We start from the raw sequence: 144,179 nt of genomic DNA, 5'->3' as shown, positions 1-144,179 counted from the left end.
AAAAAAAATTTTGTCACTTTAAGATGTCCAAACTTATAAACTAGCATATCTATGCCAATTTTTAAAATAGATATTTGACTAATAGCATAATATAAAGTAGATCTTTCTTTCTACTTGTTTTTGTTATCATTCCCCCTACACAACACGCAGTGGATTCACAACAATAAAATAAGCTTCTCTAACTATGGACAAGATGGGCCAGCCAATGATAACATACAATCAGCCTACTGTGTTTAATTGTCATACAAATAAGCAAGAAGAACATAAGTACATATCAGAAATGACCTATTAAGTTGTTTTAGGACCATAAAATGCAATTTTTAATTTAAAAGAACATTAAATGTGTTACACATTCTTTTGAAACCTTTGGACACGAGTTTCCTACGAAAGAGCATGGTTTTTCTAGCATATGGAGCAACCATATGGGCTACTATTCTATCTCCTATTTTTTCCTCTAATGGGACCCCAAATACATGGATCCAAGGGGTTTCTAGATTTCTCTATCGATATATATTAAGAGAAGAAAAGAAATCTAGCCTTTATGGATTCATCATAAATCATAATATGATCATCTATAAGGAAAGGCCTCTAACTTAAATCTTTCTCAGTTTTAATAGAATTTAAAATTTACCTTCTTTATTAACAAATGATTATGTTGTAAAACCCTCTTAGCAATATCATAATTTGACTTTCTATGGAAAAATTGTCCTCATGATCAATGATTACGTTCTTGTAATTCAATTGACATGTATTTTCTTCTCCTTTGCACAGATTGCTAGGATCCTTTTATTTACAAGAATTCATTTCTTTTCTTTAGTTTCTTCTATGCTATTACTTTAAAAGCTTTTGTTGATCTTGATGGAGCCTACACTTTTACTAAATTAGAGCTCCCATCTTAGCACAATGATTCAAATTATAACAAAAATTGGACATTAAGCATGGAGAAAACATCAAATGTAGAAATGATTCATGAAGTTCATGATGCAGGTAAGAAACTACATGGTCTCTACCTTGTCTTGTGATGTATGTAAGAATTAGGTCTTAGGCCTTGATATAATCTCTAACATTTTGTTCAAATTTTTTCAAATTTATAAATTTCAATCTTATATTAAAATAGATTAGAAAAGTTCAATTAGATCTATCAACTAAGTCTGAAAGATTAATACACATTTAAATGAAATGATGCATCAAGAAATTTAAATTTTATATTTAAGAATGTCTTTTAATTTTTATAAATTTTATTCTACTTATAAATCTCAATTTTAACGTTTATCAAAATATGAAGAAAATAAAAAACAAAATTTCATGAAATGTTATCTATTTTCTCCTTAATATTTGAAGTTAGGTTTTACTATTAAATTTTTAAATCAAAGATTAGAAAATTATATAAGTAATATTAAGAAGATATAAGTTTTTTGTTAAAAGAAATTAAATGCGTAGAATTATGGCAATAAGAAAGAATCAAACAAATCTTCTTCTCTTTCAAATACCAATTTATTGCTATATATGCATAGCTTAATTCTTGTCATTTTGATACTGACCATTTTTTATCCTTACATTATAGATATCAGAAAAAAATTAACTATGGATGCTCAACAAAATAATTCTGAGAACACTATCACAAGCTCACTTCTTCCAAACGACTTGGTGCAATCAAGCCAAATTGTTCAAACTTATTTGGATAGATTGGGAACAATCATTTATGAGCCTTGTAAAAAAATTACAGATGAAATTCATAATGTGAGCTTTCATGTTCGAGGTGTCCAAGATTCTCAAATCTTTTAGATGGGACAATATACAAAGGAAATTCATGATGCATGGAAGAAATCATTTGGGTTCTTTGAATTTATGAAAGACATCTGCTATGATGAAGAGCACATGGATGGCGAAAATAACCTTTTCCTCATTGATAAATTTCACATGTTTTGCGTCACTATAATGGAATCTAGGAGTCATATTATTTGACATTATCATTTTTTTATTATTAATTTGTTTGTTCGACTTATCAATTTTGATGAACGTATGTTATTTTTCCTTTGTCTTAAATAAATTTAGTATTATACATACAAGACTATTTGGTATTTAGTATACTTGTAGATCTTATCTATAGAAAAAAGTTCCTCCTATATGTATTTGTGAATTGTTAAACTATTAATTAGAAATGAATAAATATCTATCTTATCTAAAGTACAATGCCACTAAATTAATGTGATATTTTAAACCAATTTTATAAAAAATAATTTACTAAATCTACTATTTTTTTAATGTTTGGTTACAAATTTATAAATCAAGTATGAATTTCCAATCGGATCAAGAAAGAAGACAATACCAAATGGAGCAACAAAGAGCATACCAGAGAGAATACCAGAGAGAGTATCGTAGACGACGACAAGAACAAATGACACAAGCTGAAAGAGAAGAAGAAAGATGAAGGAAAAATGAAGTCCGACGACTAAATTATGCTAGAAGGGTAGGATGTCTAATACAAGAATTGGAATTACAAAATAGGGATAGAATTACTCGTCAACGAACATCCGATGAAGTATCTCATTTTGAAACACAACATAGACATGAAGTTGATTTTGAATCAAGTGAGAGGTACAATCAAGCATTACCTGTAGTTGTGGAAATGAGTCACCAGAATGAAAATTCAAGAACAACAGAGCGTGTTCCTAAAACACCTCATCCTACAAGCCAAAATAGGATAAATTTAGGCGGATAAGGCAACAGAGAAAATATACAAAACCCAACTGTATTTCTTAAGGATAATTTCTATAGATCTCAAATGAAGTTTCGACAACAACTGGATAGCTTGAAAATGCCACAGATGTGTTATATTTGTCAGGAATGCTATCTACGAATGAAAGTGGTCTGTACATGAGAAGGTCCAGTATGCAATAGATGTTGACAAGAAAAGGGAAACAATTGTGTTCTTCAAGGCTGTGATCAATCGGCCGCCTTCCGCAGGCAATTTCTAGTGTAACCGCCCAAAAGCTGTACACGTCAGCTTCTGGACTGGTTTTCCCTATTATGTAGCACTCTAGAGCAACATACCCCCGCGTGACCGCCACCATGGTTGTATGGGAATCCTCCTAGTCACGTTCCATCAGTCTCGCCAAACCAAAATCACCCAACTTGGCATTGAAATCAGAATCCATCATTACGTTGCTTGCCTTCACGTCTCGATGAACGACACGCTGGTCCCACTCTTCGTGGAGATAAACAAGAGCAGAGGCAATGTCACAGGCGATACTATATCTTCGGCTCCAATCAAGCGTATCCTCCTGTTCCCCAAAAATGTGTTTATCCCGATTCCCATTTGGAGAGTACTCGTAGACCAGAAGTAACTCTCCCTTTTCGTGGCACCATCCTAAAAGCTGCACAAGATTACGGTGTCTCAACCTGCTGATTGTTTGAACTTCGGAGACATACTCCTTTCTTCCTTGTCTCGATCCTTGAGCTATTCTTTTCACAGCCAGCGCGTCCCCTGTGCCGGGCAGGATTCCTTTGTAAACGCTGCCGAAGCCGCCTTGTCCAAGCTTTTCTTTCTCGCAGAAATTTCTTGTCGCGGCACTGAGCTCGTCGTAGGAAAAGCTTCGGGGGCCATGAGAACAGCATTCGTCGAGCTCTGGATCGCTCTCTTCCCTAGCCTTACGTTCTCTTCCCCTTTTTCTGAAATACTGCCACCAGCGAACAACTATGAAGCCACATAGGACCACAACAACGAAGAACACGCATATCAAATAAACTTTCACGGAAAATCTGTTTGCATTGCCATTTCTAAGTAATTCACCAGGAGGTCCGACTTCCCACGAATATTTAGAAGTAAAATTCCAAACTTTTACGGTGTGCGTCTCTGTGTACTCTCCAATGGCAGCCGAGAAGCCAATCTTGATGTACTGTGCTAGACAGTTGCTCAGGTCTATTGTGTGGTTAAATAGAGGGATTTTGGGTTTAGAAGAATTATACCAGAGAAAGAAGTGCAGAACCTTTTCTACACCGTCATAATCCACCCAGGCATCCCATGTCGCGTTTGTGAGATTTTGGTCTGTAGAGCGATTGAATAGACTAGATGTATTGAGCGGAAAAATCAACTTCGAAAAAATGCTATTGACGTTGATCCCAACATGATTGTCATCAAGATCCCAATCGTTGTTGCATGTATCAAACTCCACAGCAACCATCTGATAAGATGATTGTTTAAAGCTTTCCTCATTAAACAAGCCAAGAAATCCACCGTAAGCGTCCTCTGGTGGTTCCAGTTCGAATGGTGCCATGAAGAGCGCAAGTCCATCTGTATGATTATCGTATATTTCGTTTTTCAGATCTATAATTAATTGAAAGTAAGTTGAAAAATTGGCCAGAGCCGCAGTAGACCTATTCCATAGCGGAATACGGTCAGTATAATATGCCCAGCCGGAACTGTTCTTAAGGTTCCCTGATGCTTCATTTCATGTAAGCTGCAGGGCTCCTTGATTACTCTCTTGATATGTCGCATCATTTTTCCTTTCTATACCTGTTAGAGGAGGGAAGCTAAAAGTAACGTTTCCTGCATGCGATGATAATAGGAAAAGAGCAACATAGGTTAAGAAAAGGAAGGCCCGTGTAGGGTGAGTGAATTTAGCCATCCTAATATGTGATTTAGAGGGTCTCTGAGGGTAATTTGTGAGCAATTATATTTTGTAGTGCCTTTCATAGGAAGAAGGCTATTGCAATTGTTCAGCCGATTCCATTTCGAGATAGGAACGAACACATAGGCTTCTCTCTTCATTATTATCTTACAGGATTAGGACCTGCCGATTGGTTAGTCGGGATGGACCTTGGATGGCCCGCAGATTTCATCGAGCTCTTCGTGGACGTAGGGATCAGAGCCCAAGAAAACTCTTTTTGATATCAAGCAACGTATAATTCTTGGTGGAAATCCTTGTGGATATTCTAACGAAGTACAAACTAATTGTAAAATACATGGGCTTCTCGTTTGATATTCCATTTCAGTCTTTATGAAGGCAGGCGGGCATGGTGCACAAGACGGTGGATAGCATATAAGTCGAGTTGTTTCTACAAATTGTTTAATGCCTCGTTAGTTTGTTCTCTCTAGATAACTAACTAATTTTATGATTCGGCATTTCCTAGAAAACACATAGAAGTTAAGCATTTCTTGCTGTTGGTCGGATGATTCCATTTTGGCCTACCAATGATTTTGACATTATCATTCCCCCTACACAACATGCAGTGGATTCACAACAATAAAATAAGCTTCTCTAACTATAGACAAGATGGGCCAGCCAATGATAACATACAATCAGCCTACTGTGTTTAACTGTCATACAAATAAGGAAAAAGAACATAAGTACATTTCAAAAATGACCTATTAAGTTGTTTTAGGACCATAAAATGCATTTTTTTATGTAAAAGAACATTAAATGTTTTACACATTCTTTTGAAACCTTTGGACACGAGTTTCCTATGAAAGAGCATGATCTTTCCAGCATATGGAGCAACCATATGGGCTACTATTCTATCTCCTATTTTTTCCTATAATGGGATCCCAAATACATGGATCCAAGGGGTTTCTAGATTTCTCTATCGATATATATTAAGAGAAGAAAAGAAATCTAGCCTTTATGGATTTATCATAAATCATAATATGATCATCTATAAGGAAAGGCCTCTAACTTAAATCTTTCTCAGTTTTTCTAGAATTTAAAATTTGCCTTCTTTATTAACAAATGATTATATTGTAAAACCCTCTTAGCAATATCATAATTTGACTTTCTATGGAAAAATTGTCCTCATTATCAATGATTAAGTTCTTGTATTTCAATTGACATGTATTTTCTTCTCCTTTGCACAGGTTGCTAGGATCCTTTTACTTACAAGAAATCTTTTCTTTTCTTTAGTTTCTTCTGTGCTATTACTTTAAAAGCTTTTTTTGATCTTCATGAAGCCTACTTTTTTACAAAATTAGAGCTCCCATCTTAGCACAATGATTCAAATTATTAAAAAATTTGGACATTAAGCATGGAAAAAACATCAAATGTAGAAATGATTCATGAAGTTATGATGCAGGTGCATCATAAGGACATCTTAAGAAGTCTAGGAATGGAATTGAAGATAATGCATACAGCATTGAACTTTAAATTGGATGAAATTTTACTTGTAGGTACTTGTGATAACATGTAAAATGAGGGAAGACTTGACAACAATCATGGCTATAGTGTTGTTCAAGATCGCATGGTTCTTGCAAATGTTAATGGAAGCTTAGGGGCATTACCAATTTAGTTGTATTAATGAGGAAGGACAAATGGAATCAGTAGGACTTCTGATGGAAATTTTAATATCATAGAAACTAGAATTACACATATTGTAAATAAATATTATTTTCTATGTGTTAAGCTTTACAGTCTCAGACAATAGGAGTATTTAACATGCTTGACTTGTAAGTATATGTGCACTCTTGTGAAGAGAAACAAGCCTGTATATGACATGTGGAGTCGAGAGGGCATGAAGAGGAAATCAAGAATAGTAGCAAAAACATATTCATAGGCTGGCAACAGTGTAATAGTTCCAATAATGTCATGCTCTATATGCAATGATATCAAGCAACGTATAATTCTTGGTGGAAATTCTTGTCGATATTGTAATGAAGTACAAACTAATTGTGAAATACATGGGCTTCTCGTTTGATATTCCATTTTAGTCTTTATGAAGGCAAGCGGGCATGGTGCACAAGACGGTGGATAGCATATAAGTGGAGTTTTTTCTACAAAATGTTAAATGCCTCGTTAGTTTGTTCTCTCTAGATAACTAACTAATTTTATGATTCGGCATTTCCTAGAAAACACATAGAAGTTAAGCATTTCTTACAGTTGGTCGGATGATTCCATTTTGGCCTACCAACGAACAGATAGGCCTCTCTGTGTTGCGTTAAATTTCATTATTGTTTTGTGACGGATAAGCCCTGGGAAATTGCTAGTCACGATGAAACTTCGACGAAACACATTGGGGTCTTCGTTGACACTGACATATCATGAAGAGCGTGTAAGAGAAATATTTTTGATGTCATCCGCGACGGATTTTTTTGTGGAATGCCTTTGGGCATTTCTTAAGAAACACATCGAATACATTGAAATTCTCAGCGGTTCTTGTTGCAATTTTTTGCAAGTTTAGTCTTTTCAAGGCAAATAGGCATGGCCCACATAATGCCAGATATCATAAACGTCCAATTTTTTGTATAACATCATGAGTTTGTTTTCTCTAATATTATGATCCGGAATTTCCTAGAAAACAAGAGCACTTGAAGGAGATGAGGTCCCTCTCTTTTGATCAAAATAGAAGATGAATTTTTTTTTAAAGATTAGGACATTGGATGATCACTACAACATGAAGGGGGTTTTTAAGATAATATTGGAGATAATTTTTGAGTAAATTGTTGTAAATGGAGACAAAAAAAAAGTTGTGTATTGCCTTAAGTATTGTCTTTAAGTGAGTGTCTTAGACTATTGTCTTAGAAAGAAAGTAAGGAACAACACTATTATTGTGTCTTAGAGATGATTTTAGTATTTTCTTTATAGAAACGTCTTTAATCTCGCTTATTTTCTTCTTGAAAATAGTTAGAGAAAAGATGGTATGAAAATAATAAGTTCTATATATATATCTATATATATATATATATATATATATATATATATATATATATATATATATATATAATTCATGTTAAGGCATGATGGATTTGAACCACCATCCCTTGCTTGTAATGCAGGGGCTCATCCATTGAGCTAGCACCTTTTAAAATAAGGAAAAATAATAGTCTAAGGTTTTACAAATAAGAGATACAAGAAGGGAGGAAGGCAAACTGATTGAATGAGTAGGAACATTGATGATGACTTGAGACTTGCATGTGGATAGATGGTGATAGGCTTTGGTAGCTTTACATCTTGCACTCAAGATTGCATGCTCATCACATAGATGTTGAAACAAATTAGATGGAACTTAAACTTGTTTTAATTGTAAACTTTAATACATGGTTTCAAATGTAATATAATATAATAGAATATAATATAGCTTGCATTCATGAATCTACTAAAAATTTACCATGATGGAAGTACAAATGAGCCTCTTGGAATAGGAAAGGTTCATGCTGCAGAACACTAGGGATGAAACTACAGTGTTGTTAAACAATCATGGCTATAGTGTTGTTCAAGATCGCATGGTTCTCGCAAATGTTAATGGAAGCTTAGGGGCATACCAATTTAGTTGTATTAATGAGGAAGGACAAATGGAATCAGTAGGACCTCTGAAGGAAATTGTAATATCATAGAAACTAGACTTACACATATTGTAAATAAATATTATTTTCTATGTGTTAAGCTTTATAGTCTCAGACAATAGGAGTATTTAACAAGCTTGACTTGTAAGTATATGTGCACTCTTGTGAAGAGAAACAAGCCTATATATGACATGTGGAGTCAAGAGGGCATGAAGAGGAAATCAAGAATAGTAGCAAAAACATATTCATAGGATGGCAACAGTATAATAGTTCCAATAATGTCATGCTCTATATGTAATGATTTCATAAAACATATCAATTAATAAAAGGATAGCTCCATTGATCTCTACCACCTACAACACTCAGAAGCCCATGCCAATAGCAGAGTTATATCTTTGTCAAACATAAAAGCTCCCACCTACACCTTTACTTTGAATGTATTAGACTAAATTATTGTGTCTTTACTCATTTAGCTTAGGACGTAGCAGTATAATAGTTCCAGTGTCATGCTCTATATGCAATGATTTCATAAAACATATCAGTTGAGAAAAAGACAACTGCATTGATGTCTACCAGCTAGAAAACTCAAAAGCCCATGCCAATAACAGAGTTATATCTTTGTCAAACATACAAGCTCAATTATTATATCTTTACTCATTTAGCTTAGGACATAAATATTTAATTTAAACCAGACTAATCTAAGTCCTCTAAGGATTATTAAAATTATCTACATTTATTTATCCAAATTACAAAAATTATCAATAATTAGAAATAATTTACGAATAAACAATTTTAAAAAAATTAAACATTTAATGACAAATGAAAATCTTTTTTTTATTTTATTTTGAGGCAATATAAGACAAGAGGAAACCTATTTTTTAGTTTTTTTGTTGTTCCATTTGTAATTTAAGGTCCCCAATGCTACTTTTATCCCTTACCATTGTAAGAATAGGGCCCCAAAATGTGAGAAATTATGAATCTGCAAACAAAAATGTACTCATTGAGTGAGTTGAGAAAATGTCAACATGCATGCAAAAAAATTTGATAGACGATTGATGTTGGAAAATATTTTTTTCCAAAATGCACAAAATCGAATTATAATAGACTCAAAATTTGGCATGTTTGTAAATATTTTGAAGTTGTATACTAGGAAAAAAAAATTAAAAAACAAATCTTAAGCAATTCCAAATCAAAATCCATGCAAGGACCTAAGCATGTATATATTTTGTCAAATGCTAAAATGAGCGACAAAATATATTGCATTGATTTCAAAAATATTATCATCATATGAGCATTTATTTACACTTCAAGAGACTACTTGATGGATTGCAAGTTTTGGCGTAAGATATATAGGGATTTCTTTGTAGAGTAAATCATTACTAGAGCCATGCAAAAATACAAAAAATCTAACGAGTTGAGAGAATTTACATCGATTTAATTTATTTTTTATTTAGCTCAATGGGTTTGAAAAACTGTAAGAAAGTGGCATGGTTACCAAATAGTATACTAAGAAAAATTAAAAGTGAAACACCAAAAACCTCAATCAAAAAGATAGTAGAATAGTTTTTCCTACAATATGCAGAGTTATTAATTTCAGAAACCAAGAATTATATTTATTCTAATGAGGAATGGATTCATGTTGAATCACTACTCATGAAACATGGGTCAATAAGTTTGACTCATAAACTACACAGTTAAATCTTGATAGTAATATCACACATCAATAAAATTTATCCTATAGTATGTAGTGCATACATATTTTTAATTTCATTTTTATTAATTGTTGTTATTTTCTCATTAGTCCGTATGCATTTTTCTAGGGGTTTTATATTTTATCTATTAAGAATTTTAAAAGAAAACTATTCCAGCCAATGAACAAATGGCAGTTTAAAATTATTAACACATTGTAATGTTTTTTTTATTGCCCAGGCTAGAGTGGACGGGAATGATAAAATAGACAACTGAAATGCAAGGACAACGTAAGATTATTTAATACTTTTTAAATATGACATTTAATACTATAGTTACAACTGTCGTGGGTGAATGCCTTTCCATTTATAGTTTCGGATTGTTCCTAAATTTCTCGTGAATTGTTGTAATCCTTTTGGATCTATTCTAGAGTCTACGATGATTTTTAAGTTCCTTGCAAACAAAAGTGAAAATTGATTTGATATTTGTTTTTCCTTTTGGGGTCACTATCAAAGGTTATCTGTAATTTTTTGTTGTCATCAAATTTGTGAGTTTTTGACAGATTATTGAAATACAATTTTGTAGATAAATTTGTGCAAGGTTTTCTCCCCCTTCCACATTGAGATTGTGTGTTAAGTTGTACAAATATTAGGTTTGTTAAGGATATCTACAGTAGTAGAGCTTAAATCTGGTAAGATTTCCCCCATTTCATAGTGCAGTCTTTAGATTTTATGATAAAGGAGAGGTGATTGCATTAGTTTTTCTATGATTAGAATTCTTAAGTCATTGGTTTCTGTTATTTAAATTTCAAAAATGAAGATTTTGTTATTCTATTTGTGGTGGCTATTTCTTTCATGCCACTCCAAAATTATTCAACCATCAGGATAACTATTACACGATGTTGTAGTTTTCCATTTATTTAACCTCTTTTTTCTGTTATTGTCTATCTCAGTGTCTACAGGTTCAGTGATGTATAGGATATTTTTTTTTGGTGGCAAGAAAGTTTATATATATTGTGATTTCTCCATTTACAAATTTCTCATCTTTTCAAATGTCTTGCACTGTATCATATTTGTGAGCTAGAGAAAGATTTTAGATTTGTAATAATAGAGTAAGGATAAATGTATTAGAAGAGTTGATTAAGTGCATAGGTATATGCAACGACCGATGGAGGATTCACTACCTAGTTGGAACATCATGGAGTTGAACATTAACCATCCAATGTGGAGTGCATCATCTAAAATTCGTCATACAGCTTCAAAGGTGTGATACAATGACAATCACTCTTTGTTATTTGTATTTGGATATCTCGCATGGAAGAGAGAATACTCTAGACCAATATGGTGCTGTTGATATTTTAATGCTAATCTTGTTTACTCTTTTAACATTTAAAACACATATGATACACATATAATACTAAGCACCTCATCCTTATATGATATAATATAAAATTTCACCCGATATTGCTCACTTCGCAACATTTGACTAAATATCTTTAAACCCTCCCAAATAATATTCCACTCATCTTGCCAAACTGTAATCTTGGGACACCAAATGGGAAAGTGTTTTCGATATCAAGCGATATGGCATTCTTAGTGGAAATCCTCGTGGATATTCTAACGAAGTACAAAACTGACATTGAAATTCATGGGCTTCTTGTTTGATATTACATTTTAGTCTTTTTGAAGGTAGACAGGCATGGTGAAGAAGATGGTGGTTAGCATATAAGTCGAGTCATTTTTATAAAACGTTAAATTCCTTGTTAGTTTTTTGTCTCTTGTGTCATGCTTTTTTGGACAATACATTGATCCAAGCATTCTATGCTCATTCTCCAAATCTTTCTTAGCAATTGATGTCTTTTCTACCTCATCTTCAAATTTTTTTGTGTCACTTTAAGATGTCCCTACTTATAAAATAGCATATCTATGTCAATTTTTAAAATAGATATTTGACTAATAGCATAATATAAAGTAGATCTTTCTTTCTACTTGGTTTTGCTATCATTCCCCGTACACAACACACATTGGATTCACAACAATAAAATAAGCTTCTCTAACTATGGACAAGATGGGCTAGCCAATGATAACATATAATCAGCCTACTGTGTTTAACTGTCATACAAATAAGCAAAAAGAACATAAGTACATATCAGCAATGACCTATTAAGTTGTTTTAGGGCAATAAAATGCGTTTTCTTAATGTAAAAGAACATTAAATTTTTTGCACATTCTTTTGAAACCTTTGGACACGAGTTTCCTACGAAAGAGCATGGTTTTTCTAGCATATGGAGCAACCATATGGGCTACTATTCTATCTCCTATTTTTTCCTATAATGGGACCCCAAATACATGGATCCAAGGGGTTTCTAGATTTCTCTATCAATATATATTAAGAGAAGAAAAGAAATCTAGCCTTTATGGATTCATCATAAATCATAATATGATCATCTACAAGGAAAGGCCTCTAACTTACATCTTTCTCAATTTTTCTAGAATTTAAAATTTGCCTTCTTTATTAAAAAATGATTATATTGTAAAACCCTCTTAGCAATATCATAATTTGACTTTCAATGGAAAAATTGTCCTCATTATCAATGATTACGTTCTTGTAATTCAATTGACATGTATTTTCTTCTCCTTTGCACAAGTTGCTAGGATCCTTTTACTTACAAGAATTCTTTTCTTTTCTTTAGTTTCTTCTATGCTATTACTTTAAAAGCTTTTGTTGATCTTGATGGAGCCTACATTTTTACAAAATTAGAGCTCCCATCTTACCACAATGATTGAAATTATAACAAAAATTGGACATTAAGCATGGAAAAAACATCAAATGTAGAAATGATTAATGAAGTTCATGATGCAGGTGCATCATAGGGACATCTTAAGAAGTCTAGGAAGAATTGAAGATAATGCATACAGCATTGAACTTTAAATTGGATGAAATTTTACTTGTAGGTACTTGTGATAACATGTAAAATGAGGGAAGATTTGACAACAATCATGGCTATAGTATAGTTCAAGATCGCATGGTTCTTGCAAATGTTAATGGAAGCTTAGGGGCATACCAATTTAGTTTTATTAATGAGGAAGGACAAATGGAATCAGTAGGACCTCTGATGGAAATTGTAATATCATAGAAACTAGAATTACACATATTGTAAATAAATATTATTTTCTATGTGTTAAGCTTTATAGTCTTAGACAATAGGATTATTTAACATGCTTGACCTGTAAGTCTATGTGCACTCTTGCGAAGAGAAACAAGCCTCTATATGACATGTGGAGTCAAGAGGGCATGAAGAGGAAATCAAGAATAGTAGTAAAAACATATTCATAGGCTGGAAATAGTATAATAGTTCCAATAATGTCATGCTCTATATGCAATGATTTCATAAAACATATCAATTAATAAAAGGATAGACTCAAAATTTGCCATGTTTGTAAATATTTTGATGTTGTATACTAGGAAAATAATAATTAATAAACAAATCTTAAGCAATTCCAAATCTTAATCCATTCAAAGACCTAAGCATGTATATATTTTGTTAAATGCTAAAATGAGTGACAAAATATATTGCATTGTTTCCAAAAATATTATCATCATATGAGCATTTATTTACACTTCAAGAGACTACTTGATGGATTGCTAAGTTTTGGCGTAAGATATATAGGGATTTCTTTGTAGAGTAAATCATTATTAGAGCCATTCAAAAATACAAAAAATCTAATGAGTTGAGAGAATTTACATTGATCTAATTTATTTTTTATTTAGCTCAATGGGTTTGAAAAACTATAAGAAAGTGGCATGGTTACCAAATAGGATACTAAGAAAAATTAAAAGTGAATCACCAAAAACCTCAATCAAAAAGATAGTAGAACATTTTTTCCTATAATATGCAGAGTTATTAATTTCAGAAACCAAGAATTATATTTATTCTAATGAGGGATGGATTCATGTTGAATCACTACTCATGAAACATGGGTCAATAAGTTTGACTCAAAAACTACACAGTTAAATCTTGATAGCAATATCACACATCAATAAAATTTATCCTATAGTATGTAGTGCATATATATTTTTAATTTCATTTTTATTAATTATTTTTATTTTCTAATTAGTCCGTATATAGTTAGCTAGGGGTTTTATATTTTATCTACTAAGAATTTTAAAAGAAAACTATTCCAACCAATGAACAAATGGCAGTTTAAAATTATTAACACATTGTAATATTTTATTTATTGCCCAGGCTAGAGTGGACTGGAAAGATAAAATAGACAACAAAAATGCAAGGACAATGTAATATTACTTAATACTTTTTAAATATGACATTTAATACTATAGTTACAACTGTCGTGGGTGAATGCCTTTCCATTTATAGTTCCAGATTGTTCCTAAATTTCTTGCGAATTATTGTAGAACTTTTGGATTTATTCTAGAGTCTATGATGATTTTTAAGTTCCCTGCAAAAAAAAGTGAAAATTGATTTGATATTTGTTTTTCCTTTTGGGGTCACTATCAAAAGTTATTTGTAATTTTTTGTTGTCATCAAATTTGTGAGTTTTTGACAAATTATTGAAATACAATTTTGTAGATAAATTTGTGAAAGGTTTTCTCCCACTTCCACATTGAGATTGTGTGTTAACTTCTAGAAAATATTAGGTTTGTTACGGATATCTACTATAGCAGAGCTTAACTCTGGTATGATTTCCCCCATTTTGTAGTGCAGTCTTTAGATTTTATGATAAAGGAAAGGTGATTGCATTGGTTTTTCTATGATTAGAATTCTTAAGTTGTTGGTTTCTGTTATTTAAATTTGAAAAATGAAGATTTTTTTATTCTATTTGTGGTGTCTATTTCTTCCATGCCACTCCAAAGTTATACAACCATCAGGATAACTGTTACACGATGTTGTAGTTTTCCATTTATTTAAACTCTTTTTTATGTTATTGTCTGTCTCAGTATCTATAGGTTCGGTGATGTATAGGGTATTATTTTTTTGGTGGCACGCAAGTTTATATATATTGTGATTTCTCCATTTAAAAATTTCTCATCTTTTAAAATGTATTGCACTGTATCATATTTGTGAGCTAGAGAAAGATTTTAGATTTATAATAATAGAGTAAGGATGAATGTATTAGAAGAGTTGATTAAGTGCATAGGTATATGCAACGACCGATGGAGGATTCACTACCTAGTTGGAACATCATGGAGTTTAAAATTAACCATCCAATGTGGAGTGCATCATCTAGAATTCATCATACAGCTTAAGAGGTGTGATACAGTGACAATCACTCTTTGTTATTTGTATTTGGATATCTCGCATTGAAGAGAAAATACTCTAGACCAATATGGTGCTCTTGATATTTTAATGCTAATCTTGTTTACTCTTTTAACATTTAAAACACATATAATATTGAGCACCTCGTCCTTATATGATATAATATAAAATTTCACACGATATTGCTCGCTTCGCAACATTTGACTACATATCTTTAAACCCTCCCAACTAATATTCCACTCATCTTGCCAAACTGTAATCTTGGGACACCAGATGGGAAAGTGTTTTCGATATTAAGCGATATGGAATTCTTAGTGGAACTCCTTGTGGATATTCTAACAAAGTACAAAACTGACGTTGAAGTTAATGGGCTTCTTGGTTGATATTGCATTTCAGTCTTTTTGAAGGCAGACGGGCATGGTGCATAATATGGTGCTTAGCATATAAGTCGAGTCTATTTTATAAAATGTCTAATTCCTTGTTAGTTTGTTGTGTTTATTTTACTTACTGATTTTATGATTCGGCATTCCCTAGAAAACACATAGAAGTTGAGCATTTCTTAATGCAGTCGGTCGGGTGATTACATTTTGACATACCAACAAACACATAGGCCTCTCTGTGTTGCGTTAAATTTCATTATTGTTTTGTTATCGATAAGACCTAGGAAATTGTTAGTGATGATGAAACCTCGACAACACATAGGTTCCATCAAGGTCTTGGTTAAGATATGAAGAGCATGCTAGAGAAATACTTGTGAAGACACATTTAGATGTTTCTAAATATATTTCTTCGTCATTCACTTGAGCAAGAAGAAAGCCAATAATCTGTTATGACAACAAAACCAAATGTCTTTCCTTATGCTCCATTTTTACGCGTTACATGTTTTCAATTATTTGAAGTTGAACCATCACACATCAACATTATATATGGAAAGAGCCTATTTTATTTTTTATTCAACATTGTATTAAACAACAGGATCGGTATTCTGATTTCTATTCAACATTGGATTGAGTAACAGGATCAATATTATGATTTCTATTCAACATTGGATTGAGCAACAGGATCATTATTCTGAGTATGTATGTTTATTTGTTTTGATTTCTTCTATTTTTGAAATTTTTATTGTGTTGTTTTGTCTTATTTTCAAAGCTCTATAATTTCCTTAATTTTTCTTAGAAACTTTTATAGAATAGAAATTCTTCTCAATTAGAAACATTGTAGATTTGTATTTCTTCCATTTTAGAAACTTTTATTGTGTAGTTTTTTCCTATTTTGAAATCTGCATAGTTTCCTTAAATTTACTTAGAAACTTTGTTATATTAGAAATTCTACTCAATTGCAGATTTCTTTCTATTTCTTTCTCTTCATTCAAAACATTAGATTTTTAGAACTTAGATATTATAGTATTAATTAATCTGACTTTTTCATTAGATTATTTGAATCAATGATTATATTCCTCTATCTATTATTAAAGTAAGATTACAAAGCTCTTTTAAAATAACATTAATAATGGTAATTGTTTGAAATTTTTATAATTATATGTTTTAATTTTTTATTTTTATTAATGAGTAGTGATCTTTTTAATAGATAGATCAATTTTAATATATTAGTATAAAATATATTAATAGATAGATAGATCAATTTTAATAGATAGATCAATTTGTTCTCGAGAAATATATTAGTATAAAATTATGATTTAGTTAAATTAATATTCAAAATATTTTAACATGAATAAAAAATGTAGTAGTAGATGGGTTCAACGTTGTTTTTAGATTTGATGTTGTAAGATTTTAAATCTTTATATAAGTGTTGCATTCTATGAACTATCATCATCATGTTGAAGAGTAGTAGATAGATTTTAGATCAACTAATTATATAGTATGGGTCATGTGAACTATTATCATGATGTTAAATAAAAGTAGATGAGATTTATATCAATTATAGCTCCTACAAACTATTATTAGGATTTTCAACAAAAGTAGAAGAATTTTTAATCAACTAATTATATGCTATAGGTCCTATGAACTATTACTGTACTATTATATAAAAGTAGATGGATTTGAGATTAGCTAATTATACTATTTTAGGTTTTATCAACTACTATCATGATATTAAATAGTAGTAGAATAATTTAGATAAGCTCATTATACATCATGAAGCGATTTAAATCTAATACTTTAAGGAAACTCTTTAATAAAAATAGGAGTTGTTTGTTTAAGAAATAGAAAATTGATTTGAAACCAATCCATTATATAGTTTATCAAACATCCAAGTTTAGATAAATAAACATAGATACACATGTACAATTATAATTAATTTATATATTTATAATGCATGACACATTAAGTTTTATTAATGAGTAGTAATATTTTTAATAGATAGATCATTTTTAATATATAAAATTTTAGATTATACTATTTTTCATGTTATATTGATTGATCAATATTATTGTATTGTTGTTATGCATCTTTTGAGAATAGACTTATCTTGTCTTGTGATGTATGTAAGAAGTAGGAGGTCCTAGGCCTTGATATAATCTCTAACATTTTGTTCAAATTTTCTCAAATTTATAAATTTCAACCTTATATTAAAATAGATTAGAAAAGTTCAATTAGATCAATCAACAAAGTCTGAAAGATTAATACACATTTAAATGAAATGATGCATCAGGAAATTTAAATTTTATTTTTAAGAATGTCTTTTAATTTTTATAAATTTTATTCTACTTATAAATCTCAATTTTAACGTCTATCAAAATATGAAGAAAATAAAAAACAATATTTCATGAAATATTATCTATTTTCTCCTTAATGTTTGAAGTTAGGTTTTACTATTAAATTTTTAAATCAAAGATTAGAACATTATATAAATAATATTAAGAACATATAAGTTTTTTGTTAAAAGAAATTAAATGCATAGAATTATGTCAATAGGAAAGAATCAATCAAATCTTCTTCTCTTTCAAATACCAATTTATTGCTATATATGCATAGCTTAATTCTTGTCATTTTGCTACTGACCATTTTTTATCCTTACATTATAGATATCAGAAAAAAATTAACTAATGATGCTCAACAAAATAATTCTGAGAACACTATCACAAGCCCACTTCTTCCAAATGACTCGGTGCAATCAAGCCAAATTGTTCAAACTTATTTGGATAGATTGGGAACAATCATTTCCAAGTCTTGTAAAAAAATTAGAGATTAAATTCATAATGCGAGCTTTCATGTTCGAGGTGTCCAAGATTCTCAAATCTTGTAGGTGGGACAATATACAAAGGAAATTCATGAGGCATGGAAGAAATCATTTGGGTTCTTTGAATTTAGGAAAGACATCTGCTATGATGAAGAGCACATGGATGGCGAAAATAACCTTTTCTTCACTGATGAATTCCACATGTTTTTTCATCACTATAATGAAATCTAGGAGTCATATTATTTGACATTATCAATTATTTTTATAAATTTGTCTGTTCGACTTATCAATTTTGATGAACGTATGTTATTTTTCCTTTGTCTTAAATAAATTTAGTATTATACATACAAGACTATTTGGTATTTAGTATATTTGTAGATCTTATCTACACAAAAAAGTTCCTCCTATATGTATTTGTGAATTGTTAAACTATTAATTAGAAATGAATAAATATCTATCTTATCTAAAGTGCAATGCCACTAAATTAATGTGATATTTTAAACCAATTTTTAAAAAAATAATTTACTAAATCTACTATTTTTTTAATGTTTGGTTACAAATTTGTTTCATAGAAATGAATAAATCAAGTATGAATTTCCAATCGGATCAAGAAAGAAGACAATAACAAATGGAGCAACAAAGAGCATACCAGAGACAATACTAGAGAGAGTATTGTAGACGATGACAAGAACAAATGACACAAGCTGAAAGAGAAGAAGAAAGAAGAACGAAAAACGAAGTCCGACGACTAAATTATGCTAGAAGAAGGGTAGGATTGCTAATACAAAAATTGGAATTACAAAATAGGGATAGAATTACTCGTCAACGAACATCCGATGAAGTATCTCATTTTGAAACACAAGGGAGACATGAAGTTGATTTTGAATCAAGTGAGAGGTACAATCAAGCATTCCCTGTATTTGTGGAAATGAGTCAACAGAATGAAAATTCAAGAACAACAGAGTGTGTTCCTGAAACACCTCATCCTACAAGCCAAAATAGGATAAATTTAGGTGGACAAGGCAACAGAGAAAATATACAAAACCCAACTGTATTTCTTAAGGATAATTTCTATAGATCCCAAATGCAGTTTCGACAACAACTGGATAGCTTGAAAATGCCACAGATGTGTTATATTTGTCAGGAATGCTATCTATGAATGAAAGTGGTCCGTACATCAGAAGGTCCAGTATGCAGTAGATGTTGACAAGAAAAGGGAAACAACTGTGTTCTTCAAGGCTGTGATCAACCGGCCACCTTCCGCAGGCAATTTCTAGTGTAACCGCCCCAAAGATGTACATGTCAGCTTCTGGACTGGTTTTCCCTGTTATGTAGCACTCTGGAGCAGCATACCCCCGCGTGCCCTCCACCATGGTTGTATGGGAAGCCTCATGGTCACGTTCCATCAGTCTCGCCAAACCAAAATTACCCAACTCTTTGTGGAGATAAACAAGAGCAGAGGGAATGTCACAGGCGATACTATATCTTCGGCTCCAATCCAGCGTATCCTCCTCTTCCCAAAAAATGTGTTTATCCAGACTCCCATTTGGCAAGTACTCGTAGACCAGAAGTAACTCTCCCTTTTCGTGGCACCATCCTAAAAGCCGCACAAGATTACGGTGTCTCAACCTGCTGATTGTTTGAACTTCGGAGACATACTCCTTTCTTCCTTGTCTCGATCCTTGAGCTATTCTTTTCACAACCAGCGCGTCCACGGTGCCGAGTAGGATTCCTTTGTAAATGCTACCGAAGCGGCCTTGTCCAAGCGTTTCTTTCTCGCAGAAATTTCCTGTCGCGGCACTGAGCTCGGCGTAGGAAAAGCTTCGGGGGCCATGAGAACAACATTCGTCCAGCTCTGGATCGCTCTCTTCCCTAGCCTTACCTTCTATTCCCCTTTTTCTGAAATACTGCCACCAGCGAACAACTATGAAGCCACATAGGACCACAACAAAGAAGAACACGCATATCAAATAAACATTCACAAAAAATCTATTTGCATTGCCATTTCTAAGTAATTCACCGGGAGGTCTGACTTCCCACGAATATTCAGAAGTAAAATTCCAAACTTTTATGGTGTGCATCTCTGTGTACTCTCCAGTGGCAGCCGAGAAGCCAATCTTGATGTACTCTGGTAGACAGTTGCTCAGATCTATTGTGTGGATAAATAGAGGAATTTTGGGTTTAGAAGAATTATACCAGAGAAAGAAGTGCAGAATATTTTCTACACCGTCATAATCCACCCAGGCATCCCATGTCGCGTTTGTGAGATTTTGGTGTGTAGAGCGATTAAATAGACTGGACGTATTGAGCGGAAAAATGAACTTCGAGAAAATGCTATTGAGGTCGATCCCAACATGATTGTCATCAGGATCCCAATCGTTGTTGTATGTGTCAAACTCCACAGCAACCATCTGATAAGATGATTGTTTAAAGCTTTCCTCATTATACAAGCCAAGAAATCCACCATAAGCGTCCTCTGGTGGTTCCAGTTCGAATGGTGCCATGAAGAGCGCAAGTCCATCTCCATGATTATCGTATATTTCGTTGTCCAGGTCAATATTGAATTGAAAGTAAGTTGAAAAATTGGCCAGAGCCCCAGTAGACCTATTCCATAGCGGAATACGGTCAGTATAATACGCCCAGCCGGAACTGTTCTTAAGGTTCCTTGATGCTTCATTTCGTGTAAGCTGCCGGGCTCCTTGATTACTCTCTTGATATGTGGCATCATTTTTCCTTTCTATACCTGTTAGAGGAGGGAAGCTAAAAGTAACGTTTCCTGCATGCGATGATAATAGTAAAAGAGCAACACAGGTTAAGAAAAGGAAGGCCCGTGTAGCGTGAGTGAATTTAGCCACCCTAATATTTGATTTAGAGGGTCTCTGAGGGTAATTTGGTAGCAATTATATTTTGTAGTGCCTTTCATAGGAAGAAGGCTATTGCAATTGTTCGGCCGATTCCATTTTGAGATAGGAACGAACGCATAGGCCTCTCTCTTCATTATTATCTTATAGGATTAGGACCTGCCGATTCGTTAGTCAAGATTTGATCGTTAATTTGATAGGTAGTCTATCTAGTATGTAGAGGTGAGGCTTTTAAAATTCAGTAGTTGAAACCTTAAATGTTTTACACATTCTTTTGAAACCTTTGGACACAAGTTTCCTACGAAAGAGCATGGTTTTTCTAGCATATGGAGCAACCATATGGGCTACTATTCTATCTCCTATTTTTTCCTATAATGGGACCCCAAATAGATGGATCCAAGGGGTTTCTAGATTTCTCTATCGATATATATTAAGAGAAAAAAAGAAATCTAGCCTTTATGGATTCATCATAAATCATAATATGATCATCTATAAGGAAAGGCCTCTAACTTAAATCTTTCTCATTTTTTCTAGAATTTAAAATTTGCCTTCTTTATTAACAAATGATTATATTGTAAAAACCTCTTAGCAATATCATAACTTGACTTTCTATGGAAAAATTGTCCTCATTATCAATGATTACGTTCTTGTAATTCAATTGACATGTATTTTCTTCTCTTTTGCACAGGTTGCTAGGATCCTTTTACTTACAATAATTCATTTCTTTTCTTTAGTTTCTTTTATGCTGTTACTTAAAAGCTTTTGTTGATCTTGTTGGAGCCTACTTTTTTACAAAATTAGAGCTCCTGTATTAGCACAATGATTCAAATTATATCAAAAATTGGACATTAAGCATGGAAAAACCATCAAATGTAGAAATGATTCATGAAGTTCATGATGCAGGTGCATCATAGGGACATCTTAAGAAGTCTAGGAATGGAATTGAAGATAATGCATACAGCATTGAACTTTAAATTGGATGAAATTTTACTTGTACGTACTTGTGATAACATGTAAAATGAGGGAAGACTTGACAAAAATCATGGCTATAGTGTTGTTCAAGATCGCATGGTTCTTGCAAATGTTAATGGAAGCTTAGGGGCATACCAATTTAGTTGTATTAATGAGGAAGGACAAACTGAATCAGTAGGACTTCTGATGGAAATTTTAGTATCATAGAAACTAGAATTACACATATTGTAAATAAATATTATTTTCTATATGTTAAGCTTTACAGTCTCAGACAATAGGAGTATTTAACATGCTTGACTTGTAAGTATATGTGCACTCTTGTGAAGAGAAACAAGCATGTATATGACATGTGGATTCAAGAGGGCATGAAGAGCAAATCAAGAATAGTAGCAAAAACATATTCATAGGCTGGCAACAACATAATAAATCCAATAATGTAATGCTGTATATGCAATGATTTCATAAAACATATCAATTAATCAAAGGATAGCTCCATTGATGTCTACCACCTACAAAACTCAGAAGCCCATGCCAATAGCAGAGTTATATCTTTGTCAAACATACAAGCTCCCATCTACACCTTTACTTCGAATGTCTTAGACTAAATTATTATATCTTTACTCATTTAGCTTAGGATGTAGCAGTATAATAGTTCTAGTGTCATGCTCTATATGAAATGATTTCATAAAACATATCAATTGAGAAAAGGACAACTCCATTGATGTCTACCAGCTACAACACTCAAAAGCCCATGCCAATAACAAAGTTATATCTTTGTCAAACATACAAGCTCAATTATTATATCTTTACTCAGCTTAGGACATAAATATTTAATTTAAACCAGACTAATCTAAGTCCTATAAGGATTATTAAAATTATCTACATTTATTTATCCAAATTACAAAAATTATCAATAATTAGAAATAATTTACTAATAAACAATTTTAAAAAAATTAAACATTTAATTACAAATGAAAATCTGTTTTTTATTTTATTTTGAGGCAATATAAGACAAGAGGAAACCTATTTTTAAGTTTGTTTGTTGTTCCATTTGTAATTTAAGGTCCCCAATGCTACTTTTATCCCTTACCATTGTAAGAATAGGGCCCCAAAATGTGAGAAATTATGAATCTGCAAACAAAAATGTACTCATTGAGTGAGTTGAGAAAATGTCAACATGCATGCAAAAATTTTTGATAGAGGGTTGATGTTGGAAAATATTTATTGGCAAAATGCACAAAATCGAATTATAATAGACTCAAAATTTTCCATGTTTGTAAATATTTTGATGTTGTGTACTAGGAAACAAATAATTAAAAAACAAATCTTAAGCAATTCCAAATTGAAATCCATGCACATACCTAAGCATGTATATATTTTGTCAAATGCTAAAATGAGAGACAAAATATATTGCATTGTTTTCAAAAATATTATCATCATATGAGCATTTATTTACACTTCAAGAGACTACTTGATGGATTGCAAGTTTTGCCGTAAGATATATAGGGATTTCTTTGTAGAGTAAATCATTACTAGAGCCATGCAAAAATACAAAAAATCTAATGAGTTGAGAGAATTTACATCGATTTAATTTATTTTTTATTTAGTTCAATAGGTTTGAAAAACTATATGAAAGTGGCATGGTTACCAAATAGGATACTATGAAAAATTAGAAGTGAAACACGAAAAACGTCCATCAAAAAGATTGTAGAATAGTTTTCCCTACAATATGCAGAGTTATTAATTTCAGAAACCAAGAATTCTATTTATTCTACTGAGGGATGGATTCATGTTGAATCACTACTCATGAAACATGGGTCTATAAGTTTGACTCAAAAACTACATAGTTAAATCTTGATAGCAATATCACACATCAATAAAATTTATCCTATATTATGTAGTGCATACATATTTTTAATTTAATTTTTATTAATTATTCTTATTTTCTCATTAGTCCGTATGCATTTTGCTAGGGGTTTTATATTTTATCTATTAAGAATTTTATAACTTTGAAAGTTGGTTGATGGGGTGTGATGGAAGGATTGTGATACTTAGACACTATTTTTTCTAGATAGATTAGAATAAGCTTGGGTCAGTACTATTTCTCTTTGATTGGGAATGCCATGAGGTATATTTATCACATCTCTCCTTAAGGAATGATGGTCTCCCATGTAATGAGAAGCTCCATGGTGAAAAATGAATAATTCTATTTAAATAGAAATATAGGAGAAAAGAATAGACTCACTGAAAGAAATGTTGGAAGATTAAGGACTAATTGGTTTTTACTATATTCTATAGAAAAATTAAGTGGAAAAAAAATTTAAACTTATTTGCATAAGAAATGATGGCAAGTCAAGGTCCTCTCTAAATGATCTACACAAAGTTTACTTAGACCTTGTAAAGTCTAGTTGGAAACTATTAGTATTTAAACATTAAACCAAATTTCCCCTTTTTTTATTGACCAACCACTAGTTATGAAAATAAGAGGAAAGGTCAAAGAACCGTACAATGTGGTTTGAGATTTGTCTCATACTTTATTCATGCGATAATTCTATAAGAGGTTCTGCTTGCAACCACTTGTACCATGTGCTTCCCCTCAACATATTAAAGCCAAGTCAAGTAATGACCAAACTTTGTGTCAAGAGTTTTTCTTACCATTGGCTTGAACAATATGGTATTCATGCTTTAAATAATGATTATGACACAAAATGTGAATGGGATATAAGTAAAATGCATAAATGTTTTGTTGATCAAATGCTACAATCTATAGTAAAATACAAGCTCACCATGCTTAACTAACCAAGGTAGACTATTGTCTAGCATATAGATGTCTATCTAGAATGTAGAGGTAAGGCTTTTAAAATTTAGTAGTTGACCTTTCAACAAATAGTGCAAACATGCTATTGCAGAATTTGTCTGCAACCAAGCTTTAAACATGGATATCCAAATAAACAAAGACATCATTGTAGCTAAAACTTAAAAAAGAATGAAATTCAAGGAAGTAATTGCCATAGCTTGATTCAATACAACCAAAAATTTGCAAAAGAAGTAGTCATCACTAATTATATATAGTTACAAAACAATAAGGATTGATTTTAGATGGTTTGAGTGTTAAAGTCAATTTTTTCAATTTCTCTTAGTTGACTGTATAGGTTATGCTAAGCATACCAAGGCTATCATGCTATATTTTTTTTCAATGTATTTGTACTCCAAGTTTAGAAAATATGAATTGTTGGATCTTAATTTAATTCCTAATCCAAGCTTGCTATTTTGGAAATGAGTGTTTGATTCCATTTTCTTTTAGAAAGTCTTCCATTGAACTTTCTTGTGTCATAACTTTGTGGACAATGTGTTGGTCTAAGTATTCTCTATTGAAATCTCTTGTGTCATGCTTTTTTGGACAATACATTGATCCAAGCTATCTATGCTCATTCTCCAAATCTTTCTTAGCAATTGATGTCTTTTCTACCTCATCTTCAGAATTTTTTGTGTCACTTTAAGATGTCCAAACTTATAAAATAGCATATCTATGACAATTTTTAAAATAGATATTTGACTAATAGCATAATATAAAGTAGATCTTTCTTTCTAGTTGGTTTTTCTATCATTCCCCCTACACAACACGCAGTGGATTCACAAAAATAAAATAAGCTTCTCTAACTATGGACAAGATGGGCCAGCCAATGATAACATACAATCAACCTACTATGTTTAACTGTCATACAAATAAGCAAGAAGAACATAAGTACATATCAACAATGACCTATTAAGTTGTTTTAGGACCATAAAATGCATTTTTTATGTAAAAGAGCATTAAATGTTTTACACATTCTTTTGAAACCTTTGGACACGAGTTTCCTACGAAAGAGCATGGTTTTTCTAGCATATGGAGCAACCATATGGGCCACTATTCTATCTCCTATTTTTTCCTATAATGGGACCCAAAATACATGGATCCAAGGGGTTTCTAGATTTCTCTATCGATATATATTAAGAGAAGAAAAGAAATCTAGCCTTTATGGATTCATCATAAATCATAATATGATCATCTACAAGGAAAGACCTCTAACTTACATCTTTCTCAGTTTTTCTAGAATTTAAAATTTGCCTTCTTTATTAACAAATGATTATATTGTAAAACCCTCTTAGCAATATTATAATTTGACTTTCTATGGAAAAATTGTCCTCATTATCAATGATTACGTTCTTGTAATTCAATTGACATGTATTTTCTTCTCCTTTGCACAGGGTGCTAGGATCCTTTTACTTACAAGAATTCTTTTCTTTTCTTTAGTTTCTTCTATGCTATTACTTTAGAAGCATTTGTCGATCTTGACAAAGCCTACTTTTTTACAAAATTAGAGCTCCCATCTTAGCACAATGATTCAAATTATAACAAAAATTGGACATTAAGCATGGAAAAAACATAAAATGTAGAAATGATTCATGAAGTTCATGATGCAGGTGCATTATAGGAATGGAATTGAAGATAATGCATATAGCACTGAACTTTAAATTGCATGAAATTTTACTTGTAGGTACTTGTGATAACATGTAAAATGAGGGAAGACTTGACAAAAATCATGGCTATAGTGTTGTTCAAGATTTCATGGTTCTTACAAATGTTAATGGAAGCATAGGGGCATACCAATTTAGTTGTATTAATGAGGAAGGACAAATGGAATTAGTAGGACCTCTGATGGAAATTGTAATATCATAGAAACTAAAATTACACATATTGTAAATAAATATTATTTTTCTATGTGTTAAGCTTTATAGTCTTAGACAATAGGAGTATTTAACATGCTTGACTTGTAAGTATATGTGCACTCTTGTGAAGAGAAACAAGCCTGTATATGACATGTGGAGTCAAGAGGGCATGAAGAGGAAATCAAGAATAGTAGCAAAAACATATTCATAGGCTGGGAACAGTATAATAGTTCCAATAATGTCATGCTCTATATGCAATGATTTCTTAAAACATATCATTTAATAATAGGATAGCTCCATTGATGTCTACCACCTACAACACTCAGAAGCCCATGCCAATAGTAGACTTATATCTTTATCAAATGTATAAGCTCCCACCTACACCTTTACTTTGAATGTATTAGACTAAATTATTGTGTCTTTACTCATTTAGCTTAGGACGTAGCAGTATAATAGTTCCAGTGTCATGCTCTATATGCAATGATTTCATAAAACATATCAGTTGAGAAAAAGACAACTGCATTGATGTCTACCAGCTAGAAAACTCAAAAGCCCATGCCAATAACAGAGTTATATCTTTGTCAAACATACAAGCTCAATTATTATATCTTTACTCATTTATCTTAGGACATAAATATTTAATTTAAACCAGACTAATTTAAGTCTTATAAGGATTATTAAAATTATCTACATTTATTTATCCAAATTACAAAAATTATCAATAATTAGAAATAATTTACGAATAAACAATTTTAAAAAAATTAAAAATTTGGCAAAAAGAGGGGTAAAAATTTATTAAGACAAAAAGAAATACAACAAGGAGAGCTCAAAAAGGAGCTCGATCCTGAGCAACAAGATCATCAAATTCTTGCACCATCTCAAAGGATAGTTGCCTCCTTTCCCTAATATTCCAACCCGGATCATGACTAGATGCCCATTTGGCTAAACAATCAGCAGTTCTATTCCATTCACAAGGAATATACGTGAACCTAATGAACTAAAAAGAGGAAGAGAAGAAAAGAATCTGCTTAACAACAGTGGCCAGCTGCCAACTAACATCCTCAAGCTCTTGCGAAGAAAGCATGTTCACCACCACCTGGGAATCAGACTCACATATAATCTTACTCCATCCCCGCAAGCAACACTGTTCCACAGCATATAAAATAGCCTGAGCTTCCATGAGATTGTTAGTATAATCACCCTTATGAACTGAGAAGAAAAATTTAACATCCCCAGAACTACAACGAGCCACTCCACCAATACTAGCCGGACAAGGATTCCCACGGGAAGAACCATCAGTGTTAATTTTCAGAACTCCACAGGGAGGAGGAGTCCAGTGCCCATCCCGGTTAACCCAACCCTTCCTTTGATGGTGAAGCTGCCTGGACATAGAAGGAAACCTATGAGTTGCAGCCCCATCCTGCAGATGAAAATTGAGGTGATTACAGATAGCAAGATCAACCGGATCCATACCCCCATCAAGCTCACACTTCACAAGAATAGTTTCCTAAAGAGAATGTGATATTTTCCACCAAAGATGAAAAACACCAAGCTGAACATCTTGGAATATGCGACGATTCCTCTCCAACCAAATATGGCAAAGTATGAAAGATGGGCCAGCAATCCAAGCAGCATGGAGAAAAGAAGACTTGGAGGGAGCAGTACCCAAGCGGGCCCAAAACTCAGGCAAAGAGGAAGCATGCCGACAAGAGCAACCCCAAGCGCTCCACCAAAGGTGCCATATCTGAGTAGAATAGGAGCAATGGAAGAAAAAATGAGAGACAGACTCCTCTGCATTACCACACAAAACACAATAAGAGGGGCCCTGAAATCCACATTTACAAAGATTGTCCCAGGTAAGACAATGGTTGTGAGCCACTAGCCACATGAAAAAATTGCACTTGGACCAAGAAACTTTATTCAAAACTTGCTTCCACCAAGGGACCTCAGCATCCCCAAATAATTGTCTAGTTATCTCCTGATACCCAGCAGAGACATGATATTTACCAGACAAGGTACCACCCCAAGCCAAAACATCTGGACCAAGCAAAGAAGAACACTCTCAAGAGGCCAGAATTTGAGAAAGCTCCTGACGATCCATGTCTGTACCGCCAGGAGGCCAATCAGAAGAATGCTTCCATCTGTAATGAACAACAGGTCCCAATTGATAAGGAGTCTTGTAATGAGCCACTTTATCCCATCCAACGGCAAGAAAAGAGTCACAAAGAGGTTGAAGATGAGGGTATATGGATAAAATGGAAGGGAATCCATCCCAAGCATCAGACCAAAACAAAGCCTGAGAACCTCCTTTACATATCCAAAACAGACCCCTCTTTACCAACATCACACCTGTCTTCAAAGTATGCCAAACCATTGAGCCACAACCTTCAAGAGGAAGTGCAAAAACAAAGCAAGGATCAACACCATGAAAATATTTATGAGTGATAATACGAGCCCAAAGTTGATGTTGTCCAGAGCACCATTGCCAATAAAGTTTAGCAGCCAAAGCTTGACTACTCAATAGAGCAGATCGAAGACCAAGACCACCCTCCTTTTTAGGCCTACAAATAGTTGCCCAATTAACTAGGCTCCATTTAGTACTATGCAAATTACCACTCCAAAGGAATTGTCGAGAAAGAGCATCAAACTCCTTGAGAAAGTAAATAGGTGCAGCGTGAACCATGCTTCGATAAGTAGGAAGAGCTTGGATAACAGCTTGAAGAAGAGTAACCCGGGTAGCAGTAGAAAGCCATCTATGAGTCCAATGATTTACCTTATCCTGAAGCTTGGTAATCAAATTTTTCCAAAAGAGATGTGGCTGCCTGGAAACAGCAATAGGGATGCCAAGATAAGTCAAAGGAAGTGATCCTATCTGAAACTGTAGGATACCAACAATCCTGTGCTGAATAGAATCAGGAGTGTTAAAAAAGTAAATGGAAGATTTGTGCTCATTAACTTTCTGGCCTGAAGCTACCAAATAAATGTCCAAAGCATGTCAAAAGGCTTTAGCTTCCTCGATCCTAGCAAGACCAACAAGAGCAGAATCATCAACAAATTGAAGATGGGAAAGAGAAGGTAAGCCATTACCCCACCCCCAGCCTTGAATAGAATTCTGGGACACCTGATGCTTAATGAATCTACCCAAGCCTTCAGCCATGATGATGAATAGATATGGGGAGAGAGGGTCACCCTGGCGGAGGCCTCTAGAAGCACCAAATAGTTGAGAAGGTTGACCATTAATAAGAACTGAAAAGGAGGTGGAAGTAACACAACTCATAATCCAACTCACCCAGTCAGAGCTAAATCCAAAAGAAAGAAGAATACTCCTTAGGAAGCTCCATTTAACTCTATTGTAGGCCTTAGCCATATCCAGCTTAAAAAACATGGATCTCTACCTGGAAGTAGCCATAGAGTGAATAGCCTCAGTAGAAATAACCAACCCATCCAAAATTTGCCTGCCAACAACAAAACCACCTTGTTCTTCTGAGATAATAACGGGAAGCCACCTTTTCAATCTCTCAGCAATCAACTTAGTAATAACTTTGAAAACCACATTACATAAGGCAATTGGTCTAAAACACTCCAATTGATTAGCACCCTCTCTCTTAGGAATAAGAGTCAAGAATGTAGAGTTCAAAGCTCGAAGCATCTGCTTGCTAGCATAGGATTCTTTAACCACCTCCAACAAATCATGATTAATGATGTCCCAAAATTCCTGAAAGAATTCAACTAGAAAGCCATCAAGACCAGGAGCCTTCCCCTTAGGCATTCCAAAGACCACCTCCTCCAGCTCTTCCAAAGAAATAGGACGCATGAGATAATCATTCATTTCATGAGTGATAAGGGAAGGAATACAGGACAAAATAAGATTTTCTTCATTATCAGCAGGAGGAGAGTCCTCAGAGAAGAGGGTAGAGAAGTACCAAATAGCCTCCTAGAACAAAGCTGGCAAGGAATTCAGTTGGATACCTTGAGAATTAACCAAAGAAGAGATAGTGCTCTGATTTCAGTGAGATTGCACTGTTTTATGGAAAAAGGCAGTATTACGATCACCTTCCTGGAGCCAATCAAATCTAGCCTTTTGCTTCCAAAAAATTTCCTCTCAAAGTTCCCATTCTTCTAGAGCTCTAGAAGTAAGGGATTCAGCCTTGCCAAGAGCCTCTGAGAAACCTCGATCTCTAATCTCCCTTGTGACAAATGAAAATCTATTTTTTATTTTATTTTGAGGCAATATAAGACAAGAGGAAACCTATTTTTAAGTTTATTTGTTGTTCCATTTGTAATTTAAGGTCCCCAATGCTACTTTTATCCCTTACCATTGTAGGAATAGGGCCCCAAAATGTGAGAAATTCTGAATCTGCAAACAAAAATGTACTCATTGAGTGAGTTGAGAAAATGTCAACATGCATGCAATTTTTTTTGATAGATGGTTGATGTTGGAAAATATTTATTGGCAAAATGCACAAAATCGAATTATAATAGACTCAAAATTTACCATGTTTGTAAATATTTTGATGTTGTATACTAGGAAAAAATAATTAAAAAACAAATCTTAAGCAATTCCAAATCAAAATCCATGCAAAGACCTAAGCATGTATATATTTTGTCAAATGCTAAAATGAGCAACAAAATATATTGAACTGTTTCCGAAAAAATTATCATCATATGAGCATTTATTTACACTTCAAGAGACTACTTGATGGATTGCAAGTTTTGGCGTAAGATATATAGGGATTTCTTTGTAGAGTAAATCATTACTAGAGCCATGCAAAAATACAAAAAATCTAATGAGTTGAGAGAATTTCCATCAATTTAATTTATTTTTTATTTAACTCAATGGGTTTGAAAAAATATAAGAAAGTGGCATGGTTACCAAATAGGATACTAAGAAAAATTAAAAGTGAAACACCAAAAAGCTCAATCAAAAAGATAGTAGAATAATTTTTCCTACAATATGCAGAGTTATTAATTTCAGAAATCAAGAATTCTATTTATTCTAATGAGGGATGGATTCATGTTGAATCACTACTCATGAATCATGGGACAATAAGTTTGACTCAAAAACTACACAGTTAAATCTTGATAGCAATATCACACATCAATAAAATTTATCCTATAGTATGTAGTGCATACATATTTTTAATTTCATTTTTATTAATTATTCTTATTTTTTCATTAGTCCGTATGCATTTCGCTAGGGGTTTTATATTTTATCTTTTGAGAATTTTAAAAGAAAAATATTCCAACCAATGAACAAATGGCAGTTTAAAATTATTAACACATTGTAATGTTTTTTTTTATTGCCCAGGCTAGAGTGGACTGGAAAGATAAAATAGACAACTGAAATGCAAGGACAATGTAAGATTACTTAATACTTTTTAAACATGACATTTAATACTATAGTTACAATTGTTGTGGGTGAATGCCTTTCCATTTATAGCTCCAGATTGTTCCTAAATTTCTTGTGAATTGTTGTAGACTTTTTGGATCTATTCTAGAGTCTAAGATGATTTTTAAGTTCCCTGCAAACAAAAGTGAAAATTGATTTGATATTTGTTTTTCCTTTTGGGGTCACTATCAAAAGTTATCTGTAATTTTTTGTTGTCATCAAATTTGTGAGTTTTTGATAGATTATTTAAATACAATTTTGTAGATAAATTTGTGCAAGGTTCTCTCCCACTGTAGTAGAGCTTAACTCTGGTATGATTTCCCCCATTTCATAGTGCAGTCTTTAGATTTTATGATAAAGGAGAGGTCATTCCATTGGTTTATCTATGATTAGAATTCTTAAGTCATTGGTTTCTGTTATTTAAATTTGAAAAATGAAGATTTTTTGGTTTCTGTCTTTGTCAAACGTACAAGCTCCCACCTACACCTTTACTTTGAATGTCTTAGACTAAATTATTGTGTCTTTACTCATTTAGCTTAGGACGTAGTAGTATAATAGTTCCAGTTTCATGCTCTATATGAAATGATTTCATAAAACATATCAGTTGAGTAAAAGACAACTCCATTGATGTCTACCAGCTACAAAACTCAAAAGCCAATGCCAATAACAGAGTTATATCTTTGTCAAACATACAAGCTCAATTGTTATATCTTTACTCATTTATCTTAGGACATAAATATTTAATTTAAACTAGACTAATCTAAGTCCTATAAGGATTATTAAAATTATCTACATTTATTTATCCAAATTACAAAAATTATCAATAATTAGAAATAATTTACGAATAACCAATTTTTAAAAAATTAAACATTTAATGACAAATGAAAATCTAATTTTTATTTCATTTTGAGGCAATATAAGACAAGAGGAAACCTATTTTTTAGTTTGTTTGTTGTTCCATTTGTAATTTAAGGTCCCCAATGCTACTTTTATCCCTTACCATTGTAAGAATAGGGCCCCAAAATGTGAGAAATTATGAATCTGCAAACAAACATGTACAAAACCCAACTGTATCTCTTAAGGATAATTTTAATAGATCTCAAATGCAGTTTCGACAACAACTGGATAGCTTGAAAATGCCACAGATGTGTTATATTTGTCAAGAATGCTATCTACGAATGAAAGTGGTCCGTACATCAGAAGGTCCAGTATGCAATAGATGTTGACAAGAAAAGGGAAACAATTGTGTTCTTCAAGGCTATGATCAATCGGCCGCCTTCCGTAGGCAATTTCTAGTGTAACCACCCCAAAGCTGTACACGTCAGCTTCTGGACTGGTTTTCCCTGTTATGTAGCACTCTGGAGCAACATACCACCGCGTGCCCGCCACCATGGTCGTATGGGAAGCCTCCTGGTCACGTTCCATCAGTCTCGCCAAACCAAAATCACCCAACTTTGCGTTGAAATCAGAATCCAGCATTATGTTGCTTGCCTTCACGTCTCGATGAACGACACGCTGGTCCCACTCTTCGTGGAGATAAACAAGAGCAGAGGCAATGTCATAGGCGATACTATATCTTTGGCTCCAATCCAGCGTATCCTCCTCTTCCCCAAAAACGTGTTTATCCAGACTCCCATTTGGCAAGTACTCGTAGACCAGAAGTAACTCTCTCTTTTCGAGGCACCATCCTAAAAGCCGCACAAGATTACGGTGTCTCAACCTGCTGATTGTTTGAACTTCGGAGACATACTCCTTTCTTCCTTGTCTAGATCCTTGAGCTATTCTTTTCACAGCTAGCGCCTCCCCGGTGCCGGGCAGGATTCCTTTGTAAACGCTGCCGAAGCCGCCTTATCCAAGCTTTTCTTTCTCACAGAAATTTCGTGTCGCAGCACTGAGCTCGACGTAGGAAAAGCTTCGTGGGCCATGAGAACAGCATTCGTCTAGCTCTTGATCGCTCTCTTCCCTAGCCTTACCTTTGACTGTTCCCCTTTTTTTGAAATGCTGCCACCAGCGAACAACTATGAAGCCACATAGGACCACAACAACGAAGAACACGCATATCAAATAAACTTTCACAGAAAATCTGTTTGCATTGCCATTTCTAAGTAATTCACCAGGAGGTCTGACTTCCCACGAATATTCAGAAGTAAAATTCCAAACTTTTACGATGTGCGTCTCTCTGTACTCTCCAGTGGCAGCCGAGAAGCCAATCTTGATGTACTCTGGTAGACAGTTGCTCAGATCTATTGTGTGGTTAAATAGAGGAATTTTGGGTTTAGAAGAATTATACCAGAGAAAGAAGTGCAAAACCTTTTCTAGATCGTCATAATCCACCCAGGCATCCCATGTCGCGTTTGTGAGATTTTGGTGTGTAGAGCAATTGAATAGACTAGATGTATTGTGCGGAAAAATGAACTTCGAGAAAATGCTATTGACGTCGATCCCAACATGATTGTCATCAGGATCCCAATCATTGTTGTATGTATCAAACTCCGCACTGCACAGCAACCATCTGATAAGATGATTGTTTAAAGCTTTCCTCATTAAACAAGCCAAGAAATCCACCATAAGCGTCCTCTGGTGGTTCCAGTTCAAATGGTGCCATGAAGAGCGCAAGTCCATCTCCATGATTATCGTATATTTCATTGTTCAGAACAATATTGAATTGAAAGTAAGTTGAAAAATTGGGCAGAGCTTAAAGTTGAAAAAGTTGAAAGTAAAGCATCTACTTAGATAGCTTTTGTTTAAATAATATAGAACAAAAAAAATCCATAATGAAAACTTGAAATATATTAACACCCACAACTTCAAGTTTGTGTACCTTAATAAAATCATTCTGATTCCAACATGTTTATTGAACCACCCATGTATATTGTCTAATTCATGAGCTCGGAAACTCTAGCCATTTTCTTGAATGTAAATCAAATAGTTTACACTTTTTAATACTTTATATATCCACCCAGCTCCACAATATTTCATCCTAAGAGATCACCCAATAAGATCAATTCAACTAATCTTTTGTTGTAGTATAATCTAAAAACATACCACATTTATTTACTTTTACCTCTAACTCACAAGAAGAGCAATAGAATGGAGAGATTGTAGACTTAAGCGAGTTACTATAAGATCATCTATGCTTTTCAGTGAAATAAAAAAATCTAGAATAGGAAGGTTGATGAGCTCCTCAACAAAAAAAATAGAATATAATATAGCTTGCATTCATGAAGCTACTAAAAATTTACCATGATGGAAGCACAAATGAGCCTCTTGGAATAGGAAGGGTTCATGCTAGAGAACACTAGGGATGAATCTACAATTGTTTCACTCACAACATCTAAGCTAGGATCTTTCCTATCAATTTTATATGTAGTTCTAATAGCATCCATATTCCCTAGCCTCTATAGACATTTATGGTCATTGTAGGGATCACCGGCTTGCATAATTTAAGGCAAGTCTCAATAATTTATATACCGACTTGAGATAGAGATAGTGATTCATGACTAAAAGGCTTCACACAGTTTAAACTTTATACCTAAAAAAATATAGTGTTTTGGTGAGCAGTAGTCTTGAGAAGATATTTTATGGCCCTAGCATATGGAAGTCTTTTCATTGGAGAGCTCACTACCATGAATCTACCAAATTCCAAATAGCTCCAAGAGAGCATTGAGCTATTTAAGTTAAAATTGGGCATAGATTATTGAGCTAGAAGAGGAGACATTCTTGGGCACTAAGGCTTGACATAACTTTGAAAGTTGGTTGACGGGGTTAATGGGGTGTGATGGAAGGATTGTGATACTTAGACACTATTTTTTCTAGATAGATCAGAATAAGCTTGGGTCAGTGCTATTTCTCTTTGATTGGGAATGACATGAGGAATATTTATCACATCTCTCCTTAAGGAATGACGGTCTCCCATGTAATGAGAAGCTCCATGGTGACAATTGAATTATTCTATTTAAATATAAATATATAAGAAAAGAATAGACTCACTGAAAGAAATGTTGGAAGATTAAGGGCTCATTGGTTTTTACTATATTCTAAAAAAAAATTAAGTGGAAAAAAAATTTAAACTTATTTGCATAAGAAATGATGGCAAGTCAAGGTCCTCCCTAAATGATCTACACAAAATTTACTTAGACCTTGTAAATGATCTACACAAAGTTTACTTAGACCAACCACTAGTTATGAAAATAAGAGGAAATGTAAAAGAACCACACAATGTGGTTTGAGATTTGTCTCATACTTTATTCATGCGATAATTCTATAAGAGGTTCTTCTTGGAACCACCTGTACTATGTGCTTCCCCTCAACATATTAAAGCCAAGTCAAGTAATGACCAAACTTTGTGTCAAGAGTTTGTCTTACCATTGGCTTGAACAATATGGTATTCTTGCTTTCAATAATGATTATGACACAAAATGTGAATGGGATATAAGTAAAATGCATAAATGTTTTGTTGATCAAATGCTACAATCTACAGTAAAATACAAGCTCACCATGCTTAACTAACCAAGGCAGACTATTGTCTAGCATACAGATGTCTATCTAGTATGTAGAGGTAAGGCTTTTAGAATTCAGTAGTTGACCTTCCAACAAATGGTGCAAACATGCTACTACAGAATTTGTCTACAACCAAGCTTTAAACATGGATATCCAAATAAAAAAAGCCATCATAGTAGCTAAAACTTAAACAAGCATGAAATTCAAGGAATTAATTTCCATTGCTTGATTTAATAAAACCAAAAATTTACAAAAGAAATAGTCATCAATAATTATATATAGTTACAAAACAATAAGGATTGATTTTAGATGGTTTGAGTGTTAAAGTCAACTTTTTCAGTTTCTCTTAGTTGACTGTATAGGTTATCCTAAGCATACCAAGGCTATCATGCTATATTTTTTTACAATGTATTTGTACTCCAAGTTTAGAAAATATGAATTGTTGGATCATAATTTAATTCCTAATCCAAGCTTGCTATTTGCGAAATGAGTGTTTGATCCCATTTTCTTTTAGAAAGTCTTCCATTGAACTTTCTTGTGTCATAACTTTGTGGACAATGTGTTGGTCTAGGTATTCTCTATTGAAATCTCTTGTGTCATGCTTTTTTAGACAATACAATGATCCAAGCATTCTATGCTCATTCTCCAAATCTTTCTTAGCAATTGATGTCTTTTCTACCTCATCTTCAAAATTTTTTGTGTCACTTCAAGATGTCCAAACTTATAAAATAACATATCTATGCCATTTTTAAAAATAGATATTTGACTAATAGCATAATATAAATAAGATCTTTCTTTCTACTTGGTTTTGCTATCATTCTCCCTACACAACACGCAGTGGATTCACAACAAAAATAAGCTTCTCTAACTATGGACAAGATGGGCCAGCCAATGATAACATACAATCAGCCTACTATGTTTAACTGTCATACAAATAAGCAAGAAGAACATAAGTACATATCAGCAATGACCTATTAAGTTTTTTTAGGACAATAAAATGCATTTTTTTAATGTAAAAGAACATTAAATGTTTTGCACATTCTTTTGAAACCTTTGGACACGAGTTTCCTACGAAAGAGCATGGTTTTTCTAGCATATCTAGCAACCATATGGGTTACTGTTCTATCTCCTATTTTTTCCTATAATGGGACCCCAAATACATGGATCCAAGGGGTTTCTATATTTCTCTATCGATATATATTAAGAGAAGAAAAGAAATCTAGCCTTTATGGATTCATCATAAATCATAATATGATCATCTATAAGGAAAGGCCTCTAACTTAAATCTTTCTTAGTTTTTCTAGAATTTAAAATCTGCCTTCTTTATTAACAAATGATTATATTGTAAAACCCTCTTAACAATATCATAATTTGACTTTCTATGGAAAAATTGTCCTCATTATCAGTGATTACGTTCTTGTAATTCAATTGACATGTATTTTCTTCTCCTTTGCATAGGTTGCTAGGATTCTTTTACTTACAAGACTTCATTTCTTTTCTTTAGTTTCTTCTATGCTATTACTTTAAAAGCTTTTGTTGATCTTGACGGAGCCTACTTTTTTACAAACTTAGAGCTCCCATCTTAGCACAATGATTCAAATTATAACAAAAAATGGACATTAAGCATGGAAAAAACATCAAATGTAGAAATGATTCATGAAGTTCATGATGCAGGTGCATCATAGGGACATCTTAAGAAGTCTAGGAATGGAATTGAAGATAATGCATAGAGCATTGAACTTTAAATTGGATGAAATTTTACTTTTAGGTACTTGTGATAACATGTAAAATGAGGGAAGACTTGACAACAATCATGGCTATAGTGTTGTTCAAGATCGCATGGTTCTTGCAAATGTTAATGGAAGCTTAGCAACATACCAATTTAGTTGTATTAATGAGGAAGGACAAATGGAATCAGTAGGACCTCTGAAGGAAATTATAATATCATAGAAACTAGATATACACATATTGTAAATAAATATTATTTTCTATGTGTTAAGCTTTACAGTCTCAGACAATAGGAGTATTTAACATGCTTGACTTGTAAGTATATGTGCACTCTTGTGAAGAGAAAGAACCCTGTATATGACATGTGGAGTCAAGAGGGCATGAACAGGAAATCAAGAATAGTAGAAAAAACATATTCATAGGCTGGCTACAGTATAATAGTTCCAATAATGTCATGCTCTATATGCAATTATTTCATAAAACATATCAATTAATAAAAGGATAGCTCCATTGATGTCTACCACCTACAACACTCAGAAGCCCATGCCAATAGCAGAGTTATATCTTTGTCAAACATACAAGCTCCCACCTACACCTTTACTTTGAATGTCTTAGACTAAATTATTATATCTTTACTCATTTAGCTTAGGATGTAGCAGTATAATAGTTCCGGTGTCATGCTCTATATGCAATGATTTCATAAAACGTATCAGTTGAGAAAAAGACAACTCCATTGATGTCTACCAGCTACAATACTCAAAAGCCCATGCCAATAACATAGTTATATCTTTGTCAAACATTCAAGCTCAATTATTATATCTTTACTCATTTAGCTTAGGACATAAATATTTAATTTAAACTAGACTAATCTAAGTCCTATAAGGATTATTAAAATTATCTACATTTATTTATCCAAATTACAAAAATTATCAATAATTAGAAATAATTTACGAATAAACAATTTTTAAAAAATTCAACATTTAATGACAAATGAAAATCTATTTTTTATTTTATTTTGAGGCAATATAAGACAAGAGGAAACCTATTTTTTAGTTTGTTTGTTGTTCCATTTGTAATTTAAGGTCCCCAATGCTACTTTTATCCCTTACCATTGTAAGAATAGGGCCCCAAAATGTGAGAAATTATGAATCTGCAAACAAAAATGTACTCATTGAGTGAGTTGAGAAAATGTCAACATGCATGCATAATTTTTTGATAGAGGGTTGATGTTGGAAAATATTTATTGGCAAAATGCACAAAATTGAATTATAATAGACTCAAAATTTGCCATGTTTGTAAATATTTTGATGTTGTGTACTAGGAAAAAAATAATTAAAAAACAAATCTTAAGCAATTCCAAATTGAAATCCATGCACATACCTAAGCATGTATATATTTTGTCAAATGCTAAAATGAGCGACAAAATATATTGCATTTTTTTCAAAAATATTATCATCATATGAGCATTTATTTACACTTCAAGAGACTACTCGATGGATTGCAAGTTTTGGCGTAAGATATATAGGGATTTCTTTGTAGAGTAAATCATTACTAGAGCCATGCAAAAATACAAAAAATCTAATGAGTTGAGAGAATTTACATCGATTTAATTTATTTTCTATTTAGTTCAATGGGTTTGAAAAACTATAAGAAAGTAGCATGGTTACCAAATAGGATACTATGAAAAATTAAAAGTGAAACACGAAAAACGTCCATCAAAAAGATTGTAGAATAGTTTTCCCTACAATATGCAGAGTTATTAATTTCAGAAACCAAGAATTCTATTTATTCTAGTGAGGGATGGATTCATGTTGAATCACTACTCATGAAACATGGGTCTGTAAGTTTGACTCAAAAACTACACAGTTAAATCTTGATAGCAATATCACACATCAATAAAATTTATCCTTTATTATGTAGTGCATACATATTTTTAATTTCATTTTTATTAATTATTCTTATTTTCTCATTAGTCCGTATGCATTTTGCTAGGGGTTTTATATTTTATCTATTAAGAATTTTAAAAGAATACTATTCCAACCAATGAACAAATGACAGTTTAAAATTATTAACACATTGTAATGTTTTTTTTATAGCCCAGGCTAGAGTGGACGGGAACGATAAAATAGACAACTGAAATGCAAGGACAATGTAAGATTACTTAATACTTTTTAAATATGACATTTAATACTATAGTTACAATTGTCGTGGGTGAATGCCTTTCCATTTATAGTTCTGGATTGTTCCTAAATTTCTCGTGAATTGTTGTAAACCTTTTGGATCTATTCTAGAGTCTACGATGATTTTTAAGTTCCTTGCAAACAAAAGTGAAAATTGATTTCATATTTTTTTTTCCTTTTGGGGTCACTATCAAAAGTTATCTGTAATTTTTTGTTGTCATCAAATTTGTGAGTTTTTGACAGATTATTGAAATATAAATTTGTAGATAAATTTGTGCAAGGTTTTCTCCCACTTCCACATTGAGATTGTGTGTTAAGTTGTACAAATATTAGGTTTGTTAAGGATATCTATGGTAGTAGAGCTTAAATCTGGTATGATTTCCCCCATTTCATAGTGCAGTCTTTAGATTTTATGATAAAGGAGAGGTGATTACATTGGTTTTTCTATGATTAGAATTCTTAAGTCATTGGTTTCTGTTATTTAAATTTGAAAAATGAAGATTTTTTTATTCTATTTGTGGTGGCTATTTCTTTCATGCCACTCCAAAATTATTCAACCATTAGGATAACTGTTACGTGATGTTGTAGTTTTCCATTTATTTAAACTCTTTTTTATGTTATTGTCTGTCTCAGTGTCTATAGGTTCGGTGATGTATAGGGTATTTTTTTTTGGTGGCAGGCAAGTTTATATATATTGTGATTTCTCCATTAAAAAATTTCTCATCTTTTCAAATGTATTGCACTATATCATATTTTTTAGCTAGAGAAAGATTTTAGATTTGTAATAATAGAGTAAGGATGAATGTATTAGAAGAGTTGATTAAGTGCATAGATATATGCAACGACTGATGGAGGATTCACTACCTAGTTGGAACATCATGGAGTTTAACATTAACCATCCACTGTGGAGTGCATCATCTAGAATTCGTCATATAGCTTAAAAGGTGTGATACAGTGACAATCACTCTTTGTTATTTGTATTTGGATATCTCGGATGGAAGAGAAAATACTCTAGAACAATATGGTGCTCTTGATATTTTAATGCTAATCTTGTTTACTCTTTTAAAATTTAAAACACATATGATACACATATAATATTGAGCACCTCGTCCTTATATGATATAATATAAAATTTCACTCGATATTGCTCACTTTGCAACATTTGACTAAATATCTTTAAACCCTCCCAACTAATATTCCACTCATCTTGCCAAACTCTAATCTTGGGACACAAGATGGGAAAGTGTTTTCGATATCAAGCGATATGGCATTCTTAGTGGAAATCCTCGTGGATATTCTAACAAAGTACAAAACTGACGGTGAAATTCGTCGGCTTCTTGTTTGATATTAAATTTTAGTCTTTTTGAAGGCAAACAGGCATGGTGCAAAAGATGCTGGTTAGCATGTAAGTTGAGTCATTTTTATAAAATGTTAAATTCCTCATTAGTTTGTTGTCTCTATTTTACTTATTGATTTTATGATTCGGCATTCCCTAGAAAACACATAGAATTTGAGCATTTCTTAATGTAGTCAGTCGGGTGATTACATTTTGGCATACCAATGAACACATAGGCCTCTCCGTGTTGCGTTAAATTTCATTATTATTTTTTTACCGATAAGACCTTGGAAATTGGTAGTGATGATGAAACATCGACGACATGCAGGTTCCATCAAGGTCTTGGTTGAGATATGAAGAGCATGCAAGAGAAATATTTTCGATGTCATCCACTACGAAATTTGTCGTGGAATGCCTTTGGCCATTACGAACAAAAAACATCGAACAGGTTGAAACTCTCAGGGGTTCTTGTTGTGACGTTCATCATCATGTTGAAGAGTAGTAGATAGATTTTAGATCAACTAATTATATAGTATGGGTCATGTGAACTATTATCATGCTGTTAAATAAAAGTAGATGAGATTTATATCAATTATAGCTCCTACAAACTATTATTAAGATTTTCAACAAAAGTGGAATAATTTTTAATCAACTAATTATATGCTATAGGTCCTATGAACTATTATTGTACTATTAAATAAAAGTAAATGGATTTGAGATTAGCTCATTATACTATTATAGGTTTTATCAACTAATATCATGATATTAAAGAGTAGTAGAATAATTTAGATAAGCTCATTATACATCATGAAGCAATTTAAATCTAATACTTTAAGGAAACTCTTTGATAAAAATAGCATTTGTTTTTTTAAGAAATAGAAAATTGATTTGAAACCAATCCATTATATAGTTTATCAAACATCCAAGTTTAGATAAATAAACATAGATACACATGTACAATTATAATTAATTTATATATTTATAATGCATGATACATTAATTTTTATTAATGAGTAGTAACCTTTTTAATAGATAGATCATTTTTAATATATAAAATTTTAGATTATACTATTTTTCATGTTATATTGATTGATCAATATTATTGTATTGTTGTTATGCATCTTTTGAGAATAGACATATGGGAAAATAATTTTTTATTGCTTGATAATAAAAGAAAGTTTAAAATTATAGGTATCCTTTAGCTATGTATTTTTAAAGAAAAAAATTTATGAAAAAATAATTCTTAAAAACTTTGTTAGAATAGAAACTACATGGTCTCTACCTTGTCTTGTGATGTATGTAAGAAGTAGGTCCTAGGCCTTGATATAATCTCTTGTGTCATGCTTTTTTGGGCAATACATTCATCCAAGCATTCTATGCTGATTCTAGAAATTTTTCTTAGCAATTGATGTCTTTTCTACCTCATCTTCAAAAAAATTTGTGTCACTTTAAGATGTCCAAACTTATAAACTAGCATATCTATGCCAATTTTAAAAATAGATATTTGACTAATAGCATAATATAAAGTAGATCTTTCTTTCTACTTGGTTTTGTTATCATTCCCCCTACACAACACGCAGTGGATTCACAACAATAAAATAAGCTTCTCTAACTATGGACAAGATGGGCCAGCCAATGATAACATACAATCAGCCTACTGTGTTTAATTGTCATACACATAAGCAAGAAGAACATAAGTACATATCAGAAATGACCTATTAAGTTGTTTTAGGACCATAAAATTCATTTTTTAATGTAAAAGAACATTAAATGTGTTACACATTCTTTTGAAACCTTTGGACACGAGTTTCCTATGAAAGAGCATGGTTTTTCTAGCATATGGAGCAACCATATGGGCTACTATTCTATCTCCTATTTTTTCCTCTAATGGGACCCCAAATACATGGATCCAAGGGGTTTCTAGATTTCTCTATTGATATATATTAAGAGAAGAAAAGAAATCTAGCCTTTATGGATTCATCATAAATCATAATATGATCATCTATAAGGAAAGGCCTCTAACTTAAATCTTTCTCAGTTTTTCTAGAATTTAAAATTTACCTTCTTTATTAACAAATGATTATATTGTAAAACCCTCTTAGCAATATCATAATTTGACTTTCTATGGAAAAATTGTCCTCATTATCAATGATTACGTTTTTGTAATTCAATTGACATGTATTTTCTTCTCCTTTGCACAGGTTGCTAGTATCCTTTTATTTACAAGAATTCATTTCTTTTCTTTAGTTTCTTCTATGCTATTACTTTAAAAGCTTTTGTTGATCTTGATGGAGCCTAAACTTTTACTAAATTAGAGCTCCCATCTTAGCACAATGATTCAAATTATAGCAAAAATTGGACATTAAGCATGGAGAAAACATCAAATGTAGAAAAGATTCATGAAGTTCATGATGCAGGTAAGAAACTACATGGTCTCTACCTTGTCTTGTGATGTATGTAAGTAGTAGGTCTTAGGCCTTGATATAATCTCTAACATTTTGTTCAAATTTTCTCAAATTTATAAATTTCAATCTTATATTAAAATAGATTAGAAAAGTTCAATTAGATCTATCAACTAAGTCTGAAAGATTAATACACATTTAAATGAAATGATGCATCAAGAAATTTAAATTTTATATTTAAGAATGTCTTTTAATTTTTATAAATTTTATTCTACTTATAAATCTCAATTTTAACGTTTATCAAAATATGAAGAAAATAAAAAACAAAATTTCATTAAATGTTATCTATTTTCTCCTTAATATTTGAAGTTAGGTTTTACTATTAAATTTTTAAATCAAAGATTAGAAAATTATATAAGTAATATTAAGAAGATATAAGTTTTTTGTTAAAAGAAATTAAATTTGTAGAATTATGGCAATAAGAAAGAATCAAACAAATCTTCTTCTCTTTCAAATACCAATTTATTGCTATATATGCATAGCTTAATTCCTTTCATTTTGATACTGACCATTTTTTATCCTTACATTATAGATATCAGAAAAAAATTAACTATGGATGCTCAACAAAATAATTCTGAGAACACTATCACAAGCTCACTTCTTCCAAACGACTTGGTGCAATTAAGCCAAATTGTTCAAACTTATTTGGATAGATTGGGAACAATCATTTCTGAGTCTTGTAAAAAAATTACAGATGAAATTCATAATGCGAGCTTTCATGTTCAAGGTGTCCAAGATTCTCAAATCTTTTAGATGGGACAATATACAAAGGAAATTCATGACTCATGGAAGAAATCATTTGGGTTCTTTGAATTTATGAAAGACATCTGCTATGATGAAGAGCACATGGATGGCGAAAATAACCTTTTCCTCACTGATGAATTTCACATGTTTTGCATCACTATAATGAAATCTAGGAGTCATATTATTTGACATTATCATTTTTTTTAATTAATTTGTTTGTTCAACTTATCAATTTTGATGAACGTATGTTATTTTTCGTTTGTCTTAAATAAATTTAGTATTATACATACAAGACTATTTGGTATTTAGTATATTTGTAGATCTTATCTACACAAAAAAGTTCCTCCTATATGTATTTGTGAATTGTTAAACTATTAATTAGAAATGAATAAATATCTATCTTATCTAAAGTACAATGCCACTAAATTAATGTGATATTTTAAACCAATTTTATAAAAAATAATTTACTAAATCTACTATTTTTTTAATGTTTGGTTACAAATTTATAAATCAAGTATGAATTTCCAATCAGATCAAGAAAGAAGACAATACCAAATGGAGCAACAAAGAGCATACCAGAGAGAATACCAGAGAGAGTATCGTAGACGATGACAAGAACAAATGACACAAGCTGAAAGAGAAGAAGAAAGATGAAGGAAAAATGAAATCCGATGACTAAATTCTGCTAGAGGAAGGGTAGGATGTCTAAGACAAGAATTGGAATTACAAAATAGGGATAGAATTACTCGTCAACGAACATCCGATGAAGTATCTAAATTTTGAAACACAACAGAGACATGAAGTTGATTTTGAATCAAGTGAGAGGTACAATCAAGCATTACCTGTAGTTGTGGAAATGAGTCACCAGAATGAAAATTGAAGAACAACAGAGCGTGTTCCTGAAACACCTCATCCTACAAGCCAAAATAGGATAAATTTAGGCAGATAAGGCAATAGAGAAAATATACAAAACCCAATTGTATTTCTTAAGGATAATTTCTATAGATCTCAAATGAAGTTTCGACAACAACTAGATAGCTTGAAAATGCCACAGATGTGTTATATTTGTCAGGAATGCTATCTACGAATGAAAGTGGTCTGTACATGAGAAGGTCCAGTATGCAATAGATGTTGACAAGAAAAGGGAAACAATTGTGTTCTTCAAGGCTGTGATCAATCGGCCACCTTCCGCAGGCAATTTCTAGTGTAACCGCCCAAAAGCTGTACACGTCAGCTTCTGGACTGGTTTTCCCTATTATGTAGCACTCTAGAGCAACATACCCCCGCGTGACTGCCACCATGATCGTATGGGAATCCTCCTAGTCACGTTCCATCAGTCTCGCCAAACCAAAATCACCCAACTTGGCATTGAAATCAGAATCCAACATTACGTTGCTTGCCTTCACGTCTCGATGAACGACACGCTGGTCCCACTCTTCGTGGAGATAAACAAGAGCAGAGGCAATGTCACAGGCGATACTATATCTTCGGCTCCAATCAAGCGTATCCTCCTGTTCCCCAAAAATGTGTTTATCCCGATTCCCATTTGGAGAGTACTCGTAGACCAGAAGTAACTCTCTCTTTTCGTGGCACCATCCTAAAAGCCGCACAAGATTACGGTGTCTCAACCTGCTGATTGTTTGAACTTTGGAGACATACTCCTTTCTTCCTTGTCTCGATCCTTGAGCTATTCTTTTCACAGCCAGCGCGTCCCCTATGCCGGGCAGGATTCCTTTGTAAACGCTGCCGAAGCCGCCTTGTCCAAGCTTTTCTTTCTCGCAGAAATTTCTTGTCGCGGCACTGAGCTCGGCGTAGGAAAAGCTTCGGGGGCCATGAGAACAGAGCTCTGGATCGCTCTCTTCCCTAGCCTTACGTTCTCTTCCCCTTTTTCTGAAATACTGCCACCAGCGAACAACTATGAAGCCACATGGGACCACAACAACGAAGAACACGCATATCAAATAAACTTTCACAGAAAATCTGTTTGCATTGCCATTTCTAAGCAATTCACCAGGAGGTCCGACTTCCCACGAATATTTAGAAGTAAAATTCCAAACTTTTACGGTGTGCGTCTCTGTGTACTCTCCAATGGCAGCCGAGAAGCCAATCTTGATGTACTCTGGTAGACAGTTGCTCAGATCTATTGTGTGGTTAAATAGAGGGATTTTGGGTTTAGAAGAATTATACCAGAGAAAGAAGTGCAGAACCTTTTCTACACCGTCATAATCCACCCAGGCATCCCATGTCGCGTTTGTGAGATTTTGGTCTGTAGAGCGATTGAATAGACTAGATGTATTGAGCGGAAAACTCAACTTCGAAAAAATGCTATTGACGTTGATCCCAACATGATTGTCATCAAGATCCCAATCGTTGTTGTATGTATCAAACTCCACAGCAACCATCTGATAAGATGATTGTTTAAAGCTTTCCTCATTAAACAAGCCAAGAAATCCACCATAAGCGTCCTCTGGTGGTTCCAGTTCGAATGGTTCCATGAAGAGCGCAAGTCCATCTCCATGATTATCGTATATTTCGTTGTTCAGATCTATGATTAATTGAAAGTAAGTTGAAAAATTGGCCAGAGCCGCAGTAGACCTATTCCATAGCGGAATACGGTCAGTATAATATGCCCAGCCGGAACTGTTCTTAAGGTTCCCTGATGCTTCATTTCATGTAAGCTGCAGGGCTCCTTGATTACTCTCTTGATATGTGGCATCATTTTTCCTTTCTATACCTGTTAGAGGAGGGAAGCTAAAAGTAACGTTTCCTGCATGCGATGATAATAGGAAAAGAGCAACACAGGTTAAGAAAAGGAAGGCCCGTGTAGGGTGAGTGAATTTAGCCATCCTAATATGTGATTTAGAGGGTCTCTGAGGGTAATTTGTGAGCAATTATATTTTGTAGTGCCTTTCATAGGAAGAAGTCTATTGCAATTGTTCAGCCGATTCCATTTCGAGATAGGAACGAACACATAGGCCTCTCTCTTCATTATTATCTTACAGGATTAGGACCTGCCGATTGGTTAGTCGGGATGGACCTTGGATGGCCCGCAGATTTCATCGAGCTCTTCGTGGACGTAGAGATCAGAGCCCAAGAAAACTCTTTTTGATATCAAGCAACGTATAATTCTTGGTGGAAATCCTTGTGGATATTCTAACGAAGTACAAACTAATTGTAAAATACATGGGCTTCTCGTTTGATATTCCATTTCAGTCTTTATGAAGGCAGGCGGGCATGGTGCACAAGACGGTGGATAGCATATAAGTCGAGTTGTTTCTACAAATTGTTTAATGCCTCGTTAGTTTGTTCTCTCTAGATAACTAACTAATTTTATGATTCGGCATTTCCTAGAAAACACATAGAAGTTAAGCATTTCTTGCAGTTGGTCGGATGATTCCATTTTGGCCTACCAACGATTTTGACATTATCATTCCCCCTACACAACATGCAGTGGATTCACAACAATAAAATAAGCTTCTTTAACTATGGACAAGATGGGCCAGCCAATGATAACATACAATCAGCCTATTGTGTTTAACTGTCATACAAATAAGGAAAAAGAACATAAGTACATTTCAAAAATGACTTATTAAGTTGTTTTAGGACCATAAAATGCATTTTTTTATGTAAAAGAACATTAAATGTTTTCCACATTCTTTTGAAACCTTTGGACACGAGTTTCCTACGAAAGAGCATGATCTTTCCAGCATATGGAGCAACCATATGGGCTACTATTCTATCTCCTATTTTTTCCTATAATGGGACCCCAAATACATGGATCCAAGGGGTTTCTAGATTTCTCTATCGATATATATTAAGAGAAGAAAAGAAATCTAGCCTTTATGGATTCATCATAAATCATAATATGATCATCTATAAGGAAAGGCCTCTAACTTAAATCTTTCTCAGTTTTTCTAGAATTTAAAATTTGCCTTCTTTATTAACAAATGATTATATTGTAAAACCCTCTTAGCAATATCATAATTTGACTTTCTATGGAAAAATTTTCCTCATTATCAATGATTAAGTTCTTGTATTTCAATTGACATGTATTTTCTTCTCCTTTGCACAGGTTGCTAGGATCCTTTTACTTACAAGAATTCTTTTCTTTTCTTTAGTTTCTTCTGCGCTATTACTTTAAAAGCTTTTTTTGATCTTCATGGAGCCTACTTTTTTACAAAATTAGAGCTCCCATCTTAGCACAATGATTCAAATTATTAAAAAAATTGGACATTAAGCATGGAAAAAACATCAAATGTAGAAATGATTCATGAAGTTATGATGCAGGTGCATCATAAGGACATCTTAAGAAGTCTAGGAATGGAATTGAAGATAATGCATACAGCATTTTACTTTAAATTGGATGAAATTTTACTTGTAGGTACTTGTGATAACATGTAAAATGAGGGAAGACTTGACAACAATCATGGCTATAGTGTTGTTCAAGATCGCATGGTTTTTGCAAATGTTAATGGAAGCTTAGGGGCATACCAATTTAGTTGTATTAATGAGGAAGGACAAATGGAATCAGTAGGACTTCTGATGGAAATTTTAATATCATAGAAACTAGAATTACACATATTGTAAATAAATATTATTTTCTATGTGTTAATCTTTACAGTCTCAGACAATAGGAGTATTTAACATGCTTGAGTTGTAAGTATATGTGCACTCTTGTGAAGAGAAACAAGCCTGTACATGACATGTGGAGTCGAGAGGGCATGAAGAGGAAATCAAGAATAGTAGCAAAAACATATTCATAGGCTGGCAACAGTGTAATAGTTCCAATAATGTCATGCTCTATATGCAATGATATCAAGCAACGTATAATTCTTGGTGGAAATTCTTGTCGATATTGTAACGAAGTACAAACTAATTGTGAAATACATGGGCTTCTCATTTGATATTCCATTTTAGTCTTTATGAAGGCAAGCGGGCATGGTGCACAAGACGGTGGAGAGCATATAAGTGGAGTTTTTTCTACAAAACGTTAAATGCCTCGTTAGTTTGTTCTCTCTAGATAACTAACTAATTTTATGATTCGGCATTTCCTAGAAAACACATAGAAGTTAAGCATTTCTTACAGTTGGTCGGATGATTCCATTTTGTCCTACCAACGAACAGATAGGCCTCTCCGTGTTGCGTTAAATTTCATTATTGTTTTGTGACGGATAAGCCTTGGGAAATTGCTAGTCACGATGAAACTTCGACGAAACGCATTGAGGTCTTCGTTGACGCTGACATATCATGAAGAGCGTGCAAGAGAAATATTTTCGATGTCATCTGCGACAGAATTTTTTGTGGAATGCCTTTGGGCATTACTAAAGAAACACATCGAATACATTGAAATTCTCGGCGGTTCTTGTTGCAATTTTCCGCAAGTTTAGTCTTTTCAAGGCGAATAGGCATGGCCCACATAATGCCAGATATCATAAACGTCCAATTTTCTGTATAACATCGTGAGTTTGTTTTCTCTAATATTATGATCCAGAATTTCCTAGAAAACAAGAGCACTTGAAGGAGATGAGGTCCCTCTCTTTTGATCAAAATAGAAGATGAATTTTTTTTTAAAGATTAGGACATTGGGTGATCACTACAACATGAAGGGGGGTTTTAAGATAATATTGGAGATAATTTTTGAGTAAATTGTTGTAAATGGAGACAAAAATAAAGTTGTGTATTGCCTTAAGTATTGTCTTTAAGTGAGTGTCTTAGACTATTGTCTTAGAAAGACAGTAAGGAACAACACTATTATTGTGTCTTAGAGATGATTTTAGTATTTTCTTTATAGAAACATCTTTAATCTCGCTTATTTTCTTCTTGAAAATAGTTAGAGAAAAGATGGTATGAAAATAATAAGTTCTATATATATATATATATATATATATATATAATTAATTAATTCATGTTAAGGCATGATGGATTTGAACCACCATCCCTTGCTTGTAATGCAGGGGCTCATCCATTGAGCTAGCACTTTTTAAAATAAGGAAAAATAATAGTCTAAGGTTTTACAAATAAGAGATACAAGAAGGGAGGAAGGCAAACTGATTGAATGAGTAGGAACATTGATGATGACTTGAGACTTGCATGTGGATAGATGGTGATAGGCTTTGGTAGCTTTACATCTTGCACTCAAGATTGCATGCTCATCACATAGATGTTGAAACAAATTAGATGGAACTTAAACTTGTTTTAATTGTAAACTTTAATACATGGTCTCAAATGTAATATAATATAATAGAATATAATATAGCTTGCATTCATGAATCTACTAAAAATTTACCATGATGGAAGTACAAATGAGCCTCTTGGAATAGGAAAGGTTCATGCTGCAGAACACTAGGGATGAAACTACAGTGTTGTTCAACAATCATGGCTATAGTGTTGTTCAAGATCGCATGGTTCTTGCAAATGTTAATGGAAGCTTAGGGGCATACCAATTTAGTTGTATTAATGAGGAAGGACAAATGGAATCAGTAGGACCTCTGAAGGAAATTGTAATATCATAGAAACTAGAATTACACATATTGTAAATAAATATTATTTTCTATGTGTTAAGCTTTATAGTCTCAGACAATAGGAGTATTTAACAAGCTTGACTTGTAAGTATATGTGCACTCTTGTGAAGAGAAACAAGCCTATATATGACATGTGGAGTCAAGAGGGCATGAAGAGGAAATCAAGAATAGTAGCAAAAACATATTCATAGGATGGCAACAGTATAATAGTTCCAATAATGTCATGCTCTATATGTAATGATTTCATAAAACATATCAATTAATAAAAGGATAGCTCCATTGATTTCTACCACCTACAACACTCAGAAGCCCATGCCAATAGCAGAGTTATATCTTTGTCAAACATACAAGCTCCCACCTACACCTTTACTTTGAATGTCTTAGACTAAATTATTATATCTTTGTCAAACATACAAGCTCAATTATTATATCTTTACTCATTTAGCTTAGGACATAAATATTTAATTTAAACCAGACTAATCTAAGTCCTCTAAGGATTATTAAAATTATCTACATTTATTTATCCAAATTACAAAAATTATCAATAATTAGAAATAATTTTAGAATAAATAATTTTAAAAAAATTAAACATTTAATGACAAATGAAAATCTATTTTTTATTTTAATTTGAGGCAATATAAGACAAGAGGAAACCTATTTTTTAGTTTTTTTTTTGTTCCATTTGTAATTTAAGGTCCCCAATGCTACTTTTATCCCTTACCATTGTAAGAATAGGGCCCCAAAATGTGAGAAATTATGAATCTGCAAACAAAAATGTACTCATTGAGTGAGTTGAGAAAATGTCAACATGCATGCAAAAAAAATTGATAGACGATTGATGTTGGAAAATATTTATTGGCAAAATGCACAAAATCGAATTATAATAGACTCAAAATTTGGCATGTTTGTTAATATTCTGATGTTGTATACTAGGAAAAAAAAATTAAAAAACAAATCTTAAGAAATTCCAAATCAAAATCCATGCAAAGACCTAAGCATGTATATATTTTGTCAAATGCTAAAATGAGCGACAAAATATATTGCATTGATTTCAAAAATATTATCATCATATGAGCATTTATTTACACTTCAAGAGACTACTTGATGGATTGCAAGTTTTGGCGTAAGATATATAGGGATTTCTTTGTAGAGTAAATCATTACTAGAGCCATGCAAAAATACAAAAAATCTAATGAGTTGAGAGAATTCACATCGATTTAATTTATTTTTTATTTAGCTCAATGGGTTTGAAAAACTATAAGAAAATGGCATGGTTACCAAATAGTATGCTAAGAAAAATTAAAAGTGAAACACCAAAACCCTCAATCAAAAAGATAGTAGAATAGTTTTTCCTACAATATGCAGAGTTATTAATTTCAGAAACCAAGAATTATATTTATGCTAATGAGGGATGGATTCATGTTGAATCGCTACTCATGAAACATGGGTCAATAAGTTTGACTCAAAAACTACACAGTTAAATCTTGATAGCAATATCACACATCAATAAAATTTATCCTATAGTATGTAGTGCATATATATTTTTAATTTCATTTTTATTAATTATTCTTATTTTCTCATTAGTCCGTATGCATTTTGCTAGGGGTTTTATATTTTATCTATTAAGAATTTTAAAAGAATACTATTCCAACCAATGAACAAATGGCAGTTTAAAATTATTAACACATTGTAATGTTTTTTTTATAGCCCAGGCTAGAGTGGACGGGAACGATAAAATAGACAACTGAAATGCAAGGACAATGTAAGATTACTTAATACTTTTTAAATATGACATTTAATACTATAGTTACAATTGTCGTGGGTGAATGCCTTTCCATTTATAGTTCTGGATTGTTCCTAAATTTCTCGTGAATTGTTGTAAACCTTTTGGATCTATTCTAGAGTTTACGATGATTTTTAAGTTCCTTGCAAACAAAAGTGAAAATTGATTTCATATTTGTTTTTCCTTTTGGGGTCACTATCAAAAGTTATCTGTAATTTTTTGTTGTCATCAAATTTTTGAGTTTTTGACAGATTATTGAAATACAATTTTGTAGATAAATTTGTACAAGGTTTTCTCCCCCTGCCACATTGAGATTGTGTGTTAAGTTGTACAAATATTAGGTTTGTTAAGGATATCTACTGTAGTAGAGCTCAAATCTGGTATGATTTCCCCCATTTCGTAGTGCAGTCTTTAGATTTTATGATAAAGGAGAGGTGATTGCATTAGTTTTTCTATGATTAGAATTCTTAAGTCATTGGTTTCTGTTATTTAAATTTCAAAAATGAAGATTTTGTTATTCTATTTGTGGTGGCTATTTCTTTCATGCAACTCCAAAATTATTCAACCATCAGGATAACTATTACACGATGTTGTAGTTTTCCATTTATTTAAACTCTTTTTTCTGTTATTGTATGTCTCAGTGTCTCAGGTTTGGTGATGTATAGGGTATTTTTTTTTGGTGGAAAGCAATTTTATATATATTGTGATTTCTCCATTTAAAAATTTGTCATCTTTTCAAATGTATTGCACTGTATCATATTTGTGAGCTAGAGAAAGATTTTAGATTTGTAATAATAGAGTAAGGATGAATGTATTAGAAGAGTTGATTAAGTGCATAGGTATATGCAACGACCGATGGAGGATTCACTACCTAGTTGGAACATCATGGAGTTGAACATTAACCATCCAATGTGGAGTGCATCATCTAGAATTCGTCATACAGCTTAAAAGGTGTGATACAATGACAATCACTCTTTGTTCTTTGTATTTGGATATCTCGCATGGAAGAGAAAATACTCTAGACCAATATGGTGCTCTTTATATTTTAATGCTAATATTGTTTACTCTTTTAACATTTAAAACACATGTGATACACATATAATACTAAGCACCTCGTCCTTATATGATATAATATAAAATTTCACCCGATATTGCTCACTTCGCAACATTTGACTAAATATCTTTAATCCCTCCCAAATAATAATCCACTCATCTTGCCAAACTGTAATCTTGGGACACTAGATGGGAAAGTGTTTTCGATATCAAGCGATATGGCATTCGTAGTGGAAATCCTCGTGGATATTCTAACAAAGTACAAAAATGACATTGAAATTCATGGGCTTCTTGTTTGATATTACATTTTAGTATTTTTTAAGGCAGACAGGCATGGTGCAGAAGATGGTGGTTAACATATAAGTTGAGTCATTTTTATAAAATGTTAAATTCCCTGTTAGTTTGTTGTCTCTATTTTACTTACTGATTTTATGATTTGGCATTCCCTAAAAACACACATAGAAGTTGAGCATTTCTTAATGCAGTCGGTTGGGTGATTACATTTTGACATACCAACGAACACATAGGCCTCTCCGTGTTGCATGAAGTTTCATTATTGTTTTTTTAGCGATAAGACCTAGGAAATTGTTGGTGATGATGAAACCTCGACAACACGCAGGTTCCATCAAGGCCTTGGTTGAGATATGAAGAGCGTGCAAGAGAAATATTTTTGATGTCATCCACTATGGTATTTGTAGTGAAATTCCTTTGGCCATTACAAACGAAAAACATTGAACAGGTTGAAACTCTCGGTGGTTCTTGTTGTGATGTTCCACGAGTTCAATCTTTTTCGAGGCAAATAGGCATGGTCCACAAATGCCAGATATCATAGAAATCCATTTTTTTGTATAGTATTTTAATGCCTCGTTAGTTTTTTTTCTCTAAGTGGCGTTAATTAAGTCGAGAGGCTTCTACAATGGGAGCACATTTTGTTGTAAACAATCTAACATTTTGAAAAAAATTGACAGGTAGTTGAACAGTTATACCACGTCCTTTATTGAAATTCCATTCGGACTTGACCAGCAATGCTTAACACTGACGCTTCGCATTCCCTCATTAACCACACTATATTTTTGGTTTGAACGCTTCGATATTTCAAAACACTAAACATGCGTCCTGCGAGTCCGTAATTGCAAACATCAGGTCTAGTCAGGTCGTCATCAAATAACAGTTTATTGCTAACAGTGTGAAGACACATTTAGACATTTCTAAATATATTTCTTCATCATTCACTTGAGCAAGAAGAAAGCCAATAATCTGTTATGACAAGAAAACCAAATGTCTTGCCTTATGCTCAATTTTTACGTGTTACATGTTTTCAATTCTTTGAAGTTGAACCATCACACATCAACATTATATATGGCAAGAGCCTATTTTCTTTTTTATTCAACATTGTATTGAACAACAGGATCGATATTCTGATTTCTATTCAACATTGGATTGAGTAACAAGATCAATATTATGATTTCTATTCAACATTAGATCAAGCAGCAGGATCATTATTCTGAGTATGTATGTTTATGTGTTTTGATTTCTTCTATTTTTGAAACTTTTATTGTGTTGTTTTTTCTTATTTTCAAAGCTCTATAATTTCCTTAATTTTTCTTAGAAACCTTGATAGAATAGAAATTCTTCTCAATTAGAAACATTGTAGATTTGTATTTCTTCCATTTTAGAAACTTTTATTGTGTAGTTTTTTCCTATTTTGAAATCTGCATAGTTTCCTTAAATTTTCTTAGAAACTTTGTTATACTAGAAATTCTACTCAATTGCAGATTTCTTTCTATTTCTTTCTCTTCATTCAAAACATTAGATTTTTAGAATTTAAATATTATAGTATTAATTAATCTGACTTCTTCATTAGATTATTTGAATCAATGATTATATTCCTCTATCTATTATTAAAATAACATTACATAGCTAATTTAAAATAACATTAAGAATGGTAATTGATTGCAATTTTTATAATTATATGTTTTAATTTTTAATTTTTATTAATGAGTAGTAATCTTTTTAATAGATAGATCAATTTTAATATATAAAATTTTAGATTATACTCTTTTTCATGTTATATTGTTAAAATTCAAATATACTCTCAAATTATTGATATTAGAAAAACTTTTAAATTTGTTTAGATTTATTTACTATGTGAATTAATAATAATAATTGTTTGCAATTTTTTATAATTATATGTTTTACAATTTTAAAAATTTATTTTAATAAATAATTTGTTCTCGAGAAATATATTAGTATAAAATTATGATTTAGTTAAATTAATATTCAAAATATTTTAACAAGAATAAAAAATGTAGTAGCAGGTGGGTTCAACGTTGTTTTTAGATTTGATCTTGTAAGATTTTAAATCTTTATATAAGTGTTGCATTCTATTAACTATCATCATCATGTTGAAGAGTAGTTGATAGATTTTAGATCAACTAATTATATAGTATGAATCATGTGAACTATTATCATGATGTTAAATAAAAGTAGATGAGATTTATATCAATTATAGCTCCTACAAACTGTTATTAAGATTTTCAACAAAAGTAGAATAATTTTTAAGCAACTAATTATATGCTATAGGTCCTATGAACTATTATTGTACTATTAAATTAAAGTAGATGGATTTGAGATTAGCTAATTATACTATTATAGGTTTTATCAACTACTATCATGATATTAAATAGTAGTCGAATAATTTAGATAAGCTCATTATACATCATGAAACAATTTAAATCTAATACTTTAAGGAAACTCCTAAATAAAAATAGGAGTTTTTTTTTTAAGAAATAGAAAATTGATTTGAAATCAATACATTATATAGTTTATCAAACATCCAAGTTTAGATAAATAAACATAGATACACATGTACAATTATAATTAATTTATATATTTATAATGCATGATACATTAATTTTTATTAATGAGTAGTAATCTTTTTAATAGATAGATCATTTTTAATATATAAAATTTTAGATTATACTATTTTTCATGTTATATTGATTGATCAATATTATTGTATTATTGTTATGCATCTTTTGAGAATAGACTATGGGAAATAATTTTTTATTGCTTGGTAATAAAAGAAAGTTTAAAATTATAGGTATCATTTAGTTATGTATTTTTAAAGAACAAAATTTATGAAAAATAATTCTTAAAAACTTTGTTAGAATAGAAACTACATGGTCTCTACCTTGTCTTGTGATGTATGTAAGAAGTAGGTCCTAGGCCTTGATATAATCTCTAACATTTTGTTCAAATTTTCTCAAATTTATAAATTTCAACCTTATATTAAAATATATTAGAAAAGTTCAATTAGATCTATCAACTAAGTCTGAAAGATTAATACACATTTAAATGAAATGATGCATCAGGAAATTTAAATTTTATATTTAAGAATGTCTTTTAATTTTTATAAATTTTATTCTACTTATAAATCTCAATTTTAACGTCTATCAAAATATGAAGAAAATAAAAAAAAAAATTCATGAAATGTTATCTATTTTCTCCTTAATATTTTAAGTTACGTTTTACTATTAAATTTTTAAATCAAAGATTAGAACATTATATAAATAATTTTAAGAAGATATAAGTTTTTTGTTAAAAGCAATTAAATGTGTAGAATTATGTCAATAAAAAAGAATCAAACAAATCTTCTTCTCTTTCAAATACCAATTTATTGCTATATATGCATAGCTTAATTCTTGTCATTTTGATACTGACCATTTTTTATCCTTACATTATAGATATCAGAAAAAAATTAACTATGGATGCTCAACAAAATAATTCTGAGAACACTATCACAAGCCCACTTCTTCAAAATGACTTGGTGCAATCAAGCCAAATTGTTCAAACTTATTTGGATAGATTGGGAACAATCATTTCTGAGTCTTGTAAAAAAATTCCAGATGAAATTCATAATGCGACCTTTCATGTTTGATGTGTTCAAGATTCTCGAATCTTGCAGATGGGACAATATACAAAGGAAATTCATGACGCATGGAAGAAATCATTTGGGTTCTTTGAATTTATGAAAGACATTTGCTATGATGAAGAGCACATGGATGGCGAAAATAACCTTTTCCTCACTGATGAATTCCACTTGTTTTTGCATCATTATAATGAAATCTAGGAGTCATATTATTTGACATTATCAATTTATTTTATTATTTTGTTTGTTCGACTTATCAATTTTGATGAATGTATGTTATTTTTCGTTTGTCTTAAAAATAAATTTAGTATTATACATACAAGACTATTTGGTATTTAGTATATTTGTAGATCTTATCTACACAAAAAAGTTCCTCCTATATGTATTTGTGAATTGTTAAACTATTAATTAGAAATGAATAAATATCTATCTTATCTAAAGTGCAATGCCACTAAATTAATGTGATATTTTAAACCAATTTTATAAAAAATAATTTACTAAATCTACTATTTTTTTAATGTTTGGTTACAAATTTATTTCATAGAAATGAATAAATCAAGTATGAATTTCCAATCGGATCAAGAAAGAAGACAATTTCAAATGGAGCAACAAAGAGTATACCAAAGAGAATACCAGAGAGAGTATCATAGACGACGACAAGAACAAATGACACAAGCTGAAAGAGAAGAAAAAAGAAGAAGGGAAAATGAAGTCCGACGACTAAATTATGCTAGAAGAAGGGCAGGATTGCTAATACAAGAATTGGAATTACAAAATAGGGATAGAGTTACTCGTCAACGAACATCCGATGAAATATCTCATTTTGAAACACAAAGGAGACATGAAGTTGATTTTGAATCAAGTGAGAGGTACAATCAAGCTTTACCTGTATTTGTGGAAATGAGTCACCAGAATGAAAATTCAAGAACAACAGAGCGTGTTCCTGAAACACCTCATCCTACAAGCCAAAATAGGATAAATTTAGGTGGACAATGAAATAGAGAAAATATATAAAACCCAACTGTATTTCTTAAGGATAATTTCTATAGATCCCAAATGCAATTTCGACAACAACTGAAAATGCCATAGATGTGTTATATTTGTTAGGAATGCTATCTACGAATGAAAGTGGTCCGTATATCAAAAGGTCCAGTATGCAATAGATGTTGACAAGAACAGGGAAACAATTGTGTTATTCAAGGCTATGATCAATCGGCCACCTTCCACAGGCAATTTCTAGTGTAACCGCCCCAAAGCTATACACATCAGCTTCTGGACTGGTTTTCCCTGTTATGTAGCACTCTGGAGCAACATACCCCCGCGTTCCCTCCACCATGGTCGTATGGGAAGAATCTTGGTCACGTTCCATCAGTCTCACCAAACCAAAATCACCCAACTTGGCATTGAAATCAGAATCCAACATTACGTTTCTTGCCTTCATGTCTCGATGAACGACACGCTGGTCCGACTCTTCGTGGAGATAAACAAGAGTAGAGGCAATGTCACAGGCGATACTATATCTTCGGCTCCAATCCAGCGTATCCTCCTCTTCCCCAAAAATGTGTTTATCTAGACTCCAATTTGGCAAGTACTCATAGACCAGAAGTAACTCTTCCCTTTCGTGGCACCATCCTAAAAGCTGCAAAAGATTACGGTGTCTCAACCTGCTGATTCTTTGAACTTCGAAGACATACTCCTTTCTTCCTTGTCTCGATCCTTGAGCTATTCTTTTCATAGCCAACACCTCCCAGGTGCCAGGGAGGATTCCTTTGTAAACGCTGTCGAAGCTGCCTTGTCCAAGCTTTTCTTTCTCATAGAAATTTCCTGTCGCAGCACTGAGCTCGGCGTAGGAAAAGCCTCGAGGGCCATGAGAACAACATTTTTCCAGATCTGGATCGCTCTCTTCCCTAGCCTTACCTTCTCTTCCCCTTTTTCTGAAATACTGCCACCAACGAACAACTATGAAACCACATAGGACCACAACAATGAAGAACACGCATATCAAATAAAATTTCACAGAAAATTTGTTTGCATTGCCATTTCTAAGTAATTCACCAGGAGGTCCGACTTCCCACGAATATTTAGAAGTAAAATTCCAAACTTTTACGGAGTACGTCTCTGTGTACTCTCCAGTGGAAACCGAGAAGCCAATCTTGATGTACTCTGGTAGATAGTTGCTCAGATCTATTGTGTGGTTAAATAGAGGGATTTTTGGTTTAGAAGAATTATACCAGAGAAAGAAGTGCAGAACCTTTTCTACACCGTCATAATCCACCCAGGCATCCCATGTCGCGTTTGAGAGATTTTGGTGTGTAGAGTGATTAAATAGACTGGATGTTTTGAGCGGAAAAATAAACTTCAAGAAAATGCTATTGACGTCAATTCCAACATGATTGTCATCAGGAAATGAACTTCGAGAAAATGAATTCCACATGTTTTTGCATCACTATAATGAAATCTAGGAGTCATATTATTTGACATTATCAATTTTTTTTATAAATTTGTCTATTCGACTTATCAATTTTGATGAATGTATGTTATTTTTTCTTTGTCTTAAATAAATTTAGTAGTATACATACAAGACTATATAAAAGTTCCTCCTATATGTATTTGTGAATTGTTAAACTATTAATTAGAAATGAATAAATATCTATCTTATCTAAAGTGCAATGCCACTAAATTAATGTGATATTTTAAACCAATTTTATAAAAAATAATTTACTAAATCTACTATTTTTTTAGTGTTTGGTTACAAATTTATTTCATAGAAGTGAATAAATCAAGTATGAATTTCCAATCGGATCAAGAAAGAAGACAATACCAAATGGAGCAAGAATGAGCATACCAGAGAGAGTACCAGAGAGAGTATCGTAGACGACGACAAGAACAAATAGCACAAGCTGAAAGAGAAGAAGAAAGAAGAAGGAAAAATAAAGTCTGACGATTAAATTATGCTAGAAGAAGCACATGATTGCTAATACAAGAATTGGAATTACAAAATAGGGATAGAATTACTCATCAATGAACACTCGATGAAGTATCTCATTTTGAAACACAAGGGAGACATGAAGTTGATTTTGAATCAAGTGAGAGGTACAATCAAGCATTACCTGTATTTGTGGAAATGAGTCACCAGAATGAAAATTCATGAACAACAGAGCGTGTTCCTGAAGCACCTCATCCCACAAGCCAAAATAGGATAAATTTAGGTGGACAAGGCAACAGAGAAAATATACAAAACCCAACTGTATTTCTTAAGGATAATTTCTATAGATCCCAAATGCTGTTTCGACAACAACTGGATAGCTTGAAAATGCCACAGATGTGTTATATTTGTCAGGAATGCTATCTACGAATGAAAGTGGTCCGTACATTAGAAGGTCCAGTATGCAATAGATGTTGACAAGAAAAGGGAAACAATAGATTTTCAGCTTTAAATAATATAGATCTAGGGCCACAACCTGAGGAGCTTGTGAACTTGACCCAAGTTGAGGAAATGCAAATTGCATGTGTCAGCCCCATACTTCAAGTTGCACATGCAACAGGCGGTCAATATAAATATAAAGGGCATAAAATAAGTTTCCCACAAAATATAGAACATGTTTCCAATATATTGCCACATACAATAGATAATTTGCCAATTATTATTGTTAGACGAAGAGATCAATGTGGAACAAACTATAACTTTACTGTGAATAGGGATTGTGTCTACAAAGCACTCAAATACAAAGTAGAGCATGATAAATTTTATTCAGATATCCAAATTAATGAAAATGCTCTCAATGATCTACCTAGAAATGCAGATGAAAATATCTTTTCCAAATTAAAGACAGTCTATATGGAATTTGATTCAAATGTAAATGAGATTATTTTTGTTGGTCCAGTCATGGAGTCAGATGAAGGAAATATAATAGATCATACAACATCAATGGCTTCAAGACCACCTAATGCCCAAAAAGAAATAGAACTTATTCGTGCATGGGTCAATAACCCTGATGTGAATCCAACATCATTGATATATTGGACAAGTATAGGTGTATCTCCCATTAATGAATATGTGACATTAGGATTACTTGATATGGCATTTCCAACATTGTTTCCTGATGGAAGTTGTGATTGGTTAGAGCCATGGTTGTGGTAGGTTTATCTTCACAAATTTGTGAAACATCTGATGCGTTATAGGGATCATCGTTTTGGCAAACATCCCAGATTTAGATAGTTTGTATTCAACATGATAATGAGACATCGTGCACAAAACTCATCGTCAGTGTTTGTGAAAAGAAACTTTAAAGACATGCCCATTACCATCCATAAGTTGCGACAACATATGGAAAACACACCCCACTCCAATCTAGAAAATAAATTGATGTGGTTTGGCACATCATTAAGGGGAACACGGTCATATTGGACTAAATCTTGTGCAGAATTGACAAATTTGCTTCATCAAATTGGTACTCCTACAATATTTTTCACATTAAGTGCAACAGATATGTATTGGCCTGATTTGCATTCACTTATCCTATGAACAATGCCAACTGATCCACAAGAACCTTAGAATTGGAGAAGACAAAATATTATTGACTATCCTCACATAGTTGCACACTATATGCAATTAATAAACTCAATTTTTAGAAAAGAGATTCTAGAAAAGGGAATGAATGTCAAGGACTTTTAGTGTAGATATGAATGGCAACATACGGGGTCCCCGCACATACATGGATTCATATGGATTGAAGGAGCACCTGATGTGGATAAAATTTACTGTTCAAATGAGGAGGAAAGAAGAAGTGCTGAAAGATATTTTCACTCCATTGTTCATGCATGGAACCCTAGAAATGATCCTCATCAATGAAATATACAGGCACGTTAATCAATTTATATATATTCATGTAATGTGATATTAATTAGTGTACTTATCTTTTCTTACCTTCAATTATAGGCATTGGTCAATTTTCAACAACATCCATGTCTCAAAAACACAAGACAGCTTACAGAGGTGGATTTGTACCATGACTATGAGGAAATATTAAATTGTGTGGAGCGACACACGATTTGTAAGGAGGGTGCATGCCTACGAAAAAAGGGAAAGATGGTTTGCAGGTAATTATTTCATCCCAATGAATATTTACTAAATATATATAAATAATTACTACAAAATGACAGAGTTTAATATAATATTTCTTACATGGAGTGTAGGTATAATGCTCCTTGGCCATTAAACCTGGAGGGATCAAAATTATATGAAGACATGGAAACAGGGGAAAAGAAATTTGAACCAATGAGAAATTATGATAGAGTCAATTCACATAATCGCCACATACTACAATTATGGAGAGCAAGTATAGATTGGCAACCTTTTCTTTCAAAACATGTTGTCATAAAATATATCGCCAAGTATGCAACAAAAGTGGAGAAAAGCTCAGAAACATACCAGCAAATGTTGATGCGTCTATCCAATATGAAAAATCCAGATGATTTAGTAGCATGGGCATATAGGAGGCTTCTAACTAAGACAATTGTAGAAAGAGACATTGGTACTCAAAAAACTTGCCATATGTTATTAGAGCTTCCATTAGTGGAGTGTAGTAGAAGATTTTTCAATCTAAATGTCTCACTTGAGATGTTCAAACCTGCAACTCTAAATAATGAAAATGAAAATGATGAAGAGAATAATAAAGAACAAACAAAATCTTTCATTGATGGTTATAAAAAAAGGCCATTATGTATGGAAGGTGTTACATTAATTAATGTAGCTAGATCATGGATATATAATCCTAAGAGAAAAAGAGACAACAAATGGGAGCCTATGGGAAAAGCTGCAATTGTTAGAGTATTTCCTAGGTTTGTATCTATCCCTTCAAGTGAATCAGGTAAATGGATTGAGTTTTTTTTATCAGAGTTACTTCTCTACAAGCCATTCTGTGATATTGAACAGGATATTGGTCATGATGATGCCTCTATCATACAAAGTTGGGAGACATTCACTTACAACCCTTGGCATGTTCAACGTATAATGTCTGCCGAAAATGTTGAAAACCCAAATGATTATGAAATTGAAGACAATGAAGATGTCCATAGAAATACTACAAAACATGAATGAGAGATTATATCTAGGTTGCACCAGGGTTAAAATATACATTGCTTAGAAATAGACATGTTGGGGAGAAGAGATGTTGATAGACAAACAAATTGGTCTATTGATTATCAAGGAGAAGAGTACACTTCCAGAGCAATCAATTTCATAAGTTACATGAAGAATCATGGGTGCCTTATCTATGATGAAATTCCTCAATGCATAAACTACATGACCCTTGGTGAGAAACAAAAAAAGGTAGTCAACATAATCATGACGCACTACCAAAGAAATCAAAATGCAGAACCATTGTTTTTGATAATTCAAGGAATAACATGAACAGGAAAATCATATCTAATTGGCGCCATTAGTCAATCTCTTCAAAATGTGGCAATGCCATCCCATTCTACACTTCTGTTACTTGCACCAATAGGACTTGCAGCATTCAATGTAGGAGCTTCTACAATTCATTCAAAATTGAAGATACCAATAAGAGATTTTTCTCAACTGGAAGGAGCAAGACTCACAAGTTTTCAAGAAGAAATGTCACATATAAAATATATTTTGATTGATGAAATGAGCTTCATTGGTCAAAACATGTTGGAAAATATATATTCACGATTGCACCAAGAATTCCCACAATTTGCACATATAAGCTTTGGAGGTAAAGATTCTATTTTTGCATCATGAATAGCTAACTCGTGTGAAATATACTATATTTGAATCAAATTTATGAATTAATACATAGTTTTAAAAATAATTATTTTTGTCAATTGTATTTTAGGTGTATCTATACTATTGGTGGGAGATGTAGGCTAGTTGCCTCCTGTCAATGATAGAGCAGCATATGACAAAAATGGGGGAACAAAGTTGCTATGGCAAGAATTCAAGATTGTTGTCACATTAGATAAGATATTTAGACAAGATGGGGAAGATATTGACCAACAAAGATTTTGACAACTTTTGATGAATCTAAGAGATGCAAACCCACAAATTGATGATTGGAGGTTGCTAATGTCAAGGACCCCTATCAACATAGATGTTGCAACAAATTTTGAATTTGATAATGATGTTCATTTGTTCTCAACAAATGAAAATGTTCATGCTCATAATAAAAAAATGCTACATTCATTGAAGCATCTCGTTGCACGTTGTGTTGCACCAAAAGCAGGTACTATTAATACAATAGATGACTATTCAAATGATGAGCTTGATCTAGAGTTGTTAATATGTAAGGATTCAAGGGTCATGCTAACTTTAAATGTATGTATAGAGGCTAGTCTTGTAAATGGGGCTCTTGGATACATTCGAAAAATTGTCTACAAGCAAGGTAGTGCTCCACCTGAGCCTCCAACATATGTGATGGTTGAGTTTGATAGTTATTCAGGGTTACCATTCAAAGATCATAATCCAAAGATAATTCCAATACCACCAATACAGAAGGGTAGAACACTTCAACTCCCATTGAGGTTGGCATGGGCATTGACTATTCACAAATCTCAGGGATTGACTCTTCCTAAAACAAAAATTGATATATGACCAAGAGAAAGAGCAGGATTGACATTTGTGGCAGTTTCACGTGTAAAATCTCTCCAGTGTTTGAGAATAATGCCTCCTTTCACATATGATCGTTATGAGAAAATGAAAAAGGGTAGACAAATTTCCAAGCGCAAGGATGAAGAAAATAGACTTTAAGTGCCTTGAAGATAGTTGATGTGATATGTTATTCTTAAATGTTGTGTCTATAAAAATCTTTTTGAACACATTAGTATTTTGTTTGTAACACTTCCTACTATATTCCATGTTTTAAAAATGTCTCTATTATACAATGATAAATGATAAAAATAACTTTCTTCATTTTAATTTATTCTATTTTGAGAAATCCTATCTTTTTTTCACGATATTTTATTTTTATAGATCTTAATTAATTGTAATGATGTATTAAGTAATAATTATATCTTAACTAATTCTACTTATGTTTTAAGTAATTATTGTACTGATTCATTCATTGATATCACTTTATGTTTACAAATTATATTTACTTTTGCTTCAATGTCTCTTAATATTTGATGACAATATTATGGATAAATTTTCTTTATTTAAACTATTAAATAAAAGATTCATTATATAATTTGAAGGAAAAAAATTAATGAATATAATTTACTTATTCTAATTATCATTCAATATTAATTTGGTTTTGTTTCATAATTTTAAAATTAGTGAACTAAACTTTATTTGTATTGACTTCATTTGGTCTTTATTTAAGTATAACTGCTACATTTAATTTGTGTGTTCTGTATTTGATTATATCTTATAATGGTTTTATATATTTTTTTATTGATATTTGTTTAAAATTTTGCAGCATATCATTTGAGCTATGGATTCTTCTATTGGAGAGTCAAATATCATTGTTACGAGTCCTACTACTTACATAACCTCAAATAATTTCTTTGAGATTTATTTAGATAAATTTAAACGAATAATCTGAGAATCGTGCTCACATATAATCAAAGCTTTGGACAATGCTGCATTGTCAATTGATACTGTTGATGAACTAGAAATAATGGAAATGGTAGATGTTGCCAAAGTTATGCATGACACATTTGCCAAAAAAAATGCATTTCCAAAAATGATGAAAGAAGTCTACCATGATCATTGCTCTAATAAAGGTAGCAACACCATCCTTATCACTAAGCAATATGTGATGCAGCTACATCATTATGGAGAAATGTTCTTTTTTTAGTTTCTTCTCATATTTCCTATACTTCATTTGAATACTTCTACTTGGGCTTATATTTCCTATTTCATCTATGTAATTTTTATGAACAACAACATGAATAAGCTATTTTCACTATTTCATCTATGTGAATTTTGTGAACAACAATATAAATAAATAAATTCCACTCTTCAAATGATGTTTAAAGGTACACTTACGATATTTGATGTTACATTTTCTATGCATAATCATCAACACTAATAATAATATTTATGGAATTGCTGACATTGATATGTATATTATGTATAAAATTTATGCTCTTATTCATATGTTAGATGCCATATTATCTATGCACAATCATTAAAACTAATAATAAACTGTATAAAAATATAAAATTGATACTGACCCTTTAAAAAATTAACATTTTATCAAGTCGTTCAAAATTAATTATTCAAATGCATTATGCCAAATTTTATTTTAGTATTTATTAATAATTAAAGTTATTAATTCTAATAATTAAATAACTTTAATATATTAAAATAATATTTTTAAAAATAAAAATAATAATAGAAAAATAAATATAATATATTTAAACAAATAACATTATTAATTGTGCGCCACGTCTACTACTAGCTTATATATATTTTTATATATATAAAAAAGCTGAGAGTTATCCTTCTCGAGCCACCTATTTTCATAATCTAACTAAGTGCAATAGGCGCCTCGAGAAGGATAACTCTTAGCTTATATATATATATAAGCTAGTAATATTATGATCCGTTATTCCCTATAAACTGAGGGAAGCAAGTTAGCGTGGTGGGGTTTGGGTAATGTCAAGTTGTACATTTCATTGTGAACTTGAAACAAAATGTCAAATGTGAGAGGGTTTTCAATTTGTGAAGACCAAGTTAACTATTCTAGATTATCAATAATTGAAATATATTAAAAAATAAATTAAAAATGATTATAAATTATTTTTTTCTTCAATCAAAAATATTTTAAATTAAAATTAAATTACATGAAAAATTAAAAGTTCAAATATTAATATCAAAAAGTTAATTAAATATTTAAATATTAATTTATAAATTTTGTAATAAAAATGTAAGCTTATTAAATTAATAAATAATTAAATGAAAATAAAAATAGTTGTTGATGTTATTAAAATTGATATGTATAGAAAAGTTTAAAACATAGTTAATATTAACATATATTAAATCAATTTAAAGTAAAATTTGATATTCAATTATTTTAAAATGTTGTTGTTGATGTTATATATATATATATATATATATATATATATATATATATATATATATATATATATATAGATATATATATGTTAGTAATCAATTTTATAAAAAGTAATATGACATAACCAAAGTATGCCATATGAATACATATCATTGAAATAAAATCAATTAATCAAAAATAATTATAAAATTAAACAACTTTACATTAATTTGAGGATGTATATTAATTTATTTATGATTAAAGCTAAATAAATGCTAAGATTTTAGTTGAAAATAGTGATATTATATTTTATTTTTTCGACAATTGAAATTGATAATGCCTAGTTTACCAAAGCTTGGTTTTCAGTCAATGTGAAGTTCTTTAGACAAAATTTGTATTGATGACATTCAATAAAATTATTTGAATTCATAATTTATTTCTAGCCAAGCCTTCAAGAAAACACAAGAAACCAAACCATCCAAAAGCAATCCCCTGATATGATAAACAAGATTAATTATATTTTTTAATTCTATACCTTAAATGAGTTGCTGATTTTTTTAGACTCAACAAGAAGCCACATAGCCCCTACGTGGAGTCCACACTAACATGTGGAGATCTTCAATGCAACTACGAGCTTTTTTGCAAAGATGGCTAAGTGTCATTTAGGCAAAGGCAGGAAGCCACTTGGCAATTTGATATTGCAGCTGGAGCAAATGGATTTAGTAAGTGAACAGAGTCCCTCAACAGAAATCAAGTGAAAGTTAGATGTTGCTATATAGACATGGTTCATGGAGGTAACATGTTCAAAATTTCTCAAGTTGAATGAAATAAAATCAACTGTTGTTCTGACAATTCACAAAATGATAGTCTGAAAAGATGATAATTAAGCATAGTATTCTATTAGTATTCATGGATTCACATGCACAGGTTATGGGTGCACATACATATTTTAGGCTTGTTATTTTATTCTTTTCAGGCATTTACTTCTCTCTTTTTTAATGATCTTAAAGGAAAGAGAATTCTTCCTTGATAAAGAGACTGGGATTAGCTTCGAGGAAGATTTAAATCTCAATTCTCATATTAACCTATCCAACGTCACTACTCAAAATACATTAAAAACCTAAGGGTATTATCTGAATGGATCATGATCATCCAAATTCAGATATTGGGCAAGCAATTCTGGGGGATGAATCTCGAAATCCAGGCAAGTGCACCAGGATTTGGAAATCAAATGAAACTTATCAAGTGTTGCAAAGAAATCCAGTAGAGTTTTGTCTTCGCTGCCAACGTCTTCAACTCATCAAGGAATTGTGAAATTTGCACTGAGAATCTGGATGGTCTCCACAGCATCTCTTTGTTGGGTTCAAAAAATGGTATTGAAATGGAATATGTGAGATTATTGAAATATCTATTTTAATTTCACTGGATATACCATTGTAAAAGGCGATCTACAACCATTATCTTTAAATATTACATTGCTAAAATGGATTCATGCCAATGGTCTTTTGTACCATTTGAGTGGTGAATGGAACATCTTGTTATTTTTCGTCTGAGCAGTAGAAATATTCCAAGCAATACAGGAAAAAAAATTGGAACAATTTTTGTGTCAAAATTAGGCATGTAAGGTAACTTTTCATGTGCTTTCCTACAATTTCCTAAATTTTTTATTGATTCTATCTCTATGAATCTAAGAAATTATTTTTTTATATAGAGCTATGAGGGAGCAATTTATACAGTACTAGGTTTTCAAGCCCTAACAAAAATAAAAGTAAAAACGTTTGAAACATATTATTAGTTTTTTCTTTTTATGATAAGTCATAAATCTTTACATTAAACCCATCATTAACCTAATACCTTTTATAGTTTCTAACTTGATATGAACACATTACAAGTGCATCGAAGCCCCTCTTCATGTGGCCAAATAGGACCTTCGAGTTACCTACGCTGATCGCTTTCATTTTGTATTAGAGATTGAAAATATTGATTTTATTTTCAGATATCATCAACATTGTGATTTTTAGCAACTGATTGTTCAAACCATATGCAATGATTGTGCCTGATTATTGATCTCCTATTCATTTCAAAGCGATTATCATCAAAGAATAAAAAACAAAGAAAGCAGGAAATATTCCCTAGAAAAAAATCATTTGGAAATCCAAAGAACCAAAAATAAACCAGGTATATTATTCATGATAGAGCATAAATTTATACACAAGAATAAACTATATGGCCATGTGAGGTCAGAGAAATTATTTTTATGAGAGCTGAGTACTATATATGTTATTTTTCACTTTAGGAACAAAAAGCTCTGCAATTTTTTTCTTTGGGCAATGCTCTCATGAAATATAAAACAAACCTTTGAGAACTCAATTCAAAAAGATTCAATGAGTGCTCTCAAGTGTAGTTTTGACTTTGTATTCACAAGTAAATTTTGCGAAGTTTCTAGAATAAAAGATACATTGTGTTCAATTTAGCAATTATATTGATGAATAATTAAGTGAACTGATTCCTGTTGATCTGTTGCAAAGAAAACTTTGACTGATATAAGTCATCCAGTGATGAATGTCGACTTTAGTGGAAAAATGGCTTGCAAGAAATGAATCTCAAGTTAGACCAGAAACAAAATTAGCTCAATTACCAGTAAAATCTATCCATGAAAACATTTTTCAACCTACAAAATAAGAGGGAAAATCTGAAACAATATTGATGCGCTGATTGCATCAGCCTCAATCTAGAAACACATAAATGTGGAGAATATGACAGAAAATTTGGTGTTAGAATGCCTCATAATTCTGATACAAAATGGATAAAGGATGAACTTGGAACAAATTTATTTAATAATCACTAAATGTATGAGCTAGAGAAATCCAGCTAAATCTTTTAGTATTAATTTTCATTTAATGCAGTCAATGAAGCCATTATAGATACACTATAGCATAAATATATAGTAAACTTCTCAAACATATGCCATTGTCTCACAAGTGTCATTTTAATTTTTCTTTATTTAAAGATTTTAAATGAACTAATTTTCTCATTGCCTTTTCCCTTGGCTTCCAATTGGACTGCAGATAAATACTAATATTTGAATTATTTAAATAAATTTTAATAATGTAACTTTAGCTTATTATCAACAAGCAATAAAATTGTTAAATTTCATTGTCCAGTTGAAAAAGAGTTTGGATTAAGCAAAAACACTAGTATCCCAGCTTCGACAGGAACTAATAATTGTAAGCTAAGTGTTTCTTCAATCACAAATTTATGTTCTTTAATGTTTCATTTCGTACCCATGAATTTTCACATGGTTTATTAATTATTAAATCACATGATATATATTTATATAAACATAAACAAACAAGATTAATTTAGTTTGGTCTTTATTATTGTATTTGATCTAGGCAATACACTATTCAATCAGTTAGTCCTAGTTTCAGCAAATCAAATGTAATTATTTTTATTTTATTTGACTAATGTTTAAATGTGAAATTTTAAGTTTTAAAATTATTAAAAGTATTTTATGTTAATTTATTTGATTCATTTATATTGGATCTTATAGGACCCAATTTGAAGGAAGCACTACTCATATTGTACACAAATATTTTAGGATGGACATATATATATTAAAATATCAACCATATAAGGGCAGGGGCCCTAGCTTGGTTGGCTAAATCTTCCCTACTGTAGGGGGTTGGTCACGGGTTCTAGTCTCCCCTGTCCTCGTGGTACCGGTGGGTGTGTCGCGCCAGCGCTACCGGTCACGTTAAAAAGTTTACTAGGCGCACTACAATTTATAGGGGGGTCATGTTGCACCGATTCTTGCAGTCTAAAAAAAAAAAAAAAAAAAATATCAACCATATAAAACATGTTTAATAAATTCTCAATTTAATTAAAAGATTTATACACTAAAATACAATTAAGTGTAATAGACTTACCAACTATAGACTTTTATTCTAATCTTTTAAAGCATAATGATTGAATAGTGGAGCTATATAACAAGTTGGCTACTATTATTAGTAATTCAAGGTTTTTAATTGAGATTTTGAATTTAAGGTTGTAAGGTGTTAAAATTTAAATGTTATGATTTCATATGATAGTAATAGTGACAAATGCAAATCTTCCAATTTTTTTATTGGTTTGTTTCAATTCAATATTTAAAAGTATTTTTTAATGTAAAAATTGATAAATAATTTTATTTTTATTAATATTATTTATAACTTCTTTTCATTTTTAGTTCATTTATCTTTATGTGGGTTAAATCTTTAAGTAAGAAAGTTGATTCTATAAAAAAAAATTGTTACTTTCTTTTAATATTTAATTTTTTTCAACAAGACTATTAAATTGACAATGAAAATTTGATGAAAAGAGGACATGTTATGGCAAGTAAACTACTATATCTTTGTATATCAAAAGTACAAGTTTTGTACACATATAGTAGATATCAAGAAAGCTATAATCCTTGAGAACTTCTCTCTACACAATTTAATTCCATGTGAGTTTTGAAACCTATACCTTGAAATCTCATCATTTTAATCCAATTCATTTTTGCAAAAAGATTTTAGCATAGTCAAAATTTCAGACTAACTTAATTTAGACTTTGTACTTGATACTTCTAACACATTCTACAATTAAAATTTATAAATTAAAATTTAAAAAATTATAATAAAAATAGTGAAAAAACTATGTAAGGACAAAAACTAAAAATTCATTACTTTCTTTTAATATTTAATTATTTTCAACAAGAATATTAAAATGACAATAGCAATTTGACCAAAAGAGCACATGTTGTGCCAAGTAAACTACTATACCTTTGTATATCAAAACTAGAAGTTTTGTACAATTGTAGCAGATATCAAGAAAACTATAATCCTTGAGTACTTCTCTCTACACAATTAACTTCTGTTTGAAGTTTTCAAACCTACACCTTGAAATCTCATTATTTTAATTGAATTCATTTTTGCACAAAGATTTTACTGTATTCAAAATTTGAGAATAACTCAATTGAGACTTTCTACTTGATACTTCCAACACATTCTAAAACTAAAATTTATAAATTAAATTTCAAAAAATTATAACCAAAATAGTGAAAAAAATATCTATGGACCTAAATGATTTTAATTAATATTTTCTATATCAACCAATCAAATGCAATTATTTTTGTTAGTATCATTCAAATTTTTGTATTACTCTAAAAAAATTTCTTTTACTATTCTAGTTAATTAAACAATGTGACAAATACAAGCCACTATATGACACCTGTTAGTTGTTGTTCTTAACTCGAGACTAGTTTTTTTTTTTTGCATATTGTGTATTAGATTTTTTTTAAAATTTTTAAATGAAGCAAAATAATAGCAAAATAAATAATTGTTCTTTACATTTATATGAATATATTATTTTAAACTAATTATTTTAAATTTAAAAAGTTTAAGAAATATATTCCTTACCAAACAAAAATGAGATGAAATAAAAAATTATATTGTTTGATTTAGTTCAGATTATAAGAAGTGATATCACATGGTGCATACTCTTATTAGATCCATGATTTTTCATTCCTCAACTTCTTTTGTTCCATTTCCATATCTATTTCTCTATTATTTACACTAGAGGAAAATGAGATTATAATCTACAAAAGTCTCCACAAACACAATCTCTATTATACAAATATGTCACAAGAATTGTAGAGATTGGTAACACAATTTTGTAAAATTTAATAAACTTAATACTTTACAAACTACTACGAATTGTAAAATTTAATTAATAAAAAATAAATTAGTTATAATTGAACTTAGTAACACATTTTAAAAAATAAAGTAATAACAAAAATATACATTGAGTAATCAATAATTATTTAAAATAAAAAAATCTTATTACAAATAACTAGAATATTTTAATATCAAAATATTATTTTTTTGTAATTTGTTTTTTTTTTAAATTTTAAATGTTAGAATTTATCTTTTATTTATTTTACTATACAATATTATTATAGTTCTATTTATTACATATTTGATAGTTTTCATGAATATATTTTACTTATCTATTTCTACATATTACTTCTTAATTTATTTTTCCCTCTGCCTCATTATCTTGTTTTTATCTATCTATTTTCTTCGCTCTCCCTCTTTTTCATTGACATATACATATATATTTCTCTATCTCTCTTCAACTTCCCTCTCTTCTCCTCTCTTTTAAAAATTAATCTTGATTATCTTCTAATGTAAAAGTTTTATTTCAATCTTTATAATAGCATATTAGCATGTGAATTTTTTAATTATTTGTAATGCTAATAAATCAACAATAGCTTTTGGGAAAGCATCGTTGTGACAACTATATGTTGTTATAGCTGAATTTTTAGCATTTGATCGTGTGGCAATTTTGTAAGATCAAGTGTTGTCAAAAAAAGGTGTACATGCATCTCATATTCGAAATCTGCTTAGGAGCCTCTTGCATAATTGAACTAGGTAAAACTTTTGCATATATACTGAAGAAATGACAGGAAAGAAAGCCAATATAAATTATAAAACAAAATTAATTATGTTTTTTATTTTTTCCAAACACAGATTTATAACATGAAATTTCCATTCTAGATTCCCACTTCAATTTGATATAGTCTAAATTGACAAGGCTAGTCGTGAAATGTAGAGGGCTCGACGACAGATTTTCACAACCAGTTGTAGTCGCGAGTAAAAAAAGCCGTCGACCTGACGACTGGTGAACTTGACGACACCCCGGAAAGAAGCACCACAGAGCTCGACAAGCCTGAACTCATTATAACCGGAGTACACTGGCTGCACACAGCTAGAGGCAAATCCAACTTCACTTCTAATTACCATTATCACCTCTCTCATTTTGGGTGCACAACAGCCCCACAACAATCAGCCACTCCACATCTACCCCGCATTGAAATGTCCACCAAGTTTCTCATCTGCTGCATCCAGTGCCTTTGCCTTTCCATTTAAATCCCAAACACACTCTACCAGTCTGCAATTGTACAATTCTTCAAGGCTGTGATCAACCTGCCACCTTCCGCACGCGATTTCCTGAGTAACCGCCCCAAAGCTGTACACGTCAGCCTCTAGACTGGTCTTCCCCGTTATATAGCACTCTGGAGCTACATAACCCCGCGTGCCAGCCACCACGGTCGTATGGGAAGCTGCCTGATCACGCTCAATTAATCTTGCCAAACCAAAATCTCCCACCTTGGCATTAAAATCGGAATCGAACATTACGTTGCTTGCCTTTATGTCTCGATGGACGACACGCTGGTCCCATTCTTCATGTAGATAAACGAGAGCAGACGCTATATCACAGGCGACACTGTATCTTTGGTCCCACTGCAGAGTATCCTTCTCCTTCCAAAAAATGTGTCTATCCAGACTCCTATTTCGCAAATATTCATAGACAAGAAGTAATTCTCCCTTTTGGTGGCACCATCCTAAAAGCCACACAAGCTTACGGTGTCTCAGCCTGCTGATCGTTTGAATTTCAGAAACATACTCCTTTCTTCCTTGTCTCAAACCTTGCGCTATTCGTTTGACAGCCACCACCTCTCCGGTGCAGGGCAGGATGCCTTTGTAAATGCTGCCGAAGCCTTCATGCCCAAGCTTTTCTTTCTCGCAAAAATTTCATGTTGCGGTACTAAGATCGACATAGGAAAAGCTTCGGGGGCCACGAGGACAGCATTCGTCAAGCTCTGGATCACTCTCTTCCCTCACCTCGCTTCCTCTTTTGCTTTTTCAGAAATACTGCGACCACCTAACTATTATATAGCCACATAAGACAACGACAACGAACAACAGACATATCGAAAAAACTTGGACGATAAATCTTCTTTTATCGTGATTTGTAGTTCCATCCACAGCAGCTCGGACTTCCCACGAATGGTTAGAAGAAAAATTCCAAACTCTCACCACGTGTCTCAGTGAAGTGTCATGTGGAAGCCGACAAGCCAACCTTGATGTTTTCTGGTAGATAGTCGCGCAGACCTATTATACAATTAAACAGAGGGCTTTTGGATTTATAAGAAACATTGGTGTTGTTTGGATTACAAGAGAGAAAGACACGCAAACTCTTTTCTACACCATCATAATCCACCCAGGCATCCCATGGTTTACCGTTTAATAGATACAGGTAGCAAGAGGTATTGAATAGTCTGGGGTTGTTGAGAGAAACAGTCAACTTTGAGAATATACTATTGATATCAATCCCAACATGATTATCATTGGGATCCATTTCGTTGTTGTAAGTGTCAAACTCCAAGGCAACCACGGGATGGGGAGATCCATTATAGGTTTCCACATTGAATAAGCCGAAACCTCCGTCTGAAGCGTTCTCTGGTTGTTCCAACTCGAGAGGTGCCAAGAAAATGCAAGCTCGTCTCCGTGATTGTCATAAATATTGTTGTTCATGTTAATAACGAATTGGAAATGGGTAGAAAAATTAGCCAGAGCTTGAGGATCTGTCCCATAGGGGAATAGATTTATTATAAAATGCCCAGTCATTGCTGCCACCTAGCCTACCCGATGCTTCATTTTTGGTAAGCTGCTGTAAAAGTTAGAAAAGCAATAAAATGCGCAAACAAGAATGCAAAAATAGAGTACACAGATTTATCGTGGTTCGGCCAATAACTCCTACATCCACATTGAGCAAGAGAATATATTATTTAATCCAGAAGTACATCCACAAGTTACAGCGAATAGAATATATAAAAGAGCTTCAAGGGAGACTCTTGAATGTCAGCAGAAGAATTGAAGAGACAGAGTCTCTTGGAGGGAATAATGAAAAATGGCTGAGCTTCATATCCCCAACAATCCAACCACTGCTGTAACAAGCTATTCCCCTACTCTAAACCTTGCTATCACATGCTAGAAATGCTGAGAGAAGCTTGGCAAAACTCAAACTTCTCCCGTGTTACAACCTTCATGAGAAATGCTGAGAGAAGCTTGGCAAAACTCAAACTTCTCCCATGTTACAACCTTTGTGAGGACATCAACTGGATTTAATTTTGTGTCAATCTTGACGACTTAAAGTTTTCCTTCTTTAACCACATGCTGAATGTAATGATAACACAAGTCAATGTGCTTCGAGCATCGCTAAGATGTATGATGCTTGCTCATGAATATAGCACTATTGTTGTCATAGAAAAGGTTAAAATTTTATTGTTGCAAACGCAATTCTTTTTACAAAATCTACAACCAACCATCTCTTTGGCCCCCTCAGAGAGAACCATGTATTCAGCTTCAGCAGATGATTGAGCGACTGAATGTTGCAATCTAGAGCCCCAATTGATCGCTGCACCAACAAATGTTAAAGCATAACCTGAGGTAGATCTCCACTTGTCTAAATCACCACCAAGATCTGAATCTACGAACCCTTGCAATGCTGGCTTATTTGTTCCAAAACATAAAGAGAAAGTAGAGGTGTCTTTAAGATACCGAAGAATCCATTTAACTACCTCCCAATGAGGCTTGCCAAGATTACTCATAAACTAGCTAACTACTTCCACTGCATGAGCAATATCTAGACGTGTAGAAATCATAGCATACATAATGTTACCAGCCGCTGAAGTATAAGGGATTCCCTTCATGAATTTTGTATCCTCGTGTGTTGTGGGACACATTTTAGTAGTCAAACGAAAATGAGATGCTAGAGTGACACAAATTGGTTTGGCATTTAGCATGCCAAATTTGTCCAATACTTTCTCAATGTATTGCTTTTGAGATAACGAAAGTTTCCTTGTGGATCTATCCCATGAAATGGTCATCCCAAGTATCCTCTTAGCTGCCCCCAAATCTTTCATTACAAATCTGCTTGCCAAATGCTTATTCAATTCATGAACAATCTTCATACTAGTTTTGGCAACTAGCATATCATCCACATATAGTACAAGAATTATAAATTCACCTATGAGCAACTATTTATAATAAACACATGGATCAACCTCTAAGCATATGAACTTGTGCTCAACCATAAACTTATCAAATTTCTTGTACCATTGCCTTGGGGCCCACTTCAGTCCATACAAGCTTCTCTTCAATCTGCAATAAAGATGCTCCTTTCCTTTTTTTACAAAGTCTTCTAGTTGCATCATATAAAGTTCTTCATCTACATCACCATGTAGGAATGCAATCTTGACATCCAACTACTCTAGCTCAAGATCCCATGTAGCAACCAAGCCTAGAATGGCTCTAATAGTAATCATCTTGAATACCAGGGAGAAGATCTCATTGAAGTCGATGCCCTATAGTTATCCATATCTTTTGACCACTAATCTGGCCTTATAACAAACCTTGCCGCCATCTTCTTCCTTTATTTTATACACCCATTTGTTCTTTAGAGATTGCCTATTAGGTGGTAAAGGCACCAAATCCCAACTGTGATTTGTTATCAACAAATCCATTTCCTCCCTCATGGCATCTAGCCATTTTTGTGAATCTGAAGTTATATAAGCAGCTTTGTAATTTGTAGGCTCTAATTGATCAAACACTAGTAAGCACAGTTCTGCCTCCTTTGCAACTAACAACTCATAATTAGAGAACTTTGCTGAAAGTTTTCTCTATCGAGATGATCTTCTGAGTCCTTGAGCAATTTTAGAATTTTGAGGATTAGTATTTTCCTCATTCCTATGGAGTGCACTTGAATTAGAGTTATTTCCCTCTATATTGCTAACTACAACTCCTTTCCGCATGTTCTAGATGTTTATCAACATGGGTTAAGAGCTATCAAATGGCTTTGCAATTGCTGGTTGAATAGTAGTTGAGGGAGGCAAAGCAACTACTACAACTACTGGCACCTTGTCTCCACATGGGGAAGAAAAGTCCACACGTGAAGGGGGGACATAACCCCCTCAACTTCTGTTATTATTTATTACAGCAGTATCTATTGTTAGACCAGCATATGAAGAGTTTGAAGTGCTTGGAAACACCACATTTGTTGTGTAGTCATCATGTTTATTAGGAAAAATAGATGTTTAGTGCCATCTCTAATATCTTTTTCACTTGAATTAGATGTAATAGAGATTGGTGAAAATAAAGTCGTAGGAGAAATGAACTATTGACTTCCACTAGTATATGTCTTTGAGTCATTGTTTTTCAAAATAATTGTGGGCACAAATTCTTCCTCTCATGTTGATTATAGCTGCCATCCTAGAAATGTCTTCTCATTGAAGACAAAATCTCTGCTCCTGATGATTTCCTTCTCTTTGTGATCCCAAATATGAAACCCATATTGATCCTCACCATAGCCCATGAAGATACCCCGCTATGATTTAAAATCCAACTTGGTTCTTTTTTCTTTTGGCACATGGAAAAATACTTCACACCCGGATGTGAGAATATGAAATTATTTTTCCTAACCATTCCTCCTTTGGAATTCCAAAGTCCAATCATGATGAGGGACTCTGATTAATGAGATACACCACTATGTTGCATACATTGAGCTCTCTCACGAATTGTTCTATTTAACCTTTTCGATGCTCCATTTTCTTGTGGAGTAAATGGAGCAACCTTGATTTGATGGATACCATTATTTGCATAAAAAGAATCAAATTATGAGGAGAAAAATTCTCCTTCATTATTACTTTTTAGACACTTAATCTTGTGTCTACTTTACTTTCCAACAAGGCCTTTAAAAACTTGAAATTTAGAGAAAACTTCTAATTTCCTAGGGAGCGTATAAATCCAAAATTTCCTTGTACAATCATTTAGAAAAGTAATGAAATAATTAGCTCTACCAAAAGAGGTTACCTCAATGGGTCCAAAGACATTTGTGTGAACAAGCTCCAAGGGTGTGCCCTTCTTCTCACTACTAGTCTGCAAGAAGTTGACTCACCTCTGTTTGCCATAGAGACAATGTTCATAGAATTCTATATCAATAGATTTCAGCCCTAGCAGTTGATTTCTTTTTAACATTACATTGAGTCCTTTCTGACTGATGTGCCCAAGCCTTTGATGCCAAAGCTCTGAGTTATGTCCACCATTGTCATAGTAGCTCCCACTTCACTGTTACTTTCTAGAATATATAAACTCCCAACTTTATCTCCTTTTGCAACTATCAAAGATCCCTTTGTTATCTTCCATGTATTAGGATTGAAGAATGCATGATAGCCTTGAGTATGAAGTTGATAAATGGAAATTAGATTTCTCTTCAATTTTGGAACATTTCGAAAATCTTTTAAAAGCCATTACCCTCCTCCATGTGATGGTAATAAAATATCACTTTTCTCAATAATGTCACAAGCATTATTGTCACCAAAATAAACTTTCTCAAATTCACCTTCATTATAATTTGTGAACAACTTCGTGCATAAGAAAGCATGAAAGGATTCCTTGGAATCAAGTACCCATGATTCTGAAATAGTATCACTTGCAGCAAGAACTAAAATCCTTGGTTCATACTTCTCATAAGTAGTGTTAGCTTGACTATCCCACACCTTATCTTGTGCCCTTTTTAAAGCATAACAATTTTTCTTTGAGTGGCCTGGTTTGCCACAAAACCAACAATCCCCTTTGCTTTCTTTCGAATCTGTCCCTTTTGCAAACTTCAATCTTCCTCTATTGTTGGAGTTTCTACATCTTTGATGACTCCTTCCTCTATTGTCAATGCTTACTGTTGTTGAGGCTTCATCAGATGAGGGAACATCACTCTTTCTTCTCATGTCTTCACCGAGAAGAGTAGCTGCAACTTCATCAAAAAATAACTTTTTCTTATTGGGAAGTGATGTGCTTATGGCTGTTACAACTCCATCCCAACTGGATGGAAGAGAACATAACAATACGATAGCTTTGTTTTCATCACTTCATGGCATGCCCACCAAATTTTCTTAACTGATTAGAGTATTAAACCCATTGAGATGATTTTCTATATTACCACCATCCTTCATTTTGAGACTATAGAGTTTCTTCATGATGAAAACCTTCTTTGTAACAGACACCATTACATAAGTAGTTCTTAGCTTGTCCCAAACTACCTTTGTTGTTGTTTTTGTTGCAACATTAAGGAGCACATTTTCAAATAGTGAAAGAAGAATTGTTGCTCTTGCCTTCTTGTCCATTTTTTCTGAATCCTCATTAGACATCATGTCTAGTTGCTTCTATTTCCCCTCTAAAGCAAGTGCCAGATCTTGCTTAATTAATAGTGACTCCATTTGCACCTTCCATAGGCCAAAAATTTTTCCTTTAAATTTCTACACTTTGACCTCCTCCAAGATCCTAGAATTTCAACCCTAAATTCTAAATAGCAATACCTTGCTCTGATACCAATTGTAAAAGTTAGAAAAGCAATAAAATGCATAAACGATAATGCAAAAGTAGAGTACACAGATTTATTATGGTTCAAACAATAAAGCCTATGTCCACACTAAGCAGGAGAATATATTATCTAATCTAGAAATACATCCACAAGTTACAATGAATACAATATATAAAAGAGCTCCAAGGGAGACTCTTGAATGTCAGTCGAAGAATTGAAGAGATAGAGTCTCTTGGAGGGAATAATGAAAAATGGTTAATTTCAGAAACCAAGAATTATATTTATTCTAAAGAGGGATGGATTCATGTTGAATCACTACTCATGAAACATGGGTCAATAAGTTTGACTCAAAAACTACACAGTTAAATCTTGATAGCAATATCACACATCAATAAAATTTATCCTATAGTATGTAGTGCATACATATTTTTAATTTCATTTTTATTAATTATTCTTATTTTCTCATTAGTCCGTATGAATTTTGCTAGGGGTTTTATATTTTATCTATTAAGAATTTTAAAAGAAAACTATTCCAACCAATGAACAAATGGCAGTTTAAAATTATTAACACATTGTAATGTTTTTTTTATTGCCCAGGCTAGAGTGGATCGGAACGATGAAATAGACAACTGAAATGCAAGGACAACGTAAGATTACTTAATAATTTTTAAATATGACATTTAATACTATAGTTACAACTGTCGTGGGTGAATGCCTTTCCATTTATAGTTTCGGATTGTTCCTAAATTTCTCATGAATTGTTGTAGACCTTTTGGATCTATTCTAGAGTCTACGATGATTTTTAAGTTCCTTGCAAACAAAAGTGAAAATTGATTTGATATTTGTTTTTCCTTTTGGGGTCACTATCAAAAGTTATCTGTAATTTTTTGTTGTCATCAAATTTGTGAGTTTTTGATAGATTATTGAAATACAATTTTGTAGATAAATTTGTGCAAGGTTTTCTCCCCCTTCCACATTGAGATTGTGTGTTAAGTTGTACAAATATTAGGTTTGTTAAGGATATCTACAGTAGTAGAGCTTAAATCTGGTAAGATTTCCCCCATTTCATAGTGCAGTCTTTAGATTTTATGATAAAGGAGAGGTGATTGCATAAGTTTTTTTATGATTAGAATTCTTAAGTCATTGGTTTCTGTTATTTAAATTTCAAAAATGAAGATTTTTTTATTCTATTTGTGGTGGCTATTTCTTTCATGCCACTCCAAAATTATTCAACCATCAGGATAACTATTACACGATGTTGTAGTTTTCCATTTATTTAAACTCTTTTTTCTGTTATTGTCTGTCTCAGTGTCTACAGGTTCAGTGATTAATAGGGTATTTTTTTTTGGTGGCAAGCAAGTTTATATATTGTGATTTCTCCATTAAAAAATTTCTCATCTTTTCAAATGTATTACACTGTATCATATTTGTGAGCTAGAGAAAGATTTTAGATTTGTAATAATAGAGTAAGGATGAATGTATTAGAAGAGTTGATTAAGTGCATAGGTATATGCAACGACCCATGGAGGATTCACTACCTATTTGGAAAATCATGGAGTTGAACATTAACCATGCAATGTGGAGTGCATCATCTAGAATTCGTCATACAGCTTAAAAGGTGTGATACAATGACAATCACTCTTTGTTATTTGTATTTGGATATCTTGCATGGAAGAGAGAATACTCTAGACCAATATGGTGCTCTTGATATTTTAATGCTAATCTTGTTTACTCTTTTAACATTTAAAACACATATGATACATATATAATACTAAGCACCTCATCCTTATATGATATAATATAAAATTTCACCCGATATTGCTCACTTCGCAACATTTGACTAAATATCTTTAAACCCTCCCAAATAATATTCCACTCATCTTGCCAAATTGTAATCTTGGGACACCAGATGGGAAAGTGTTTTCAATATCAAGCGATATGGCATTCTTAGTGGAAATCCTCGTGGATATTCTAACAAAGTACAAAACTGACATTGAAATTCATGGGCTTCTTGTTTGATATTACATTTTAGTCTTTTTGAAGGCAGACAGGCATGGTGCAGAAGATGGTGGTTAGCATATAAGTCGAGTCATTTTTATAAAACGTTAAATTCCTTGTTAGTTTGTTGTCTCTATTTTACTTACTGATTTTATGATTTGGCATTCCCTAAAAACACACATAGAAGTTGAGCATTTCTTAATGCAGTCGGTCGGGTGATTACATTTTGACATACCAACGAAAACATAGGCCTCTCCGCATTGCATTAAGTTTCATTATTGTTTTTTTACCGATAAGACCTAGGAAATTGTTGGTGATGATGAAACCTTGATGACATGCAGGCTCCATCAAGGCCTTGGTTGAGATATGAAGAGCGTGCAAGAGAAATATTTTCGATGTCATCCGCTACGGAATTTGTTGAGGAATTCCTTTGTCCATTACAAACGAAAAACATCGAACAGGTTGAAACTCTTGGGGGTTCTTGTTGTGATGTTCCACGAGTTCAATCTTTTTCAAGGCAAATAGGCATGGTCCACAAATGCCGGATATCATAGACATCCATTTTTTCGTATAGTATTTTAATGCCTCATCAGTTTGTTTTCTCTAAGTGGCGTTAATTAAGTCGAGAGGCTTCTACAATGGGAGCACATTTTGTTGTAAACAATCTAACATTTTGAAAAAAATTGACAGGTAGTTGAACAGTTATACCATGTCCTTTATTGAAATTCCATTCGAACTTGACCAAAAATGATTAACACTGACGCTTCCCATTCCCTCATTAAGCACACTGTATTTTTGGTTTGAACGCTTCGATATTTCCAAACACTAAACACGCGTCCTACGAGTCCGTAATTGCAAACATCAGGTCCAGTCGGGTTGTCATCAAATAATAGTTTATTGCTAACAGTGTGAAGACACATTTAGACATTTCTAAATATATTTCTTTATCATTCACTCGAGCAAGAAGAAAGCCAATAATCTGTTATGACAAGAAAACCAAATGTCTTGCCTTATGCTCCATTTTTACGCGTTACATGTTTTCAATTCTTTGAAGTTGAACCATCACACATAAACATTATATATGGAAAGAGCCTATTTTCTTTTTTATTCAACATTGTATTGAACAACAAGATCGATATTCTGATTTCTATTCAACATTGGATTGAGTAACAGGATCAATATTATGATTTCTATTCAACAATAGATTGAGCAACAGGATCATTATTCTGAGAATGTATGTTTATGTGTTTTGATTTCTTCTATTTTTGAAACTTTTATTGGGTTGTTTTTTCTTATTTTCAAAGCTCTATAATTTCCTTAATTTTTCTTAGAAACCTTGATAGAATAGAAATTCTTCTCAATTAGAAACATTGTAGATTTGTATTTCTTCCATTTTAGAAACTTTTATTGTGTAGTTTATTCCTATTTTGAAATCTGCATAGTTTCCTTAAATTTTCTTAGAAACTTTGTTATACTAGAAATTCTACTCAATTGCAGATTTCTTTCTATTTCTTTCTCTTCATTCAAAACATTAGATTTTTAGAATTTAGATATTATAGTATTAATTAATCCGACTTCTTCATTAGATTATTTGAATCAATGATTATATTCCTCTATCTATTATTAAAATAACATTACACAACTATTTTAAAATAACATTAAGAATGGTAATTGTTTGCAATTTTTATAATTATATGTTTTAATTTTTAATTTTTATTAATGAGTAGCAATCTTTTTAGCAGATAGATCAATTTTAATATATAAAATTTTAGATTATACTATTTTTCATGTTATATTGTTAAAATTCAGATATGCTCTTAAATTATTGATATTAGAAAAACTTTTAAATTTGTTTAGATTTATTTACTATGTGAATTAATAATAATAATTGTTTGCAATTTTTTATAATTATATGTTTTACAATTTTTAAAATTTATTTAAATAAATAATTTGTTCTCGAGAAATATATTAGTATAAAATTATGATTTAGTTAAATTAATATTCAAAATATTTTAACAAGAATAAAAAATGTAGTAGTAGGTGGGTTCAACGTTGTTTTTAGATTTGATCTTGTAAGATTTTAAATCTTTATCTAAGTGTTGCATTCTATCAACTATCATCATCATGTTGAAGAGTAGTTGATAGATTTTAGATCAACTAATTATATAGTATGGGTCATGCGAACTACTATCATGATGTTAAATAAAAGTAGATGAGATTTATATCAATTATAGCTCCTACAAACTGTTATTAAGATTTTCAATTAAAAGTAGAATAATTTTTAAGCAACTAATTATATGCTATAGGTCCTATGAACTATTAAATTAAAGTAGATGGATTTGAGATTAGCTAATTATACTATTATAGGTTTTATCAACTACTATCATGATATTAAATAGTAGTCGAATAATTTAGATAAGCTCATTATACATCATGAAACAATTTAAATCTAATACTTCAAGGAAACTCTTTAATAAAAATAGGAATTGTTTTTTTAAGAAATATAAAATTGATTTGAAACCAATCCATTATATAGTTTATCAAACATCCAAGTTTAGATAAATAAACATAGATACACATGTACAATTATAATTAATTTATATATTTATAATGCATGACACATTAATTTTTATTAATGAGTAGTAATCTTTTTAATAGATAGATACTTTTTAATATATAAAATTTTAGATTATACTATTTTTCATGTTATATTGATTGATCAATATTATTGTATTGTTGTTATGCATCTTTTGAGAATAGACTTATGGGAAAATAATTTGTTATTGCGTGATAATAAAAGAAAGTTTAAAATTATAGGTATCATTTAGTTATGTATTTTTAAAGAACAAAATTTATGAAAAAATAATTCTTAAAAACTTTGTTAGAATAGAAACTACATGGTATCTACCTTGTCTTGTGATGTATGTAAGAAGTAGGTCCTAGCCCTTGATATAATCTCTTACATTTTGTTCAAATTTTCTCAAATTTATAAATTTCAACCTTATATTAAAATAGATTAGAAAATTTCAATTAGATCTATCAACTAAGTCTGAAAGATTAATACACATTTAAATGAAATGATGCATCAGGAAATTTAAATTTTATATTTAAGAATGTCTTTTAATTTTTATAAATTTTATTCTACTTATAAATCTCAATTTTAACGTCTATCAAAATATGAAGAAAATAAAAAACAATATTTCATGAAATGTTATCTATTTTCTCCTTAATATTTGAAGTTAGGTTTTACTATTAAATTTTTAAGTCAAAGATTAGAACATTATATAAATAATATTAAGAAGATATAAGTTTTTTGTTAAAAGAAATTAAATGTGTAGAATTATGTCAATAAGAAAGAATTAAACAAATCTTCTTCTCTTTCAAATACCAATTTATTGCTATATATGCATAGCTTAATTCTTGTCATTTTGAAGCCAAATTGTTCAAACTTATTTGGCTAGATTGGGAACAATCATTTCTGAGTCTTGTAAAAAAATTATAGATGAAATTCATAATGCGAGCTTTCATGTTCGAGGTGTCCAAGATTCTCAAATCTTGTAGATGGGACAATATACAAAGGAAATTCATGACGCATGGAAGAAATCATTTGGGTTCTTTGATTTTATGAAAGACATTTGCTATGATGAAGAGCACATGGATGGCGAAAATAACCTTTTCGTCATTGATGAATTCCACATGTTTTTGCATCACTATAATGAAATCTAGGAGTCATATTATTTGACATTATCAATTTTTTTTATTAATTTGTCTTTTCGACTTATCAATTTTGATGAACGTATGTTATTTTTCCTTTGTCTTAAATAAATTTAGTATTATACATACAAGACTATTTGGTATTTAGTATATTTGTAGATCTTATCTACACAAAAAAGTTCCTCCTATATGTATTTGTGAATTGTTAAACTATAAATTAGAAATGAATAAATATCTATCTTATCTAAAGTGCAATGCCAGTAAATTAATGTGATATTTTAAACCAATTTTACAAAAAAAAAATTTACTAAATCTACTATTTTTTCAATGTTTGGTTACAAATTTATTTCATAGAAATGAATAAATCAAGTATGAATTTCCAATCGGATGAAGAAAGAAGACAATACCAAATGGAGCAACAAAGAGCATACCAGAGAGAATACAAGAGAGAGTATCGTAAACGATGACAAGAAAAAATGACACAACCTGAAAGAGAAGAAGAAAGAAGAAGGAAAAATGAAGTCCGACGACTAAATTATGCTAGAAGAAGGGCAGGATTGCTAATACAAGAATTGGGATTACAAAATAGGGATAGAATTACTCGTGAACGAACATCCGATGAAGTATCTCATTTTGAAACACAAGGGAGACATGAAGTTGATTTTGAATCAAGTGAGAGGTACAATCAAGCATTACCTGTATTTGTGGAAATGAGTCACTAGAATGAAAATTTAAGAACAACAGAGCGTGTTCCTGATGCTGAAACACCTCATCCTACAAGCAAAAATAGGATAAATTTAGGTGGACAAGGCACCAGAGAAAATATACAAAACCCAACTGTATTTCTTAAGGATAATTTCTATAGATCCCAAATGCAGTTTCGACAACAACTGGATAGCTTGAAAATGCCACAAATGTGTTATATTTGTCAGGAATGCTATCTACGAATGAAAGTGGTCTGTACATCAGAAGGTCTAGTATGCAATAGATGTTGACAAGAAAAGGGAAACAATTGTGTTCTTCATGGCTGTGATCAATCGGCCGCCTTCCGCAGGCAATTTCTAGTGTAACCACCCCAAAGCTGTACACGTCAGCTTCTGGACTGGTTTTCCCTGTTATGTAGCACTCTGGGGTAACATACCCCCGCGTGCCCACCACCATGGTCGTATGGGAAGCCTCCTGGTTACATTCCATCAGTCTCGCCAAACCAAAATCACCCAACTTGGCATTGAAATCAGAATCCAACATTACGTTGCTTGCCTTCACGTTTCGATGAACGACACGCTGGTCCCACTCTTCGTGGAGATAAACAAGAGCAGAGGCAATGTCACAGGCGATACTATATCTTCGGCTCCAATCCAACGTATCCTCCTCTTCCCCAAAAATGTGTTTATCCAGACTCCCATTTGGCAAGTACTCGTAGACCAGAAGTAACTCTCCCTTTTCGTGGCACCATCCTAAAAGACGCACAAGATTATGGTGTCTCAACTTGCTGATTGTTTGAACTTTGGAGACATACTCCTTTCTTCCTTGTCTCGATCCTTGAGCTATTCTTTTCACAGCCAGCACCTCCCCGGTGCCGAGCAGGATTCCTTTGTAAACGTTGTCAAAGCCGCCTTGTCCAAGCTTTTCTTTCTCGCAGAAATTTCCTGTCACGACACTGTGCTCGGTAAAGGAAAAGCTTCGAGAGCCATGAGAACAACATTCATCCAGCTCTGGATCTCTCTCTTCACTAGCCTTACCTTCTCTTCCCCTTTTTCTGAAATACTGCCACCAGCGAACAACTATGAAGCCACATAGGACCACAACAACGAAGAACACGCATATCAAATAAACTTTCACAGAAAATCTGTTTGCATTGCCATTTCTAAGTAATTCACCAGGAGGTCCGACTTCCCACGAATATTCAGAAGTAAAATTCCAAACTTTTACGGTGTGCGTCTCTGTGTACTCTCCAATGGTAGCCGAGAAGCCAATCTTGATGTACTGTGGTAGACAGTTGCTCAGATCTATTGTGTGGTTAAATAGAGGGATCTTGGGTTTAGAAGAATTATACCAGAGAAAGAAGTGCAGAACCTTTTCTATACCGTCATAATCCACCCAGGCATCCCATGTCGCATTTGTGAGATTTTGGTGTGTAGAGCGATTAAATAGATTGGATGTATTGAGCGAAAAAAAGAACTTCGAGAAAATGCTATTGATGTCCATCTCAACATGATTGTCATCAAGATCGCAATCATTGTTGTATGTATCAAACTCCATAGCAACCATCTGATAAGATGATTGTTTAAAGCTTTCCTCATTAAACAAGCCAAGAAATCCACCATAAGCGTCCTCTGGTGGTTCCAGCTCGAATGGTGCCATGAAGAGCGCAAGTCCATCTCCATGATTATCATATATTTCGTTGTTGAGATCAATATTGAATTGAAAGTAAGTTGAAAAATTGGCCAGAGCCCCAGTAGACCTATTCCATAGCGAAATACGGTCATTATAATACGCCCAGCCAGAACTATTCTTAAGGTTCCCTGATGCTTCATTTCGTGTAAGCTGTAGGGCTCCTTGATTACTCTCTTGATATGTGGCATCATTTTTCCTTTCTATACGTGTTAGAGGAGGGAAGCTAAAAGTAACGTTTCCTGCATGCGATGATAATAGGAAAAGAGCAACACAAGTTAAGAAAAGGAAGGCCCATGTAGGTTGAGTAAATTTAGCCATCCTAATATGTGATTTAGAGGGTCTTTGAGGGTAATTTTTTAGCAATTATATTTTTTAGTGCCTTTCATAGGAAGAAGGCTATTGCAATTGTTCAGCCGATTCCATTTCGAGATAGGAACGAACACATAGGCTTCTCTCTTCATTATTATCTTACAGGATTAGGACCTACCAATTCGTTAGTCGGGATGGACCTTCGATGGCCCGCAGGTTTCATTGAGCTCTTCATGGACGTAGGGATCAGAGCCCAAGAAAACTCTTTTTGATATCAAGCAACGTATAATTCTTGGTGGAAATCCTTGTGGATATTCTAACGAAGTATAAACTAATTGTGAAATACATGGGCTTCTCGTTTGATATTCCATTTCAGTCTTTATGAAGGCAGGCGGGCATGGTGCACAAGACGGTGGATAGCATATAAGTGGAGTTTTTTCTACAAAATGTTAAATGCCTCGTTAGTTTGTTCTCTTTAGATAACTAACTGATTTTATGATTCGGCATTTCCTAGAAAACACATAGAAGTTAAGCATTTCTTGCAGTTGGTCGGGTGATTCCATTTTGGTCTACCAACGAACAGATAGGCCTCTCCGTGCTGCGTTAAATTTCATTATTGTTTTGTGACGGATAAGCCCTGGGAAATTGCTAGTCACGATGAAACTTCGACGAAACGCATCGAGGTCTTCGTTGACGTTGACATATCATGAAGAGCTTGCAGGAGAAATATTTTCGATGTCATCCGCTACGGAATTTGTTGTGGAATGCCTTTGGGCATTACTAAAGAAACACATCGAATACGTTGAAATTCTCGGCGGTTCTTGTTGCAACGTTTCGCAAGTTTAGTCTTTTCAAGGCGAATAGGCATGGCCCACAAAATGGTGGATATCATAAATGTCCAATTTTCCGTATAACATCGTGAGTTTGTTTTCTCTAATATTATGATCCGGAATTTCCTAGAAAACAAAAGCACTTAAAGGAGCTAAGGTCCCTCTCTTTTGATCAAAATGGAAGATGAATCTTTTTTTTAAGGATTAGGACATTGGGTGATCACTACAACATGAAGGGGGGTTTTAAGATAATATTGGAGATAATTTTTGAGTAGAGACAAAAAAAAGTTGTGTATTGTCTTAAGTATTATTTTTAAGTGAGTGTCTTAGACTATTGTCTTAGAAAGACAATAAGGAATAACACTATTATTGTGTCTTAGAGATGATTTTAATTTTTTCTTTATAGAAACATCTTTAATCTCGCTTATTTTCTTCTTGAAAATAGTTAGAGAAAAGATGGTATGAAAATAATAAGTTCTATATATATATATATTGCAATGTAATTAATTAATTCATGTTAAGGCATGATGGATTTGAACCACCATCCCTTGCTTGTAATGCAGGGGCTCATCCATTGAGCTAGCACCTTCTAAAATAAGGAAAAATAATAGTCTAAGGTTTTAGAAATAAGAGATATAAGAAGGGAGCAAGGCATACTGATTCAATGAGTAGGAACATTGATGATGACTTCAGACTTGCATGTGGATAGATGGTGATAGGATTTGGTAGCTTTACATCTTGCACTCAAGATTGCATGCTCATCACATAGATGTTGAAACAAATTAGATGGAACTTAAACTTGTTTTAATTGTAAACTTTAATACATGGTTTCAAATGTTGCTTAAAAGGCTAAAGATTTTGATAGTTTTAAAAAAACTAAACTCTAATTAAAAAACCTTTACAAGTATGTTCTCTACATGTGCTGACTTGAGGCTTTGGAAATGGGTATGCACATACAACAACAGAGAAAGATTTTAGCTACAATTGACCTCGTACACACATACACCTAATGTGGAAGTAAACACAGGCATGACAAGTATTTTTCATCACCACATATGCCAAGACTGAAAGCCTTTAAAAGTAATTAATTTATTGAATCAATTTTACATTGTTGTCCAAGAAGACCATTAAACTCAAATTCTAAACACAAAAATACACATCAAGTAGTAGTTGAATTTTCATAGGGAAGATGATGAAAGAAATTTTTAAAGAACTTAAAAACAAGCCAAATTGAGTGTAATAAAATAGGGGAGTGCATTGGAAATTAGGTAGGCTATTGTGAACAAGAAAGAGAAGTGGGGTTGTTGGCAATGATAGGGAGATGTGAAGAGGAAGAAAATAGCGAAGAAGGGTGCAGTAAGGGTGTAGGAAGAAAATAGTCATTATAATATAATTTTTTTGTTGCGAGTTGCATAAAATCTCACCGGATGCACAAGGCCTTCAAAGGAAAAGCAGTTTATACCGAATACTTGTTGGTTTAAGTCGAGCATTGTCATTCCTATTCGAAGGAGGATGCATCTAAATAGTTTTGACAAGCTATAAACACTAGATTTAGGTTTTTTGATTTCTATCACAACAGTAGAATCCATTCAGTCGGATAAAGTAATTTTTATCCAACCTAGTGTCTATTTAGTTCTAGAAGTTGATGTTCCAGGCATAGTAGATATATATAGTTATTAGCATGTGATAATTGTGGTCATAAAGAGACTACACTTTCCCATTAGGTAATTCCCACACAAAATAATGTATACCCAATTGTAGTCAATCCATGAAAATAATTTGTAGTAAAGCATCTACTTAGATAGCTTTAGTTTAAATAATATAGAACAAAAAAAATCCATAATGAAAACTTGAAATATATTAACACCCACAACTTCAAGTTTGTGTACCTTAATAAAATCACTCTGATTCCAACATGTTTATTGAACCACCCATGTATATTGTCTAACTCATGAGCTCGGAAACTCTAGCCATTTTCTTTAATGTAAATCAAATAGTTTACACTTTTTATTACTTTATATATCCACCCAGCTCCACAATAGTTCATCCTAAGAGATCACCCAAGAAAATCAATTCAACTAATATTTTGTTTTAGTATAATCTAAAAATATACCACATTTATTTACTTTTACCTCTAACTCATAAGAAGAGAAATAGAATGGAGAGATTGTAGACTTAAGCGAGTTACTATAAGATCATCTATGCTGTTCAGTGAAATAAAAAAATCTAGAATAGGAAGGTTGATGAGCTCCTAAAAAAAAAAAATAGAATACAATATAGCTTGCATTCATGAAGCTACTAAAAATTTACCATGATGGAAGCACAAATGAGCCTCTTGGAATAGGAAAGGTTCATGCTGCAGAACACTAGGGATGAAACTACAGTTGTTTCACTAGCAACATCTAAGCTAGGATCCTTCCTATCAATTTTATATGTAGTTCTAATAGCATCCATATTCCCTTGCCTCTACAGACATTTATGGTCATTGTAGGGATCACCGGCTTGCATAATTTAAGGCAAGTCTCAATAATGTATATACGCACTTGAGATAGAGATAGTGATTCATGACTAAAAGCATTCACACAGTTTAAACTTTATACCTAAAAAAATATAGTGTTTGGGTGAGTAGTAGTATTGAGAAGATATTTTATGGCCCTAGCATATCCAAGTCTTTTCATTGGAGAGCTCACTACCATGAATCTACCAAATTCCAAACAGCTCCAAGAGAGCATTGAGCTATTTAAGTTAAAATTGGGCATAGACTATTGAGCTAGAAGAGGAGACATTCTTGGGCACTAAGGCTTGACATAACTTTGAAAGTTGGTTGACGGGGTTAATGGGGTGTGATGGAAGGTTTGTGATACTTATACAATATTTTTTCTAGATAGATCAGAATAAGCTTGGGTTAGTGCTATTTCTCTTTGATTGGGAATGCCATGAGGAATATTTATCACATCTCTCCTTAAGGAATGATGGTCTCCCATGTAATGAGAAGCTCCATGGTGAAAATTGAATTATTCTATTTAAATAGAAATATATGAGAAAAGAATAGACTCCCTGAAAGAAATGTTGGAAGATTAAGGACTCATTGGTTTTTCCTATATTCTAAAAAAAAATTAAGTGGAAAGAAAATTTAAACTTATTTGCATAATAAATGATGGCAAGTCAAGGTCCTCCCTAAATGATCTACACAAAGTTTACTTAGACCTAGTAAAGTCTAGTTGGCAACTATTAGCATTTAAACATTAAGCCAAATTTCCCCTATTTTTATTGACCAACCGCTAGTTATTAAAATAAGAGGAAAGGTCAAAGAACCATACAATGTGGTTTGAGATTTGTCTCATACTTTATTCATGTGATAATTCTATAAGAGGTTCTTCTTGCAGCCACCTATACCATGTGCTTCCCCTCAACATATTAAAGCCAAGTCAAGTAATGACCAAACCTTGTGTCAAGAGTTTGTCTTACCATTGGCTTGAACAATATGGTATTCATGCTTTCACTAATGATTATGACACAAAATGTGAATGTGATATAAGTAAAATGCATAAATGTTTTGTTGATCAAATGCTACAATCTACAGTAAAATACAAGCTCACAATGCTTAACTAACCAAGGCAGACTATTGTCTAGCATACAGATGTCTATCTAGTATGTAGAGGTAAGGCTTTTAAAATTCAGTAGTTGACCTTCCAACAAATGGTGCAAGCATGCTACTGCAAAATTTGTCTGCAACCAAGCTTTAAACTTGGATATCCAAATAAACAAAGCCATCATAGTAGCTAAAACTTAAAAAAGCATGAAATTCAAGGAAGTAATTGCCGTAGCTTGATTCAATACAACCAAAAATTTGCAAAAGAAGTAGTCATCAATAATTATATATAGTTACAAAATAATAAGAATTGATTTTAGATGGTTTAAGTGTTAAAGTCAATTTTTCCAGTTTCTCTTAGTTGACTGTATAGGTTATGCTAAGCATACCAAGGCTATCATGCTATATTTTTTTCAATGTATTTGTCTTCCAAGTTTAGAAAATATGAATTGTTGGATCTTAATTTAATTCCTAATCCAAGCTTTCTATTTTGGAAATGAGTGTTTGATTCCATTTTCTTTTAGAAAGTCTTCCATTGAACTTTCTTGTGTCATAACTTTGTGGACAATGTGTTGGTCTAGGTATTCTCTATTGAAATCTCTTGTGTCATGCTTTTTTGGGCAATACATTGATCCAAGAATTCTATGCTCATTCTCCAAATCTTTCTTAGCAATTGATGTATTTTCTACCTCATCTTCAGAATTTTTTGTGTCACTTTAAGATGCCCAAACTTATAAAATAGCATATCTATGCCAATTTTTAAAATAGATATTTGACTAATAGCATAACATAAAGTAGATCTTTCTTTTTACTTGGTTTTGCTATCATTCCCCCTACACAACACGTAGTGGATTCACAACAATAAAATAAGCTTCTCTAACTATGGACAAGATGGGCCAGCCAATGATAACATACAATCAACCTACTGTGTTTAATTGTCATACAAATAAGAAAGAAGAACATAAGTAAATATCAGAAATGACCTATTAAGTTGTTTTAGGACCATAAAATGATTTTTTTTATGTAAAAGAACATTAAATTTTTTACACATTCTTTTGAAACCTTTGGACATGAGTTCCCTATGAAAGAGCATGGTTTTTCTAGCATATGGAGCAACCATATGCGCTACTATTCTATCTCCTATTTTTTCCTATAATGGGACCCCAAATAAGGAAAGGCCTCTAACTTAAATCTTTCTCAGTTTTTCTAGAATTTAAAATTTTCCTTCTTTATTAACAAATTATTATATTGTAAAACCCTCTTAGGAATATCATAATTTGATTTTGTATGGAAAAATTGTCCTCATTATCAATGATTACGTTCTTGTAATTCAATTGACATGTATTTTCTTCTCCTTTGCACAGGTTGCTAGGATCCTTTTACTTACAAGAATTCATTTCTTTTCTTTAGTTTCTTCTATTCTATTACTTTAAAAGCTTTTGTTCATCTTGATGGAGCCTACTTTTTTACCAAATTAGAGCTCCCATCTTAGCACAATGATTCAGATTATAACAAAAATTGGACATTAAGCATGGAAAAAACATCAAATGTAGAAATGATTCATGAAGTTCATGATGCAGGTGCGTCATAGGGACATCTTAAGAAGTCTAGGAATGGAATTGAAGATAATGCATACAGCATTGAACTTTAAATTGGATGAAATTTTACTTGTAGGTACTTGTGATAACATGTAAAATGAGGGAAGACTTGACAACAATCATGGCTATAGTGTTGTTCAAGATCGCATGGTTCTTGCAAATGTTAATGGAAGCTTAGGGGCATACCAATTTAGTTGTATTAATGAGGAAGGACAAATGGAATCAGTAGGACCTTTGATGGAAATTGTAATATCATAGAAACTAGAATTACACATATTGTAAATAAATATTATTTTCTATGTGTTAAGCTTTACAGTCTCAGACAATTGTTGTATTTAACATGCTTGACTTGGAAGTATATGTGCACTCTTGTGAAGAGAAACAAGCCTGTATATGACATGTGGAGTCAAGAGGGCATGAAGAGGAAATCAAGAATAGTAGCAAAAACATATTCATAGTCTGGCAATAGTATAATAGTTCCAATAATGTCATGCTCTATATGCAATGATTTCATTAAACATATCAATTAATAAAAGGATAGCTCCATTGATGTCTACCACCTACAACACTCAGAAGCCCATGCTAATAGCAGATTTATATCTTTGTCAAACATACAAGCTCCTACCTACACCTTTACTTTGAATGTCTTAGACTAAATTATTATATCTTTACTCATTTAGCTTAGGATGTAGTAGTATAATAGTTCCAGTGTCATGCTCTATATGCAATGATTTCATAAAACGTATCAGTTGAGAAAAGGAAAACTCCATTGATCTATTCTAGAGTCTACGATGGTTTTTAAGTTCCCTGCAAACAAAAGTGAAAATTGATTTGATATTTGTTTTTCCTTTTGGGGTCACTATCAAAGGTTATCTATAAATTTTTCTTGTCATCAAATTTGTGAGTTTTTGATAGATTATTGAAATACAATTTTGTAGATAAATTTGTGCAAGGTTTTCTCCCACTTCCACATTGAGATTGTGTGTTAAGTTGTACAAATATTAGGTTTGTTAAGGATATCTATTGTAGTAGAGCTTAAATCTGGTATGATTTCCCCCATTTCGTAGTGCAGTCTTTAGATTTTATGATAAAGGAGAGGTGATTGCATTGGTCTTTCTATGATTAGAATTCTTAAGTCATTGGTTTCTGTTATTTAAATTTGAAAAAAGAAGATTTTTTTATTCTATTTGTGGTAGCTATTTCTTTCATGCCACTCCAAAATTATTCAACCATCAGGATAACTATTACATGATGTTGTAGTTTTCCATATATTTAAACTCTTTTTTCAGTTATTGTCTGTCTCAGTGTCTATAGGTTTAGTGATGTATAGGGTATTTTTTTTTGGTGGCAGGCAAGTTTATATATATTGTGATTTCTCCATTAAAAAATTTCTCATCTTTTCAAATGTATTGCACTGTATCATATTTGTGAGATAGAGAAAGATTTTAGATTTGTAATAATAGATTAAGGATGAATGTATTAGAAGAGTTGATTAAGTGCATAGGTATATGCAATGACCGATGGAGGATTTACTACCTAGTTGGAACCTCATGGAGTTTAACATTAACCATCCAATATGGTGTGCATCATCTAGAATTTGTCATACAGCTTAAAAGGTGTGATATAGTGAAAATCACTCTTTGTTATTTGTATTTGGATATCTTGCATGGAAGAGAAAATACTCTAGACCAATATGGTGCTCTTGATATTTTAATGCTAATCTTGTTTACATTTTTAACATTTAAAACACATATGATACACATATAATACTAAGCACCTCGTCCTTGTATGATATAATATAAAATTTCACCCGATATTGCTCACTTTGCAACATTTGACTAAATATCTTTAAACCCTCCCAACTAATATTCCACTCGTCTTGCCAAACTGTAATCTTGGGACACCAGATGGGAAAGTGTTTTCGATATCAAGCGATATGGCATTCTTAGTGGAAACCCCGTGGATATTCTAGCAAAGTAGAAAACTAACATTGAAATTCATGGGCTTCTTGTTCGATATTAAATTTTAGTCTTTTTGAAGGTAGACAGGCATGGTGCAGAAGATGGTGGTTAGCATATAAGTCGAGTCATTTTTATAAAATGTTAAATTCCTCGTTAGTTTGTTGTCTCTATTTTATTTACTGATTTTATGATTCGGCATTCCCTAGAAAACACATAGAAGTTGAGCATTTCTTAATGTAGTCGGTCGGGTGATTACATTTTGACATACCAACGAACACATAGGCCTCTCCGTGTTGCGTTAAATTTCATTATATTTTTTTTACCGATAAGACCTAGGAAATTATTAGCGATGATGAAACCTCGATGACACGCAGGTTCCATCAAGGTCTTGGTTGAGATATGAAGAGCGTGCAAGAGAAATATTTTCGATGTCATCCGCTACGGAATTTTTCGTGGAATTCCTTTGGCCATTACAAACAAAAAACATCGAATAGGTTGAAACTCTCGGGGGTTCTTGTTGTGATGTTCCACGAGTTCAATCTTTTTCGAGGAAAATAGGCATGGTCCACAAATGTCAGATATCATAGACATCCATTTTTTTGTATAGTATTTGAATGCCTCCTCAGCTTGTTTTCTCTAAGTGGCGTTAATCAAGTTGAGAGGCTTCTACAATGGGAGCACATTTTGTTGTAAACAATCTAACATTTTGAAAAAATATGATAGCTAGTTGAACAGTTATACCACGTCCTTTATTGAAATTCCATTCAGACTTGACCAACAATGCTTAACACTGACGCTTCCCATTCCCTCATTAACCACACTGTATTTTTGGTTTGAACGCTTCGATATTTCCAAACACTAAACACGCGTCCTGCGAGTCCGTAATTGCAAACATCAGGTCCAGTCGGGTCGTCATCAAATAACAGTTTATTGCTGACAGTGTGAAGACACATTTAGACGTTTCTAAATATATTTCTTCGTCATTCACTCGAGCAAGAAGAAAGCCAATAATCTGTTATGACAAGAAAACCAAATGTCTTGTCTTATGCTCCATTTTTACGCATTACATGTTTTTAATTCTTTGAAGTTGAACCATGACACATCAACATTATATATGGCAAGAGCCTATTTTCTTTTTTATTCAACATTGTATTGAACAACAGGATCGATATTCTGATTTCTATTTAACATTGGATTGAGTAACAAGATCAATATTATGATTTCTATTCAACATTGGATTGAGCAACATGATCATTATTCTGAGTATGTATGTTTATGTGTTTTGATTTCTTCTATTTTTGAAACTTTTATTGTGTTTTTTTTTCTTATTTTCAAAGCTCTATAATTTCCTTAATTTTTCTTAGAAACTTTGATAGAATAGAAATTCTTCTCAATTAGAAACATTGTAGATTTTTATTTCTTCCATTTTAGAAACTTTTATTGTGTAGCTTTTTCCTATTTTGAAATCTGCATAGTTTCCTTAAATTTTCCTAGAAACTTTGTTATATTAGAAATTCTACTCAATTGCAGATTTCTTTCTATTTCTTTCTCTTCATTCAAAACATTAGATTTTTAGAATTTAGATATTATGGTATTAATTAATCTGACTTCTTCATTAGATTATTTGAATCAATGATTATATTCCTCTATCTATTATTAAAATAACATTACAAAGCTATTTTAAAATAACATTAATAATGGTAATTGTTTGCAATTTTTATAATTATATGTTTTAATTTTTTATTTTTATTAATGAGTAGTAATCTTTTTAATAGATAGATCAATTTTAATATATAAAATTTTAGATTATACTATTTTTCATGTTATATTGTTATAATTTAGATATGCTCTCAAATTATTGATATTAGAAAACCTTATAAATTTGTTTAGATTTATTTACTATGTCGATTAATAATAATAATTGTTTGCAATTTTTTATAATTATATGTTTTACAACTTTTAAAATTTATTTAGATAAATAATTTGGTCTCGAGAAATATATTAGTATAAAATTATGATTTAGTTAAATTAATCTTCAAAATATTTTAACAAGAATAAAAAATGTAGTCGTAGATGGGTTCAACGTTGTTTTTAGATTTGATCTTGTAAGATTTTAAATCTGTATATAAGTGTTGCATTCTATGAACTATCATCATCATGTTGAAGAGTAGTAGATAGATTTTAGATCAACTACTTATATAGTATGGGTCATGTGAACTATTATCATGATGTTAAATAAAAGTAGATGAGATTTATATCAATTATAGCTCCTACAAACTATTATTAAGATTTTCAACAAAAGTAGAATAATTTTTAATCAACTAATTATATGCTATAGGTCCTATGAACTATTATTGTACTATTAAATATAAGTAGATGGATTTGAGATTAGCTAATTATACTATTATAGGTTTTATCAACTACTATCATGATATTAAATAGTAGTAGAATAATTTAGATAAGCTCATTATACATCATGAAGCAATTTATATCTAATACTTTAAGGAAACTCTTTAATAAAAATAGGAGTTGTTTTTTTAAGAAATAGAAAATTAATTTGAAACCAATCCATTATATAATTTATCAAACATCCAAGTTTAGATAAATAAACAAAGATACAGATGTACAATTATAATTAATTTATATATTTATAATGCATGATACATTAATTTTTATTAATGAGTAGTAATCTTTTTAATAGATAGATCATTTTTAATATATAAAATTTTAGATTATACTATTTTTCATGTTATATTGATTGATCAATATTATTGTATTGTTGTTATGCATCCTTTGAGAATAGACTTATGGGAAAATAATTTTTTATTGCTTGATAAAAAAAGAAAGTTTAAAATTATAGGTATCATTTAGTTATGTATTTTTAAAGAACAAAATTTATGAAAAAATAATTCTTAAAATCTTTGTTAGAATAGAAACTACATGGTCTCTAACTTGTCTTGTGATATATGTAAGAAGTAGGTCCTAGGCCTTAATATAATCTCTAATATTCTTTTCAAATTTTCTCAAATTTATAAATTTCAACCTTATATTAAAATAGATTAAAAAGTTCAATTAGATCTATCAACTAATTCTGAAAGATTAATACACATTTAAATGAAATGATGGATTAGGAAATTTAAATTTTATATTTAAGAATGTCTTTTAATTTTTATAAATTTTATTCTACTTATAAATTTCAATTTTAACGTCTATCAAACTATGAAAAAAATAAAAAACAATATTTCATTAAATATTATCTATTTTCTACTTAATATTTGACGTTAGGTTTTACTATTAAATTTTTAAATCAAAGATTAGAACATTATATAAATAATATTAATAAGATATAACGTTTTTGTTAAAAGAAATTAAATGCGTAGAATTATGTCAATAAGAAAGAATCAAACAAATCTTCTTCTCTTTCAAATACCAATTTATTGCTATATATGCATAGCTTAATTCTTGTCATTTTGATACTGACCATTTTTTATACTTACATTATAGATATCAGAAAAAAAATTAGCTACGGATGCTTAACAAAATAATTATGAGAACACTATCACAAGCCCACTTCTTCCAGACGACTTGGTGCAATCAAGCCAAATTGTTCAAAATTATTTGGATAGTTTGGGAACAATCATTTCTGAGTCTTGTAAAAAAATTACAGATGAAATTCATAATGCGAGCTTTCATTTTCGAGGTGTCCAAGATTCTCAAATCTTGCAGATGGGACAATATACAAAGGAAATTCATGACACATGGAAGAAATCATTTGGGTTCTTTGAATTTATGAAAGACATCTGCTATGATGAAGAGCACATTCATGGCGAAAATAACCTTTTCCTCACTGATGAATTCCACATGTTTTTGCATCACTATAATGAAATCTAGGAGTCATATTATTTGACATTATCAATTTATTTTATTAATTTGTCTGTTCGACTTATCAATTTTGATGAACATATGTTATTTTTCCTTTGTCTTAAATAAATTTAGTATATACATACAAGACTATTTGGTATTTAGTATATTTGTAGATCTTATCTACACAAAAAAGTTCCACCTATATGTATTTGTGAATTGCTAAACTATTAATTAGAAATGAATAAATATCTATCTTATCTAAAGTGCAATACCATTAAATTAATGTGATATTTTAAACCAATTTTATAAAAAATAATTTACTAAATCTACTATTTTTTTAATGTTTGGTTACAAATTTATTTCATAGAAATGAATAAATCAAGTATGAATTTCCAATCAGACCAAGAAAGAAGACAATACCAAATGGAGCAACAAAGAGCATACCAGAGAGAATACCAAAGAGAGTATCGTAGACAACGAGAAGAACAAATGACACAAGCTGAAAGAGAAGAAGAAAGAAGAAGGAAAAATGAAGTCCGACGACTAAATTATGCTAGAAGAAGGGCAGGATTGCTAATACAAGAATTGGAATTACAAAATAGGGATAGAATTCCTCGTCAACGAACATCTGATGAAGTATCTCATTTTGAAACACAAGGGAGACATGAAGTTGATTTTGAATAAGTGATAGGTACAATCAAGCATTACCTGTATTTGTGGAAATGAGTCACCAGAATGAAAATTCAAGAACAAAATACCGTGTTCCTGATCGTGAAACACCTCATCCTACAAGAAAAATAGGATAAATTTAGGTGGACAATGCAACAGAGAAAATATACAAAACCCAACTGTATTTCTTAAGAATAATTTCTATAGATCCCAAATGCAGTTTTGACAACAACTGGATAGCTTGAAAATGCCACAGATGTGTTATATTTGTCAAGAATGCTATCTACGAATGAATGTGGTCTGTACATCAGAAGGTCCAGTATGCAATACATATTGACCAGAAGGCTGTGATCAATCAGCCGCCTTCCACAGGCAATTTCTAGTGTAATTGCCCCAAAGCTGTACACGTCAGCTTCAGGACTAGTTTTCCCTATTATGTAGCACTCTGGAGCAACATACCCCCGCGTGTCTTTCACCATGGTCATATGGGAAGCCTCCTGGTTACGTTCCATCAGTCTCACCAAACTGAAATCACCCAACTTGGCATTGAAATCAGAATCCAACATTACGTTGCTTGCCTTCATGTCTCGATGAACGACATGCTAGTCCCATTCTTTGTGGAGATAAACAAGAGCAGAGGCAATGTCACAGGCGATACTATATCTTCAGCTCCAATCCAAGGTATCCTCCTCTTCCCCAAAAATGTGTTTATCCAAACTCCCATTTGGCAAGTACTCGTAGACTAGAAGTAACTCTCCCTTTTCATGGCACCATCCTAAAAGCCGTACAAGATTATGGTGTCTCAACCTGCTGATTGTTTAAGCTTTGGAGACATACTCCTTTCTTCCTTGTCTCGATCCTTGAGCTATTCTTTTCACAACCAGCGCGTCCCCAGTGCCGGGCAGGATTCCTTTGTAAATGCTATCGAAGCTGCCTTGTCCAAGCTTTTCTTTCTTGCAAAAATTTCCTATCGCGGCACTGAGCTCGGCGTAGGAAAAGCTTCGGGGGCCATGAAAATAGCATTCATCTAGCTCTGGATCACTTTCTTCCCTAGCCTTACCTTCTCTTCCCCTTTTTCTGAAATACTGCCACCAGTGAACAACTATGAAGCCACATAGGACCACAACAATGAACACTAATAGATTTGGGAGTGTTTTGTGATGTCAATTTGCATTTCGCTTTTTTTTTTGCATTATAGCCCGATGATGTCGCAATTGTGACGTCGTCGAGCTATAAGGCAAAAAAAAAAGAGGTGCATTACTCATTATCTGCTGCTGCCAAGAATTATCACTGCCTCCAAATCGCCAAATCGAGCACCCAAGGTATGGAAAAGTTTTTGCTGCTTCTTTCTCCTCCTTTTTCCTTTTTATATGCTCTGGAAAAAAACTTAGTAGGGACACTACAGAGATATTATCATAATGGCCCGCATTTGCTTTTCGCAAAGCCAAAATTCTTTCTTTAACATACTCGCTTACCTTGTCGCAGAGCTCCATGCCTATCATTAGGGTCAATGGGAAAATGGGTGAAAGCTGCACCGAAAGCCCACCAAAGCCGCAGCCAATATCTGCAAACCAAATTTTCTTTTCTTGACCAGTTGAGGCAGAACATGCGTTCGCTGGTTTCAAATCCTTAGAGTTCGAGACTTCATGTTCTTCTTGAGATTCGCCATTAGGGTTAGGCGCTGGAGATTTGTTGTCTTGGAGATGTTTTCCAGAGAAATATGAAGGAAAATGGTCGGCATAATTGAATTGAGCCAGACAGAGAGGTACAGGAAAGTGCGAATCACTAAGAGGATTGTTGTGAGCTCGCGCTTTATAAAAATGCTTCCTTGGATGCTTCACGGATGCGTAATGCTCTCTAGCATGCGACATTGCTCAAATTCGAGGGTTTTTCTTCACATTTCTTGACGAGATTGGAGAGAAGCTCTATGGTGAAGAATGGTTGTTGCAGAACCTCCTAGATGAATGGCTGTCGTAAAATGCCTCCCGTTGTCTTGTCATATTTCTTCAAGATCTTTGCAACCCCTTTGTAGTCATGGTCTCGCTCAATGGACAAATTTGACAAAACGGGGGTTTTGAATTTGAGAAAGGGGGAAAATTAGGGACATAGTCCATTATTAACCTTACATACCTTTGATAAACACATTCGAAAACCTTTTGTCTTTTCAGGAACCCCATATACATCTGATAAAAACATTCAAAAGCATTTCATCTCTTTTGGAACTATTGGAATACTTTCAACAACATTAGTGATACTAGATGATGCTCCAATAGGTCCAAGGCAGATGTTGCAATGACTAATACAAAATGAAGGTGTTGCAATATTTAATGTAGAGAGTCCGTTTGAACTTGATACTGGTATTGTGTTTTCTATGGAACAAATGAGAAGCAATTATTAGAAAATAAATAAAATTTAAACTGTTCAAATGCAGGAAAAAATTAAATGAAAATTTATTGCTTGTTAAATATACTTTTAGATGTAAAATGGAGGTTTTTTAGTGTGTTGATATTTAAAAAATCACATTAAGTATTATTGCTGGCATGTTATCATTGTCTTTTTATTATGATTAGTATTATTTTTCTATCTTCTTTGTGTCATCAATCAATAATATTTTTCTTTCATGTCATTTTAAGTTAGTATTTAATGCTGAAACAATACAATTATGTACAAGGTCTTGAAGGATTGGAGAACAATGAAGTCTATTCGAGCAATGTGTGAGAAGGTATATTTGAATTATTATATATTAATGTATTTGATTTAGAGCTCTACTAGAATTGATGTTTTGTTTTTAGATTATAGGCTTGTAATTGAGCTATTAACAATTTACAATACAGTTACAATTGGATTGAAAAAATGAATTACAAAACTGTCACATAAAATTAGATTTAAAATTTGATACATGCCCAAAAATCTTGAGGAAGATTTACCTTTAATTGTTAAAGCCAAAGGTTCTAGAGATCTTGATGAAATTTGACAATCATCATTTGATTTTAAATGAGTTGAATATTTTCCTTCAGAAAATGATTGGAACTGCTCCACATGCTCTAATATCTTACGAGCTGCCACTCCAGATTATTGCGACACTAGAAGTTCATATGCCAACAAAACCCCCTGCTTCTCTGTGTCCATTGGTTTCTTGATAACTGCAATCAAAAGAAAGAAAGAAAACACTTATGTTATAATCTATGATATCAAGTAATGTGTACATGGATTTATAGAAACTTACAGCAATATAAGCATATTCGGTACTTCTCAAAAGAACTATTTAACTGTGTTACAAAGAAGACATGCATACATGTTTCCTATAAGATTTCAATTTATGACCTCTCACCCATGAATTTAGCCTAAATGTATTAAATATAAAAAATAAATAATTTATTTGATTGAATTGTTAAGTAGCTGATTGAAATGCACCAAAATTACCCAATGGGAAGTCAGAGCTTGTCCTTTGTCGGTTCATCCTCAACGGCATATAAGAGCGTCTCCCACTTTTTAACAGCTGAGATGCAAATTGTATCATGTCAACAACCAATATTTTATCTCAAATAGCCAGAATCAAAGGCAATCATGGAGGGGAAAATGTTGTGTTGCCACCTGTCGTCCACCTGTAATTGGAAACTGTATGGGCGACCACTTAGATTCTGTAGTGCTTACAAGCACAATAAAAATATTCATGGAATAAAGGACACTATAACTTTTTAGCAATTTTAGAAGTACAATAGGTATTCATATGGAGGAGATATTTCTTACATATTTAGTATTCATTCTTTTATAAATATGAACAGTACATTTAGTGGTGATTGCATTTAGAAGATGTTTACAGAAAAGAACATTAGATCTTGCTAACCTCTTTAAAGTGAGAGCTACCATCATCTATATCCCTTCTTGCCCTCTTCCTCATGCAATCTTGCTCTGCATTTTGCATGTTATTTGCTTCCTCTTCAACCTCTTTAAAAGTGCGCTTCCTAGAGATATATGAGTTGAACCATTTTAGTGCATACTCTCTAAGAAGACAACTCTTTTCATTATCTCCTTTGCAACTGCCATTACCCTCTTTGAAATTCTTAACAGAGTTATTTCCTAATTTTGTTCTTTGTGCAATGTGATGCTACAGTAAATGTTTCTTCTTTGTTTGAAATCTAAATTTTATGTAGAATGAATGTGTGTTTCCAAGTTTCCTCTTCTATTTCACAAAGATCGCACCTTTTCCACTGTGGGTCTGAACTTTTTAGTTGCAAATTGATCATCTACATAAGCTTCGTCAGGAAAAAATAATCAAACAACAGATATCCGCTGTTAAATTTTGTGGTTTCTAATTTGAACTGCCTTTTCTAATCCAAGTGATATGGCCTTTAGGAATACAGTTTTGCAGCATATATCCACCTGAAATTAAGCATTTTTACAGAAACAATTATTGGCAAATAATTGTATTATGATTTATTTGTGGTTTTCACAGTCTGTTCGGTTTTCGTCCTGTAAAATAATCACTCGTCAGCGATTGGAAAAATTGGCTTTCCAAAAAGTCATTAAATAGAATGCCAACCGAATCTTAGTCTTGAAATAATGTAGCTCAGAAATAACGGCCGACATTTGAAGACTTAAAACTTTTATTACTCTTAAATAGAAAACCTTCATTTGAAATCTAAGTTTCCCTCTTTGTTTTCATCTCTCTTTTATTAATTTCGCCAATCAATTTTTTCAATCCTGAAGTTCATATATTTTCACTTTTATTTTTGTTTTTATTTTTAGAGTTATTATTATTTTTAGTAATTTTATTATTCTAACTATTTATCAATAATAATAATATATATTTTTTCTATTAAGACAGTTTAATAAATATCTACATCACGAGTTCAGAGTTCCGAAAAGAAAAAGAAAAAGAAAAGGACTTTTCACACCCCCTTGAATATACACAATTACAAAATTAGGGGGTGACGGTATCAGTTCTTTTTAACTAGCTATACTTAGACTACAATCCATTTTCATTACAAATATTAGCAAATTTATAATCTAAAAATTCACTATTGAAATTGACCCCATCCATCCTTGACGTTGAACACCTCTGTGTGAGCCACTTGATCAGCTTCACTCTGTCTATTATCTTGATTGGGCATTGTATTCCAACCATCATGCTACACTAGTCCCTGCTCTTCATGATTATGGACTAAACCTCCACTAGATTGCTGATCAGCTCCCCAACCGGATTGAACAACATCAACCTGATCCTCCTCTTGATTATACATATTTTCCCAACCTGTTTGAGGAAGCTCAGTTTGAGGGACATCTTGCAACTGACATTCACTAATATATTTGTTCAATTCGTCCATTTCTATTGGAGCCAAGAAGGATTGGAATCCTGAAACATAGTTTGCAGCTTGAACTTGATCTTTCTTTATCATTGAGCACCCTTCATAGATTAGCCTCATCAAGTCTGATCTTTTGATTTGAAGAACCAATGATACTTGTGACATAATATTAAAATGGGTGAGTTTAAAATTAAACTCAGTAAGCTTACTCCTCTCGGCTTGAAAGATTTCTTTATTCCCGTCCTTCCATAGAATCCATAACACCTCAATAGTCAGAACAAACCAAAAACTATTGAATTTAGAATCAAATCTATCCACATATCCAGCAAGGATCTCTGACTAGGAAAAACTATTAATACAGTTCTACTTACATGGAGACCCCAAAAAAATAGACCATATCTTACGTGCATATAAACATTCAAAAAATAGGTACTCAAAAGACTCATGAACATTACAAATATTACAACACACAGGAGCAAGACCAATTGATGAAAGGACTTTCCCAAGAGCTAACTTCTTAAATAAGAGCAACCACTTGAAAAAAAGTTTTTTTTTTGCTCTGCTTTACTTTTTGACATGTATTCAAAGAAAAAAGACCAAATAGAAAAAGGCTTAATTTTCCCCCAACACTGAGACACCCTGGCTATGAGAGAGGAGTCATTTTTCATACAGAGATAAACATTTTTGGTAGTACTTTCTGACAACAGATTACCATTAATCCATTTAATCTTCTTTAAGGATCCATTAGCATCTAACAATTCTTTTGGCTTACAACTAAGCATTGCTTTCTTAATAAGGGTATATGTCTTTTTTTGCGAGTCAGGAATGTTAAATCTATATTTGATATCCTCCCACTCCCTTAGCTGCCCACCATCCATAATGTCCTGTATCAACGAGATCCCCTTTAAGTTCCAAGCCTTGGCTAAACAACTCTGTGTTAAAGCCAAAGGTTTACCATTATAGGAAAGCCCCCACCAAATAGATCTATCTTTGACCAGATAGTGTGGAGGACCTCCTACTGCTCCAATTTGCAAATATCCTCCTCTTCACATGCATAAAACAGAAATGAAAATATTATAATCTATCATAACAATGGTCTTTATGTAATGCGTATACTACCATAGTCCATACACAATTTTGAAAGACTACAATCAAAATCTAGACTCATATAATTGTGATCTCTCTAGCACTATGATGTCGTTTAATATGTCTTGCTAACACTTGTAAATTTTGTTCCTTTTGCCATGTCATATAATATGTCTTGCCTTGCAGCTTATATGTTTTGAAATTGTTGTTAGGCCTTATAGCTTGTATGATTTGATTGTTGGAGAGCTTCTACAGCTAAGCAAGAAGGCCATTGCACGAGTTATATAGCCGCACACTCATGTATGAAAATTGCATATTTTTTAATCTAATGTATATTTTAACTAGACTTTTAGCTTATATGTTTTGAAATTGCTGTTAGGCCTTGTAGCTTGTATGATTTGATTGCTGGAGAGTTTCTACAGCTAAGCAAGAAGGCCATTGCACGAGTTATATAGCCGCGCGCTTGGGTATGAAAATTACATATTTTTTAGTGGCTTAATGTTGTAAGGTCTCTTGAAATAAGACCTTCAGGCGGTTGGTCAAAGTTTTACAAATAATCTTATCCAAAAATTTGCCTAGAGCAATTGATTGAATGTTATAAAAGGTGATTGGATTAAATGTCATTATATCATTATATAGGTTGATCTCCCCAGGGAAGTACATGATATGAACCACAACAATTCAAAGAATATAGTTTTCGAAGTGGAGGAACATGGAGGTGCAAATATCCAAGGTGAAGACAATGATCCCATGGAAGATGACGATCATGCGCTAGAAAACACAATTGAAGATGATGGTATAAATACATTGATCCATGACACATTTAGTACAAGAATATCTGATGATGATGATGATGATGATAGCCTCGATGTACCTCTACTTGAGAAGGCATACAAGCCCCTATATAAAGACTCCCAAACAACTCTTCTCTCTGTTGTATTGTTGTTGTTGAACTTGAAGGTTATGAGTGGTTTATCCAACATAACTATGTCACGTATGTTAAGGTATGTCATATATGTCTTTATAGTTAACAAAGGGTGAATAATGTACCACTAATATTGTTTATATTAACAACTTATATTTTTTCCTGTAGATTGATAGGCGAGTTTCTGTTACCATCATCAAATATTCTACCTTGCTCATATCGAGAATTATCTACTATTATGAAAGATATTGGAATGGAGTATCAAGCAATACATGCTTGTCCCAATGATCATATTATATATTATAAAGAATATGAATTTGCAACACAATGCCCTGTATGTCATACGAGTAGATATCAAACAGATCGACTAACAAAAAAGGTGCCTCAAAAGGTTCCTCGTTACATCTCCATTATTCCACGGATGCGACAATTATTTAGGTGTAGTAGCTTGGCTCAATTTATGGATTATCATGCACGCAATAGAAGTTGAGATTGAACAATTTATGGCTACATTTGTATATTGCAAACAATCTTGATTGGATGACGGTATGGATTGAACGATGTCAACATTCTGGTTAGACATTAACATGGGAAGTTGTATCTTCATTGGTTAAAGAAGCTCATCGTAATGGAGATTCTAATGTTACGCAAATGGAAATAGATTTAGCATGTGGTTTAAGAGATTTCTAGGTAAGTACAAATTTATTAATCACCCGTATGTTTATCAACTCATGATACAATAATTTTGACATGTTTCACATATTATTGCAGGTTAAACACCACAAGGCTATGTTCTATAATGGTCAAAAATTTCGCGTCAAAGTGTTGGATGACATGAAGAAAACTTGTGATTCAGGAATAACTACAGCCTTTCAAGTGACTAATATTTCATCTAGAAATGACTTACATCCTCGAGAGTCTAAAAATTGATACTATGGCATTTTGGATGATATACTAGACTGTGATTTTAGTTCCTTCAAATTAGTACTTTTCATTGTCAAATGGTACAGGCTACGACTTAATCCAAATGATCTTGATAGAACTGTTATTGAACATGATAATGGATTTACAATGGTTAATACAAGGTCATTTGAGCCAGTTGGGGATGAGCCCTATGTTCTTCCAAGCCAATGTGAGCAGGTATTTTACTCAGAGGTTCCACATAAATCGGGTTGGTCATTTGTTGTTAGACATGAATCGAGAGGAAGGCCAATAAAGTATAATGCGATAGAAGAAGAAGATATCAAAGAAGTAGAAGATGATGTAGATGTTACTACTGATGATGATGATGAAGATGAAGATGATGTTGATGTTGATGATGATGATGACAATGACGACGATGATGATGTTGAGGATGATGATGATGATGAGGAGGATGATGATGATGATGATGATGACGATGACGAGGATGATGATGATGAAATTTAGAGGTATGCTAATAGAAATAGAATAGAATACTGCTAATCTAAATTAACTATTAATATAAATTAATTAAATAAAACTATTTAAAACACATATTGATGCGTGAATGTATTGAGCCTTATTTTCTTTCAGGTCAAAAGCATTTGTAAGTGTTTAGTTTAGAAAAGGGAATTCATTAAATATCTATAAAAGGGAGTTGTAACTAGAATAATATCTATAATGTGAGCCTGATTTAAGTGTTATATTGTGTACCTTTTAATGTTTTTAACTTTTATGTGATGCTTATGATGGATGTGATTATGATTATGATGTGATTATACTCATGATAATTGAATTACATTTGTAGGAAACTGAACCCCTTTCAGGAGCATCCCGCATAGTCTCATGGATCGACAAGTATGGGTCAATACTCCTTATAGACAGTCTATTTAATACACTTATCAATAGTAAGATTGATGTCTTCTAAGATCTCTCCTATTTGCAGGTAGCAGTGAATAGGTATTTTTCAGAAGTGTCTTCCTCGAGTGAGGGAAATATAGGAATAGAAGAGGAAAGCGAGAGATACAGTTTATCTAGAATAGGGAGATTAACTAGAGGTCAAAGGACTAGAAGGAAATTCAATAAACGCATGAAATTTTTCCTTTCTCAAGGGGGGTCATGTTCTTATGACGATGAGATGGAAGGTGACATCGACGTGCCCTTGAGGTACCAACATCTACAAAAACATTGGGTACCCAAGGAACTTCCTCCAATAAACACTGATTTTTGTGTTAACGAGAGGATATATCGCATAGCACCATCATCATTACATGGTTTGGGCCTATTTTATATGGACGGCATAAAGGTGTCTTACAACAAAGTTTCTGAATTGATGGAGTATGTTGGACCATGTTATGATTACAAAAGTTGGATGCATATTGTTCAATATAAAAAAAGTATGCGTAGGTATTCCCTCTCAGCAAATTATATACAGCAGCAAGACAATAATCAAAGTAAAAAAGTGGCTATATACATTGATGGAAGGCCAAAAGAAATAGGGAATATTGCGGGTTTTATAAATAGTACATGACCCGAGTCAACTATAAAGCAACCTAATTGCATATTTGAGGCGCGCGAGGGAAATCGTGTATTCATCTGTGCGATAAAAGAAATACGTGTAGGGGAAGAGCTTCTTATTGATTACAATTTGAACCACATAGATACAAATGAGACTACTATCATGGGGGTGGTACATACTATTAAACCAACTTCTAATCAATGATTCCAACATACCATTTAGTCAATAAATTTTTGGCTAACATTTTTATAGTTGATCTTTGACACAAGGGCACAATATGGAGCAACCGCCTGGAGGGGATGCTAGCGATGTTCCCGGCTCATCTACACATGAGCAGGTAAAACTCATTGTAATTGTGCAAACTAGATAGAAGCAAAATGTTATTTTTTTAATGTTGTTTTCTTCATTGTTTTGGAGTAATTTTGATAATACTAATACTATTGTTGTCACAGAGGGCCAGTGGTCGGAGGGAGGGAAAGGAACCTGCACTCCCTCAGCAGTCCACCCCTAAGTAGGACCCATTTTATATTGATTTAGCAGAGACCGATGACCCGATCGGTTTGATTAAAAAGTTGCTAAAGAAAATTGGCAGAGAAATTATATGTTTGGCAACCATTAAGCCTACTACTCCGGGAATAAAAAATAGGGCATCTGAATTGTTGCACACCTCTGAAACTTTAAAAGTAAGTATTAATGAAATTTTTAATTATAACAAGAGTTCAATAATAGTTTTTATGTTATGCTCTTTTATGCCATTAATTAAAATATGGATGTGTTGTCTTTACAAAGTTTTTTGCATGATTTCAAGCCCCATTCCCACGATGAGGGTGTTGCAGGTGGTTCAGGTAGATCGCATGTTCCATTCCACACTTGTGTTTTCCATTGAATATAGATAGAAATTATCATAATCATTGACAATACATGCAATTAAGACTGAATTTATGCACGCGTTCTATATTTATGCATGCTCTAACAATTTTATTCTTTAGCTTCAGATCCTATGATGACACCGCCTCCATCCAGGACAACCACAAATCTCTTTCTGACTGCTGAGTCGACAACACGCAGTTTACATGCATCGACTATTGTACCATCTACTGGTACACAAATCCCTCTTTTTCTCTCTTTTATCATGCACATGGTGTCAATGTATAATAAAGTAACAATTGATTTGCAATATCTTTCATTTTTACATTTAAAATATTCAAAATTTAGCAAATGAAATGATTTATCCCAAACAAAAACAAAATGAAATGACTTATCCCAAACAGAAACACAAATGAAATGACATTCCCTAACAAAAACACAAATGAGAAGCTGTGCCTGGTTTGCAAATAGAAAAATGTAATCATAAACAAGAAACTGATATGTTTGAAAGCTTAAAATAAAAAAAATCTTTAGAACTTAGAAACAAAATAGTAAAAAAAATGTTCTGTTGATATTAGGCATTAAATGCCAAGGTGAAAGGCAGGATGTATTATAGAATCTGCAGAACAGATTAGAGTTGAATCTGGGACCCAGAATTTATTTTCTCTTTGAAGATTTAGCCTCTTTAATAGGTTAGCTAAACAATCTGTCATGTGTGCAATCTCACAAGTATGCTGCAAAATAGCACAATCTCTAGCAGAAGGGTACAAAGATGAGGTAAAGTTAAACAATGGCAAGAGACAACACCTTTGCCGCAAAATATATGAAATGAAGTCCCTTTCAAAGTCACTAATGTTGTCCAACACTTGCTGTTAAAATATATTAAAAAACTAAATGGCGAGTTTGATTAATTACAGCTAGAAATACAGAATTGAGCAGTGCCACAAATGTGGGCACCAATCGACAGAGACAGAAACAAACAGTGAAATACCTTTACAAATTTGATTCCATTCTTTTCATTTGAGATTAGGGTAAGCATAATTGTTGGTTTTTTTATACTTTTCTTTAATTTATTTGTAATTTATAACGTGTTTAGATGTAATTTGAAATAATAGATTTAGTCATTTAATGATGAAGAACCAAAGGGATCAGAGCTTTAAACTATCTTTGTATCGCTATCCACTTTATCGGTATGTACAAGGATACTTTTAGCATTTTAGGATATGGGCAACCCTTAATGCCCAACGAGCAAGGAGATGGTTGAATTGATGTCTCTTTTGAATTGACTTGATTAGTTAGTTGATGTTGATTATTGGAACAACTAATAATAAAAGAGGGTGATCCTTGCAGATGTAGATAAAGTAAAAAACCCATTTCTCTTTGCCATAAATATCTCCAAATTTCTCTTTGCAATAATTTATCTAAAACAGGTTAATTTATCTGAACTTATGAAACTTATGAAACTTTTTGCAATAGGAGCTATAACATCATTCCATAGATTTTCCTATGTTCCTAGCACGGGAGCGGTGAAGGATGTCATATTGATCGTCAGCGACGATGAAGGCATTCCATTAAAAGTAGCCAAAGTTCTAGGTACTTTAAAGTTATTATTCTATAGTGATATAATAGTAATTTAGTTTTTGATCACTCTTCATCAACTAATGATCCCATGATTTTTTTGTAGGGAATGATGTTTTTTGGAAAAAACTTGGTGATGAGTGTTTGCGAATATTCGGGCCCACCGTGCGTACCTGGTAGAACATCATATCCTAACTAAAACCCCAAACCACTATTTTGATTTCATATCATTGCTAGAATAGTTTTCTTTTTCATCCATTTCTTGAACTATATTAAAGGTAGCTTCACTTCAGTTATGAGTCTAACATGGTTTTTTTTACTTAAAAGGTGGAATCAACAAGACAAAAAATTGAAGGATGATCTTCTAGAGAGCATGACCCAACTCTTTGGACCTCGTGCATTCGAGAGAAACAAGCTCCTTGAAAAAGCTGGTTTATGTTTGAAGTATATTAGGGACCAGTATAGAAAAAATTTATGGGATAACCCTAGGTACGAGCGTCCGCCCTATGTTCCTGAGGCTGAGTGGCAGGCTCTGATTTTGGATGGAAAGTATAAAGCTAACAAGAAAAATACAATTACACCAGTAGAGAGTACACCGCCAAGGTATGTGATACTATTGAGAATGTAATTATGTACTAATTAACCTCTATATTTATATTATGTAACATATTTCAAACTTTTCATAGATTGCCTGACACATCAAAGGCAACAAAGGCAAGACTAGAAAAGCACGGGATACACAAGCTCGGCTCTGGTGGTTTTTTGAAACTTCAAGCACGAGTTGTAAGTATTCTTGATCCTCAACTTTTGCAACTTTTGTATTTCCTTTTGATATTTTAACTACCCTCCATTGGTTGATGAAAAAATTCAAGTAAAATTCACCATACCACGCAAAAATGCAGGGCTCAGAGTTCACGAGATGCCTCACAGAAGAGGATAAGAGAATTGGCTTCCAACAAGCCTATAGAGCCATGGCTGAACGGCTATGACCTGAAATTAGTGTGGAAGGTTTTAATAATGATTCATCTGAGTCATAGGTAAATCAGCTAAATGAAATTTATTTCAAATTGAATACTTTACCAATTAGTCTATTTGATGTTAAGCAAGCAATGATAACAATGCGTAGGATGTTGGAATGCAGCTTGACGATCCTTCTACACAATCTGTGAATGCTGAAGGTTCGCATGATGTGCATCCCAATGGTGGAGGTATACATTTGCTATTAAATTTTTTATATGTAATTGCAATTGGTGTTTGGATTAATGTAACATTTTGTATAGCAGCTGTAGAGGATTGAGGCATCGATGTTCATGAGTGTGTTGACATTGAGTCTAGACAAAATGATGTGGTTAGATCAGGTAAAGAGCGCCACAGTTATGTTATTTAAAATAATTGAATAATTGTAACAATTATAATAAATTATTTTTAATTTAACTCTTTTATTTGTTATTGCAGAGGACCCCCCTTTGCAACATCATATGAATTTGAGATCATCAAGAATAGAGAAAGGAACTGATGAGGGGGGAATTGATGATGACACTGATGCTCCTCTTAGAGCTTACATAGAACAAAGAAATAGAAAGAAAAAAAAGAAATGATTGTCATCTACATACCTTAATTGATAATGATTGAATTTCATGTCTCAATGAATTTAATTATGTGCTAATGAATGTTCATGAATTATGTGTTAATGCAAAATATTGATGAATGTTGTGTGTTTATGAATCTCATGTGTTAATGAATGTTATCATGTGATATTGATTGAATGTTTCTTAGGTGATAAAGTGGTGACTCTGTGCTCCCTTATTGCCTCTGTTTGAGTAGTCTCTTTGTTTTTAAAATAATAGCATTGACATCTTCCTATGAGATCAAAGCCTCAACATCTTAAAAATATTGAAGAGAGTTTTTGCTGGAGCAAAAGAGGCTACATCTCCTCTTGAACTTGCAAGAGTCAATTGTGGCGATGAGTTTGGACTAGGTGGACTAGGTCCATACTATCTAGGACTTTTGGACCTTATCTAGGATGTAGGCTCACTTTATCTATGTTGTTGAATCATGGAATAAGTGGCATTGGATGACAAGGCAAAGCAAACTAGGTGGGTTGGCAACCTTAGTCACAGATCATGGTCCCAACAGACATCAGAAAACCCAAGAGTCCAAGAACTACTAAAATGCCAAGCTTCTAGAATTAATCTGGGTGATTAGTAAGCTACATTTTATCTTACTCTCCCCTATTTCGTCAATTGGTTTCCTATATTTTCTCTAATAGTTTACTTGTAGACATGTATGTAAAACTTAGAAGCCTGCATATATGATTAAATTTGTGGGGAGCTATTTTTAATTCTTTCCTAAATCTCAAAATGAATTATTGTAAAATTTTGTTTTGAAAACAATTTGTATATCTCTCAACTCCTTTTATCAAAAATGTTAATTTTTTGTTTCTATATTCTCTTGTACTCTACAAGAGAATAGTAGAGAGCTTCCTTAGAAGCCTTGGGTAAAATAGTTGATGATGCTATCTTGGTGCCTATTGTTTTACAGGCACTACCATTCAGATACAAGGCATTTGTGACAACATTGAATGTCACGAAACATATTCCCAGTTTTGAGGAACTAGTAAATCTCCTCCAAAAGGAAGAGTCTATAAGCCAAGATTGTGGTGAGGATGAAGAAGCCTATGAAGCAATTTGGTGGACTTCCCAACATCATTTGCAGAATCAGCTACATATCTTGATGAAGATTGGAGAATAGTTAGAATCCTTTTTCAAAAAGATTTCTGAGTTGAGAGCTTCACAAGCTTTTTTTAAAACAATTAACGATGCTATCTTAAGACCTACTGTTTCACGGGCACTGCCATCCATATACAAGGTGTTTGTATGTCCCCTTTTTGGTATATATGAGACACTACTAAAAATATACAATTCCTACTTAAATTATTGTTTTATTGATCCAATTTTAATTAACAAGTAGTAAATAATGCAAATGATTCAAATATACAAAGGCATACACAATTATGATCAGAATGAAATGTCTTCCTGGTAAGTCCAAATGCAAATGCTGAATTTCTGTACAGTATAGAATGTAGCATACAAATAAGCGAAGGCTATGCCAAATATAACAATGTAAAAATATGCTCAATAACCTGAAGGGCTGTCTCTGATCTCTCTATTTAATCCATGCTGCAAATACACATTGGTATGGTGTTCATGGACGGAGATAGGCTGTCTCTGGTATATCTTTGAATGGCTTATGCACTCATTCTCTGGATTGTGAACCTGTCTCTAATATGGAAAATATGGTTTATGCTTCTCTAATGGATGTTGTCTCTGATATACAGTTAAATAACTTGTACCAGTGTTTGTGGTAGTAACCTTCTATGCTCCTAAGTCGAGCACTTTCTGCAAGGGAATATATAATTTATCAAACATTAATTCTTCACTTCCTCTTGGAGAGCTGATTGACCTGTATATATATGTGCATCAAACTATGAAATTGTGTGGGTGGAAAGATGCCACCCTTCATAACAATTGCTAATTATATTGTTACCCAATAATCATTCATGATTATTCAGTGAACTAATCATAAGTGATTATTGCTAACAATTGCCAGCCGATTATGCTATTAATCATGAATCACTAATTGCCAGGTGGATAATACTATCAGCGTATGTTATTGTACTATGGTAAACTTATAAGGCCGATATATGAATCGAAAGTGATGGCCGATCATATTTTTCTCTAGTCTAATGATGTATGGTGATTCATTAGTCTTATGATCTATGGTTATTGTTGTATTAGATCTGATGATTTTCCTTTTTTCAGAGATATGTGCATACTTATATGATGCTTAATGAAATGTGGATTGGAATGCAATAATGTTACAATGATAACATGATGTGGATGATGCATGATAATGATGCATTTACATCTAGATGGATGTGTCTATATATGTTGTGGGTGTCATGAATATATGTATGCATGTGATGGAACATCATAAATGGATGCATTTATGTGGATGACAATGTATGTATCATGAGTGGATGCATATCTGTGGATGGAAATGCATATGAAGTTCAATACATATCATGATGATTATCACATAATGGTTGCTACCAGTAATCAAGTCATTGGTCCATCATGCAGCTCACTAGCATCGACGATATAGACAAGTGATTATCCGAAGTTCACTTGTACATAGCATCAAGGTTAAGTGTCTCCATGGTGGATGGGTGCCTTGTTGATCAATTCTAACTATTATGCGAAGATGCAGATAATGTACAAGACAAGGTATGCTTCTGATCAAAGAATACATTCTTACAATATAAAAAATACATTGTACGAGACAAGATAATGTACGAGACAAGGTACATGATCAAAGAATACATTCTTACAATATAAAAAATTACTTGTTTATATTGTAAGAATGTGTTCTTTGATCATATAATTTATCAACATTCAATTTTTTGGATTTGTGGTTAGATGAGTTCAATTTTTTAATGGCTTTGGTAGGCAGAAAGAGAACTTTTGGTTTAGATTTTTGTTTAAACATCTTAGTGTAATATGCTTGTTTAAAAATTTCTTATTTTTCATAAACAAAATGTCACAGTTTAGAAAGTGTATTTAATTATTTTATTTATGTTGCAATAAATTATGGATAGTAATTTAAAGGTCAAGTAATTTTTAAAAAATTATTAGTTTTGAGCCAATATTTTTTTTTGGTTTAACTTCCACATCCGTCGCAAATGCAACGGGGTTGTCATCGCATGTATAGCAACCCCGTCGCAATTGCTGGGGATTCTGTCGCTATTGCGACGACAACCCCAGACATTGCGATGGGGTTGCCGTACATGCGACGGCAACCCCGTCGCAATTGGAGTCGCAATTGCGATGGCTGTGGAAGTTAAACCAAAAATATATGGCTACATAGCGATGGATCGGTGTCGCAAATGTGACGGAAACCCCATCGCAATGTCGACGGAAAGAAGAGGAATTGTGACGGGGTTGGTGTGACAATAAGGTGGTTGCAGAGCGACAGATGGGCATCGCAAATGCGACGGCAAGGGTAGACGTCGTAAATTGTGACTAAATAACTACGACATCTATGTCTGTCACAGTCATGACACAATTCTGTCGTAATTGTGACACATAGCCATCGCAAATCGGTGCCGAATCTATTAGTGGAAGAACACGCATATCAAATAATCTTTCACAGAAAATCTATTTGCATTGCTATTTCTAAGTAATTCACCAGGAAGTCCGACTCCCCACGAATATTCAGAAGTAAAATTCCAAACTTTTACGGTGTGCGTATCTGTGTACTCTCCAGTGGCAGCTGAGAAGCCAATCTTGATGTACTCTGGTAGACAGTTGCTCAGATCTATTGTGTGGTTAAATAGAGGGATTTTGGGTTTAGAAGAATTATACCAGAGAAAGAAGTGCGGAACCTTTTCTACACCGTCATAATCCACCCAGGCATCCCATGTCGCGTTTGTGAGATTTTGGTGTGTAGAGCGATTAAATACACTGGATGTATTGACCATAAAAATGAACTTCAAGAAAATGCTATTGACGTCAATCCCAAGATGATTGTCGTCAGGATCCCAATCATTGTTGTATGTATCAAACTCCACAGCAACCATCTGATAAGATGATTGTTTAAAGCTTTCCTCATTAAACAAGCCAAGTTCGAATGGTGCCATGAAGAGCGCAAGTCCATCTCCATGATTATCGTATATTTCATTGTTCAGATCAATATTGAATTGAAAGTAAGTTGAAAAATTGGCCAGAGCCCCAGTAGACCTATTCCATAGCAGAATACGGTCAGTATAATATGCCCAGCCGGAACTGTTCTTAAGGTTCCCTGATGCTTCATTTCGTGTAAGCTGCAGAGCTCCTTGATTACTCTCATGATATGTGGCATCATTTTTCCTTTCTATACCTGTTAGAGGAGGGAAGCTAAAAGCAAAGTTTCCTAGATGCGACGATAATAGGAAAAGAGCAACACAGGTTAAGAAAAGGAAGGCCCATGTAGGGTGAGTGAATTTGGCCATCCTAATATATGATTTAGATGGTCTCTAAGGGTAATTTGTTAGCAATTATATATTGTAGTGCCTTTCATAGGAAGAAGGCTATTGCAATTGTTCAGCCGATTCCATTTTAAGATAGGAACGAACACATAGGCCTCTCTCTTCATTATTATCTTACAGGATTAGGACCTGCTGATTCGTTAGTCAGGATGGACCTTCGATGGCCTGCAGGTTTCATCGAGCTCTTCATGGACGTAGGGATCAGAGCCCAAGAAAAATCTTTTTGATATCAAGCAACGTATAATTCTTGGTGGAAATCCTTGTGGATATTCTAAGGAAGTACAAACTAATTGTGAAAAACATGGGCTTCTCGTTTGATATTCCATTTTAGTCTTTATGAAGGAAGGCGGGCATGGTGCACAAGATGGTGGATAGCATATAAGTCGAGTTGTTTCTACAAAACGTTAAATGCCTCGTTAGTTTGTTCTCTCTAGATAACTAATTGATTTTATGATTCGGAATTTCCTAGAAAACACATAGAAGTTAAGCATTTCTTGCAGTTGGTCGGATGATTCCATTTTGGCCTACCAATGAACAGATAGGCCTCTCCGTGTTGCGTTAAAGTTCATTATTGTTTTGTGACGGATAAGTCCTGGGAAATTGCTAGTCATGATGAAACTTCGACGAAACGCATCGAGGTCTTCGATGACGTTGACATATCATGAATTTGTTGTGCAATGCCTTTGGGCATTACTAAAGAAACACATCGAATAGGTTGAAATTCTCGGCGGTTCGTGTTGCAACATTCCGCAAGTTTAGTCTTTTCAAGGCGAATAGGCATGGCCCACAAAATGCTGATATAATAAACGTCCAATTTCCCGTATAACATCGTCAATTTGTTTTCTCTAATATTATGATCCAGAATTTCCTAGAAAACAAGAGCACTTAAAGGAGCTGAGGTCCCTCTCTTCTGATCAAAATGGAAGATGAATCTTTTTTTTAAAAGATTAGGACATTGGGTGATCACTACAACATGAAGGGGGGTTTTAAGATAATATTGGAGATAATTTTTGTGTAAATTGTTGTAAATGGAGACAAAAAGAAAGTTGTGTATTGTCTTAAGTATTGTCTTTAAGTGAGTGTCTTAGACTATTGTCTTAGAAAGACAATAAGGAACAACACTATTATTGTGTCTTAGAGATGATTTTAATTTTTTCCTTATAGAAACGTCTTCAATCTTGCTTATTTTCTTCTTGAAAATAGTTAGAAAAAAGATGGTATGAAAATAATAAGTTCTATATATATTGCAATGTAATTAATTAATTCATGTTAAGGCATGATGGATTTGAACCACCATCCCTTGCTTGTAATGCAGGGGCTCATCAATTGAGCTAGCACCTTTTAAAATAAGGAAAAATAATAGTCTAAGGTTTTACAAATAAGAGATACAAGAAGGGAGCAAGGCAGACTGATTCAATGAGTAGGAACATTGATGATGACTTGAGACTTGCATGTGGATAGATGGTGATTGGCTTTGGTAGCTTTACATCTTGCACTCAAGATTGCATGCTGATCACATAGATGTTGAAACAAATTAGATGGAACTTAAACGTGTTTTAATTGTAAACTTTAATACATGGTTTCAAATGTTGCTTAAAAGGCTAAAGCTTTTGATAGTTTTAAAAGAACTAAACTCTAATTAAAATACCTTTACAAGTATGCTCTCTACATGTGCTGACTTGAGGCTTTGGAAATGGGTATGCACATACAACAACAGAGAAAGATTTTAGCTACAATTGACCTTGTACACCCGTACACCTAATGTGGAAGTAAACACCGGCATGACAAGTATTTTTCATCACCACATATGCCAAGACTGAAAGCCTTTAAAAGTAACTAATATATTGAACCAATTTTAGATTTTTGCCCAAGAAGACCATTAAACTCAAATTCTAAACACAAAAATACACATCAAGTAGAAGTTGAATTTTCATAGGGAAGATGATGGAAGAAATTTTTAAAGAACTTAAAAACAAGCCAAATTGAGTGTAATAAAATAGGGGAGTGCATTGGAAGTTAGGTATTCTATTGTGAACAAGAAAGAGAAGTGGGGTTGTGGGGCAATGATAGGGAGATGTGAAGAGGAAGAAAATAGCGAAGAAGGGTGTAGTAAGGGTGTAGGAAGAAAATAGCCAATATAATATAATTTTTTCGTTGCGAGTTGCATAAAATCTCACTGGATGCACAAGACCTTCAAAGTAAGAGCAGTTTATACCGAATACTTGTTGTTTTAAGTCGAGCATTGTCATTCCCATTCGAAGGAGGATGCATCTGAATAGTTTTGACAAGCTATAAACACTAGTTTTAGGTTTTTGGATTTCTATCACAACAATAGAATCCATTCAGTCAGATAAAGTAATTTTTATCCAACCTAGTGTGTATTTAGTTCTAGAAGTTGATGTTCCAAGAATAGTAGATAGATATAGTTATTAGCATGTGATAATTGTGGTCATAAAGAGACTGCACTTTCCCATTAAGGAATTCCCACACAAAATAATGTATACCCAATTGTAGTCAATCCATGAAAACAATTTGTAGTAAAGCATCTACTTAGATAGCTTTAGTTTAAATAATATAGAACAAAAAAAATCCATAATGAAAACTTGAAATATATTAACACCCACAACTTCAAGTTTGTGTACCTTAATAAAATCATTCTGATTCCAACATGTTTATTGAACCACCCATGTATATTTTCTAATTCATGAGCTCGAAAACTCTAGCCATTTTCTTGAATGTAAATCAAATAGTTTACACTTTTTATTACTTTATATATCCACCCAGCTCCACAATAGTTCATCCTAAGATATCACCCAAGAAGATCAATTCAACTAATCTTTTGTTGTAGTATAATCTAAAAACATACCTCATTTATTTACTTTTACCTCTAACTCATAAGAAGAGCAATAGAACGGAGAGATTGTAGACTTAAGCGAGTTACTATAAGATCATCTATGCTTTTCAGTGAAATAAAAAAATCTAGAATAGGAAGGTTGATGAGCTCCTCAACAAAAAAAATATAATATAATATAGCTTGCATTCATGAAGCTACTAAAAATTTACCATGATGGAAGCATAAATGAGCCTCTTGGAATAGGAAGGGTTCATGCTACAGAACACTATGGATGAAACTACAATTGTTTCACTAGCAACATCTAAGCTAGGATCCTGCCTATCAATTTTATATGTAGTTCTAATAGCATCCATATTCCATAGCCTCTACAGACATTTATGGTCATTGTAGGGATCAGCGGCTTGCATAATTTAAGGAAAGTCTCAATAATGTATATACCCACTTGAGATAGAGATAGTGATTCATGACTAAAAGCATTCACACAGTTTAAACTTTATACCTAAACAAATATAGTGCTTGGGTGAGCAGTAGTCTTGAGAAGATATTTTATGGCCCTAGCATATGGAAGTCTTTTCATTGGAGAGCTCACTACCATGAATCTACCAAATTCCAAATAGCTCCAAGAGAGCATTGAGCTATTTAAGTTAAAATTGGGCATAGATTATTGAGCTAGAAGAGGAGACATTCTTGGGCAGTAAGGCTTGACATAACTTTGAAAGTTGGTTGACGGGGTTAATGGGGTGTGATGGAAGGATTGTGATACTTAGACACTATTTTTTCTAGATAGATCAGAATAAGCTTGGGTCAGTGCTATTTCTCTCTGATTGGGAATGCCATGAGGAATATTTATCACATCTCTCCTTAAGGAATGATGGTCTCCCATGTAATGAGAAGCTCCATGGTGAAAATTGAATTATTCTATTTAAATAGAAATATATGAGAAAAGAATAGGCTCACTGAAAGAAATGTTGGAAGATTAAGGACTCATTGGTTTTTACTATATTCTAAAAAAAAATTAAGTGGAAAGAAAATTTAAACTTATTTGCATAAGAAATGATGGCAAGTCAAGGTCCTCCCTAAATTATCTACACAAAGTTTACTTAGACCTTGTAAATGATCTACACAAAGTTTACTTAGACCAAACACTAGTTATGAAAATAAGAGAAAAGGTCAAAGAACCACACAATGTGGTTTGAGATTTGTCTCATACTTTATTCATGCGATAATTCTGTAAGAGGTTCTTCTTGCAACCACTTGTACCATGTGCTTCCCCTCAACATATTAAAGCCAAGTCAAGTAATGACCAAACTTTGTGTCAAGAGTTTGTCTTACCATTGGCTTGAACAATATGGTATTCTTGCTTTCAATAATGATTATGACACAAAATGTGAATGGGATATAAGTAAAATGCATAAATGTTTTGTTGATCAAATGCTACAATCTACAGTAAAATACAAGCTCACCATGCTTAACTAACCAAGGCAGACTATTGTCTAGCATACAGATGTCTATCTAGTATGTAGAGGTAAGGCTTTTAAAATTTAGTAGTTGACCTTCCAACAAATGGTGCAAACATGCTATTGCAGAATTTGTCTGCAACCAAGCTTTAAACATGGATATCCAAATAAACAAAGCCATCATAGTAGCTAAAACTTAAACAAGCATGAAATTCAAGGAAGTAATTTCCATAGCTTGATTTAATACAACCAAAAATTTACAAAAGAAATAGTCATCAATAATTATATATAGTTACAAAACAATAAGGATTGATTTTAGATGGTTTGAGTGTTAAAGTCAACTTTTTCAGTTTCTCTTAGTTGACTGTATAGGTTATGCTAAGCATACCAAGGCTATCATGCTATATTTTTTTTCAATGTATTTGTACTCCAAGTTTAGAAAATATGAATTGTTGGATCATAATTTAATTCCTAATCCAAGCTTGCTATTTGTGAAATGAGTGTTTGATTCCATTTTCTTTTAGAGAGTCTTCCATTGAACTTTCTTCTGTCATAACTTTGTGGACAATGTGTTGGTCTAGGTATTCTCTGTTGAAATCTCTTGTGTCATGCTCTTTTGGACAATACATTGATCCAAGCATTCTATGCTCATTCTCCAAATCTTTCTTAGCAATTGATGTCTTTTCTACCTCATCTTCAAAAATTTTTGTGTCACTTTAAGATGTCCAAACTTATAAAATAGCATATATATGCCAATTTTTAAAATAGATATTTGACTAATAGCATAATATAAAGTCGATCTTTCTCTCTACTTGGTTTTGTTATCATCCCCCCTACACAACACGCAGTGGATTCACAACAATAAAATAAGCTTCTCTAACTATGGACAAGATGGGCCAGCCAATGATAACATACAATCAGCCTACTATGTTTAACTGTCATACAAATAAGCAAAAAGAACATAAGTACATATGAGCAATGACCTATTAAGTTGTTTTAGGACAATAAAATGCATTTTTTTAATGTAAAAGAACATTAAATGTTTTGCACATTCTTTTGAAACCTTTGGACACGAGTTTCCTATGAAAGAGCATGGTTTTTCTAGCATATGGAGAAACCATATGGGCTACTATTCTATCTCCTATTTTTTCCTATAATGGGACCCCAAATACATGGATCCAAGGGGTTTCTAGATTTCTCTACCGATATATATTAAGAGAAGAAAAGAAATCTAGCCTTTATGGATTCATCATAAATAATAATATGATCATCTACAAGGAAAGGCTTCTAACTTACATCTTTCTCAATTTTTCTAGAATTTAAAATTTTCCTTCTTTATTAAAAAATGATTATATTGTAAAACCCTCTTAGCAATATCATAATTTGACTTTCTATGGAAAATTTTTCCTCATTATCAATGAATACGTTCTTGTAATTCAATTGACATGTATTTTCTTCTCCTTTGCACAGGTTGCTAGGATCCTTTTACTTACAAGAATTCATTTCTTTTCTTTAGTTTCTTCTATGCTATTACTTTAAAAGCTTTTGTTGATCTTGATGGAGCCTACATCTTTACAAAATTAGATCTCCCATCTTAGCACAATGATTCAAATTATAACAAATATTGGACATTAAGCATGGAAAAAACATCAAATGTAGAAATGATTAATGAAGTTCATGATGCAGGTGCATCATAGGGACATCTTAAGAAGTCTAGGAATGGAATTGAAGATAATGCATACAGCATTGAACTTTAAATTGGATGAAATTTTACTTGTAGGTACTTGTGATAACATGTAAAATGAGGTAAGATTTGACAACAATCATGGCTATAGTGTTGTTCAAGTTCGCATGGTTCTTGCAAATGTTAATGGAAGCTTAGGGGCATACCAATTTAGTTGTATTAATGAGGAAGGAAAAATGGAATCAGTAGGACCTCTGATGGAAATTGTAATATCATAGAAACTAGAATTACACATATTCTAAATAAATATTATTTTCTATGTGTTAAGCTTTATAGTCTCAGACAATAGGAGTATTTAACATGCTTGACCTATAAGTATATGTGCACTCTTCCGAAGACTAACAAGCCTTTATATGACATGTGGAGTCAAGAGGGCATGAAGAGGAAATCAACCATCATGATAACTGTTACACAATGTTGTAGTTTTCCATTTATTTAAACTCTTTTTTCTATTATTGTTTGTCTCAGTGTCTACAGGTTCGGTGATGTATAGGGTATTTTTTTTTGGTGGCAGGCAAGTTTATATATATTGTGATTTCTCCATTAAAAAACTTCTCATCTTTTCAAATATATTGCACTATATCATATTTGTGAGCTAGAGAAAGATTTTAGATTTGTAATAATAGAGTAAGGATGAATGTATTAGAAGAGTTGATTAAGTGCATAGGTATATGCAATGATCGATGGAGGATTCACTACCTAGTTGGAACATCATGGAGTTTAACATTAACCATCCAATGTGGAGTGCATCATCTAGAATTCGTCATACAACTTAAAAGGTGTGATACAGTGACAATCATTCTTTGTTATTTGTATTTGGATATCTTGCATGGAAGAGAAAATGCTCTAGACCAATATGGTGCTCTTGATATTTTAATGCTAATCTTGTTTACTCTTTTAACATTTAAAATACATATGATACACATATAATACTAAGCACCTCGTCCTTATATGATATAATATAAAATTTCACCTGATATTGCTCACTTCGCTACATTTGACTAAATATCTTTATACCCTCCCAACTAATATTCCACTCATCTTTCCAAACTGTAATCTTGGGACACCAGATGGGAAAGTATTTTTGATATCAAGCGATATGGCATTCTTAGTGGAAATCCTCATGGATATTCTAACAAAGTAAAAAACTAACGTTGAAATTCATGGGCTTCTTGTTTGATATTACATTTCAATCTTTTTGAAGGCAGACAGGCATGGTACAGAAGATGGTGGTTAGTATATAAGTCGAGTCATTTTTATAAAATGTTAAATTCCTCGTTAGTTTGTTGTCTCTATTTTACTTACTAATTTTATGATTCGGCATTCCCTAGAAAACACATAGAAGTTGAGCATTTCTTAATGTAGTTGGTCAGGTGATTACATTTTGACATACCAATGAACACATAGGCCTCTTTGTGTTGCGTTAAATTTCATTATTGTTTTGTTATCGATAAGACCTAGGAAATTGTTAGTCATGATGAAACCTCGACGACACACAGGTTCCATCAAGGTCTTGGTTGAGATATGAAGAGTGTGCAAGAGAAATATTTTCGATGTCATCCGCTACAAAATTTATCATGGAACGCCTCTGGCCATTACGAACGAAAAACATCAAACAGGTATTTAACATGCTTGACTTGTCAGTATATGTGCACTCTTGTGAAGAGAAACAAGCCTGTATATGACATGTGGAGTCAAGAGGGCATGAAGAGGAAATCAAGAATAGTAGAAAAAACATATTCATAGGCTGGCAATAGTATAATCATTCCAATAATGTCATGCTCTATATGCAATGATTTCATAAAACATATCAATTAATAAAAGGATAGCTCCATTGATGTCTACCACCTACAACACACAGAAGCCCATGCCAATAGCAGAGTTATATCTTTATCAAACATACAAGCTCCCACCTACACCTTTACTTTGAATGTCTTAGACTAAATTGTTATATCTTTACTCATTTAGCTTAGGATGTAGCAGTATAATAGTTATAGTGTCATGCTCTATATGCAATTATTTCATAAAACGTATCAGTTGAGAAAAGGACAACTCCATTGATTTCTACTAGCTACAACACTCAAAAGCCCATGCCAATAATAGAGTTATATCTTTGTCAAACATACAAGCTCAATTATTATATCCTTACTTATTTAGCTTAGGACATAAATATTTAATTTAAACAAGACTAATCTAAGTCCTATAAGGATTATTAAAATTATCTACATTTATTTATCCAAATTACAAAAATTATCAATAATTAGAAATAATTTACGAATAAACAATTTTAAAAAAATTAAACATTTAATGACAAATGAAAATCTTTATTTTATTTTATTTTGAGGCAATATAAGACAAGAGGAAACCTATTTTTTAGTTTGTTTGTTGTTCCATTTGTAATTTAAGGTCCCCAATGCTACTTTTATCCCTTACCATTGTAAGAATAGGGCCCCAAAATGTGAGAAATTATGAATCTGCAAACAAAAATGTACTCATTGAGTGAGTTGAGAAAATGTCAACATGCATGCAAAAAATTTTGATAGAGGGTAGATGTTGGAAAATATTTATTGGAAAAATGCACAAAATCGAATTATAATAGACTCAAAATTTTCCATGTTTGTAAATATTTTGATGTTGTATACTAGGAAAAAAATAATTAAAAAACAAATGTTAAGCAATTCCAAATCGAAATCCATGCAAAGACCTAAGCATGTATATATTTTGTCAAATGCTAAAATGAGCGACAAAATATATTGAATTGTTTCCAAAAATATTATCATCATATGAGCATTTATTTATAGTTCAAGAGACTACTTGATGGATTGCAAGTTTTGGCATAAGATATATAGGGATTTCTTTGTACAGTAAATCATTACTAGAGCCATGCAAAAATACAAAAAATCTAATGAGTTGAGAGAATTTACATCGATTTAATTTATTTTTTATTTAGCTCAATGGGTTTGAAAAACTATAAGAAAGTGGCATGGTTACCAAATAGGATACTAAGAAAAATTAAAAGTGAAACACCAAAAACCTCAATCAAAAAGATAGTACAACATTTTTTCCTACAATATGCAGAGTTATTAATTTCAGAAACCAAGAATTCTATTTATTCTAATGAGGGATGGATTCATGTTGAATCACTACTCATGAAACATGGGTCAATAAGTTTGACTCAAAAACTACATAGTTAAATCTTGATAGCAATATCACACATCAATAAACTTTATCCTATAGTATGTAGTGCATACATATTTTTAATTTCATTTTTATTAATTATTCTTTTTTTTTTCATTAGTCCGTATGCATTTCACTAGGGGTTTTATATTTTATCTATTAAGAATTTTAAAAGAAAACTATTCCATCCAATGAACAAATGGCAGTTTAAAATTATTAACACATTGTAATGTTTTTTTTATTGCCAAGGCTAGAGTGGACTGGAAAGATAAAATAGACAACTAAAATGCAAGGACAATGTAAGATTACTTAATACTTTTTAAATATGACATTTAATACTATAGTTACAACTGTCGTGGGTGAATGCCTTTCAATTTATAGCTCCAGATTGTTCCTAAATTTCTTGTGAATTGTTTTAGAGCTTTTGGATCTATTCTAGAGTCTACGATGATTTTTAAGTTCCCTGCAAACAAAAGTGAAAATTGATTTGATATTTGTTTTTCCTTTTGGGGTCACTATCAAAAGTTATCTGTAATTTTTTGTTGTCATCAAATTTGTGAGTTTTTGACGGATTATTTGTGAGTTAAACATGGGTCATTGAGTTTGACTCAAAATCACACAGTTAAATCCTGATATTCACATCACAATTTGACTAGCTGTGGAAATCATCTCCTACTGATTAATTGATGAGCTTAAGGGGCTTTCTAATGAATGTTTCATAAGGCACAACACTTGGTGAAGGTTTTGCAAATGGGGTTGCAAGCTTTTGGTTTAACTGTGGAGGAAACTCCGTAGTTAAGCGCACTCAGGCTGGAGTAGTACTGGGATGGGTGACCTCCCGGGAAGTCTCGGTGCTTCACCCCTGTGAGCATCACCTAGATCCAATGAGTGCTAAGTGTTCCATTTATTCTCATGAGAGATAGATTCATGTTGAATCACTACTCATGAAACATGGGTCATCGAGTTTGACTCAAAATCACACAGTTAAATCCTGATATTCACATCACAATTTGACTAGCTGTGGAAATCATCTCCTACTTATTTAAATACAATTTTGTAGATAAATTTGTGCAAGGTTTTCTCCCACTTCCACATTGAGATTGTGTGTTAAGTTGTACAAATATTAGGTTTTTTAAGGATATCTACTGTAGCAGAGCTTAACTCTAGTATGATTTCCCCCATTTTGTAGTGCAGTCTTTAGATTTTATGATAAAGGGGAGGTGATTGAATTGGTTTTTCTATGATTAGAATTCCTAAGTCGTTGGTTTCTATTATTTAAATTTGAAAAATGAAGATTTTGTTATTCTATTTGTGGTGGCTATTTCTTCTATGCCACTCCAAAATTATTCAACCATCATGATAACTATTACACGATGTTGTAGTTTTCCATTTATTTAAACTCTTTTTTCTATTATTGTTTGTCTCAGTGTCTACAGGTTATGTGATGTATAGGGTATTATTTTTTCGGTGGCAGACAAGTTTATATATATTGTGATTTCTCCATTTAAAAATTTCTCATCTTTTCAAATGTATTGCACTGTATCATATTTGTAAGCTAGAGAAAGATTTTAGATTTGTAATAATAGAGTAAGGATGAATGTATTAGAAGAGTTTATTAAGTGCATAGGTATATGCAACGACCGATGGAGGATTCACTACCTAGTTGGAACATCATGGAGTTTAACATTAACCATCCAATGTGGAGTGCATCATCTAGAATTCGTCATACAGCTTAAAAGGTGTGATATAGTGACAATTACTCTTTGTAATTTGTATTTGGATATCTCGCATGGAAGAGAAAATACTCTAGACCAATATAGTGCTCTTGATATTTTAATGCTAATATTGTTTATTCTTTTAACATTTAAAAAACATATGATACACATATAATACTAAGCACCTCGTCCTTATATGATATAATATTAAATTTCACCCGATATTGCTCACTTCGCAACATTTGACTAAATATCTTCAAACCCTCTGAACTAATATTCCACTCATCTTGCCAAACTGTAATCTTGGGACACCAGATGGGAAAGTGTTTTTGATATCAAACGATATGGAATTCTTAGTGGAAATCCTCATGGATATTCTAAAAAGGTACAAAACTGACGTTGAAATTCATGGGCTTCTCATTTGATATTAAATTTAAGTCTTTTTGAAGGCAAACAGGCATGGTGCAGAAGATGGTGGTTAGCATATAAGTCGAGTCATTTTTATAAAACATTAAATTCCTCGTTAGTTTGTTGTCTCTATTTTACTTACTGATTTTATGATTTGGCATTCCCTAGAAAACACATAGAAGTTGAGCATTTCTCAATGCAGTCGGTCGGGTGATTACATTTTGACATACCAATGAACACATAGGGCTCTCCGTGTTGTGTTAAATTTCATTATTATTTTTTTACCAATAAGACCTAGGAAATTGTTGGTGATGATGAAACCTCAACGACACGCAGGTTCCATCAAGGTCTTGGTTGAGATATGAAGAGTGTGCAAGAGAAATATTTTCGATGTCATCCGCTACAGAATTTGTCATGGAAGCCTCTGGCCATTTCGAACGAAAAACATCAAACAGGTTGAAACTCTCAGGGGTTCTTGTTGTGACGTTCCACGAGTTCAGTCTTTTTCGAGGCAAATAGGCATGGTCCAGAAATGTGGGATATCATAGACATCCATTTTTTCGTATAGTATTTTAATGCCTCATTAGTTTGTTTTCTCTAAGAGGCATTAATTAAAGCGAGAGCCTTCTATAATGGGAGCACATTTAGTTGTAAACAATCTAACATTTTGAAAAAAATTGACAGGTAGTTGAACAGTTATACCATGTCCTTTATTGAAATTCCATTCGGACTTGACCAACAATGCTTAACACTGCACTTCCCATTCCCTCATTAACCATACAGTATTTTTGGTTTGAACACTTCGATATTTTGAAACACTAAACACGCATCTTGTGAGTCCGTAATTGCGAACGTCAGGTCTAGTTGGGTCGTCATCAAATAACAGTTTATTGCTGATAGTGTGAAGACACATTTAGACATTTCTAAATATATTTCTTCATCATTCACTCGAGCAAGAAGAAAGACAATAATCTGTTATGAAAAGAAAACCAAATGTCTTGCCTTATGCTCCATTTTTACGCATTACATGTTTTCAATTCTTTGAAGTTGAACCATCACACATCAACATTATATATGGCAAGAGCCTATTTTCTTTTTTATTTAACATTGTATTGAACAACAAGATCGATATTCTGATTTCTATTCAACATTGGATTGAGTAACAAGATCAATATTATGATTTCTATTCAACATTGGATTGAGCAACAGGATCATTATTCTGATTATGTATGTTTATGTGTTTTGATTTCTTCTATTTTTGAAACTTTTATTGTGTTTTTTTTTCTTATTTTCAAAGCTCTATAATTTCCTTAATTTTTCTTAGAAACTTTGATAGAATAGAAATTCTTCTCAATTAGAAACATTGTAGATTTGTATTTCTTCCATTTTAGAAACTTTTATTGTGTAGTTTTTTCCTATTTTGAAATCTACATACTTTCCTTAAATTTTCTTAGAAACCTTGTTATATTAGAAATTGTACTCAATTGCAGATTTCTTTCTATTTCTTTCTCTTCATTCAAAACATTAGATTTTTAGAATTTAGATATTATAGTATTAATTAATCTGACTTCTTCATTAGATTATTTGAATCAATGATTATATTCCTCTATCTATTATTAAAATAACATTACAAAGCTATTTTAAAATAACATTAATAATGGTAATTGTTTGCAATTTTAATAATTATATGTTTTAATTTTTAATTTTTATTAATGAGTAGTAATCTTTTTAATAGATAGATCAATTTTAATATATAAAGTTTTAGATTGTACTATTTTTCATGTTATATTCTTAAAATTCAGATATGCTCTCAAATTATTGATATTAGAAAACCTTTTAAAGTTGTTTAGTTTTATTTACTATGTGCATTAATAATAATAATTGTTTGCCATTTTTTATAATTATATGTTTTACAAGTTTTAAAATTTATTTAAATAAATAATTTGTTCTCGAGAAATATATTAGTATAAAATTATGATTTAGTTAAATTAATATGCAAAATATTTTAACAAGAATTAAAAATGTAGTAGTAGATGGGTGCAACACTATTTTTAGATTTGATCTTGTAAGATTTTAAATCTTTATATAAGTGTTGCATTCTATGAACTATCATCATCATGTTGAAGAGTAGTAGATAGATTTTAGATCAACTAATTATATAGTATGGGTCATGTGAACTATTATCATGATGTTAAATAAAAGTAGATGAGATTTATATCAATTATAGCTCCTACAAACTATTATTAAGATTTTCAACAAAAGTAGAAAAAAATTTAATCAACTAATTCTATGCTATAGGTCCTATGAACTATTATTGTACTATTAAATAAAAGTAGATGGATTTGAATTTACCTAATTATACTATTATAGGTTTTATCAACTACTATCATGATATTAAATAGTAGTAGAATAATTTAGATAAGCTCATTATACATGATGAAGCAATTTAAATCTAATACTTTAAGGAAACTCATTAATAAAAATAGGAGTTATTTTTTTAAGAAATAGAAAATTGATTTGAAACCAATCCATTATATAGTTTATCAAACATCCATGTTTAGATAAATAAACATAGATACACATGTACAATTATAATTAATTTATATATTTATAATGCATGATACATTAATTTTTATTAATGAGTAGTAATCTTTTTAATAGATAGATCATTTTTAATATATAAAATTATAGATTATACTATTTTTCATGTTATATTGATTGATTACTATTATTGTATTGTTGTTATACATCTTTTGAGAATAGACTTATGGGAAAATAATTTTTTATTGCTTGATAATAAAAGAAAGTTTAAAATTATAGGTATCATTTAGTTATGTATTTTTAAAGAACAAAATTTATGAAAAAAAAAATCTTAAAAACTTTGTTAGAATAGAAACTACATGGTCTCTACCTTGTCTTGTGATGTGTGTAAGAAGTAGGTCCTAGGCCTTGATATAATCTCTAACATTTTGTTCAAATTTTCTCTAATTTATAAATTTCAACATTATATTAAAATAGATTAGAAAAGTTCAATTAGATCTATCAACTAAGTCTGAAAGATTAATACACATTTAAATGAAATGATGCATCAGGAAATTTAAATTTTATATTTAAGAATGTCTTTTAATTTTTTATAAATTTTATTCTACTTATAAATCTCAATTTCAACGTCTATCAAAATATGAAGAAAATAAAAAACAATATTTCATGAAATGTTATCTATTTTCTCCTTAATATTTGAAGTTAGGTTTTACTATTAAATTTTTAAATCAAAGATTAGAACATTATATAAATAATATTAAGACGATATAAGTTTTTTTTTTAAAGAAATTAAATGCGTAGAATTATGTCAATAAGAAAGAATCAAACAAATCTTCTTCTCTTTCAAATACAAATTTATTGCTATATATGCATAGCTTAATTCTTGTCATTTTGATACTGACCATTTTTTATCCTTACATTATAGATATCAGAAAAAAATTAACAATGGATGCTCAACAAAATAATTCTGAGAACACTATCACAAGCCCACTTCTTCCAAAAGACTTGGTGCAATCAAGCCAAATTGTTCAAACTTATTTGTATAGATTGGAAACAATCATTTCTGAGTCTTGTAAAAAAATTCCAGATGAAATTCATAATGCGAGCTTTCATGTTCGAGGTGTCCAAGATTCTCAAATCTTGCAGATGGGACAATATACAAAGGAAATTCATGACACATGGAAGAAATCATTTGGGTTCTTTGATTTTATGAGACATCTGCTATGATGAAGAGCACATGGATGGCAAAAATAACCTTTTCCTCACTGATGAATTCCACATGTTTTTGCATCACTATAATGAAATCTAGGAGTCATATTATTTGACATTATCAATTTTTTTTATTAATTTTTTTGTTCGACTTATCAATTTTGATCAACGTATGTTATTTTTCCTTTGTGTTAAATAAATTTAGTATTATACATACAAGACTATTTGGTATTTAGTATATTTATAGATCTTATCTACACAAAAAAGTTCCTCCTATATGTATTTGTGAATTGTTAAACTATTAACTAGAAATGAATAAATATCTATCTTATCTAAAGTGCAATGCCACAAAATTAATGTGATATTTTAAACCAATTTTATAAAAAATAATTTACTAAATCTACTATTTTTTTAATGTTTGGTTACAACTTTATTTCATAGAAATGAATAAATCAAGTATGAATTTCCAATCGGATCAAGAAAGAAGACAATACCAAATGGAGCAACAAAGAGCATACCAGAGAGAGTATCGTAGATGACGACAAGAACAAATGACACAAGCTGAAAGAGAAGAAGAAAGAAGAAGGAAAAATGAAGTTCGACGACTAAATTATGCTAGAAGAAGGGCAGGATTGCTAATACAAGAATTGGAATTACAAAATAGGGATAGAATTACTCGTCAACGAACATCTGATGAAGTATCTCATTTTGAAACACAAGGGAGACATGAAGTTGATTTTCAATCAAGTGAGAGGTACAATCAAGCATTACCTGTATTTGTTGAAATGAGTCACCAGAATGAAAATTCAAGAATAATAGAGCGTGTTCCTGAAACACCTCATCCTACAAGCCAAAATAGGATAAATTTAGGTGGATAAGGCAATAGAGAAAATATACAAAACCCAACTGTATTTCTTAAGGATAATTTCTATAGATCTCAAATGCTGTTTCAACAACAACTGGATAGATTGAAAATGCAACAGATGTGTTATATTTTTCAGGAATGCTATCTACGAATGAAAGTGGTCCGTACATCAGAAGGTCCAGTACATGTCAGCTTCTGGACTAGTTTTACCTGTTATGTAGCACTCTGGAGCAACATACCCCCGCGTGCCCGCCACCATGGTCATATGGGAAGCCTCCTGGTCATGTTCCATCAGTCTCGTCAAACCAAAATCACCCAACTTGGCATTGAAATCATAATCCAACATTACGTTGCTTGCCTTCACGTCTCGATGAACGACACGCTGGTCCCACTCTTCGTGGAGAATTTGTCTGCAACCAAGCTTTAAACTTGGATATCCAAATAAACAAAGCCATCATAGTAGCTAAAACTTAAAAAAGCATGACATTCAAGGAAGTAATTGCCATAGCTTGATTCACTACAACCAAAAATTTGCAAAAGAAGTAGTCATCAATAATTATATATAGTTACAAAACAATAAGAATTTATTAACCAATCCATTATATAGTTTATCAAACATCCAAGTTTAGATAAATAAACATAGATACACATGTACAATTATAATTAATTTATATATTTATAATGCATGATACATTAGTTTTTATTAATGAGTAGTAATCTTTTTAATAGATAGATCATTTTTAATATATAAAATTTTAGATTATACTATTTTTCATGTTATATTGATTGATCAATATTATTGTATTTTTGTTATGCATCTTTTGAGAATAGACTTATGGGAAAATAATTTTTTATTGCTTGATAATAAAAGAAAGTTTAAAATTATAGGTATCATTTAGTTATGTATTTTTAAAGAACAAAATTTATGAAAAATAATTCTTAAAAACTTTGTTAGAATAGAAAGTACATGGTCTCTACCTTGTCTTGTGATGTATGTAAGAAGTAGGTCCTAGGCCTTGATATAATCTCTAACATTTTGTTCAAATTTTCTCAAATTTATAAATTTCAACCCTATATTAAAATATATTAGAAAAGTTCAATTAGATCTATCAACTAAGTCTGAAAGATTAATACACATTTAAATGAAATGATGCATCAGGAAATTTAAATTTTATATTTAAGAATGTCTTTTAATTTTTATAAATTTTATTCTACTTATAAATCTCAATTTTAATGTCTATCAAAATATGAAGAAAAAAATATATATATATTTCATGAAATGTTATCTATTTTCTCCTTAATATTTGAAGTTAGGTTTTACTATTAAATTTTTAAATCAAAGATTAGAACATTATATAAATAATTTTAAGAAGATATAAGTTTTTTGTTAAAAGAAATTAAATGCGTAGAATTATGTCAATAAGAAAGAATCAAACAAATCTTCTTCTCTTTCAAATACCAATTTATTGCTATATATGCATAGCTTAATTCTTGTCATTTTGATACTGACCATTTTTTATCCTTACATTATAGATATCAGAAAAATATTAACTATCGATGCTCAACAAAATAATTCTGAGAACACTATCACAAGCCCACTTCTTTCGAACGACTTGGTGCTATCAAGCCAAATTGTTCAAACTTATTTGGATAGATTGGGAACAATCATGTTTGAGTCTTGTAAAAAAATTCCAGATGAAATTCATAATGCGGGCTTTCATGTTTGAGGTGTCCAAGATTCTCAAATCTTGCAGATGGGACAATATACAAAGGAAATTCATGACGCATGGAAGAAATCATTTGGGTTCTCTGAATTAATGAAAGATATCTGCTATGATGAAGAGCACATGGATGGCGAAAATAAACTTTTCGTCACTGATGAATTCCACATGTTTTTGCATCACTATAATGAAATCTAGGAGTCATATTATTTGACATTATCAATTTTTTTTATTAATTTGTTTTTTCGACTTATCAATTTTGATGAACGTATGTTATTTTTCCTTTGTCTTAAATAAATTTAGTATTATACATACAAGGCTATTTGGTATTTATTATATTTGTAGATCTTATCTACATAAAAAAATTCCTCCTATATGTATTTGTGAATTGTTAAACTATTAATTAGAAATGAATAAATACCTATCTTATCTAAAGTGCAATGCCACTAAATTAATGTGATATTTTAAACCAATTTTATAACAAATAATTTACTAAATCTACTATTTTTTTAATGTTTGGTTACAAATTTATTTCATAGAAATGAATAAATCAAGTATGAATTTCCAATCGGATCAAGAAAGAAGACAATTTCAAATGGAGCAACAAAGAGCATACTAGAGAGAGTATCGTAGACGATGACAAGAACAAATGACACAAGCTGAAAGAGAAGAAGAAAGAATAAGGAAAAATGAAGTTCGACGACTAAATTATGCTAGAAGAAGGGCAGGATTGCTAATACAAGAATTGGAATTACAAAATAGGGATAGAATTACTCGTGAACGAACATCCGATGAAGTATCTCATTTTGAAACACAAGGGAGACATGAAGTTGATTTTGAATCAAGTGAGAGGTACAATCAAGCATTACATGTATTTGTGGAAATGAGTCACCAGAATGAAAATTCAAGAACTACAGAGCGTGTTCTTGAAACACCTCATCCTACAAGCCAAAATAGGATAAATTTAGCTGGACAAGGCAATAGAGAAAATATACAAAACCCAATTGTATTTCTTAAGGATAATTTCTATAGATCCCAAATGCAATTTTGAAAACAACCGAAAATGCCATAGATGTGTTATATTTGTAAGGAATGCTATCTACGAATGAAAGTGGTCTGTACATCAGAAGGTCTAGTATGCAATAGATGTTGACAAGAAAAGGGAAACAATTGTGTTCTTCAAGGCTGTGGTCAATCGGCCGCCTTCCGCAGGCAATTTCTAGTGTAACCGCCCAAAAGCTGTACACGTCAGCTTCTGGACTGGTTTTCCCTGTTATGTAGCACTCTGGAGAAACATATCCCTGCGTGCCTGCCACCATGGTCATATGGGAAGAATCCTGGTCACGTTCCATCATTCTTGCCAACCCAAAATCACCCAACTTGGCATTGAATTCAGAATCCAACATTACGTTGCTTGCCTTCATGTCTCAATGAACGACACGCTAGTCCCACTCTTCGTGGAGATAAACAAGAGTACAAGCAATGTCACAGGCGATACTATATCTTCGGCTCCAATCCAGCGTATCCTCCTCTTCCTCAAAAATGTGTTTATCCAGACTCCCATTTGGCACGTACTCGTAGACTAGGAGTAACTCTCCCTTTTCGTGGCACCATCCTAAAAGCCGCACAAGATTACAGTATCTCAACCTGATGATTGTCTGAACTTCGGAGACATACTACTTTCTTCCTTGTCTCGATCCTTGAGCTATTCTTTTTACAGCCAGCGCCTCCTCGGTGCTAGGCAGGATTCCTTTGTAAACACTGCAAAAGCCGCCTTGTCCAAGCTTTTCTTTCTCGCAAAAATTTCCTGTTGTGGCACTGAGCTCAGTGTAGGAAAAGTTTCGGGGGCCATGAGAAGAGCATTCGTCCAGCTCTGAATTGTTCTCTTCCCTAGCCTTACCTTCTCTTCCCCTTTTTCTGAAATACTGCCACCAACGAACAACTATGAAGCCACATAGGACCACAACAATGAAGAACACGCATATCAAATAAACTTTCACAGAAAATCTGTTAGCATTGCCATTTCTAAGTAATTCACCAGGAGGTCTGACTTCCCACGAAAATGAACTTCGAGAAAATGCCATTGACGTCGATCCCAACATGATTTTCATCAGGAAATGAACTTCGAGAAAATGAATTCCACATGTTTTTGCATCACTATAATGAAATCTAGGAGTCATATTATTTGACATTATCAATTTTGATGAATGTATGTTATTTTTCCTTTATTTTAAATAAATTTAGTATTATACATACAAGACTATGTAAAAGTTCCTCCTATATGTATTTGTGAATTGTTAAACTATTAATTAGAAATGAATAAATATCTATCTTATCTAAAGTGCAATGCCACTAAATTAATGTGATATTTTAAACCAATTTTATAAAAAAATAATTTACTAAATATACTATTTTTTTAATGTTTGGTTACAAATTTATTTCATAGAAATGAATAAATCAAGTATGAATTTCCAATCGGATCAAGAAAGAAGACAATACCAAATGGAGCAAGAAAGAGCATACCAGAGAGAATACCAGAGAAAGTATCGTAGACGACAACAAGAACAAATGGCACAAGCTGAAAGAGAAGAAGAAAGAAGAAGGAAAAATGAAGTCCGACGATTAAATTATGCTAGAAGAAGGGCAGGATTACTAATACAAGAATTGGAATTACAAAATAGGGATAGAATTACTCGTCAACGAACATTCGATGAAGTATCTCATTTTGAAACACAAGGGAGACATGAAGTTGATTTTGAATTAAGTGAGAGGTACAATCAAGCATTACTTGTATTTGTGGAAATGATTCACCAGAATGAAAATTCAAGAACAACGGAGCGTGTTCCTGAAGCACCTCATCCCACAAGCCAAAATAGGATAAATTTAGGTGGACAAGGCAACAGAGAAAATATACAAAACCCAACTGTATTTCTTAAGGATAATTTCTATAGATCCCAAATGTAGTTTCGACAACAACTAGATAGCTTGAAAATGCCACAGATGTGTTATATTTGTCAGGAATGCTATCTAGGAATGAAAGTGGTCCGTACATTAGAAGGTCCAGTATGCAATAGATGTTGACAAGAAAAGGGAAACAATAGATTTTCAGCTTTAAATAATATGGATCTAGGGCCACAACCTAAGGAGCTTGCGAACTTGACCCAAGTTGAGGAAATGCTAATCGCATGTGTCAGCCCCATACTTCAAGTTACACATGCAATAGGCGGTCAATATAAATATAAAGGGCATAAAATAAGTTTCCCAAAAAATATAGAACATGTTTCCAATATATTGCCACACACAATAGATAATTTGCCAATTATTATTGTTAGACGAAGAGATCAATGTGGAACAAACTAGAACTTTACTGTGAATAGGGATTATGTCTACAAAGCACTCAAATACAAAGTAGAGCATGATAAATTTTATTTAGATGTCCAAATTAATGAAAATGCTCTCAATGATCTACCTAGAAATGCAAATGAAAATATCTTTGCCAAATTAAAGACAGTCTATATGGAATTTGATTCAAATGCAAATGAGATTATTTTTGTTGGTCCAGTAATGGAGTCAGATGAAGGAAATATAATAGATCATACAAAATCAATGGCTTCAAGACCACCTAATGCCCAAAAAGAAATGGAACTTATTCGTGCATGGGTCAATAACCCTGATGTGAATCCAACATCATTGATAGATTGGCCAAGTATAGGTGTATCTCCCATTAATGAATATGTGACATTAGGATTACTTGATATGGCATTTCCAACATTGTTTCCTGATGGAAGTTGTGATTGGTTAGAGCCATGGTTGTGGTAGGTTTATCTTCACGAATTTTTGAAACATCTAATGCATTATAGGGATCATCGTTTTGGAAAACATCCCAGATTTAGATATTTTGTATTCAACATGATAATGAGACATCGTGCACAAAACTCATCGTCAGTGTTTGTGAAAAGAAATTTTAAAGACATGCCCATTACCATCCATGATTTGCGACAACATATGGAAAACACACCCCACTCCAATCTAGAAAATAAATTGATGTGGTTTGGGACATCATTAAGGGGAACACGGTCATATTGGACTAAATCTTGTGCAGAATTGACAGATTTGCTTCATCAAATTGGTACTCCTACAATATTTTTCACATTAAGTGCAACAGATATGTATTGGCCTGATTTGCATTCACTTATGCTAGGAACAATGCCAACTAATCCACAAGAACCTTAGAATTGGAGAAGACAAAATATTATTGACTATCCTCACATAGTTGCACACTATATGCAATTAATAAACTCAATGTTTAGAAAAGAGATTCTAGAAAAGGGAATGAATGTCAAGGACTTTTGGTGTAGATATGAATGGCAACATACGGGGTCCCCGCACATACATGGATTCATATGGATTGAAGGAGCACCTGATGTGGATAAAATTTACTGGTCAAATGAGGAGGAAAGAAGAAGTCCTGAAAAATATTTTCACTCCATTGTTTATCCATGGAACCCTAGAAATGATCCTCATCAATGAAATATACAAGCATGTTAATCAATTTATATATATTCATGTAATGTGATATTAATTAGTGTACTTATCTTTTCTTACCTTCAATTGTAGGCATTGGTCAATTTTCAACAACATCCATGTATCAAAAACACAAGATAGCTTGCAGAGGTGGATTTGGACTGTGACTATCAGGAAATATTAAATTCTGTGGAGCAACACACGATTTGTAAGGAGGGTGCATGCCTACGAAAATAAGGGAAAGATGGTTTGCAGGTAATCATTTCATCCCAATGAATATTTACCAAATATATATAAATAATTACTAAAAAATGACAGAGCTTAATATAATATTTCTTACATGGAGTGTAGGTATAATGCTCCTTGGCCATTAAACCTGGGGGGATCAAAATTATATGAAGACATGGAAACAGGGGAAAAGAGATTTGAACCAATGAGAAATTATGATAGAGTCAATTCACATAATCGCCACATACTAAAATTATGGAGAGCAAGTATAGATAGGTAACCTGTTCTTTCCAAACATGCTGTCATAAAATATATCGCCAAGTATGCATCAAAAGTAGAGAAAAGCTCAGAAACATACCAGCAAATGTTGATGTGTCTATCCAATATGAAAAATCCAGATGATTTAGTAGCACGGGCATATAGGAGGCTTCTAACTAAGACAATTTTAGAAAGAGACATTGGTACTCAAGAAACTTGCCATATGTTATTAGAGCTTCCATTAGTGGAGTGTAGTAGAAGATTTGTCAATCTAAATGTCTCACTTGAGATGTTCAAACCTGTAACTCTAAATAATGAAAATGAAAATGATGAAGAGAATAATAAAGAACAAAAA

General features: G+C 32.4%; 6 protein-coding genes and 2 pseudogenes across 6 annotated transcripts; all 8 read right to left on the bottom strand.

Moving 5' to 3' along the window:
* Window positions 1-3,092: 3,092 nt before the first annotated feature.
* On the bottom strand, window positions 3,093-4,501 carry LOC149558922 (L-type lectin-domain containing receptor kinase IX.1 pseudogene; annotated as a pseudogene).
* Window positions 4,502-19,495: 14,994 nt separating this feature from the next.
* LOC149558921 (L-type lectin-domain containing receptor kinase IX.1-like) lies at window positions 19,496-21,435 on the bottom strand. Its single transcript, XM_089831120.1, has 2 exons — window positions 21,354-21,435; window positions 19,496-21,213 (listed from the first exon to the last, which is right to left on the bottom strand). Exons 1-2 carry the CDS (start codon window positions 21,433-21,435, stop codon window positions 19,496-19,498), a joined length of 1,800 nt encoding a protein of 599 aa, XP_089687246.1.
* Window positions 21,436-33,458: 12,023 nt separating this feature from the next.
* Window positions 33,459-34,997, bottom strand: LOC149558920 (L-type lectin-domain containing receptor kinase S.4-like). Its single transcript, XM_089831119.1, has 2 exons — window positions 34,343-34,997; window positions 33,459-34,216 (listed from the first exon to the last, which is right to left on the bottom strand). Exons 1-2 carry the CDS (start codon window positions 34,995-34,997, stop codon window positions 33,459-33,461), a joined length of 1,413 nt encoding a protein of 470 aa, XP_089687245.1.
* Window positions 34,998-46,638: 11,641 nt separating this feature from the next.
* On the bottom strand, window positions 46,639-50,752 carry LOC149558919 (L-type lectin-domain containing receptor kinase IX.1-like). Its single transcript, XM_089831118.1, has 2 exons — window positions 50,517-50,752; window positions 46,639-47,959 (listed from the first exon to the last, which is right to left on the bottom strand). The coding sequence occupies exons 1-2, from the start codon at window positions 50,750-50,752 to the stop codon at window positions 46,639-46,641; spliced, it is 1,557 nt and encodes a 518-aa protein (XP_089687244.1).
* Window positions 50,753-59,799: 9,047 nt separating this feature from the next.
* Window positions 59,800-61,041, bottom strand: LOC149558918 (L-type lectin-domain containing receptor kinase S.4 pseudogene; annotated as a pseudogene).
* Window positions 61,042-75,507: 14,466 nt separating this feature from the next.
* LOC149558917 (L-type lectin-domain containing receptor kinase IX.1-like) lies at window positions 75,508-78,236 on the bottom strand. Its single transcript, XM_089831117.1, has 6 exons — window positions 78,117-78,236; window positions 77,817-78,002; window positions 77,308-77,405; window positions 76,712-76,994; window positions 76,432-76,602; window positions 75,508-76,230 (listed from the first exon to the last, which is right to left on the bottom strand). The coding sequence occupies exons 1-6, from the start codon at window positions 78,234-78,236 to the stop codon at window positions 75,508-75,510; spliced, it is 1,581 nt and encodes a 526-aa protein (XP_089687243.1).
* A 10,187-nt stretch (window positions 78,237-88,423) lies between these two features.
* LOC149558916 (L-type lectin-domain containing receptor kinase IX.1-like) lies at window positions 88,424-90,292 on the bottom strand. Its single transcript, XM_089831114.1, has one exon. It carries the CDS (start codon window positions 90,290-90,292, stop codon window positions 88,424-88,426), a length of 1,869 nt encoding a protein of 622 aa, XP_089687240.1.
* Window positions 90,293-120,211: 29,919 nt separating this feature from the next.
* LOC149558915 (bark lectin-like) lies at window positions 120,212-121,087 on the bottom strand. The gene has a single exon (XM_089831113.1). The coding sequence runs from the start codon at window positions 121,085-121,087 to the stop codon at window positions 120,212-120,214; it is 876 nt and encodes a 291-aa protein (XP_089687239.1).
* Window positions 121,088-144,179: the final 23,092 nt, after the last annotated feature.

Source organism: Cupressus sempervirens, chromosome 5 (genome assembly GCF_028749045.1).
Source record: "Cupressus sempervirens isolate cs-2001-9-10 chromosome 5, ASM2874904v1, whole genome shotgun sequence".
Classification (NCBI taxonomy): Eukaryota; Viridiplantae; Streptophyta; class Pinopsida; order Cupressales; family Cupressaceae; genus Cupressus; species Cupressus sempervirens.
Note: the sequence above shows the minus strand (reverse complement) of the source record. Positions and strands in the feature narration are given on the sequence as shown.

Coding starts and splice junctions, on each gene's coding strand:
- LOC149558921 (XM_089831120.1), bottom strand. CDS start 21,435: ATGAAGAGAGAGGCCTATGCGTTCGTTCCTATCTCAAAATGGAATCGG. Junction 21,214..21,353: donor TAGCCTTCTTCCTATGAAAG/GCACTACAAAAT, acceptor CATCGCATGCAG/GAAACGTTACTTTTAGCTTC.
- LOC149558920 (XM_089831119.1), bottom strand. CDS start 34,997: ATGGAGATGGACTTGCGCTCTTCATGGCACCATTTGAACTGGAACCAC. Junction 34,217..34,342: donor AAAAAGGGGAACAGTCAAAG/GTAAGGCTAGGG, acceptor AGCTTGGATAAG/GCGGCTTCGGCAGCGTTTAC.
- LOC149558919 (XM_089831118.1), bottom strand. CDS start 50,752: ATGATATCTGGCATTATGTGGGCCATGCCTATTCGCCTTGAAAAGACT. Junction 47,960..50,516: donor CGTTTCGTCGAAGTTTCATC/GTGACTAGCAAT, acceptor CCTTAAGAACAG/TTCCGGCTGGGCATATTATA.
- LOC149558917 (XM_089831117.1), bottom strand. CDS start 78,236: ATGTGTCCCACAACACACGAGGATACAAAATTCATGAAGGGAATCCCT. Junction 78,003..78,116: donor ATATTGCTCATGCAGTGGAA/GTAGTTAGCTAG, acceptor GGAACAAATAAG/CCAGCATTGCAAGGGTTCGT. Junction 77,406..77,816: donor CTGAGGGGGCCAAAGAGATG/GTTGGTTGTAGA, acceptor TATGAAGCTCAG/CCATTTTTCATTATTCCCTC.
- LOC149558916 (XM_089831114.1), bottom strand. CDS start 90,292: ATGGCTAAATTTACTCAACCTACATGGGCCTTCCTTTTCTTAACTTGT.
- LOC149558915 (XM_089831113.1), bottom strand. CDS start 121,087: ATGGCCAAATTCACTCACCCTACATGGGCCTTCCTTTTCTTAACCTGT.